The 144,179-nt window shown below is 40.8% G+C and overlaps 1 long non-coding RNA gene, 1 other non-coding gene and 1 pseudogene across 3 annotated transcripts; 1 reads left to right on the top strand and 2 right to left on the bottom strand.

Moving 5' to 3' along the window:
* The first annotated feature begins 24,320 nt into the window (after positions 1-24,320).
* LOC123598954 lies at positions 24,321-80,247 on the top strand (annotated as a pseudogene).
* A 29,642-nt stretch (positions 80,248-109,889) lies between these two features.
* Positions 109,890-109,996, bottom strand: LOC123600178. Its single transcript, XR_006713552.1, has one exon. It is a non-coding gene; the product is annotated as a U6 spliceosomal RNA (small nuclear RNA).
* A 27,775-nt stretch (positions 109,997-137,771) lies between these two features.
* Positions 137,772-143,908, bottom strand: LOC123596759. 2 transcript variants are annotated; one of them, XR_006711855.1, is made up of 4 exons: positions 143,867-143,908; positions 140,120-140,183; positions 138,210-138,403; positions 137,772-138,081 (listed from the first exon to the last, which is right to left on the bottom strand). It is a non-coding gene; the product is annotated as an uncharacterized LOC123596759 (long non-coding RNA). The 2 variants fall into 2 exon arrangements; XR_006711854.1 differs by having other exon boundaries at positions 137,772-138,403.
* Positions 143,909-144,179: the final 271 nt, after the last annotated feature.

Raw genomic sequence — 144,179 nt, forward strand, 5'->3', positions numbered from 1 at the left:
CTTTCAGTGAGGCCTGGGGGCGCCCAAAGAGGGTACAATGCGGGACCACTGCAGAGTGGTTGGACTAGAGCCTCCCAACCTTGTGACTCTACCACTAGGAAGAGACCACTGAGGTAGCCACGAACACCCCTGAGGCACTCGCATCTGATCCTAACCTGGCATTGCAGAGACATCTAGTGAAGGGGAGTAACTTTAGAAGAGTAAGGGGGAAAGAGACAGAATGTTAGGTTTCATGGACAATGACAAGGGGCTTTAGAGGCGGCAGCAGCAATGAATACAGACTGTTTTTTGTTTTGTTTTGTTTTGTTTTGTTTTTTTAATGCTTTCTCAGGATGCACCTTATGAAAGTTATAGGGTTCAAAACTTTTTGTTTCATGATAGGGAAGATGTAAACCTATTTCTAAGCTCAAGGCAAAAGCCAACAAAAAAGGATAAACTAGAAGAGGTTGGGAGGAAAGGGCAGACAGAGAATAAACAAGACCTTGGGAGAGGAGAACAGACTCAACCTGAAAACATCTGGGACACAGTAAGGGCTGGGTGACATGTTTTAGACACACAGTCACATGTACAAATAAAGGTACTCAACATCGTTCTTGTTTACATTAGCTATGCAAACGCACACAAGATAGGTACCATAGGTATCATGATCCTCTAAGTGGTATCCATTCCCAGTAAGCCTAGTTTCATTATTACCCAAGTAAATAAAATAGACCGTATCAGTCCATTCAGAATGCCACAACAAAACACCATAGGCTGGGTGGCTTAAACAGAAATTCACTTTCTCACAGTTCTAGAGGCTGGGAAGTCTAAGTTCAAGGGATCAGCCGATTTGGTTCCTGAGGAATACACTGGTCCTGATTTACAGATAGCTGCCTTCTTGCCGTGCCTTCATGTGGCAGACAGCAAGCTTGTTTGGTGTCTCCTTATGAGGGCATCGATCCTATCCTGAGGGCCTCACCCTCATGACATCATCTGAATGTACTTATCTCCCAAAGACCCTTTCTTCATATACAGATGGTCTCCCACTTAGGATGGTTCAACTTATGATTTTTTTAATGTTTATTTATTTTTGAGAGAGTTGAGCGAGACAGAGAGAGAGAGGGGAAGAGGGAGAGAGCTTGAGTGGGGGAGGGGGAGAGAGAGAAAGAGAGAGAGAATCCCAAGCAAGCTCCACACTCAGCACAGAACCAAACACGGGGATCATGACCTGAGCTGAAATCAAAAGTCAGATGCTACACGGACTGAGACACCTAGGTGTTCTTAACTTATGATTTTTTTACTTTACGATGGTGCGAATGTGGTACACATTCAATAAAAACCAAACTTCAAATTCTGAATTTTCATCTTTACCCAGGCTAGCAATGTAGAGAATGATCCTCTCTCTTACCCGTCAATGCAGCGCCGGTCAGCCACGCGATCGTGAGGGTGAACAACTAATACACTTACCCAGACACCCATTTTGGATTTCCCTTTCAGTACAGTGTTCAATATGTTCCATGAGGTATGCAATAATTTATTATAAAACAGGCTTTGTGTTAGATGATTTTGCCCTACCGTAGGCTAATGTAAGTGTTGTGAGTACATTTGAGGCAGGCTAGGCTAGGCTAAGCTCTGATGTTTAGTTCAGTTAGATGTATTAAATACATATTCTCAATGTAGGACATTGTTCTATCCTAAGTCGAGGGAGATCTATACCATCACACTGCGGTGGAGGCAGGGGAGGGGGTAGAGTTTCAACATGTGAAGTTTGGGGGTGGGGCACACACTTCAGTCCACTGCATAGATGAACAGATAAAATCATCAAAGATTACCTTCAAAACTTTTGCCAGTAAATGTTCCCAAATCCAAGTCTAACCAAACTCCTTTCTTACCTAAAAGTCCCTAATAGCCAGCATAGTTTGGGAGTAAGATCAAATTGTTCAGCACAGAATAAGGAGTCTTTATAATGCAGCCCTCGCCCATCTCTCCAACCTCACACCGCATCAATCCCCACCTACCATAACTTTAGTTAAACTAAAGTCCCTTATGGCTCCCAGCATGCACCATGCTCTTCTCATGCTTTCTACCTTTACTCTGAATGTTTGCTGTGCTACAATACCCTGACCCTGCACTGTCAGGCTAATTGTTGCTTATTTTTAAAGTGTGCGCTCAGTACCTCCTGGGGTCAGAGACTTCTCTAGATCCTTCCCCGCAAGGTGGGGTAGGTATTCCTTCTCTGGCCTCACTGCTGTACCTTCGGTACACTCCTGTGATGGACAGCACTTGCCCATCTATACTGCAGCCACTGATGCGTGTGTCTTGCTCACGAAGCCCTGAATTCTCCAAGCTAGGAACAGCACCTTTGGAACCAGCACAGGGCCTACCATCTCACCTGTTATTAGATTAAAAAAATGAACAAACAAAAGCATGAGTGAAAATACACCATAAAGGTGCCTGGGTGGCTCAGTCAGTTAAGCTCAAGCCCAACTCTGGATTTCGGCTCAGGTCATGTTCTCGTGGTCATGAGATCAAGCCCCACATCGGGCTCTACATGGAGCCTGCTTGAGATCCTCTCTCTCGCTCCCTCTGCCCCTCTCTCTGGCTCTTGCATGTTCTCTCTCTCAAAAAAAAAAGGGGGGGTGGGGGTGGGGCACCTAGGTTGCTCAGTTGGTTAAGCATGCAGCTCTTGATTTCGGCTCAGGTCATGACCTTACAGTTCATGAGACGGAGCCTTGTGATGGGCTCCATGCTGACAGCAAGGAGCCTGCTTGGGATTCTCTTTTCCTCTCTATTTGCCCCTCACCCCCTGTTCATTCTCTCTCTCTCTCTCTCAAAATAAATAAACATAAAAAAGACAATACATAATAAAAGTTTGAAAAAAGAAAGATGAATGAAGCATTCTTTTTTTTTTTTTTATTCCTAGCAATTCACATCCATCTTCCATAGACATATTTCCAGTTAGAAATTCACACAAAGTTTTCATTATCTGAATCACCGGCGAAATGGAACACAACACAGAAACCACTGGAAGATCAAGGACAAAGACAGAGGGAAAGAGAGATGGCACTTGGCCACAGGACTGGCCAACACACAATGCACAGCAGGGTCTTTATCCATAAAAAAAGCTTTACACTTCTCCAACCAGAGTACTGCCTTTTCACATTTTTCATGAAAGCCAATGAATGACTGAAGGGCCCTTAAAGAAAACTCGGTCCCATTCAGACTTGATGGCACTTTTAGGTTGTAAACTGATCAAAGCCCCTTCCCTAAAAAAACAACTCACCTGCACCCCGCTCCTCAGCAATGCCGACTTCATATACAGGAGTCAGAGCAAACCTGCGGGTGATCCTGGGGGAAGCCATACAGAGGTAAGGTCGGGACACACGCCAGCCATCATGACTGTCTGAATTAGCCTTGTGGGTCAACGGTCCTGCAGGAGGGTGGCGGCTGAATTAAGTGCGGGAAATGCCCTTATGCTCTGACTCATATTTTGCCTTTTTCTCCTCTTAAGAGAAACAAGCTCCAAATGGGACATTTTCTGATGACCAAACATTAACTCATCTGCCTAAATTTCCTCAGTGACTACAAAGTTCCCCACTTCATACTGAACCGGTAGCTTGAAATTTTAACGTAAATACAAAAAAAAAAAAAGGGACTCCAAATTTTATTCTTCTTCCTCAATCCGTAGCACTCTAAAAAATAAAATATTTTAATGTAGTCTGAGGTACAGAGTCTTAGACATGTCTCTACAAAAAAGATTACACACTACCATCCCTTAGTAGAAGTGGGGGGGGGGGGTGAGTGCTATAGTGTGCTTTTGTCCTGTGGCTATAATTAAGGTTGAAAAAGACCTTCGGTTTTCTCCTCTAAGACATCATCAGATTAGAATAACTCCTGTCTCATCCTCCCCTCCCCTCCCTTCCGTGGACTCCTTTAAAAGTGCCTGACATCCTCCCAGTTCCCCCTGGGCAACGCCTTCCTGCTTTCAACTTTTCACTCAAAATCTCTTGTCTCTTGTCCTAAAACCTGCTGATTCCATTTCTCCATTCTCTTTCATCATTCCCTTTCCCCAAATCCTAACACCGTATCTTTAATGACCCACAGGGAAAAGAAAGACCATTAAAAAAAAAAAAGTTGGTAATGGTCCATGGTGATAAAATGGAAGAATACAAAACAGCGTCTCCTTTATTCAAAATAACAAGTATTTGCTGAGCTCCCACTACATGCCTTGCAGGGATTATACAATAAGATAGCTTTCCTGAACTGTTTTGTCGGAGAGGCTGATTTACCTTCACAGCACTCCACACTGCCCGTCAGAGTATCTCATACCACAAAGGAGAGCCCCTCTGATGTCCAGAGAGGTTTGGGCCTCTTCTGCGATAGATGACTTCTGGTATTAAAATATGAAGAAACGCCAAAACAGAGTGACAAAAACTGTGTATGTATCAAATATTTACAAAACATGCTAGGCCAATAAATATTACTGGGCTGGTGTCTAGATAATTACATGGTCCAGTAATGAGACACAAGTTCAATGTTCTGCGACCCATGATGCCTTCTTTCAATCCTGTTTTTTTTTATTCCCAAGGCCCTGTCATTCAAAAGTAATGTCAAGACCAGTGTGAGGCACCTTGTGAGAGGGAAGCTTGGCCAACAGGCCCTTCTGCCCACTGCCACTTCCAAAGGCCTCTTCATAGTAGTGAGTGAAGAAGTTCATGAACAACAGTGAACACACAGTCGCTGCCCTCAAAGAACTTATAAACTAATTTAAAAAGAGGGTGGGGGGAGGAGAACACACTCTCCGCTCCCACCCCTTCCTGAATATGATGGAAGAAATAATGGGCCAGGAGACCAGGATTCCATCCGGGACCCATCACTATGTCATTAATCATGGGCGAGTCCTCAATATATTAAACTTTAGAACTTTTATTCTTTTTTCCCTGTAAAATGGAATGATACTGGTTTTAGCCCTGCCTTCTACACAAAGGTTATTTAGAGGCTCACGTAAGATGCTGTGTTGCTTTGGTAAACTGCAAAGCCCTCCACAAATGGGAACTACACAGAAACAAAGGTGGCATACTGAATCACAAGCTGCCTTATCATCAGCATTAAAAAAAAAATGTTGAATGACATTTAGAAACATAGATTCAGAATTTGACATTGTTGTGTCCAGGGAATAGTAAGAAAAAGAGGGAAACGGTGAGTGGCTATGATTGGAGAGTAAAACAATTTTATGGAGCCCCAGAGAGCTCAGGCAACTTGTCTGTGAATACCTGATTATCTGTTATAATCTTTGCTCTTTGTTGAAATAACTTCTATGAGTAACCAGAGGATGACTATTTCCCAGACAAACCCAGATTTATTCCCTAAGATCCCATACTATCCCAGGATTTTTCTTCAGTTAAAACTAGCTCTAGTGAGTCTGTTTCTTCTGGACTCGCTATAATCTTGTTTCCTCCCTCATGCTAAATTTACACAAACATGACTAATGACGTCCTAAATTACCAAAACAAACTGCCCTCCAGAGCTCTTATCTATCTGTGGTTCACAGGTCTACCTTCCTTGGGGCGAATGGAGGAAGACACACTCCTTAGCATCATGCCTACTCCTTGGCTGGTCCCAGACTCTTCCCTCAGGCTCCTTACCCCTACACTGAGCAGAGGTCCTGGGTGTAGATCACCCTCCCAACCCTTTCCCCCAAGCAAGTTGATTCCCCACCTGGAACTTCCCCCGGACCTGGAGAGGCTCTTACTTGTTTCCAGAACAGACCTTTTTAGCCACTGACTCTTTTCTTCTGACAACCCTCCCTCCCCAAGGAGGTCCCAAGGCCTCTCAAACAGGACTCCAAATTCAGCCCTTCCCCTTCCTGCATTCTCTACTCCTCCCTATTCAGCCATGTGATCACCATCCATACCTGCTATAGCCTAAGAGTCTCCTCCTTTTCTACCAGATCACATCGGCTCAACCCCCTAAATGGCTCTGAAATCTGCAGTGTCTTCTCCAGCTACATTTGTTACCACTTCTTGGCCACTCTGATGCTCCCCAGGCCTCCAACACAAGTGTTTCCCAAAGTGCAGAACAAGTCCTACTGGTGGTCGCCCAATATGATGCTAGCTAAAGTTATTTAAACTTTTTTTTTTCTTTACCGTGATTATTGTTTCTATTATACAATAGAAATTAAATTAATTAAATGAAATGAAATGAAATTCTTAAGGTGCACATCCATACTGCATTTTCAGTTACGGTTGTTTTGAACAAGCTTTCATGCCCCTAACCTGGAGACCTTTAAAACTTCCACTGCCAGGGTACATCCAGACCAATTAAATCACAACCTTGTGGGGTGGGAATGGGCACTGGGTTTGGAACCCCCCCTCACACTGGGTGCTTCCACTGTGAGAACAGATTTGGGAATCGCCCCATTAGAATGAGCCTGAAACAGGCATTTAAGGGAAAAGGTTGTGCCCATCAAAAGAAAAGGAACTAATTAGTCAAAGGCACAGTGAACAGTTAGGAAGTGTACCGAACTCACCTGGCTGATCCAGGACTTTAGAACTGAAAGTCCAGCAACCTAGGATGGTTCTCAGTCCCAGGCAATCCCAGACAGTTTGGCCACCCTCTGCAGATAAGACAGTGTCTGAAGTTTGGGAATGAGTGCTAGCATTTCCCAAAACGCTTTCTGCAAAACGCTATCTACTCTCCCTAGGGTGTTAACAGTTACGCATATAGCTACAAAGGGTTCCACTGTGGAATAACGTGAAAGACCAGGGATATTCCAGGGATATTCCAGGTTAAAGGATTAAGATAAGGTGTTCCTCAATGCCGGCTTCTCAGAACTTTCAGTGTAGTATGAAAATTCACACTGAGAAAAGGGTATAATGTCCTTCGTTTCTCAAACTTATTCGAGGGCATTTTTTTCGTGGTGTACTTTTTGATTTCGGTTTCAAGAAACTTCTTGTAACATGCTGCCTCACTTGTACTTCCAGATAATTTGGGGAAAATATAAATCTGATAATGTTACCTCTTCATTATCAATCCCATGCTTGAACACCGAAGTCCAAAGTCCTAACCAGGTCCTCTACGTCCCCAGCTCTCCCATCTTTTGCCTATTCCTTATGTTCTAGTCCAGTGTTTCTCAAACTTCAGAAGTATTCAAATCACCTGGGGATACTGTTGCCACACTGATTTTAAATCAGCAGAACTGGGTGGCCCTGAGACTCCACATTTCTAGTGAGGCCTATGCCCAAACCGTCCCATTACTGCTGAACCAGGCACCACACCTTTGAGTAGCAGAGCTCTGGTCACATTCAGTTCTGAAGGATACTGTTCTTCTGATACTTCTGTGCCTCAAAGACCCTTTTCCCACCTACCACCTTCCTCCTCAACCTTCAAGATGCTCAAGAATATCATTCCTCTGAAAAGGTGACCTCAGATGCCCTCCCGAACAAAACTGCACATCCCATCTTCATGTTTAGAGTTCCATTCTGGTGCTTTGCTCTGTGGTAGCTGGACTCTCTTTCTGCCTCTGAGCTCTCTGACGACCTTTTTATGGTTATAAGCTCAGTGCCTGGCACATAGTAGCTACTCAACAAATCTATATAGAAGGAAGGAGTAGCCACACAAAGGAGACAATACATGAAAGGTCCAGGGAGACCTTTAGAAAATAAGTTGTTATGCAGAATCAAGTTTGAAGCTTTGGAGTTTCGTGGCTGGGGACCTTTAGCAAGAGAAGTAAGTAGAATTTAAGTGAACAGTGCAGAGATTCAAGTCGTAAATGAGTATCATCACCTTTTTTTTTTATACTATACAAAAAAATTCCCAGTTTTCTCAAAATGAAAACTAAATCCAGATAATCTTCTGATTAACATTTAACAGACTAAAATCACCAGGCACAGTGGGAAATAAAGCACCATTTGACCTCCAAATCTGTGTTCATCTACTTTACAAAGAATCCTTCTGACAATTCTAAGTTTAAACAAACCTTTGTGCAAAGAGTGTTCCAACAGCTTTAATGTAGTCACAGCTGTCAAAATCATGGGCAATGTATCATACTTAAGAGAGCATTTGAAAATGTGTCAATAATTATAATTAGACACTTGTACCAGATCTAATATACTTTCACTACCCTTTAACTTCAACTGATGTAAAATTAAAACCAGTTTCTTAAAAGTGCAACTCTCAGATCATAATTTAATTCTAAAGTAGATATAAAACCTGTCACGCTACAAAGATACAGTACATTTTACTCAAGAGGAGAAAAGGCCGTGGTATTGTAATACATCATTTTAGGTAAGGTGAGCACCTTTAATGGTGAAAGGGTAAAATACATTATTGAGGTGACATAATCTTCCAATATTTACCTCAACCATTTGTATTAAAAGATTTTTCTCTTCAAAATTAGGCACAACCCACAGCTCAAAGACAGTAACTGTTAATATTCCCGTTTATTTCCTATCAGTCTTTTTTTTTTTTCTATGTCCATACGTACGTAACTACAAATGTGGAATTGTACTATGTTTTATGTTTACTTACATTTAAGGAATTGTATACAATTTATGGATATGGAATTGTACCAATTTTTGTCCTGCTTTTTCTACTTAATTTTGTTTTGTATACTCTTCATGGTCTATTCATTACAAAAATTCCTGCGTGCCTAAATAAAATAAAATAAAATAAAGCAATATACTAGACACAGGATACACATGTACACTCAGAGTACCAAACAAAGTCTCTGTTCTTGGTATTTACCCCAGAGATACTGGTAGTGTGTATGTGTGTGTGTGTGTATATATATATATATATATATATATATATATATATATATATATATGTGTGTGTGTGTGCGCACGCGCGCGCATATATATATATATATATATATATATATATAGTAGTATATATGTAACATACAGAAAAAGAGGAAGAATCTAACTAGATGGGATAGCCAGCAAAACCCTCTTTTGAGAAGGTTGCATTTAAGGTGAGATCTGTCCCTGAAAATTCATCTAGGATAATACTTTTGGTGATTATATAATATTCCATTTTATTAATAAAAATGTGTGTATATATATATATAACATACATATAAATGTTATATATGTAGGTTATTATAGAACAGTTAAGTTGTTTCCTTCTTTGTTGTTGCTACTCTACAGCTAGATGAATAAATTTGTATACTTAAAGAGTGTTAGTATTTTTTTTTTTTTATGAGTAACCAAGGGCTAAAAATCTTTTCAAGGAAAATTACATTTATACTAGCAGTCCAAAATTTTTAGGTCTTTGAAAGGAAAATCCAAGCATGTTGCTTAATTCTGGGGGAGCCAATTTCTAAAGAAAAAATGCAGCATGGGAAAAAACATGAATTTTATATTAAATTTTATTTACTTGGGTTTGAATTCTTAAATCATCTAATTTGGAAACTGCCAGAAAACCCAACTATTTTATTAAGCTACACCAGCTAGACAACTCAAAATTCCCAGTAATCCCCTATTGTATCTTCTTCAGATTATAAAAACTTTGAGAGATCAAAAGCAGTCCACTCTGGTATGCTCCCAAATCATAAATAAAATTTTGCTGTTTCTTGAAAACTGTCTATCATAGGCTTATTGCTTTTTTTAAAAACCTATTATAAAAATAAAACTTTTTTCCCTAAGTCTAAAAATCCATTGCCTCTATTCTTCATCAATAATAAAAAGCTGACTATACGAGTTTCTTGGTCACTAAATGCCTACTTACCACTCACTGTATTTTTTTTCTTAAAGATAATCAGCCCCATAAGCTCTGCTTTTAACATAAAGCACAAACCAGACACGGTGCTTTAAAACAATCAAAGTAAAGCTGTGGTTAGCAAGGCTTCCAAAGCTCAGGGTTCTTTAGACTCAAACTTACACAGGGGAAAAAAAAAAAAAAAAAAGTCATCAGGTTCCATTTACTGGAAATACCAAAAAGGAGGGAGACTGAAAGAGAATCAACAAATGAGTAAACTTTAGAAACAGCTGAGTCTATGCTCTTCCTAACAGATGAGGAAAGAAAAGCACCACGAAGAAAACTTAAGTTCAGAAAAGTGACTTTCTTGGACCATAAACTTGGTTTACACCGGAGAACAGACCCTGCTGGAGTCTTGCGGGCTGCCCTGTCACTTCCACCAGGCCACTTTGCTCTACTAATACAGCTCAAAAATTAAATTCTTGGTACAACCTATACTGTAATTTACAATGTAGGGGTACCTGGGTGGCTCAGTCCGTTGGGCATCTGAATTCAGCTCAGGTTGTGATCTCAGGGTTCGTGAGCTCCAGCCAGGCAACAGGCTCTGTGCTGATTAGCGCAAAGCCTGCTTGGGGTCCTCTGTCTCCCTCTCTCTCTGCCCCTCCCCTGCTCTCACAGGCACTCTCTCTCTCTCAAAAATAAACAAACATTTAAAAAATAAATACACACATACATACATACATACATACATACATAAAATGTAAAAACCCTTAGATTCAGTAATTCCAGTCTTTGATATTTACCCTCAGATACACAGCAGACAGACAGGTACATCTACACCTACATATAAACCAATCTATAGACGCGCATAGTAGCATATGTGAAAATTGTCACTGCAACATTGTAACATAATGTTACCTAAAATACCTAAAAGACTAGTTAAATAAATTATGAAACACCCACACTATGGAATACCTTTCAAAAGAATAAGGAAACTGCTCATACTAATAGGAAAAGATTTCCAAGATAAACTGAGTGAAAAAAGCCAGGTACAAAACTGAAATATGCACACTATGATACTGTATTTATAAGAAAAACACATTAGTGTATGGTTGTAAATGTAAAGATGATCACTGGAAGGATATACAATTAGTTTCTTTTTTAAGTTTATTTATTTATTTCGAGACAGACGGGGAGTGTGAGCAAGGGAGGGGCAGAGAAAGAGGAAAAGAGAATCCCAAGCAGGCTCCACGCTACAAGCTGTGCAGCCCTACTGGGCGCTCAAACTCACTAACTGTGAGACCATGACCTGAGCCGAAACGGAGTCCATCACTTAGCCGACTGAGCCCCCCAGGTGCCCCTGCAATTAGTTTTTTTTTTTTTTTTTTAACCTTTATTTATTTTTGAGACAGAGAGAGACAGAGCATGAACAGGGGAGGGTCAGAGAGAGAGGGAGACACAGAATCCGAAACAGGCTCCAGGCTCTGAGCCACCAGCACAGAGCCCGACGCGGGGCTTGAACTCACGAACCGCGAGATCATGACCTGAGCCGAAGTCGGACGCTCAACCGACTGAGCCACCCAGGCGCCCCCTTGCAATTAGTTTTAATGATGGTATTTCCTTAGGAAGAGAAAGTAGAAGTCTGGAGGACAAAAGTTACCTTCCTACACTTCAAATCTTGTACAGAGCACATATAATACAACATAAATGACGTCTCTAAAACATAAGCTATTATAAAAAAAAGTATATATTTTGTTTTTAAGAAAAAAATTATGGGAACCCATATTAACATACTCATGTGATAAAATAAAGCTATGAATTAGAAATAAAAACACCAATGTGATTTTTTTAGAGTCATGTGGCCCAAAAAGGAGACCATAATGTCTGAGACAAAAGGTATGAGAATAACACAATACCGTGTATTAACTGTACTGGAATTAAAATAAAAAGCTTAATTTAAAAACAGTATGAGAACGGGCACCTGGGTAGCTCAGGTGGTTAAGCGTCCAACTTCGGCTAAAGTCATGACCTTAGGATTCGTGAGTTCGAACCCCACATAGGGCTCTCTGCCGACAGCTCAGAGCCTGGAGTTGGCTTTGTATTCTGATACTCCCTCTCCCTCTGCCCCTCCCCCGCTGACGCTCCATCTCTCTTTCTCTCAAAACTAAATAAACATGAACAATTTTTTTTAATAAAACAAAAAATATTAAAAAATGTTTTCTAAAATAAAAGTATGAGAACAAAGGAAATGCCCTCCTGGAAGATTTTCATGCTAAATATCCACATCTGTGAAAGATTCTCTCCACCTGTGCTTAGAATGTCCTACACCGGTAAGATCTTCAGGGACCAAATGGGAACCAAATGGGAGAAGGAGAGCAGCTGAGGAGGACCTTGCTGATTAAGTAACAATGAGCTGGAGGGAATCCTAAACAAACAAGCCAAGATAAGAAGAAAAAACAAAAAACAAAAAACAAACAAAAAAAAACCCTCATCTGTAATTTGAAAAGGACATTCCATGCTAAACAGGCTAAAAGAATAAATCTCAAAAGAAGTCATTCACTTCTGGCATTGCTTTCCCCATCTCAGGGTTACAGCAACCACTTTTTCTATCACCTGTGATATTAAAAAAAGAAAAAAAAAATCATTGTCAGGTTTTTTTTCTTTTTCTTTTTTTTCTTTTCTTTTTTTTTTTTTTTTTTTTTTTTTTTTTTTTTTGCCTATTTTAAGCTCAGTGAAATAGTCGTAAACATAAAGTATAGGTGTCATCCTTCAAACAGTAGAACAGTCTTTGATTCCATGAGCTGTTTATCAGGTCCCGTGTCCCAAACTTGAAGACTGTTACTGTATCATTTTTTAGGATAAACATTTGATTTATTTGCAAGATAAGGCACTTGACCCCCAAAAAAGTCAATAAGAGACTTTGAGCTGTTTGTAACTGGTTCATTTTATCATTCAGACCTTAGCCCACTTCTTGCTGTTTCCAAATGGGACCTTTCTCCCCCAGATCCAAATGTCCCAGGATGGCGTCCTCTCACACGGATCTAAGAGCCACAGTGCCAACCCCTTATCTGCCGGTTCCAGTGTCGTACTTCCAACTTGACGTGAGCCTCAAGGAAGCCTTCTTTTTTTTTTTTTTCAACGTTTATTTATTTTTTTTTGGGACAGAGAGAGACAGAGCATGAACAGGGGAGGGGCAGAGAGAGAGGGAGACACAGAATCGGAAACAGGCTCCAGGCTCTGAGCCATCAGCCCAGAGCCTGACGCGGGGCTCGAACTCACGGACCGCGAGATCGTGACCTGGCTGAAGTCGGACGCTTAACCGACTGCGCCACCCAGGCGCCCCAAGGAAGCCCTCTTCTATGTGCTTACTCCACCAGAACCTGAACCCCAATACAAGCCCTACTCAAAACCAGCTCCTCTCACCCCTTCGTTTGAAGATCAACACCTTTTTCTCAGCCATCCATGTTCCATACGTCAGATACTTCCGCCTCCCACGCACCCTTCCTTTCTTCACAAAAATGATTTGTTCACCTTGTGGCTTCTCCAGCCCAAGGCCAAACCCCTAATTGTACCTACTCTCATTTCCCTTGGCTGCTGGGCCACTACCCTTCCCACTAATCTGTGGCTATCTAACAGGCTATACAGAAGGCTATTGATATCAGAGGTTTCAAACCCATACGCCTGTAGGGACAAGGTAGAGTTAGGATGTAAGAGTGAGCAGGCTAAGAGAACAAAGGAACAATAGCAGGTGAGGCTGGGCCTCAGTGTTGGGAGAAAACAGGGTGAGCCGGGACTGTGGCAAACAGAGCACACGTGTCCGCTCAGACAGACAGAATCACAAGGGGCTCTGGCAGGTTCCTGCAGGGAATGCAGGTCTCGGGCGGCCAGGGCTTGCAGTTCTGCCGAAGAAGGTGGAAATTGGAACTTCGTACAGGAAATCTCCCCATATTTAAACAACGGCAACCATTTCAAAAAGAAAACAGGTAAAATGTTTTACAGGCGCAATCTGACAGGACATAACTCTCAGGTGTAGTCAGTCCGGGGGGGGGCACCAGTTTTCAAACCCTGCTTTACAGCAAGTGACTTTGGAACATACAGCCTAAGTTAAAGTTCAGATGTATGACTACAGACATTTTCCATCACCCGAGTCTCAGTTTCTCCTTCTGTAAAATGGGGTAATAAAAGTAGGTACCTTATAGTGTGGGTGTGAGTGATAAATGAGAGAATGCAAGTAAGGGGCCTGACCAGGGCCTCCCTTACAGATGTTCCGTTACAGTTGCTGTTTTAGGATCAAGTCAAAAATCACTAGCCTGGCGCTCAACATAAACCTTCATTTGGCCCTAAGGCTTCCTTTCTAGGCTTCCTTTCTAATCTTTCCTCTACATTGCTCATTTTAGTATACTCTACACAGCCACGTCACATCCTGAGGCTTTTTTTTTTTAATTTTTTTTTTCAACGTTTATTTATTTTTGGGACAGAGAGAGACAGAGCATGAACGGGGGAGGAGCTGAGAGAGAGGGAGACACAGAATTAGAAACAGGCTCCAGGCTCTGAGCCATCAGCCCAGAGCCCGACGCGGGGCTTGAACTCACGGACCGCGAGATCGTGACCTGGCTGAAGTCGGACGCTTAACCGACTGCGCCACCCAGGCACCCCAAGAGGCTTTTGACTTCCAGGAGTTACCATACACACTCGGCAGAAAAAGTAAACAAATAATGTGGGGGAGGGGGTACAACAGAGCCGTTTAAATGGTACCTACCATTGGACTTAACTTTGACTGTGGAATCAGCGCATGGCCAGACGTGAGTCAGCCACTCCTTCCAATTGTCTCAGGGCACGAGGCCTCTCTGAGAAGCTGCACCTCAAGGCAGTGAGTCTGAGTCTAGCGATGAAAACATGGGCAACTATGTTTTTATACAACTTGGCTCTTAAACAAAAGCCAACTACCTCTTACTTACTTGCCCCGTTCCCTGGTTTTGACAGGTTGCCTACTCTACAACCTATACATAGACAGATCTCTCTCAAAAGGATAACATCAAAGTGGTACCTTTTTCCAAGGCCAGCCAAACAGTCACTTCCTCAAAGGTGTTGTGTGATCGTTATCCCTCTGTATCTTGTGACCAAGGTACTTGGTCTTCTGCCGTTTATAGTTAGATGTGCAACTCTTCAATCCCTTCCTCAAGTGCACCTGAAGATCTACTTTATTTTACTGTACTCTCCATGCCCAGCCCTAAGGACAGGAAGACTTGACAAATGCTCAATAAAAGAAGAAGAAGAAGAGGGGAAATGATGAAGGATGGGCAGCAAGGCAGGAAGATTTTAATGATAAGAACAATGAAAAAAACGGTAAGGACAATGACAACAGTGGTGACTGCAGCCACCAATTAAGCTCTTACATCTTTAAATGCAAAGAGTTGTCCCCCACTAACCTTGTTTTGTGTTTGTGAACAATAACTGTATCGGGTGATCTTCTCTACCTCTCTCCCATCCTTTTGGTACAGGTGACCTAAAAAGGGACTCCCACTGTCCCCTTATTACTGAGAGTCACCATCCCATTCAAATATAATCTTAGCAAACAGGGAGCTAAGTGGCTCCCGCCACCAGCTTAAATTAATTAGCCCCACCTTTGATGCTGATTAGGATCAAGATGATGATACCCTCTTGGAGCTGGTCCAAAGCACATATTAGTCACTTTAATCTGATGTGGAGAAACACGAAAAGACCCCTACACAGAGAAAAGAACAATGGCTCGGGGGGAACGGTGGGAGAGCAGAAGGGCCCAGGCCATCCGTAGAATAACTGAGACTCATACAAAAAGAAAAACAAAATTCTCATCCAGGTTAGTAAATGTCCAACAAACAAATTAAGGCTGATTTCCACAATATCTAGAAGGTTTTTGTTTTTGTTTTTGTTTTGTTCCCAAACTCCTGGCTAGAATCTATCAGCAATTGTGAAATCAATTTAGTCAATAAAGACCAGAATTTTTTTTATGTTTATTTATTTATTTTGAGAGAGTGAGAAGGCGTAAGTTGGGGAGGGGCAGAGCAAGAGGAGAGAGAAAAAGAATCCCAAGCAGGCTCTACACTGTCAGCACAGAGCCCGATGTGGGGCTTGAACGCACGAACTGTGAGATCATGACCTAAGCCAAAGTCGCTGCTTAATGGACAGAGTCACCCAGGCACCCCAAGACCAGATTTTTTTTTTATAAAAATTGACCAGAGGGATGCCTGGGTGGCTCAGAGAGTTGGGTGTCAGACTTCAGCTCAGGTCGTGATCTCACAGTTTGTGAGTTTGAACCCCACATAAAGCTCTCTGCTGTCAGCACAGAGCCCACTTCAGATCCTCTGTCCCCCTCTCTCTGCCCTTCCCCCAGGCTCTCTCACACTCTCTCTCAAAAATAAACATAAAAAAACTGACTAGAAATTAGGAAGCCCTATGTATTGTTTTTTTTTAACGTTTATTTATTATTGAGAGACAGAGAGAGACAGAGCGTGAGCAGGAGAGGGAGACACAGAATAAGAAGCAGGCTCCAGGCTCCGAGCTGTCAGCACAGAGCCTGACGTGGGGCTCGAACTCACAAACTGCGAGATCATGACCTGAGCTGAAGTCGGACGCCTAACCAACTGAGCCACTCAGGTGCCCCACTACTGTACTGTTTTATAAAAAATATAATTCAGCCTTATTTTTAATATGCATGTGTGTATGTGTGTATACTCAGTCATGATGTAAAAAATGTATTGCTGAGAGTAGAAAATGTTTTCAAAACACTGAAATAGAACATTTATGTTCATATAATCTCCAGGGATTGAAACTTTCCATTTTTTACTAGGTCATACTCATAAAATAAGAGAATATTGGTTCTTGCCACCTGTTGCACACAACAGTTCAGTTCTTCCAAGTTCAAAACACATTTAAGAAAACATCACTGGGTTGGGGCGCCTGGGTGGCTCAGTCGGTTAAGCGTCCGACTTCAGCTCAGGTCACAATCTCACGGTCCGTGAGTTCGAGCCCCGCGTCAGGCTCTGGGCTGATGGCTCAGAGCCTGGATCCTGCTTCAGATTCTGTGTCTCCCTCTCTCTCTGCCCCTCCCCCCCGTTCATGCTCTGTCTCTCTCTGTCTCAAAAATAAATAAACGTTAAAAAAAAAAAAAAAGAAAATATCACTGGGCACACTTCTTACCATGTTCTTTATTCTCAAAAGGAAGGTAAAGGTAACTCTAGATAACCACCTACACTTTTTCTTCCTACTGGATGTTCCTATGTATACTTCTTCCTTGTGTAAGTCCCTGACATCAAGTTACAAGCCCCAAAGCTCCAGCTTTCTTAGTGGTATTTACTTATAAGTATTAACCTATAACATAAGGAAAATGATCAGTCAAGCACATTATGTTTTCACCAAGAGTATAATGTCATTCATTCATCAACAGCTTCAATTCCAAATTTGGTTGAAAATATCACCTCATGCTGTTTTAAAGGGACACATGCACCCCAATGTTTACAGCAGCACTATCAACAATAGCCAAAGTATGGAAAGAGCCCAAATGTCCATCGATGGATGAATGGATAAAGAAGAAGTGGTATCTATATGCAATGGAGTATTACTCAGCAATCAAAAAGAATGAAATCTTACCATTTGCAACTACTTGGATGGAACTGGAGGGTATTATGCTAGGTGAAATTAGTCAGAGAAAGACAAATATCATACAACTTCACTCATATGAGGAATTTAAGATACAAAATAGATGAACACAGGGAAGGGATGCAAAAATTATATAAAAACGGAGGGGGACAAAACAGAAGAGACTCATAAATATGGAGAACAAACTGAGGGTTACGGGAGGGGTTGTGGGAGGGGGGATGGGCTAAATGGGTAAGGGGCACTAAGGAATCTACTCCTGAAATCACTGTTGCACTATATGCTAACTAATTTGGATGTAAATTTTAAAAAAATTAAAAGACAGTTAAAAAAAAAAAGAAACATCACCTCAACTCATCCCCTCTACACCTGAATGCTTTTCCTCAAGTTCTTTTCATTGCACATCTTTCTCAGTACCCACTATCTTCAAACTCCAAGTACCATCCCCCATCTAATATCCAGCTTTGCCTAAGACTACCCCTATGTTCGTTTATCCCCCCTGTACATTTCCTATCAAACTCAAGGTTATTTTTAGAGGTTCAATCAATAATTCTTTCATAATTGCCTAAAAGGGAAAAATAAAAACTAGAGCACTCTTATTTTCTTTTGTTACAATTTTTTAAGTAAGCTCTACAGACAATGTGGGGCTTGAACTCGTGACCCTGAGGATCAAGAGTAGCATGCTCTACTGACGGAGCCAGCCAGGTGCCCCAGAACCATCTTATTTTCAATGTCATCCATGCTGCATGGAGGCTAGCAAAGACCCATCCCGGCTTTCAAAGATGAGCAAGGCACCCCGCTATCAAGTATTCAAGCAGAAAAGGTCTACATGGCACGCCCACTCAAATCAGCCCTTAAAACCTATCAAAAGAGAAGTTCACTCTGAATTCCATCCATCGTCCAAAGAGGTCGTCCACATTCCACCTCTCGCAAGAGCACTGCCTACCACGCTGTTTTCACTGTCGACCGTTTGTGAATAGGCGCAACAGGAGAAAGTCAGTGAAGGAGTCAATTCATCCAAGAAAGTGAGTCCCAGCCATATACACAGGATTCCATGTTCTGTAGTATATTAAGCATGAGTTGAGATATTCTTCCAAAAACAAAAAAAAAAAAAGGTTTTTGCCCTTAAATCCAAAACAACCTTAAAAAAAAGTTAGCATAAACTCAAATGATTCACTAAGTTACAGTATTTCCTAAACTCATCCTTAAGGACCTCTGTGTCTTACCAGAGGTCATCTTCTCTCAGGCTGTCCCCCTGAGTGCTGGGCTTGTCTGCTTCTCTAATATGCAATCATCCATTTAGTCTCTCAACAAGTAAAAAAACGGTTTACTGACTGTGTGGTCTGGACCAGGCATTGTGTTAGGTGCAAAACATATACAAAAGATGAATAAGACACAGTCCTTGCCCTCAAAGAGCTCAGTGAAAGAATTTTGAAAGGTTTAAACTAGGAAGAACAATGAATTGTGTCCAACAAATAAATGGAGGAATGAATAACTTGAAGTCCTTGCCCTCAAAAATATCAATCAAGTCCCAGGATGAGTAGTAAAGATGATAAAATGCTAGGAAAATGTCAAAACACAAAATCCAGGAAGCATTCCTGTAATGAGAGTACTCTGAGCCCCGAAGGATTTCGCTGTCCCCAAAAGTGTGGGGGGGGGGGCGGGGAAGGGCAATGCAAAGGGACAGACTCCAAGGCTTGGCCTTATGATGAACCTATCAGGACACCTATGCTAGAGGGGGACCCCCTAAACTTGCCTCATCATCCAAAAAAACAAATTCAACCTACTGCATGAACCTCCATAAAATTTGGAAAAACTAAAACTCAGTGTCACTTTCCTGGTCACAGAAATAAAGGCCAAGTACCCAGAGCAAACAATGAAGCAACCCGAATGGGCAAAGTGGAATGTTGGTCAGAGGCTGAAACCCAAAAATCAAACAACTGAGTAGTGGCTCTGAAAAACAAAACTCTCATGGATCACAGAAGAGGCTTTAGACATATAAACAAGCTCAGATTTCCCCAAATGCATATAAGAGCACAGGAATATTATTTGATTCTGCAGTTTGAATATTGGGGATGGGAAAGTATCGGTTTTAACTTCAAAAAGGAATCTGCTAGGTCTCGTTAGCTCATTTGGGGAACATAAGGTCAAGCAAAACTACCTCCCATCTGAACCAAAGGCCATGATTTGCCAACCACACCATCCTGATGAAGCTCTTTCAAAAGGAATCTTTTATTTGAATGCCCTTTCCAACAGAAAAATCCCACTTTGGAACTTCTGATTCTTAAACTAGCCCGGCAAGCAAGAGCAGTCTATGGCCAACTGCTGAAAAAGAAGAGGTAAACCTTCCACTTGGTCCTTCTGAGAGTTGAAATTGGCCACAGAAAGAAACACAAAGTTCTCACTCCAAGAGATCAAAGAAGGCATTTTGTACCAGGAAACCGAATTCAAATTCTCATTTCCAGGAATAAAGCCGCAGTGCCCAATACTTGCTTGGGAAAATAAAACAAGAGACTATGTGGACTCCAATTAAAATCTCTGATGGCTTTATTTCCCAGCCTCACCAGTTTAATGCTGTTAACATTTTACCCAGGCTTTGCTTTAACTTAAACACCAGCTTCCCATTCGGAATGGCCATACTTACCCACTGGGTAAAAAGGAAAGCGTTGTTAACACTTCATGACAGCATTTTTTGTCCCATCCTGAGCACTAGATGTAGGCGACAAGGTGAGGCTGACAAGTGCCAGCTTCAGCTAAGCCCAAGTCTCCCATAACCACAGTCAAGAGAAACCATGCTGCAGCCCATGCTATTATTTTAAGTCACAATATTGAAACGCATGTGGCAGCAGAATAGAGAAGAGGGGACATACTGCAATCTCATTCAGGTATGACAACAATCAGCTTGCTTTGAAATTATCACCTGGGGTCTCACCAATCGGCCAACAGATTTGCATGCCTACTTCATGCACACAAGCACCAAGCTAAGTCTGTAGTCAGAATAGTGTGGTGAAATATTCCCCAAGTAATCATTATGTTAATAGTCATGTGTTTAATTTTATCTTTTTACAAAACAAAAATATGTATTATGTATGCAGGCTATAAAGTCTAAAAATAAAATCAGCACCTTTGAACCCACCGCTCAACCCAAAAACCAGAATGTCACCCACGCTCTATTATCTACCTACCTCCTCCACCCTGATCCCCAGGTTCTTGCAAAACACACACACACACACACACACACACACACGCATGCACACACGCAAACACACACCAGGTAATCACTGTCCTGTATTTGGGGTTTTGGTTTAAGTATAAGTGCATCTTTACGTCCTATTACCAAAAAGTGAGTTGTCTTTCCAAATATGGCAGTGAAATAGTGCTTCCTCTTAAAAGATGACATCTTTTAGGGTTTTTTTTTTTTTAAGGTCAATCACTGCTTTAAAGAAAAATACTAATTGATTGATAGACTGAAACTTAGCCATGGTAAACTCATGAAGACAGTGTATGAGTCAGTGAAATTTGGCAAACACTGGCAAAAGTGCCCAAGAACATGGGTTCCAGAGTCTCACAAACTGCTGGTTCAAATCCCCAGTCCAGTACTGACCAGCTCTACAATGAGGGCAACTCGCTCAATCTTGAGAAGCCTCAATTTCTTACCATAAACGCCTGAAATAATGATAAAAACATATGGTTGTTGTGAGCATGTAATGAAAAATGCATGTAAAGAGCTGAGCATGGTACCTCACACATGTCCAGAGCTCACCGTCATATCTGTCATTAAATTCACTCAAAACCTATCAGTGGGTTTTGCTACCATTAATAGTTTCCTTCTCTCCAATTTCTACCAAGTTGTGCATTAGATCTCTTCACATAAAAATAAAACAAGATGCAGGGATCCAAGAGAAGAACATGCACAGAGGACAGTTCCCAGTCCTCGCTCCTCTTTGTCTAAAGTACTTTTCACTCACACACACACACACACACACACACACACACACACACACACACACGTTGATCCCATCTTCACCTCATGACCTTGAATCACAGGATCATTTTTCAAATGCATTTCTGCCCTGTCCCTTCCTCCCCCAGAAGGCTGGACTACTTGATCTAACCTTACCTAGAAGTCTATCATGATCATCACAGTATTAGTTCAGGGAAATCTAGAATAAGATAGAGGCATCGTCTCTATCTACTATTCAATCACTGTTAGCTGTTCCATGGACAGATGCAGAAAATTTAGTAAATCACTACTTTGAAAAAAAAATCATTACAATGCTATCAATGGCATTACGTTCCCCACTTCTGAAATTAATTACATTCCCAAATAAGGCATACTCCTCGATCTCTACTCGGCATCCTTAATATTCTTTTAAATTACTTAGAGATAACAAGAAACTTACTCAGATTCAAATAATCACTCTCTTCCAAGGTACAAAAGTTGTAAAACTACTACCCAAATCAAATTTTATTCAAAACCACTCTCACCATTTCAAGTAAAATTCGCCCAAACCACCAGAAAATGAGCATGAACCCCATCCATACCCATTCCAGCCCTTGATTTTTACCAGCTATCCAGAATTTATTGCAACCTCATTCACCACCTTTGAGTGTTTGCATGAGAGGTGACAGTAGCAATGCTATTACCCACCGCACAGTTCCATCAATTTAAGGCCTGCACTTTTCAGCTTCAAAAGACTTCCGTTTTGTTTTTGGTTTTTGTTCCAGGCCAGAAAACAAAAAAACAACTGAATCACAAAAAAACGGGATTTGGTCTTAGAAGCCAGATGGTCCAAGTCCCGTCCAGGCCTTAAGATAACTTCCTGACCCACGTCCCCAACAGTGAAATAGGTGAGATCCATATTTCACACTTAGGCATACTGTAAAGCTGGATGGCCAGACCAGTGCCTGAGGTCAGCACAAGTCTAATGTCTGCTGGCTGCCCAAGCCCGGGCCCCTGGCCAGCCACCCAGCTCCAGAGACAAGTGCCAAGACATACTATAGTGTTTCCATTTAAGGCCTGCCACTTGGATCAGCCCATCTCTGAAATTTCTTAACACCACCTTTCCAGGAAGAATTTTTTTGGGGGAAAAGGGAGGTGGTGTCTATTTTTTGCCACCGCCTTCCCTTGGGCTGTCAGAGCAGTCTGCATCTCTGGGACAGGATTCTTTAAAACCACTGGGTTATATCTAAGTCACAATTAGAGGGCCTCTTTTCAAAAATACACAAACTATGTATGAGATCAGTCCTTTTTCTCATCACGTAACTCCCATCTCTCTCTCTCTCTCACACACACACACACACACACACACACACACATCTCAAAAAAGAAAGAAAAGAAACCCCAATAAAATGAACAAATCCACTGATTACTACCTCTCTTTAAAAGCCAAATTAAGCACAACTTTTAAACCAAGACTTTTCTTCTGCTGCTAAGTGGAATGTTTTCTTCCCTAAGTAGTTTCCTCTACAGTGTTTCTCCCATGCAAGGAGCGTTCAAAACTCCAGGGAAATGAGGGGAGGAGGGGAGACATGTCTGGCGCAAACTGGACAGACCTAAGCCAGCCTAGAACCCGAAGGAAGTTAGTGAATCCAGCGGCCCCAGAGGCCCCACATCTCTCCCCAGCGCGCCCAAGGTTCTAGCCTCACTGTTTTGGTTACAGTGTTGAAGGAAGGGTTTTAAACTTGGCAAAGTACCGTGCAACATCTGTAACCACATTTGCCTTCTGGGGATCGGGAGATGAATCCCACATTCCTGGCTTTGAAGCTTTTTGAAACTGCAGCTAGGAAGAACGGAGGGCGGGAGGGAGTTGAGCAGAGTTTATTGGCTGTCTCTCCAGCAGAAAATTCCTCTTGGAAGAGACGGATATTTTGAGGGTGGGGGTGATTAGCCCATCCCTTCACTCCGTACCAAGCTCAGCTGGGAAGGTGAGCCCGTGGCCAGGCGGCCAGATCGATTTACAAGTCAGCGGCGCACACCCTGAAGGAGTTCACTACACACACACACACACACACACACACACACACACACACAGGCACACGCGCACACTCCGCAAACCAGAGACCCCCCACTCCATGCCTCTGTCCTCTCCCATATCCCACCAGCAGTTCAGGCCCAAAGCAAGACAGTTTTGTTCCGCGGCCGCTTCCCCCACCGAGAGTGGATGAAGCTTGGGGGAGAAAGGAATGAAAGCGAGGGGGAGGCACCGCAGACGCCCACCCTCCCACCCCCAATCCCAGCCTCTTCTCCAGCCAGGCTCCCTCCTCCCACGGTCCTCCCGGGTCCCGCGGCGCGGCCGGCGACCTGCCCTCACCTCTGGTCCCGCCGCGGCCGGGGCTGAGCCGCGGGAGGCGGAGTGCAAGCCAGCCGGGCGCTGCAGGTCGGCGCGGAGCGGCGCGGCGCGGCGCGGCGCGGGGCGGGGCGGGGCGGTGCAGCCGGCGAGAGAGCCCGGAACTCTGCGGGGCCGAGGGCCGGCGGCCGGCCCCGAGCGGCGGCCGCGGCGGCTGCAGCCGGGCGGTGCGTGCGGCCACGGGCTCCCCAGCCCTCGGGCCGGCGCGGCTGGCCGAGCAGCAGCCTGGCAGCAGCGGCGGCGGCAGCGGCAGCCACCCGGGGGAAAGAGCCGGGGGAGGGAGGGGAGGCGGGGTGAAGAGGAGGAGGAGGAGGAGGAGGAGGAGGAGGAGGAGGAGGAGGAGGAGGAAGGGGAGGAGGGCGGGCGGAATAAACTTCCCGAGGCGCAGCGGCACGGGCTTGGAGGGCGGCCGCGGGCGGGGCGGGCGGCCCGGGGGGGAGGCTCGCCCGAGGGGCGGCGGGGGAGACGGTCACTGAGAGTAGAAAAGTTCCCCCGGCGCGGAGGGGGAGGCTGCGGCGGCGGCGGCGGCTGCAAAGAGCAGGAGCCGGAGCGGGAGGAGCGGGAGGAGGAGGAGAAGGAAGTGGCTGCGGAGCGCTCGGCCAATGAGTGTCTGGAGCTGTGATTAACCAGGCAGCAACACATCATTTCCTCCCGGCGCGGATCCAGGGAGCCGGGAGGGAGAGGGAAGGCGGCGGGGCGGGGCCGTCCCCGCGCCCCCTGCAGGCGCCCGGCCGGGGGCGAGCCCGCCGAGCCCCGCCGAGCCTGGCCTGGCCGCCCCCGGCGCGCCCGGCGCGGTCTGGCGGGCCCGGAGGAGGCTGCGAGCGCTGCCGCCCGCGGGGCTTCTCAGAGGCGGGGCGGCGGCGGGGCAGGCCCGAGCCGGGCTCCCGCGGCCGGGGTGGGAGGAGGAGAGGCCGCGCGGCGCGGGTGAGTGCCCAGGTAGGCGCGGGCGGGGCCGTCTGGACAGCTCCCGGGGGCGCGAGGGGCGGGAGGGCTGGCTGCCTCCCGGGCCCCTCGACTGCGGGCGGCGCCCGGCTGGGGTCTTGCAGGTCAGAGAGAAGCCTCAGTGTTCTCATCCAGGCCATTTCTGACCTGCCTTCAAATCCCCTTCCACTTTGCTCATTTCCTTGCAAGGTCTGGGGTTATGCAAGAGCTTACCATTTTTGCAGTCGGCCTCCTTACCGATAAAACTAAGGGGGAAGAGGGGGAGGAGGGAGCGTGCGGGGGAGGGGGCTTCTGCAGTCATCTAGCCCTGTCCTAGGCGCCAGGGGAGCTTACTGTGGAAAGGAAGGAACATTCCCCGCCGCAGAGAGGCTGACAACCTCGGTCCTTAGATACACAAAAACACTCCAGTGTTCTAATATTATCCAGAGCATCAAAAAGGCATGCGAGGATCAAATTTTGCATGGTGCCTGCTGAGTGTAAGGAAAGCACCAAGCCATTTCCTCTGCCCTCTGGAAGCTTATAATGTACAGTCCTATCACAAAGCAAAATAAAAGCATGAAACCAATAAATGGGGATACCATAAAGTATTTTTATCTCTACAGGTTCATTCATGCAGCAGGCATTTATTGGGTGACTGCAGTACTGCAAAGGTTGCAAAGGAAATGGAAGATCTGGTCCCTGCAGGTCAGTTTACAATCCAATTAGGAACGCAAGGCATATATACGTGAAACATCTAGAAAACCATACCCAGGTATTATATAAGCAAAAAGATGTAGAAAAGGGGGGGGCATTTTTTCATAAAGGGAAAGACAATACCTGTATGCCTGGTGAGAATCAGGAGTGGAAATTCCAGGTCAATCAAGCAAAAGTGCCTATATGCATACCTACTCTGTAGAACATTAGAACAGGGACCTCTGTGTCACTTAACTGAAGCTCTGCCATTTATAAACTGTGTGACCTTGGGCATGTATTTAACCTCTATGAAGGGAATAAAGCCTTTTTCCAGGTTTGTTGTGTGATTCAAATGAAATTACACTTACATAAAAGCTTCTCAAGGTGCTGTGTGAATGTTCCTCAATTGGGTACGTTTCTGGAGCTCTCATTTTACTGGCCTCTTCTTGGTGGCCTTTGTAGTCTCCCATAGGCTGTAAGCTCCATGAGGGCAGGGGCCAGGTTTGGTGGTGTTCACTGTGTATCATCATCATGCCTAGCAGAGTGGCACATGTGGGTGCCCAGCAAAAGTTTGCTGAATAAGTGAATAAATGAACTAATGAATCCTGCTATGCTTTTAACTGTTCATTTTATGTGTTCCTTCAGTAGTGGTCTTGTGTGACTGGCTCAAGGCAAAACCCTCTAACTCGACATTCCTGTGACTAACTTGTATTCCAGGAGACTATCTGGGAGGATTCAAGGTAGTTCTTGTGGCCTTGTAACAATAAATTGATGATTGCACATGTGTGTACATGTGCATGTGTGTGTGTGAAGCAGGAGGATAGATACGCAAGGGTATAGCCCGTCACACAAGCCCTAGCCACACAAGGATACGGCCCAGATACAGTCCTTTGCCTTTGGATACCTTAATCCAGAGTTGCTCAACCTCGGTACTATTGACATCTTTGGCTGGATAATTGCTGTGGGGTGTGTCCTGTGCATTGTAAAATGTTTTGCAGCATCCTTGACCTCTATCTATTAGATGCAAAGAGGATGCCTTCTCTCCACAGCTGTGACATAGTTTTTACTTTTTTGGTTAATGTTTATTTATTTTTGAGAGAGAGAGAGAGAGAGCAGGCGCAGGGGAGGGGCAGAGAGAGAGGGAGACACAGAATCCAAAGCAAGCTCCAGGGTCTGAGCTGTTAGCACAGAGCCCAACATGGGGCTTGAACCCATGAACCATGATATCATGACCTGAGCTGAAGTCGGACACTTAACCAACTGAGCCACCCAGGCGCCACCTCCCCACTGTTTAACATTTAAACATGCCTCCAGACATTGCTAAATGTCCCCTGGAAGCAAAATTGCCCCCGATTGGAAACTAGTGCCTTACCCCAACATCTAATCCATTGATTTAACTCTGGTGGAGAAATCATACAAGTAAAGTAACTTGAAAGAAATACATCTTCTGTTATTCCAAGATTCTTAGATCTCTTCCATCATATGTTTCAAGGAGCACGACTCTTGTTAATTAATTGCCTGCTGCATTGTGAATTGGCATCTCTTCTGTTTTCTGCATATCCTCCTCCTTTACACCCAGATCAACATGTTCATTTCTAAAAGTCAACAGCTTTCAAAAACTATTAGGAAACAGAGTCTTGAGCAACCTAAGAGTCCTGTATAATATTTTCCTATAAAATTTGGAGAATTTGTTCCATAAAATTTTGCAGCAAGTGTCCCTGTTACAATTAAGCTCTTGGACTTACCGCACAGCCTCTCTGCACTCAGATTGTAAGTGATATAGAATATAAATTGTGATATTTAGAAATTTTTTCATTTAAAATATTTAAGTAACTACTTTGAGTGATTTTTCTTTCATCCTGAAGCCATTTCTCTTTGGTACCGAAATAGTTCTCCTTTCATAGTGTTATAGAGAACGTGGTTTATTAAAACCTATAAAGCAAACATCAGCTTAGTTGTACATATCAGCTTCCAGAAGCAAGTTCTTTAGAATGTTTGGATGTTTAGAGCTGGTGTTGTTGTTGAAAATCCTGATGGGCTGATAAGCTGCTGTTTAGTTTCTAAAGATTTCTTGAAATAAAAAATAAAGATTAATGGTTGAAGAAATGAACTAATTCTGATAAGTCTGTTCACTCAGTGTGGGCATGTAGAACCAACAACAACAACAACAACAACAAAAACCCTGTTCCTAGCACACATCAGTACTGTGTTTACAAGGTGAGCAGACATTTTTGTTCAGCAAGACAATATCATCTGTCTCATTAAATAAAGTTATTTGAAACATTGGTTTTATAGCTTTGTTCGTATTTCATTTTGGTTTTACAGTTCTGTAATGGTTATAAGCATATGGAGATTAGTTCACATCCAGTTTAGTGATTATTCACACTTAAGTTGAGCATTGAAGACAAGGTAGGCATCCAAACTGCTTAAAAAGAGGGCAGACTTTGAGGGTTGGATGTGGCTTATGGGAAAGCAATTTCTGTTTTGTTAGACTGGAAGTGGGACTCCTACTCCAGGGATCTCCGAGTTTTCTATAAAATCCATGGAATTTGTGGTTTTGCTTCAGTTAATGATATTTTTAAAAGAAATTAATATCATGTTAATATGATGCATATTCTGGGTCATATGAATATCATGTAGCCATGATCCCACTACCCGTTTTTTGCCATGTACCTATAAGAATATGTAGTTTATTGAACTTTTATGAATATAATTTAAGACATCACTGAAGGTGTGTGGAGATTGTTTTCTTTTTAAAGGTGTCCTTTATAGGACTCAAATTATGAGAAAGAGTGACCCAGCTGCGTCATAACTATCCTTGGAAAATGATGAATTTATTGAATGACAATGATATGGAATTTATTCCTAATCCTAAGGCCCATAAGAAACCATTATTGCTTTCCAAAGATGGAAGTAACTGGATCAGAACAGTAGGGGGATAGAAGGGAAAATCATAACCTGTTGGGGTCACTAGAAATCCTATCAGTCGTGGCACCCTTTCCCCAAAAGGTAAACATTTAACCAGTCAGGACAGACACTTGTTTATCTTCCAGTTAAACTTTCCCAGGTGTATGAATGACTCATTAATTGTTCATTTCATACAAGACCTTTTTGGCCACCCACCATATTCAGGGAACTGTGTTTGCTGCTCAGGGAGTCCTCAAGCTGCCTACAGCTGCTTCCCACTGGGAAAGTTAATCCAGACACTCTGAGCACAGCGGGTTACATGCAAACTAGCATACAACTATGGGCTGACCATGTGATAAAAGAGGCATTACAAAACCATTGCAGAAAGGAAAGATTATTCATTCAGCAGTGTTGAGGCACCAGGAAAGTAAACTGTTAGTGCTCCCTCTCACACCATTCCTGAAAATATTTCCAGAGGGAATAAGAATTAACTATTTTTTTTAACTGTAAGTTAACTCAAAGCAAATATAGGTAGATGCACATCTTCGGATGGGAAAAGGACTTTGTACATAAAAGCTATAAATAAGATTGGCTGACTTGACTTTGTCTCCCATCCAAGTACTAAGTACTAACCAGACCCGACCCTGCTTAGCTTCTGAGATCAGGTGAGATCAGGCACGTTCAGGGTGGTATAGCCGTAGACTGGTTGACTTGACTTTGTAAAAATTTTTCCCTAAATTTTTTCTTAGGAAACAAATAAAAGGAGGGGAAAAGCCAAGTAATGAAGCTACCTACAACCTATACTCAAAGGGTTAAAATCTTTAATATATTAAAAAAGAAAAACTTAGGAATCAACAAAATGCACCCTTTAATAGAAAGCTGGTCAGATGTTATGAATAGACAAAAACAAAATTATTATGTGTGAATATTAGGGAAAAAGTTTAAAGATTCAAGGAAAGATAATATAAACAAAACTGAGATAAAATATTCCAGATAATTTTTCAGCAAATGAACATATTCCCTATTGGTAAGACTGACTTTATAAAGGATGCTCAGTTGTTGCGGAGAGAGTAAACTGGAAAACAATTTCTTGAAGATAATTAGTAGGTGATATGTATCAAACCCCTTAAACATATTTCTACCCTCTGACACTTTAATCCCATGTCAGGAACTTATGCTATGAAAATAATCATCAATCACGCAAAGATTTGTATAAAATGATAATCTTCTACTAATTTTGGAAATGCCAACAATAAAGCACAAACTGAAAAAAATGGATGATAAAGGTTATATTTTGGTTCCATAATCCTTATCAACACATGAATCTGTCATGTTCACATATCCTTAAAGGTGAAAAACTAGAGGAAAATATTCCATGATGTACAGTAACTATCTTTGCATCATGGATATGTTTGACTTTTATGTTCTTTACACAGGTCTATGGGTTCCACCCTCTCTATAACATATTACTTTTATAAGCAGAAATTTAAAAAAACACACATTATAAAAGGAGAAATGCAGGGTGCCTGACTGCTCAGTCAATAGAGCATGAGACTCTTGATAGTTCAAGCCCCACTTAGGCCTAGAGCTTACTGAAAAATTAATTTATCAATTAAAATAAAAGTGGAAGTGCACATATTTTAAAAGAGTCTGGCAATCATGGAACAAAACCTAACTGGTGAAAGTTACATATGAATTTATACTTGCGAAGTGGGAGGTAGGGTGTAGAGAATGGAATTCAAATTTGGCATTTTCTGTGCTCTGCAGGAAGGTGCATTTCTTTCAGAAAATCATTTCCCGGAGTGCTCAGCCTTATCTCATCCTTTGCCTGCATCTCAGTCTGTGACCCATTTCCTTGTAACCTTGAGGGCTAGATGCTCATCAGGACTGTCCGTGGTCTTGCTCACATTCTGAAGCTGCTTGAGTTTCTAATTTACTTAACTACGGTTAATTTAGCTACGTGGCGGAGATGTGGATTTTAAAAGCTAGTCCTGTGGATGAATGCCCTCAGGACTATCAAATTAATTTCTTCCTCAAATTAAACAAATATATTTCAAATATAATTGTGTGGTTCTTGGTAGAATCCAACATCACAGAGGCTTTTCATTTTTAGGGAACATTCTTTTGCCTGATTGGTCCCTCTGAGCATTGGCATCATGAAGACATTTTCATGGATAAGAAATCAAATTAATTTTCCAAGTCCTAGTGTAGCCCCACTCTACCAATATCTAAAATCTAAAGGCTTCCTTTTTATTAACCTACTTTTGTTTAATGAAACTCCAGAGATCAGCTGCTAAGGTTAATTACATATAGCAGAGAACTAGCTATGTGACCTCAGGCAGATAACTTCAGACTGTAGAGCCTCACTTCTCCTTAGGTGCAAAGTAAGGGATGGGTTGCATTTTGGAGGTCTCTCTGTTTTGAAATTACACAACTTGAGTTGGAAGTCCTAAAGAAGCTTATTATCTGAAGTTGTGGATGCTGCATTTGACATTTCTGGGGGCGAAGAGCTTAAGACTTCCAGGAACTGACAGAAGCCAGGGTGATAGGAATCAAAGGACCACGTGGACAAACGGCCTTAGAGAGGACTGAGGCGGCCTGGCCCAGTCATGCAGGTCTCAGAAGAAATGTGCAAGGGAAGGGACTGAAAGGGGCTAAGCAAGGGACTGAGTGACAAGCTTGCTTAATTAACATCACTTATCATTACAACCAAGATATGTATGTTCTTCCATTAGCAAGATTTCCCCAGATGATTATTTTGTTTAAAAAAGAAATACAAAATATGCATGTGCTCAAAAGGATATATTGTATAGTGAAAAATAAGTTCCAGAACTACCAGCTTCTCAGCTAGCCACTTCCCTCCCCTAATGCCAGCTTCTCTATATCCTTATAGAAACGCGGTAGGCATATGAAACTATACCCATGTTCCCATTTGCTTTAACAGGGATAGTAGCATGCCATACACTCGTCTATCCTTTGCTCCCGTATTTATCAATATAACAGCATATCTTGATAAATACTTTGCTATTATAACAAAGCTATTATACCAAATTTCTGTTATTGTGCCACCACGCAGGGAAGCAGAGACTCGTAGAATCTAAAATTGGAAGGAACCAAGATCTCATCTAGTCCCAGTTCTGTCTCTTACATATAAAAAAGTTTGTCCCTGCGGGGGACCTGGCTGGTTCAGTTGATAGAGCATTCACCTCTTCGTTCTTGATCTTGGGATCGTGAGTTCAAGCCCCACGTTGGGCACAGAACTTATATTTTAAAAAGGGGGTGGGCTCCTGGGTGGCTCAGTCTGTTAAGCATCAGACTCTTAGTTTCAGCTCAGGTCATGATCTCATGGTTTGTCAGTTCAAGCCCCCCCGTCGGCTCTCATGTTGACCGTGCAGGACCTGCTTGGGATTCTGTCTCTCCATCTCTCTCCGATCCTCCCCCAATCGTGCTCTCTCTCAAAATAAATTTAAAAAAGAAACAGTTTGTTCCTGAAAAATCCTGTGATTCCTCAAGTTCTCATGGCTCCTTAAAGGAAGGCTGGAACTGGAACTTGGTTGTCCTAATCATCCTTTGGTTTGATTATACTTTTTGTTTGTAAAGTTATACATGTTGTAATTAAAAATATTTTTCAAATGCTATGCATTGTATGATCTGATTTTCATTCTTTAAGGAAGTATGTATGGTGCACAGAAAGGAGACTATAAGGCTATGCACCAAGATGCTGGCAGTAGCCATCTTGGGATGGTAGCAATACAAGGGATCTTTCACTTTTTTATTTTTTACAGCAACTTCATTGAGATACAATTCACATACCATTCAGTTCACTCAAAGTGTAGAATTCAATGGTTTTTAGTATATTCACAGAGCTATGCAAATATCACTACAATCAATTTTAAAACATTTTTATCACCCCCAAAAGAAACCCTATGTACATCACCATATTTACACTTTTTATTCTTGTGTCATATTTCCAAAACATTTTGCAGTGATTGTTATTTTTGTAATAAAAATAAATAAATCTATTAGAAAAAAAATTAAAATAGGGGCGCCTGGGTGGCTCAGTCGGTTGACCGACTTCAGTTCAGGTCATGATCTCACAGTCCGTGAGTTCAAGCCCCGTGTCAGGCTCTGTGCTGACAGCTCGGAGCCTGGAGCCTGTTTCAGATTCTGTGTCTCCCTGTCTCTCTGCCCCTCCCCTGCTCATGCTCTGTGTCTCTCTGTCTCAAAAATAAATAAAGAAATAATTTAAAAAAATTTTTTTTAATTTAAAAGAACAAAAAAAAAAAAAAGAAAAAAATTAAAATAATGCCATATTCGCTATAAAAACCCAGAGAGAAAATACAGAAAAGTATTTCAAAGAAAGTAAAATTACTTAATTTTACTATTTCCAATATAAACAGATATAACATTTTGGATAATTTTCTTTTTATCTTTTCTGTGGATATACATTATATTATACATAAATACGCATTGTTTTCCTTGCTTTTCTTCATTATATTATGAACATTTTCCTAGGTTATTAGATATTCTCTGAGAGTATGACTTTTGGACTGATTTAAACCCCCGAAGATATCACGTTTGACAGCATTGCATTGTTTTCTTAGGATAGTTTCCTAAAAGTAAGAATCTAGGTCATGTTTCCAATTGCTAGGTGGTTTGAACTGTTTCCAGGGGTTTGTCCCACTCACCACACCCCTCACTGTCTCTGTTACAACCCTCCCTATTAGCCTTGCCAATTTGGAAATTTAAAAAAATTCTGTTTTCATTTGCACTTATTTGATTGCTAATGAGCTAGCACCTTGCTCATAAATACATCAACTGTTTGCATTTTTCCAATTTTCTTTTCAGTTAATGCCCTTTACCTATTGTTCCATTGGAATGTTGGCGTCATTTTTATTGATAAGAATACAGAGAGCTTTCTCTTTTTCTTTCCTGCTGAGCACTGAGCACGTAAGACATTCCAATCTATTAATAACTTCTAAAGATTAACTTGGTTTCCAGTCATTATTTCCCACATCTTTGCAGTGGGACTGGCTACCTTTCTTTAGGGGGACTCTGCATTTCTAGCGTACTAAAGAGATTGCTAGGGATGAGGTAGGGACCAGTCTGTGAAGTTCCTTACATTTTGATAAAATGGTTGTTTGCCAATTTCATTCTAAAGCTCCCCAGAATATATTCACTACCAATAATATAAAAACGGCATTAATAAGCTTTGATTTTCCCAAGTAGCCATATAGGTTGTGTTCAACCAAATTCATCAGTCCCTATAAGGGATAATGACATCAATGCTGGATCAAACAGCACCAGGGTGTAGAAGATACACCTACATCTCACTTCACTTTTCTCTCCAACAAGCATGAGTGGTGACACCAATGAACAGTCTGAAGTTTAAGTCTAACTCAGGTCCTCTTGATGCTCCAAACAGAGCGCTAAAGGTTATCAGACTCTCCAGTTTCTAACAGAGATCCTATCTGGAAGAAAGGAAGTAAACGTCTCACTCTTTAAACAGCTAAACAGGGGCACCAGGGTGGCTCGGTCAGTTAAGCGCCCCACTCTTGATTTCGGCTAATTTCAACTCAGGCTAGAATCTCATAGTTATGAGGTCGAGCCCCGCACGGGGCTCTGCACTGACAATGCAGAGGCTGCCTGGGATCTTCTCTCTCCCTCTTTCTCTCTGCGCCTACCCCACGCTTGCTTGCTCTCGCTGTCTCTCAAGACTAAATAAATAAAGTTAAAACTAAATAAATAAAAATAATAAATAGCTAAAGATGTTCTACTGATTACATCTAAGAAACTGGAGTTGCAAAATATGAAAACATCTGAATCTCTCGATAATGGAATGGACCTTGGAAAACAAAAGAAATACACAAACACCAAGGAAAAAGTGTTGATGAGAGTGATTATTCATGGATAGAAAATGGCCATATAATGTATTTGATTACAAAAAAAAAAAGAGAGAGAGGAAAAAGGCAATTTATTGATCTGGGTGAACATACCACAACCTCGTGTAGAGCTGAGATGAGCTTTTCATTTACCCAGGCTTACTCTGCTGCTGCTAAAGGTCGGGGTTTCCTGTTGACAAATTAAGTGTAGATTTGGTGACAAATTTGTTCTGTTCATCAGAATTTCTTCCACTGTGAATTGTCTACTTCTTGGTTTTCACTGATATATCAGGCATCGATAAAATGTGATAACCAGAACATAGCCTTAATTTGATATTACTTGATTTTGAAAATGAAAATAGCTTTATATTTTGTTTTTATTTTTTTAATGTTTATTTATTTTTTAGAGAGAGTGAGAGAGAGAGACAGAGCACGAGCAGGGGAGGGGCAGAGAGAGAGGGAGACACAGAATCTGAAGCAGGCTCCAGGCTCTGAGCTGTCAGCACAGACCCCGATGCAGGGCTCGAACTCACTAACCACGAGATGATGCCCTGAGCTGAAGTCAGATGCTCAACCAACTGAGCCACCCAGAAGCCCCTGAAAATGGCTTTATATTTTGACAGCCATCACTATTCAGCCTTTGAAATACAATGATGGGGTTTTCTATTTTGAAGAAAATTTAGAAATGATTTAATACAGCTTCCAGGTTTCTTTTTCTTTTTTTAAGATTTCATGATATGGGTGTTTCTTTTTAATGAAAATTTTCGAACAGAAAATAATCAGAATAAACAGAATAATCAGAAAGAGAAAAAATAGGGTAATAAACCCCATATACCTAGCACCTGGGTGAGCAATGATCAAGATTAGCCTGCACACATTGCCCCCCACCTTAGCTTTTGCAAATTATTTGAAAGTAAACTTCAGCCACCATGGCATTCCATTCCTATGCATTTCAGCAAGCATGTCTAAAACATATGGACATTTTCTTACCCAGCCATAATGCCATTATCAAACCTAACAAAATTAATGATTACTTGGTACATTCAATTCCCAGTTGAGATTCTAATTGCATCGACTTTCTCAGAGAAGTCTTTTATCAGATCAGAATGCAGACAATGACTTTTTATCATTTGGCTGTTTGGCGTTTTATAAAGTCTCCTTTAATTTTGAGATCAATTCATCCTTCCATCCTCCCCCCAACCCCACTCCGTTTTGTTGGTAGTGGTGGTGGTGACGCCATCAATTTGTTGACAAGATCAGCTCAATGGGCTTCTCCATTTTACTTTCTGTTGAAGAGATGCAGGCTTAAATAATGAATCCCCCCAGAAGAGGTAGTGAATCAATACAGAGTGGAATCTCCTAATCCCAGTCTATCACACCTTCCCCATATCCCATGTTGCTATCCCACGGTTTTACACCATCTCTGTCTTTAGCGTTCTGGTGGTTCAGGAAACATTAGAAACGTTTTTAAACTCTACTACTGCCACGTTTGCTGACATTTAAAATCCCCAGTATTTTCCAAAAGTTAGTCAGGACTTAGAATTTGCAGCTTGCTTTTCCCTAAGGCCTGGCCCATTAAAGTTACTCTATAACTGTTACTTTCTGAAAAAATGCCAAAACTAATTCAGAGACTCAGGTTGTCCAAAAAACAAAACAAAACAAAAAATCTCATAGCAGACCAATGAAAAGTGCTACTGCTTTCACTGGGAATGGGAAGCAAAACTACTCCAACAAAACTGCACAGACACACAGACCAAAAAGTAGACTCAAGCACTAAAGACGTAGAAAACCTCAAAGACAAATTGACTTACTATAGCCTATTTTCGTCAAGCAGGGTATATATTTTTCTGTTGATGATATGATTAGGACGTGAAACAAAGTGTGGTCATCGACACTTTATATGTTCCCAAGAAGCATGGAGGTAGAGGGGACATGGTGGAATTGAGAGCAGAAAAAAACTCCTCATTCATTTCTTACAGCCTCCAGAGAAGATGGAAAGAAAAAACAAAAACTTAAATCCATTTCAGCAGCTCTGGCTTTGTCCTTTTTAACAAGTCAACCAACAAATCATTTCTTTAAAGCCAGTTTTAGCTATTACAGACTTTTATTTGCATATGCTCCATGCATTCTTCCTGTGTTCTAGAATTCTGATTAGGAATTGTTGCTTTCAACCACCACAACTTCCTCACATAAAAATGAAAAATTCTTGGCTACATTTTCCCCTCCGTCCTTATTAGGCTGTTAAAACAGGGGTCACCTACCACTTTGTGGGGTTTGTTTATTTCAATCCTTAAATATATCTGAAGAGATTTTAAAATATTACTTGTTACAGTGGAATAGATTCTGCATGGTTGCTGCTGAGTCTTTTTTTTTTTTTTTTTTTTTAGAAAGAAGGAGGAAAAAACCACATTGTTTTGAAAAAACATGTTTTTAAAATAATTTTATAGATTGCAGATTTTGTAAATGATCATGTTAATTGTTGGAAGGGGGTTCCCAACCTTGTTAATGTCCCCTTAGCATTAGGCTTTTGTTCCCCAGCGTTGAATATGTCATTTTCTCCCACAGACTGCATTTCTAGGGGTATAATTGCTGTCTCCATGTAAAAGACAACTCATGTGCATAAATTTCCACTCACTGAAACAAGACTCTGCCTCCCCTAATTTTAATGCAGATGTGATCCAGGGGGTAGAGTTACACTTACTTCCCCAAGCAAAATGAAACAGATTACACATTAAATATTGTCTTTGGAACCAGGTGCACAGAAACAACCAATTACCTAGACAGCTCATCAAGTCCTGATATGTTTACCACATTGTTTTTTGTTTTCTCTTTAAACATTTGGTGAATTATTCTGAGGCTTTCATTTCTCTATAATGAACAGAATATGCTTATTAATAAAGGTCCCTTTTGTGTGATTCATTACAGTTGACTCACAAAAGCCTTTAAAACCATGTCTGAAAGTTTCTGAACTGAACTTGAGTTCCCGTGAAGACAAAGCCTTATTGCTACAAAGAGGCTACTGCTTCTGGTTCATCTTCTTTCCTAAATAATGGATATCCAAAAATCACTTAAAGGAGAAGGGACGTGAATTTGTGAAAAAGAGACGGAGGGAGGGTGCTTCTGTTCCCCCATTTGATATTTGGAATTGTTCATACTTAAATAACAGTATCCATATTATCAGGTTTTGGTCACTGCTCATTATAGCCTCTTGAATTTTGTGCATATCATTACTTCTTTGGGATTTTTAATTAATTGAAAATGCTGATGAATTCAAGAGCTCTTTCAAGACTCGTTCCTGTTATTCCAAGAGACTTTTACCACTTCCTGAGGAGGGACTGTTTTAGATTTCCACAAAGTCATTAACCTCCCAAAGAATGTGAAGAATAAATAGAATGGGGTGGTGCAAAGATGTAATGGGTACAAACTCTTAGGAAGGTCGAAGGCAGGGGGTCTGTGCGGGTGTGCCTGATGGTGAACAGGGGAGGGAGGGTTGGGCATAGGGAGGAGGATGATGTTTTTGGAAACCTTACGGAAAGGCTTAGTGGTGAATGGCCTGGAGATCAACCATCTGCTGATGGAGTGGTTATGCACCACTGACTTACTGAGGGTATCCCAGTCTTTAAACTATGTATCCCCTGAGCTTCTGATGGAAGTTAGGGGGAGCTCTAAGCAAAGTAGGTGAAAATGTACAACAGAAAAAATTCTACCTGTGCATATGCAACCAGGTTGCAGAAACTGGGCATAAATTTTATGTGCTTCTTTTCAATAAAACAATTTGAGACATTTTAGAGAAGGTGAAACTTACAGGTGTGGGAATAGAAAAAAAAATACTTGAAATATGGACAATGCTGAAAGTTACCCTCATTCGTTAGGGTCAAATTGGAAGTTGGTATAAGGTCTGTGGAGGGTAATTTGACATTATATTGCAAAATTACAAATGCACCTATCCTATGATCTTCAATTCCATTCTAGATTCCTAATTTCCTGCACATATCCTCACCCACCTGTGAAATGATGTATGTACAAAGTTTTCATTGCAGCGTTACATGCAAAAGTAAAAGGTTGAAAACAACCTAAATGTATTTTTTTTAATTTTTTTTTAATGTTTATTTATTTTTGAGACAGAGAGAGACAGAGAGTGAGCAAGGGAGGGGCAGAGAGAGAGGGAGACACAGAATCCGAAACAGGCTGCAGGCTCTGAGCTGTCAGCACAGAACCTGATGTGGGGCTCGACCCATGAACCGCGAGATCGTGACCTGAGCTGAAGTCAGACGCTCAACCAACTGAGCCACCCAGGCACCCCAACAACCTAAATGTTTATGGATAGGACACGGTCCCTAAATTATGATACATTCTTACAGTGGAACACCATGAAGCTTTTATAACAAAATAACAAAGTTCTGAATGTATTGATATGATTGAGCTCCTCAATATAGTGGTTAAGTGGGAGGGGGGTGGGGAAGCAAAGTTCAGGAAATTGAATTACATGCTATCATTTGAGTTAAAAAGGAGAAATAGCCATGTATATTGGCTAGTACAACTGGACAAAAATTCTTGACGACAGTGGTGGGTGAGTGGGAATGGAAACAACAGAAAGGCAGGGAAAAGGTGTTTCACTACTTTGAACAGGAAAAAGTTCAAAGTTTAGAAGAAAAAAATTGCTAGGTCTGGAGTGAGGCAGGCCTGGTTCAGTGGACCGGTTTTAGCCCTTTCTGACTCCATAAACTTCATTTCCTTGTCTGCAAAGTAGAGAAGATAATATTACCTGTCTCATGAGGGAGCTGAAGATACTAAACGACGGTGCACATACAGTGTGGGGTGGTGTGGTCCCTCGATATGGTCAGTAAGTGCAATGGGTTTCCATTACTCTTCTTAATACCATCTCTACCTTTCTTACAAATCACTGGGTATTTGGGGGAAAGGGTGGAAAAATCACAGTGGCAGTTAAGGCAATGATTACATTTTCATCTCCAAAGGGGTCTGCTGAAGGAATCAGTATCATCAAAACTATTTTGGGACACCTGGGAGGCTCAGCATGAGTCTTTGGCTCAGATCATGATCTCTCAGTTTGTGGGTTCGAGCCCCACATTGGGCTCTGTGCTGACAGCTCAGAGCCTGGAGCCTGCTTCGGATTCTGTGTCTCCCTGTCTCTCTGCCCCTCCCCTGCTCCTGCTCTGTCTCTCTCTCTCTCTCAAAAATAAATAAACATTAACAAAATCGTTTTTAAACATTTATAGACCACTTCTCTGTACCTGGCATTCTTCTCTTCGCAATTAACAAATAAGGACCCTCTCCTGGGTGTCCTATCATGTGCATCTCTTTCCAAGTTCTGAAGGAAACTGGAAAGACACTTATTTGTCTGACTTGGGGCAAGTGCCTTGCTCGAGGCCAGTCAGTGATGGCCACACTGGAAATGTCAGCACTCACAGACACAACATTGTTGGAGCAGGGAAGGGAGGTGGACAAAACACAAGAGACCTCAACTGCAGACGTTTTTGTAGTATTTCTGACTTTAAAGGGGGGGATGGTGGGGAGAGGGAAGAGAGTGGGTATTCTGTGTACTACCTACATGAGTCCTGGTAGCAGCCTGCGTGGTTTTGCCCTGGGCAGACAGTGAAGGAAGATGCTGTTCCTTGCAGAAATATAGGTGTAGCTTAGAGGCTCAAATGCCGACCTATGAACTTAAGAAAGCAAAGAATGGGATTGCCAAGCAAATGGACACAACCTTGAATATATGAACTTGAGATCTCCGGGATTCCACAAGATAAACTCTAAGTGGCCCTGAAAACCCACAAATTATAAGCAGGAGTTTGTTTATATATAAGAATATACATTTTCCTGGGGAAATCCATAAATTTCTCCAGATTCTCAAAGAGGGCTGTGATCTCAAAATGATGATAAGCCCCCACGAGGTGGATGGTGATAGTAAAAGCAGGGACCCAAGGGATATGATTCGTCCAACATGGGGACCCTGAGGCTCATACAGCCAGGTTTTTCCAGAAAACCATAAAGAAAGAATTAAAGAACCACTGCTCTGCTACAGTTGCTTTCTAAGCCACCATTCTTGTACTTCTGCTTTTGTTTTTTCATACTCACTTTCATTTTATTTAAAAAAAAATTTTAATGTTTATTTTTGAGAGACGGAAAGAGAGAGAGACAGAGACAGAGACAGAGTGTGAGCAGGGTTGGGGCGGAGAAAGAGGGGGACACAAAATCTGAAGCAGGCTCCAGGCTCTGAGCTGTCAGCACAGAGCCTGATGCGGGGCTTGAACTCATGGACCGTGAGATCATGACCTGAGCCGAAGTCTGATGCTTAACCAACCGACCCACCCAGGCACCCCTGCCATATTCACTTTTATTATTCCTTACTGAATGTTCTTCTTTAAATTTTTCATTTTTGAAACTTAAATGCCTACTTTAGGCTCATCCTATGAAAAACTATCTGGGAAATCATGGGTATGTTGTGCTATTTGCAGGGTTTTTTTTTTCCCTAATGTATATTAGAAGAAATTTCTTTCTTTTAAAATTTAAAGATGTTTGTATAGTTTCCAAACCATTCACTGCACGCACAGAGGTGGGCCCGTGGCACTTTGGAAAACCCTGTTTCTAAGTATTCTAAAATTCACATCACACATTCCATTTTATAGAGAAGGAAGCTGAGGCATGAGGCAATTAACGTAACTTATTAGAGATTCTAAGCAAATGTGGAAAAACTTTAAGTCAGGTCCTGGGCAATACCGTATCTGCTAATGACTTGGCCATGCTGTCTTTCTTATTGCTCTGCAGACAGTTCAGAGAGATTTCTAAATGCTCTCACATTTCCCCACCACCACATAAAGAGGACCAACTAGGCTAAAGTACAAACTTGATCGATTTAATACTCTGGTAATGATCCCAATAACTGAAGACTTGGGGCGGGGGGGGCGGGGGGAGCCCGTGAGTTTCTTTCTACTGAAATTCCATCTCATTTTTATTTTCTCTTAATGTTGTTTTTTGAATCCCAAGTTCCAAAACCTGTCCCCTATTATGCAGTGCAAACGAGAACAGATGGGGGAAAGTTATGTTGGAAAGGGCTTTGGAGGGCCACAGAGAAGAGAAATATGACTACTCAATGTGTCACACACCAACTTGCAGCTGCCACCAGCCCTTGCACACGATGCGAGCCGCGTATGGAACCAGCCCGCGGTGCTCAGAAGGAGCGGGCAGACTGCAGCAAGGGAGCGCAATTAGAGAACAGTCACTTTACTTGTGTTTCCTTGAAAATATGAATAAAGAGCATAGCAGTGGCACAGCCAGCAAAAGAGAAATAAATCCAAAGGCCAGCCTGAAGGATGGTTAGCAATACCCCCAAGCGTCCCAAACGTTAGCCGATAATTGGCTTTACCCCTGCCTTTTTATATCAATGAATTGCCTCCGCCTTCCTCAAAGTCACCACTCAGGTCTTCTCTGTGTCTAGGAATTACTCTTCTAGAAAGGTCATACTAGCTTACATGCCTGATGTAGCTTCCAGCAAGTGTTTTTTGTTTTTTGTTTTTTGTTTTTTGTTTTTTTTTTGATACTCACAGGGTGCTTAGGAGTTCTCTACATGTTTCCAGGGGGAGGCAGCTGATCTGGTTTCGAAGGGCACGTCTGCCAGTTACTAGCTTTGAGATCTTCAGCAAGTCCCCTAACTTCTCTGAGCCTGGGACCCATCCCCTATAAGACAGAGACAGCATGACTTACTTTTGAGGGTTTTTGTATTTGAAGAAAGGTATATAAATTCCTAGTGCAAGAGCATCATTCGATACACAGCAAATATTTTGCTGTGATTATCGGAAAACATAAAACATGCTTTCTCTTTTCCTTGAATTCAAAATAAAGATACAGAGAAAAAAATTTATCTATTTTTAATGTATGTACATATATACATACACATGTATCCCTGGGAATCTACGTTGAAAGTAAGTATAAGGTAAATGTAGTTGACATAGTTTATTCAGATGGTGACTCAGGTCATAGAGATGGTATCTGTGAACAAATCGTCATGTAACAGTTGTGTTAAGTCCTACAGGGACTTCCTCTGAAATCATGCCTGTCTTTGCAAAGTACATATGCAAAGACTTTATGTCATAGAACATTCTTCGTTCCCAGGGCAGTTCGTAAATTACCTATGTCAAAATCTCTATAGGAGGGTATTAAAATATGGTTTCCTGGGCCCACTCCACACTGTATTTTCAACGTTTTAAGCTATGGGATCCTCATTTTGAATAAAAACGATGGTGATTCCTGAGCACGCTGAAGTTGGAGAGCCACCTTCTGAAGAAATAGGAACAGTGATCATGCAAATTTTGAGTCATTTCCAGCTGCCTTTCCTCTCCCACCACCCACAGCCAGGCTCAGAAATGCAGCAATTGCTTGCGAGGCAGAGGTTTGGATCTAGTAGCTTTGGCTTCTGTTCTCTTATTTTGCGTGGTGTTTAGTTAAGGCTGGACTATTCATACTTTCTTTGTCCATAGGAGATATTAGCTTGGTTATAGTTTATCCTAAGAGGATGGCCATGCATCCCAGTTTGCCTGGGGCAGCCCTGAGTTGCCCAGCATTGTTATTAATAGCACTTCTTTGCATTATCAAAATTGTCCCAGTTTGTATGATTAATTATATCATTCATTACCTTGGAGGTCTAGAGGAACTTTGATTAGCACATGTAGGACATGAATAAGGGCTGGCAAAATGTCTAACGCTTCCTATTCACTAGTATAGGAAAGATACACTCAAATACCATCAGCAACCACAAGGAGGTATGTTGGGCTGAAGTAACATAGGAAGGATGAAAGAAAATTATACTTTTTCAAGTTATTCCATAAATTGGTATCTAGAAAGAAGAGCATGGACAAATTAGGAATTCTATATTAGTTAATGTCTCCCTTCTCACCCAAGCTGCTGAACAAGAAAGTATGGATCTTGGCCTCATATCAAGTTAGATATATCCCATTTTTCTGTTTACTGGCTGTGACCTTGGGCAAGTTATTCAACATCCCCAAGCCTTACTTTACTCATGTCTGAAAAAGATAATAAGGCTTACTTTGGTTGTGAGGATTTAAAAAAACATATGTATAAAATATCTGGCACCATGGTTAGGTGCTCTGTAATGGTGATTCTGACATTATTCTTTCCATCATAGCCACGGCATTGTGGTTCCACCAAATAAACATGACTTTTAAAATAATGAGCCCTTACAAGAGGAGTCATGAGGATGCTGTGGAAATGGGAATAGATTCTAGGGTATAGAACCTTTTTCTTTCTTTTTTCTTTTTCTTTTTCTTTTACAAACCCAGTCATACTCTTTCAGATGGAAAAAAGTAAATGGGTAAAGGGAAAGAAAGAAAGAAAGAAAGAAAGAAAGAAAGAAAGAAAGAAAGAAAGAAAGAAAGAAAAAGAAAAGGAAAGGAAGGGAAGGAAGAAAAGAAAGAAGAGAGGAAAGGAAAAGAAAGAAAGGGAAGGAAGGAGGAAAAGAAGGAAGGAAGAAAAGAAAGAAAAGAAAGAAAGAGAAAGAAAGAAAGAAAGAAAGAAAGAGAAAGAAAGAAAGAAAGAAAGAAAGAAAGAAAGAAAGAAAGAAAGAAAGAAAGAAAGAAAGAAAAAGGTAAGGAGGGAGGGAATGAGGAAAGAAGGAAAGAAAAAAGAGAAACAAAGGGGGTGGGATGTGATCTCCAGCCAGCAAAATCTGTGTAGAATTTGGCCTAAGAACTTCCACAAGAGGTCCTGCAGTTTTTGGGGGTCTAGGGGGTGGGAGGCATAGTCCATCCAATGGAAATGATACTACTGTTCATCTAACTGTTGCCTTGCAGCCCCAGACTGCTGTTTGGGTGGGCGGGATGGAGAAATACTACTCTGTTAAAGCTGAGAGTTTTGAAGTGGAGACAAACACAATCTGGTAGTATTACACAGGCATTATTCACCCTGATGACTCACTCTCGTTGGCTCCCACACAGCAGAAGCAAGAGGTAACATCAGTGACCTTGAAGATGTTGGCCAAGTATAGATCCAGCCCTAAGGCCTGATTTTTCAAATGAACACACACACACGTGTGTGTGTGTGTGTGTGTGTCTATGTATGTCTGTGTGTGAAGAGAGAGGGAGAGAGAAAGAGTGAAAGGATTATTCAACTAAATAATAAGTATTTACAAGGAAATAACCATCACATGAGTAGGTCTCAGCTCAATGTACTAAGAAGGTAGCTCAGTGTGGGAACATTTAAAATAAGCATTCTTACCTAGGAGTTGAATATGAATCCAGTCCCTATTCCTGGGCTCAAATCTTTCTTGTTCTTTCCATTCATCATGACTCCATGAATCCAGTTTGTTTAGAAGAATCTTTTCTATGTTCCAAACCACACACTGCTTTATGCTCACAGCCTACAAATAAAATTCAAACAGATGCAGTCCCTAGGTCTTTGACAACATGCAATGGAAAGCAGACAATAAAAAGGTGCATCAGAACATACAGATGTGCAGGCAGCTGCAAAAATGGCAAACAGAGCTATGGCTGTAGACCAGATGGTCCTTATGGTCCAGCAAAAAAATTAAAAAATCAACGTGGAACCCAGCAATGGTTTCAGGTTGGTAGAGATAGTTCTTGATTGCACATTGAAGCCTCCAAGAAAATAGAAGCCAAACCATAAAGTTATTTGAAGCTAACAAAAAAAGAGCGCATTACAGGAGTTAAGCACTAAACAGCTAGAGTAGAAAGAGTTTCTAGTTATGGAATGTACCTCATGGAAAAACCAGGGGGTGATAGGGAAGCATGGCATTATAAACCTTGAAGAATATTCAACTGATCACCATGTTTGTCTGGACAAATGAGGATTGGATCGGAAGGGCTGTAAAAGATGGCTTAAAAATAGACTTGGGACAACTGGCCTCATATAGCTTATTCTTGCTGTAAGTTTCCAAAGGTTTATGATTATGTTTTGAGTTATAGTTTTCCCTCAGTGTTTCTACTTTAAACTTTTGCTTTTCATGGGTACATATATGTTATAGGAAGTAAGGTACAGTTTGCACAGTTTTCATAGCTATAATTAACCAAAAAACGCTTAGCGTCTTTTTTTTTGCAATGAGCAGAACTCAACATAGCCCAAGGGAAGAGGAGACTTCATTATAAGAATATACATGTGTTTCCCAGATCCAAGAACTGGCATATAGGTGGTTCTCATAAACAACTGGAACCACACTTAAATACTCTTTTGTCTTTGCATCTCCATCGATCTGCTTCATTCTCCCCTCTTTCTGACTCCTAACCTATTTCTGGTGCTCATGAGTATTCACAGGAAATACACCACCAAAAGGCCACAAGTTCACATTTCTTCCATTTTCAAAAAGCAGCCAGATGAAGCTTGACTCTCTTAGTCTAATTCCAAATTCCCTAGTAAGGGCTAAGTTTGGGTCAGGTACTTATTCCTGAATGAATTAACTGTGACCATAGGGTCGCCCTGCATTAACTTTGCTCCCATCATATCCATGTTTGTTTAGGTGTGAGGAGGCAGTTCCTAGAAAAGGATGGTACTATCTGGAGACAAGGTATCTGAGTATTAAGTTGCTTTGGGCTATAAGAGGATATTTGTTATCTTGTATAACAAAAAGGAATGTCTGAAATTTGGCGAATCTGAGATTCAAGACAATTCAATTCAACCAATATTCAACAGTGCCTGGTACTGTTTTAGGTGCTGGAGATGTTTGAACAAACAAAGCAGACAAAAATCTCTGTCTTCAGGGAGCTTATGTTCTATGATTGGTTAGTTCAGTGACTCGATAACACTAACAAGTTTCTAGACAAAGTTTGTTTTTATTGAATTCTGCCAAACCCAGCATGTCAGCTATAACCCTTTCTCACAAGAAGAATCAAACTGAAACGTACAAAGCTTTTGTAATTTACCTGAAGTCACACAACTACTAAATAAAGGAATAATGAGCCCAGATTCTTACACCCTGTGGTGGTGCCACTTCTTGCCCTGAGGCTGGAGAGGAGCCCTGCCTCCCTGAAGCACAGGGCTACCTGACACCTGTACAAATTTGGGGTCTAAGATCCAGGAAGTGATAAGGGATGGCTTCTGGAGAGGGAACTACAGTGATTTCTACAGCCTGCTGCATTGAGACTTCTTGGATCGAATGGATCTCTAAGTCTCAGGATTGACCATTTTATTTTTAGTCTGGTTAGAAGCTCTCTCAAGGTCATGGTTAGGAGATCAGGAGAGAACCTGAGGTGGCTCACACAGAATCAAGGCGACTGTGGGTCAAGGTTTCTATTTGCAAAGGCAGTGATCAGCGCAGAAGGGCTGGGGCTGATGGCCATGTCAAGAGGCAGTTTTCCTAAACCCCAGAATAAGCAGTTTGATAGGCAGAAAGCATACAAAGCTGGAATTTAGAGGCTCTGGGCATCAACTTCTACAACGGAACAGCCAGAAAATTCTTTAAGTATGTTGGGCATTATTTTGGCAGAGGCTGATGAAATTGTCATCATTTGACTATAACCAAAAAGGTGTTTCTACAGCTCAAGTTCTCAACATTGCTATAGGTGACTACTATTCGGTGGTGAGAACTACAACATTCCCGGTAGGGAGGGGAACATGAATTTAAACAGAATTTAGATAAAGTTTAATAATGTAGAAGGAAGAGGAGGGGGGTCATAAATAATTACTTCTGTGAAATACAAACTGGAGATATAACATCTTATTTAAAGAAAATAATAATAAACCTTTACACTAAGAGACAAGGAGGAGTGCCTGGGTGGCTCAGTCTGTTAAGCGTGGGACTCTTGATTTTGGCTCAGGTCATGATCTCATGGTTCGTGAGTTCGAGCACCGCGGGCTCTGTACTAACAGCACAGATCCCACCTGGGATTCTCTCTCTCTCTCTCTCTCTCTCTCTCTCTCTCTTTCTCCCCCTCTCTTTCTGCCCCTCCCCTGCTTGCATTCTCTCTCTCTGTCTCTCTCTGTCTCTCTCTCTGGAAATAAATAAATAAAACATTTAAAAAAGACAGAGACAAGGAAATCATCAAAAATGCTGATTAATACATAGAAGGGAGTTCAATTGTATTTGCAATGTTTCATTTTATGCACCGAGTGGTGGGTACATGGGTACATATTTTATTACCCATGCTTTCCTCTATTTTTTTCTGAAATCGTTCATTAAAAAATAAGTTTGTTATCATTTGCTTTTTTGGAATCTGTTGTTTGTGATTTCATGCATTGTCATTAATGAGAGAGGTGGAGAAAAGACTCAATTCTGAAGTCTTCTTCCTTCTAGAAAGAAAGATAAGACCTTGGGTCCCTGATTTTAGATCATTAGCAATATTCCTCATATCTTTGCAAGTTGTGGCATTGCCTTTCTCTCCCGGTTCCCTCCCCCCTTGCAATTTTTCCCATTGCATTTGGGAACGCAGTTACATCCTAAAATTTGCCACTGCCCCAGTTGTACCAAGGAGTGTGGGTGTAGTAGAAATTCAATATCCACCGCTATGTGTCATTGTTCCTGAGTCAACTTTGCTTTTCAAAAACACAATATGTTATTAAACAAAATCTCTCCTCTGCTCTGAACAACAGACTAGCGGTTGGGTTTTTTAATATAGATTTAAGAAAATAGTATACATGTTTAGTCCACCCAAAGGCTAATCACTTGCCAGGGTTTATTGAAAGTTGCTAGGGTGGTTCCCCCCCCCAACCCCCCACCCCCCACACCAGTTTTTGAGTCACATAATGGCAACATTTTGCTATAAAAATGCTAACTTCTCTTCTGTTGTGCTTCTGCTGTTATTCAAAAACAGCCAAATGGATGTTATTGAAATCCGGTCCCAAAAAAGGTTGAAATTGCTCCCCAGCTGGGCCTGAGACCCTGTGTGCCAAATTTCAGCCTAAAGAGAATTCTTATATTTGAGTCACTGTGAGCAGCTGAAAATATGAGGTTTGGGGTGGAAATGCTAACAGACTCTTAACTATCATTTTGCAAACCATGTGATTATAACACAATGCAAACCTCCTCTGGAGCAAGTCTCTGGCAAAAGCAACAGAAACAAGATGTCTGGGCCCTGAAGTTCTGCCTTTACAAGCTTCTGCTGGGCCAGCAGGAAGCAGGGAAGGCTGGCGATGACATTGCCGACATTTCTGTTCTTGCTGAGGTTAAAAGATGGGTCCCATCGGTGAATTTCTGTTAGAGAACAGAAGTGTGTGCAGCTCATTCCTTTGCAGGGCTCCTTGGAACACGGGTTTATGGTCACCCTTGCTTGTTCTGGAAGTGTTATCGCCAACACAGTGCTTGGTTCCAACCAGACACGAATTGTTTGCCACCTCTAGTCCCATTGGCTTAGTCACACTTGCTCCCATTCCAACTTGGCAAAAATGCCTGCACTGCTTGGCCACTTGCTTCTGTCATCTGGCATTTAAATGTGGGCTGAATCTCTCCTCAGTAACGTCCAGGGCCACAAAGATGCTTTAGTTCCAGGCTTCAAACACATGTTCCGGGCGGCGAGTGCCCAAAAGTAGGTAGAGTTTCCATAGGCCAGTCCATTCATGGACGCTTCACGTGATGAGAGGTGATCAGAGCTTCTTGAGGACAGCCCCCAGAGTGCTGTTTCTAGAAGAGGCCTCACTTCTTCACACTTTCTGTCACACTTTCTGCAACACTCAGCCTCCTCTAGGGGCTGAGAGAGAGCTTTGTTCCCAAAAGCCCAGTCAGAATGTGGTTTATCTCTTTCTGCCACTTAACAGCCAGTCTGCTTTGGGCGAGACACTCAACTACACTGAGACTCAGTTCCTTCATCTATAAAATGGGGATAGCACCTGCCTTCTATCCACTTGTAAGGATCATAGAATGTGAGAGTGTTTCCTAAATTACGATGCATTATACACGTTTTTGGCAGTGTTGTTATCTCCAGAATCTCATTATAGCTGCAGAATTCTAATCTGAGTTAAAACTGTGGCTGAAGCCAACGGGAATGGATTTAAAAGATCTGCTCCTATTAGAAATAGCAGGCAGGCTACAGGGGCACTTGGCTGGCTCAGTCGGTGGAGCATGAGGCTCTTGGTCTTGGGGCTGTGGGTTCGAACCCCACATTGGGTATAGAGATTACTTGAAAATAAGATCTTTTTTAAAAAACAAAAGAGGGGCACCTGGATGGCTCAGTTGGTTAGGGGTCCGACTTCAGCTCAGGTCATGATCTCACGGTTCGTGAGTTCGAGCCCCGCATCGGGCTCTGTGCTGACAGCTCAGAGCCTGGAGCCTACTTCAGATTCTGTGTCTCCCTCTCTCTCTGCCCCTCCCCTGTTAATGCTCTGTCTCTCTCTCCAAAAATGAATAAACATTATTTTTTTTTAAACGAAAGAAATAGCAGGCCACAGGTTCTAAGAATGAATATATATTTATTGGACGTCTCCTACATGCTCAGCTCTGTTAGGGGCTACAAAGGATACACAGAAAGTGAAGACATGATTCTTAACTCTGGGAAGAATATAATTTAGCATGAAACACAAAGATAATTGAGTGATAAATGCTTTAGATACACTACAAGTTTGGAAGTGGCGAGAAGTAAGGAAGGCTAGAGAAATAGTGGGGGCTTCATGGACAAGGCATGTGGTAGGTCCTAAGATCCCTTCTTCAGGGAACTTGATATTGTTTTCTTTTTTAAAATGTTTTTAATGTTCATTTATTTATTTTTGAAAGAGAGAGAGAGAGAGTGAGAGAGAGAGAGCAGCCAGAAAGGAGCAGAGAAAGAGGGGGAGAGAGAATCCCAAGCCAGGCTCAAACCCACGAAACCATGAGATCATGACCTGAGCCAAAACCAAGAGTCAGATGCTTAACCAACTAAGCCACCCAGGCGCCCCATCAGGGTACTTGATCTTCTACCCTGCAAGTGGTTTTACTGCATTTGCCAGTCACAGTACCATGTGATTATAACACAATGCAAACCTTCTCTGGAGCAAGTATCTGGCTATACGTGGGCATATGCCCAGGCTCAGCTACTGTAGCATCCCACCCTTCTGGCCAGAATGATTGAACAAGGAAATGGCGCTTGATCCAAAGCAGGCCAATGAACCTCCCTCCTCCCCTCCCCCCCTGGATCTTATAAGTGAAAGAGAGAGGGAAAAGTTCTTTCTTGTGGGTGATGCATAAGACAGAATGGTGTAACTTTGGAGCTTTCTGTGGCCTTGTGTCAGCCCCTTCAGTTGAGAAAGAAATGCATAGAAAAGAGAGTAAGTCCAAGGCAGAGTGGACCTTGTAGCACTGTTTGGATCCCTGGCTTCCCTGAGACAAGTTCTTCCATTCTTCTGAAGCCAGACTTCCATCTTGTGCCCACAGAAGTTTGGTTTGGATTTTCTGCCATTTGAACCAAAAGTCCTAACTCTTAGAGAGTGGGATTTGAATGATGTATTTAAAAATGGGTAGGATTTGGATATCCTCAGGGAAGAAAGCAGAGTATCCTAGGCAAGGTCCAGAGATGAGAATGAGCATGTTTGGGGAATCTGAGAAAATCAGCCTAGGTGGAGCAAAGGAAGTAAGTTGGGAATAAGCAAACAGGTGCATTTTTAAGGGAGAGGCCTGTTTTTTCAAATTAGATAAGAGTTGACGTTTGATTAGGAGGAAGCAGTTTCTAAAAATAAAACAAAGAAAAACTGCATGTGTTTAAAGGCAAAAATTAAAGTCTGTAGAATAAGTCTGCTTGGGCTGCCATAACCAAATACCACAGACTGGGTGGTTTAAACGACAGACATTTACTGTCTCACAGTTGTTAAAAGTTAAAAGTTAAAAGTTCATGATCAAGGTGTCAGCAAATCTGGTTTCTGGTGAGAGCTCTCCAGCTCAAAGATGGCCATCTTCTTGCTGTGTTTTCACAGGGTCTTTCCTCTGTTGCGTGGGTGGAGAGAGAAAGCTCTGGTGTGTCTTCCTCTTCTTTTTTTTTTTAATGTTTATTCATTTTTTGAGAGGGAGAGAGACAGAGCATGAGTTGGGGAGGGGCAGAGAGAGAGAGGGAGACACAGAATCTGAAGCAGGCTCCAGGCTCCAAGCTGTCAGCACAAAGCCCGACGCGAGGCTCGAACTCATGAACCATGAAATCATGACCTGGCCGAAGCCGGACACTTAGCCAACTGAACCACCCATGCACCCCTCTTCCTCTTCTTATAAGAACACCAGTTGTATCAGATTCGGACCTCGTTTGACCTTAATTTCCTTCTTAAAGACTCTATCTCTAAATACAGTCACATTGGGGGTTGGGGCTTCACATATGACTTTTGAGGGGATACGATTCAGCCCATAACATCTGTCAAAACTAAGAATAGGAGATGAGGGTAATGAGACTCTCATACACTGTTAGTGGGAGAAGAAATCTGAGGAGAAAAATCAGGCAAAATCTAGTCCTGTTGAAACATGAATAACCAACACCCAGAAATTCTATTCTGAGATTTGGAGTCTTTTGCATCAGTGCACCATGAAGTACATTCAGAAATGATTCTTACAGCATTGTTTTTAAGACACAAACGATCGGGAGTAACCCAAATATCCATCAAAAGGAACAATAAATGTTAGTGCATTCACGCCATCCCCAGCCTTATATGGCACTAGAAGTAAAAGATCCTAGAAATACATACATCAACGTGAGTAAATCTCAAATATAATAATGATGAGGGGGAAAAAAATCAAGTTACCGAACATGTAGAGCAGTGTGACGTATCAGTGGAGTCCGGGAGCTAGTTCGTGTCTTTCGGGCTCATTCCTTCCCAGCTCCGGGTTCACTGACATCAGGTGGTAGCTTGAAATCAGCTGTGGTGGGAATGTTTACACCATAGAAACTGGCAGATGCTTTAAATCAGGTCTTTTATTTTTGAGTTTTTTCCCTCCCTGGAGATCCAGTTGTTAAGCATTTACCGGGATGCCATTGAATAACATTTTTATAAATCTTAAAATATTTAAAACACGATACACCAGAGTAATCATAGAAAGACAGTATTTGGTATGATAAACAACACATTCAGGATAGTGACTATTTCTTGAGAAGAAGGGTCAGAATGTGAGAAGAGAGTGATACACAAGGCTTCAACTGATCTTGAAATGTTTTCTTCTTTTTTCTTTTTCTTTTTAATGTTTATTTATTTTTGAGAGAGAGAGAGGGAAAGAGAGTGCAAGCAGGGCATGTACAGAGAGAGGGAGACACAGAATCCGAAACAGGTTCCAGGCTCTGAGCTGTCAGCACAGAGCCCGACGCAGGGCTCAAACTCACAGACCACGAGATCATGACCTGAGCCGAAATCGGATGCTTAACCGACTGAGCCACCCAGGTGCCCGAAATGTTTTATTTCTTAAACTGAGGAGCACATACATGAGTTAGTTAATTTATATTCTATACTTTGTGTTTTCGCAAACAATTCGTAAATCAACGAGATGTGGAAGCCAGTCTTCTCATACAGCAGTGTTACATGGGTGAGACAGGGGAGGCACCAGACTTAGTCCCCCTCCTTGAGCCATCCTGCTAGTTTGGCAGTGATGGGAAATCTGTGGCTCTCAGATTTGGCCACGGCAGGGTCCAAATGAATCTGTAGTATCTCTGGGGCTGCACCCAGGGGCCATGTTTATTCTGAGGTTCCAAGAGAAAGAGGGAATAAATGCCATCACAGTGAAGAGGTGAGATAATTGAGGGAAATCTTTCGGTGGTTTTCGTGAACATCTACTTAAGTGCCATGTTTGGCATCCACTCTGTCTAACCAACCCCCACGGCCGCCCAGCACACAGGAGAGTGTATTTGGTTCTGTGCCTCAAACACAGCTTATTTTGTATAGGTGCTTGTTCCTAGTCAACTCGGGTCATAAAGGCACTCAGAATCTCCTAGAAAAAGGCATATGTAGGAAATGTGAAGGCAGGTTTACAGCAAACGTAGGTCAGGAGATGCTAGGAGAGGATGACATTGTTCCTCGGGGAAAGACCTTTTAGCCTTTCTGTTTGGATTTCTGGCACGTTTTCATTCCTCCGTGAGGTGGGCTAAAGTGCTCTATTTTAGTTACAACCCTCTGCCTCTGAAAGCGAGTGAATGACGCATTTATAGGCTGGTCTGGCTTTCGTACCTCTCCCTGACCTCCCTCCCCCCCTTCACATTTAGTGATGCTTAGAGTTTGCTAAACACACCATGCTGTTCTCTGGGCCTGGAACCCACCACCCCGCCCACAGTCCTTCTCTGTCGTGAAGCTCCTCCTGTGTGAAGACTCTCCTCCCACCCCTCCACAGGAGAGGAGTCTGGCTGTGTCTCCTGTGGGCCCTCCTCCTGCTAAAACGCAGCTGCACCATTTTCCTTAACACACAGTATGGTAGTTGCTGCTCGTGCGTCCATCCCCCCGCTGAGATGTTGCGCTCCTTCACGGCAGAGACCCTGTGTTATTTAACTTTCTACCCCCGGAGCCTAGCATCCTCTCTTTTGCTGTAGGCCTACCATCCACTCTTTTCTCCTTAAAATGATCTGTTGACACCCATGCAGAATTCAGTTGTAGGCCAAGAAGCAAGGCAAGAGAGGTGGGGTATACCAAAGAGGAGGAAACAGAACTAGCTGGCACAAAAGGCATAATTCCATGCATTCGCGGAACTTCAGCTGACGCTGTGCAGTTTGTGAAAAGTAAACCATAGCTTACACAAAGGCTTGAGGTGCAGAGAAGGCAGGGGTCAGCGATAACAAAGCTCCTGGTACCTCTTCCTTCCCTTCAGCTGTGACCCTCTTCCGCTCCCTTTTTTTTTTTTTTTTTTTTTGGTCTCCTAACCTGGTCTGGAATCTCCTGAATTGTTGTCAACAGCTAGTTATTCCATGTGTGTTATGCCCTGAATCCTGTTCTGAATACAACGCTAGTAGGTTCCACTAATTAATTAAATTGTACTTCATAGACTTGGAGTCAAGGCTCTTGAATACAAGATGCAAATTTATGCAACATATGCAAATCACTCATGTTCTCAAATTCCATGAACAAAATCTGGTAGCCTTGAGATAAAAAAGCCCCTGCCAAGCATCATCTCTTCTAATTATTTCTTAATTCCACCCCCCCTCCCCCTTTAACACTGAACTAACACTTTCAGGCTTGGCAGAAACTGGTAGAAATACAATGAGAGTTGGTTACAAACAGGAAGTTCCTTAAGGGCAAAGACCCTCTAATCTACTTTATGTTCTCCGGGGGCTCCTAGTACACAGTTGAGCACACATAGTCTTCCATAGGGCACGGCACCACTAGTCCTAACTACTAAATTATGGATGATTTGGATGAACAGAAGTTGAAGCCCTGCAAGCTTTGTCTAAAACATGGCATTTAAGTCTAGGAATAAGGATACAATGACCTGCACTGTCTCTAACACATGGGGTTATATAAATTCAGGTTCATTAAAATTAAATAAAACTAAAAAAAATCAGTTGTCAGAATAGTCACAATGACTGACAACTGCACGTGGCTAGTGACCTGCTGGGCAGCACAGATATGAATGTTTCTATTTCCATACAAAGTTCTATTGGGCAGTGCTGATCTAGGCGTGGCTACTCGAAGTCTGATCCTTGAGCCAGCAGTATGGCATCACATGGGAGCTTACTGGAAATGCAGGATCTCGGGCCCAACCCCGGGTCCACTTCATGAGACTCTGCATTTTAACAAAATCCCTAATTCATTCATACGCATGTCCGAGTGAGAGGCATCGGTCTAGATCCAAAATAGAAATTGGTGGTTCTCAGAGTTTAGCATGCATCAGAATCATCTGGAGGAATTATTAAACACACATTGCTGGGCATCGATCTGAGAGTTTCTGATTTAGTAGGTATATTCTAGTTTCCCAGGGCTGCCATAACAAATTACCACAAGCTGGGTGGTTGAAAACAAAAGAAATCTATGCTGTCTCTCAATTCTGGAGGCTAGAAGTTTGAAATCAAGGTGTTGGCAAGGCCGTGGTCCCTCTGAAGCCTTCCTTAGGTAAGGAAGAATCCTTCCTTGCCTCTTCCTAGCTTCTGGGGGTTTGCTGGCAATCTCTGGTGATTCTTGGCTTGAAGGTACGTAGCTCTGATCTCTGATCCCATCATCACACAGCATTCACCTCTTACGTCTGTGTCTCTGGGTATGTCTCTCTTCTTAAGAGGACACCAGTCATATTGCATTAAGGGCCCACCCTGCTCCAGTATGACTTCATCTTAACTTAGCTAATTGCATCTGTAATGACTGTGTTTCATATTCTGGTGTACTAGGGCTAAAGGCTTCAACATATCTTTTTAAGGGGCAGGGGGCACATTCAATAGATAAGAGGAATTCCAGGGTGGGACCTGATAATTTGCATTTGTAACAACTTCCCAGGTGATCCTGATGCTGCCCCAGGGATCACACTTTGAAAACTACAGGTCTAAGATACCTACAAAATAGTGGTACATAGAACTAAAAGTTGCATTATACTGTAGAAACAACTGTGTTCAGGAATTCTATTTTAAAGCATACTTGGAAGATGGTCATCCAGTCTACGTGTGAATACTTCCAATGACAGGGTTCTCATTACCAGCAGAGCAGCCTTTTCCACAGCTTTTCCTGTGAAAATTCACACCCTTTGAACTTTCTAAATATCTGATATATCTAGACATCTCTAGATATCTGATAGCAGCTGAATATCTCAATATTGAACTCTATATAGCCCTTGAGTGACAGAATTCTCAGAATCCACTAGATTCTGGGTTGCTGCTGGGGGCACACTTGCTAAGGGTTTTGGGGATGATAATCATGTCTCCCATTATTATACATTAATTAGAACTAGACACTAGAATCCAGCAGATTAAGATCAAAAGGTCAGCTCTATTTCCAGCAAACATATATGGAAAGTACAACTTGGACCTTCACTGCAATCAGCCTTCCTCATAACCCCCACCTAGTTGAACTTATCTGACATAGTCAGATACAGAGAAGCAGGATGCTTGAATCTTCACCAATGTGCAAGGTTTTGAGGGTAAGAGTCACTGCTATTACCATATAAAGGCTTCACCACTAATAGACAGGTTTTCCTGAAAGAGAAAGGAAAAACACCTAGTTTCTCTTCCCTCAAACTCACCCATCTAAGAAGACAGCCCTTCTCCTCTGGTGGCCAACTTGCCACCCACTCCCACTATTTTGTCTCTTTCAAACACATCCCCAATGTTACTTATAGAAGACCCTCTTCCACGTTGCCCAAATGTTGGAAGGTGACCCTATTCTCAACTCAAGCCAATCGTAGTACCTCTAATCCCCTTGCAAGTGATTGGTTCTAGAATTCAGCTTTCAGCACAGCATTATTATAGAATGCTATAGAATGCACAGCATTATTCTAGATCCTGCAATTGGACCAGGGATGGGCACATGATACAAACTAGCCTAATTAGACTGAATAAGAAGTTTGCTTGAACAGTTGGAAAAGAGATTTTCTAATGAGGAAGCATTGTGTTCAAGGACTGAGAGTAGCCATCTTCTAACTGCAGAAGAGTCAGTCTGAAGAAAAAAGCCTTCCCCTAGAGGCTGAGAAGAGGCAAAGAAGAGCAGAGAAATAGATTTCCAGCTCTAATTATAACAGGTTTGCTCTATCTTTGTTCATTTGTTTTTGTTGTTGTTTTTTAATTTTTTTTTTTGAGAGAGAGACAGACAATGAGCTGGGGAGGGGCAGAGAGAGAGGGAGACATAGAATCTGAAGAGGGCTCCAGGTGCTGAGCTGTCAGCACAGAGCCCGACGTGGGGCTCGAACTCGTGAACCGTGAGATCATGACCTGAGCCAAGGTCGAACACTTAACTGGCTGAGCCACCAAAGCACGCCTGTTGTTGTTGTTTTAATTATAAAAGAAACTAAATTCCCTTATTGTTATTTAAGCTAGGTCTATCAGCGTTTCTGTCATGCCCAGGTAAAATAATTCTTACCAATAAAATACTCAAATATTGTTCCCACGGGTTAGTAAAATTGCCTTATGAAAACCTAAAGATGTAGGACTAAATCTTCACCCACCAGTGCTCTATTTTAACTTATTAATGCTGCTCTTAAAGTATGTGCCCTTCACTGGACAGATTGCTCCAGACACTGTGCTACTGGCAGCTCCCAGAACTCATCACAGTGTCTTCTACGGAATACACTGTAAGCAATCATTTATTGAGCAAATGCAGATGGAGACTGCATTAACATTTTCAGCAGACACATAATAGTTGTCATAGTAAGTTCAGATAAACTAAAACCCCTAGAACATTTTTTACATAAACTAATGTCAAAGCTGTCTGTCTCTACCCTGTGTCTGAGCAGTTGCATTGTGTATAGAATTTTCTTTTTAACATTTTTACCTAAATAAAGGCCTTGATATTTATTGCTAGCCGGTTATATCTAGGAGATTCCAGCCTGGTGGATTCCAGCTCAGTTGAGATTATTTTTTTTTAAGGATTTATTTTATTTATTTATTTAGAGAGGGGGGGGGGAGGCAGAGGGAAAAAGAGATAGAGAGAGAGAGAGAAAGAAAGAGAATCCCAAGCAGCTCCATGCTCAGCACAGAGCCTGATGTGGGGCTTGATCTCACGACCCAGGATTCAGGACCTGAGCCGAAATCGAGAGTTGGACAGTCAACTGATGGAGCCACCCAGATGCCCCCAAGATAATGTTTAATAGCAATGTTATCATTTGTCATGTCAGCTATTCTCCCTATTTTGGCATCAGCTTCAACAAAGATATACATTCCTTCTGTATTTTCATTTGAATCAAATAGCAAAATATTGACTGAAACAGTGGCAGTAAGAGAAGACTCACTCTAGGTTCTCTCATTGTTTGCCAGGAGTAGTCACTCTAGTCCTCTCCATGCATTCCTGACTTGGCTGGTAAAATAAGAATTCCTGCCTTTCTAGAAATGTCAGGTTTATAACTTCTGCCACTTCTAGTCTACTCCCTCTACTTCTGCCCATGTTTGGTGATTAGTGACTTTTGGAGAAACACTGAAAATAGCCCGAGTGCATCCTCTCTGAGTTCTTCGGAGTTGCCTCTGCTCTAGGAAACTCTTCTCCACCAAACACTAAGCTGTCTCCTCAGGGGTGACCTGTTGTGGCCCAGCTATGCCATGACTGGATAGCGTTGAAATATCAGGAACTGTTAGGGGAGAGATTGTGGGCATATACCCAGTCAGGTTCTTCCATCAGTTTAACCAAAAACAAGGGCTGGGTTTTTGTTTGTTTGTTTGTTTTCTTTATTAGGTTGACACCTACATTTATTTATCCATTGCTTCAGAATCTAGACACATAAGAACAATTTGTTATTAACTGCCTGTTTCCAAAGATTATTATTATTTTTTTTTACTTTTTAAATTATCTCTACACCCAACGTGGGGCTCAAACTCACAACCCTGAGATCAACAGTTGCATGCTCTACCTACAGCCAGGTACCCCAAACAAAGCTCAGGCTTTTTCTCATTGTTCAGCCTACATTTGATTGTTCAACAGCTTTAAATGTATCAAAATATATTACTATTCAAGACTTTCAACATAATCAGGATTAAAGACAGATCTATGATATTCCCCTAATCGGACAACATGATAGTCCAACTAAAAAGTGAAAAGTAATGAATTAGGTACGACTTATTCTGAGCAAACACATCATAGTTTGAAATGATTGTTATCTTCGTTCAGGCTGCTATAACAAATTACCCTAGACTGGTAGGCTTGAACAACAGAAATTTATTTTCTTACACTTCTGGAGGCTGGAAAGTCCAAGGTCATGGTGCCAGCATGGTCAGGATTCTGGCGAGAGTTCACTTTTTGGTTGGCCATCTCATGTCCTCAAACAGTTGGGGTTGGCAGAGGAGGGGGTGGAGAAAGAGAGGGAGGGAAGAGACAGAAAGCTCTCTGGTGTCTCTTCTAAGGGCACTAATTCCATCATGATGGCTATATCCTCAGGACCTAATTACCACCCAAAGGCCCTGTATCTTAATCCTATCACATTGGGGATTAGGGTTTCAACATATGAATCTGGGAGAGTACACAAACACTCAGTCCATAGCAATTATTGTGTTCTTATAAAAACTTATGAGTTATCTGCTGTTTAGCAAAACCTAGATGAGTATTAAAAAGAATTAGCCTTCAAGTTATACATTTGTATTTTCCACGATTCTCACTTTTTCTCCTTTCTGATAATCAGACTACTCTTTATCTTGTCTTTTAAAGCCACTCCCATGAACCACAATTCCTCTAAGATTTCTGTGGCTGTCAAATGGCACTTGCATTCCTTCAGTCCCTTGGAATGTAATTCCCAAGGTTCAGAGACGTGAATTCAAAAAAACCAAACAGATGAATTCCTACCAAATCTTGTCTCTTGAGAAAATTAAAACAAACCATAGCAATTGTCACTCCAAGCTGTCAACTGCCTGAGAGATTCAGAGATCCATGGTCGGCAATAATTTGTTACTTTGCTGAGCATCTGGTCTGGCCCACTCTCATAAGTGGTAGGTGGCATCAGTTCGCCTAGCTGGTGACAGCCTAGTCACCTGCCCAATGTCCCCATCTCAACCATGTGTTCTGTGTGTACTCTTTATCTCATCATGGTGATTACAACTGCTCTGTCTTTATGAAAAAGATGCTGGGGGAAAACGTGATTTCTTATTGCTGTGATGGAAATCAAAAAGGTCTAAAGAAAAGATGGCAGTCCTGAATTTAAAAGCTTAAACAGGTCTTGAGTCAAATGTCTCATGAATGCCAGTGAACTCAAGCACTTTGGTGGCATGATGCTTTCTTGAAATATTGATTTGTAATGTGTTCTCTGTATTTTCCTTCTCCCTTCATTTCAAGAAGGTGGTTGGCCTATCGGTTGGCTGAACCTGAAGCTATGTCAGAATAACTTTGTTTCTTATCTTCTGGGAAAAGCTGAGCTTGTTGAAAAGTTTATGCTAAGAGTTCTAGAGAAGATCAGAGAAGAAAGAGAAAGAGATTTTGCCCAGGCAGGAAAGGGTTAGGATTTGATGGGCCCATGATGCCTTTTACCAAGAGAAGTGGCAAGACAACAAGAGGACATGGCTTCTAGCCTCACTGTATTCTGCAGCCACAGAGAGCGCCTGGTTTGTATGGACCACGTGGGGTGAACAGAGAAAATAAGAAATCATGTGGCCTGAAGATTAGATATTTTGGAGAAGAATGCTAAATTCCATCAATATCTACTTCACCCATCCTTCCTGGATACACAAGTCAATTCTTCTTATCTGCTAGTCCCCTTCCACTTAATTAGAGCCAAGTGCCTGAGTCTGGCTGAAGTAATGTACACCACATTTAGGCCTGCCCCTTAAGGATGTCTCCATGATCTCCCCATTACCACCTTAAATCACTTTCTGGTCTGAGTGGCAGGAAGCAAAGGATTGCAAAGCCCAGAGGATGATTGGAAGATCCCATGATGGAAAGATTCCCTGAGTTACCACTTGACAAGAGCTGCCCAGCATGGCTACCTGACCAGGAATATCCATGTTGGACTTCATGCGAGTAAGGGACAGACCTCTTATCCTAAGAGACTGTGATCTGGAGTTGTTTTTTTTTCTTACACAATAACTAGCTTTAATTGCCCTGCCTAATTCAGATGTCTAACCCCTCGCTCCCATGCAACACATACCTCTCAGAGGCTTATATCTGGTATAGAGCAGGATACCCAAGTAACAGCTGAGATAGAGCTGTTCGCTGGTTCACTGGGATCCTAAGAGTTGCATTGAACTTGATGTAAAGGAGACATGTTACTTTAAAAGAAGATTTGACATTGCAGGCCAAGAGTTTTATCTCATTTCTCCATCTGAACTCCTCTTTCTTTCTGGAAGAGACGCAAATGGTGGAGTCCGGCCTCCCTAACAGACAAGACTCTCCACAACACACCTAACTGTGATTCTTCCTGCCAAGGTAGGCACCAGCTTTCTGGCCTCCCGCTTTACTTTCCAGCCTTTCTTGGTCCTTCCAGGGTACAGGCGTGAGCCTCAGAGGTCTGGAGAGCAAAGAGTTATGCGTTCTTTTGGGGGCCGAGGGGGGAGGCTTTTTGCTTCTTCAGTCAATTAATGAGATCAAAATTTCAACTTGAGGCTGCTCTGCCCCTGTCTCTAGCCCGCGCTATCACCTGAAATACTGCCCGCCACACACATGCTTTTGACAGCAAGAGCCGCTCAAAAGCCTCTCCATGCCTCTATTCCAGGAATAATCCGAGGAAAGGGTTGCTACCTGTAAAAGCTGTGAGTGCCGAAGGCCTCCCTGTCCGCTGCTTCAAAAGAACAACTACCCTCAGTCTGCCTTTATTTTGCATTATCGCTCTTCTTTTTCAATGAAAAGTCCCTGCTCTCTATTCATTATAAAGAATAAAGAGCTTTTCAAGTGTGAGTTGCTCAACCCAGAAGGGAACAGAGCTATTTTTAAGAGGGTTTCAACTCGGAGCTGTTACGCGGGCCAGCCTGCCAGCAGAAGAGGTCTTCCAGGGAGGCCGAAGGCAATCGCGGCCTCTCGTCAGGAGGGGATATGCAGGAAGGAAGCTCCTGGGGCAGAAATATTCTGGCTCTCTGGCCCACAGACAGCCCTGGTGCCTTCACACCTGGCTCCTCCAGGCAGAACCTCACAAGGGGGTCGGGGGGAGTATTTTTTATTCTCACCCATTTGGGGTTTGCCTGCTGCCTTAGGTTTCTCACATCGACTTCCTCCAAATAGGAAACAATCTGCTTGATTCTCATCCAGGAGCACAGAGAGGAGGGGGGCCGCCTTTATGTCCTCTCCTATCTTCGTCAAGCCATATGCAACTGGCAGCCACCACACTTCTCTCAGTGGGAAGAGGATAATCAGAGCTGGATTCCTGAATGAAAGGAGGAACATGCAGAGTCGCCTGCCTCTCGCCCAATGGCAGTGGAATCCTTGTGGCCTGAGTCAGTCCAGAGCTCATCTGAAGCCCGCGCCCTTTAGGGACCGGGATGGGCTCTCAGTTTCAGAGTCAGAGGGGCCTGGGTTCAAACCTCGCCTGTCGGGCCCCTGTTCTCTTAGGTTAAATGAGGATAACACTACCATCCTCTCAGAGGCGTTGTGGGGAGGGTTACCCGTCCTACAGTGGCACACACATGTTCATCATGGATCTGGGGGCTGGAAAGGTATGTTCTCTAATTTCTTTGAAGAACAGAAAATGGTGCTGCTGGATGACAGAAGAGATATTGACAATTTTATAGGAACTACTGATTCAGGAGGATGGAGATGGCTTTCTATTCTCACATTACGTTAAGCTTCTCCAACAGAGAGAAGGGGCAGGGAATTGAAACTATTCCATTGTTCTGGTAGCTTTGGGGAGTAGAAGACATGCGTGTATCCTAAATGATGAGAGGGGACAAAAATGTCAACTAGTTTCATACAAAGAATTGCCAAAAGAAATAGAGAAACTTTTTTCATTACAATATACCTTGCACCATGGAGGTACAGAACTTATAGAGTCATCTTCAGTAAATTTTTTTAAGGAAAAGTAATAGCCAAGAAAATATAGGCTATTGGACCCAAGGGCAAAGATAACACAAAGATATGCAGGTATAAGGTTATACTGTTAGAAAGATGGGGCAACCAATGAGGCTCTGAGCTTCCAGTAGGCCAAAGCAGAAAGGGAAATATTATGCTACCAAATGTATATCTTTCATGAGGAACCCCCTACTGCTACCAATTCCTCATCCTTTTTTATCATAAGATTCATGAGCATGGATAATTATCTTCAGGAAGAGAATACTTGGGGAGTTTCACTACGGCCTCTTTCAAGTATTTGATGGGCTGCCAAGTACAAAAAGGAAAGATTGCTTTGGGTAATTCCAAACCACAAAACTAGAATCAATGAGTGTAAGTTAAAGGGAACAGATTTTGGTTAAAAATAAAGAACTTTCTAACAATTAGAGTTGTCCATAAATGGAATGAGCTGTCTGGCAAAGAAGTGAGCTCCCTGTTACTGGAAGTGATCAAACAGAGGCTGGCTAACCATCTGCTAAGGATAAAAAGGATTTGTACATAATGAGAGAATTATGCAACAACATAATACAAGGCTCTTCATGACAGTTTTATTTATAATAGTGGGAAAGAAAATAGAATCAACCTAAATGTCCAACAGTAGGGGATTAGATTATTATGGTACTCTCATATGATTTATTTATTTTTTACAGATTTTGCAGATGTTAAACATCAATAAAATGATGACATGGGAAATGCTCATAATCTGTTACTAAGTGAAAAAAAAAAAACAGGCTACAATAGCATATATATTGTGATGCCATTTTGTCAAAAAATATTTGTGTGTGGAAGAATAACACTAAAAAGTCCGTACATGAAAACATTAATAATGATTGCCATTAGTGTTTGAATTATGGGTGATTTTCCTCTTCAGAGCTTCTCAGGGTTATCCAAGTCTTGTATGTTGAGCACTTACCACTTATGTAAGTGGGAGGGGGGGTGGGGGGAGTAAAAAGAAAAAAAAAAACTCCAAAATCTCTTATTCACTAGTAGCTTCAACTAGATGATCCCTACAGTTTTTCAAACCTAAGATTCTATGATTTTTATTTTAAGTTTACGTTGATTGTTTTTCTCATAAAGTAACTTGTCTTTAAAAAAGATTTTAGTCAAATATAAACGCCCTCCCCCCCCCCCCCAAATATATTGGCTTAAATCATAAAGTTTGGGTATAATCAAATATATTTCTGACTGCCATGGCCATTTTCATCTGAAGTCTCTTTTGAAAATATTTGGGATATAATTTTAAAAGTCTATACAGGAGAGTAGAAAGAGCTTATGAATTGGAATCAGACACTGCTGGATCTCAAATTTTGGTTCCATTGCATACCAGCCTTAATTTCCTCAACTTTAATGTGGGATAATAATAATAACTAAGATTCGTTTAAGATTCACTACGTGCCAGACACTGGTTAAGTGCTTTACATGCAATGGAATCCTCAGTAAAGTCCCCTGAGGTGAATTCTATTTTCCTTATTTTTCAGATGATAAAACTAAAGCACAGAGAATTTCCATATCTTGCCAAGATCAGACAGCTCTAAGTGATGGAGGAAAAATTCAACCTCAGGTAGTCTAACCTTAGGAACCATGGTGTTAACCACTATACTATACTGCCTTAGAGAGTTGTGGAAGGATTGATTAAATTAACACACATAAAATGCCTAGCAGAAAAGCAGGCAGTCAGTATGTTAAGTTTCTCCCTAAACTTTTCCATAGCTATTTGGCCCCAGAAAGACTTTTGATTGTCTTCTCCAAGAATACATTCAATGAATACACTGGAGAAATGTTGACTGTATAGTAGGCAGTCTTACAACAAGTTCATTATCAATGGCATTGATGTCAAACTCAGAGATATTAGAAATCATGTCCCACAGCATTCATTCTGGGACTGATTCTTTAATATTTCATCAATGATTTACATGGATAGAACAGAAAATAAGCTCCTAAAGCTGACAGATGATACATGCTGTTAGCAGATGACACCCATCGTCAGTTAGGAGGGCTAGCATCCAGGACAGGATTAGAATTCCAAATGGTCTGGCAAGATGGAGAAGAGGTGGAGGCAAAAAGAATGAACTTCATTAGCAACTAGCACAGAGTAATACATTTATTAAGAGGGAAAACATTATACCAGCATAGCAAGGGCAGTGACTAACAATGAATAATTGTTGCTGGAAAGAGTTAATGGTTAAAGTTGCTCATAAGCTGGAAGTGAGACAGAAAAGTCAAGTCTGATTCTGGAAATGTACTGAAAAAATAAGACTTTGTTGGAGTAAATCAATTTCCCCATTATATACCATATTTGAAACACTCTTTTGAGTCCTGTGTTTTTTTTCCCTCAATATTGTTCTGGACTTATTGGAAAAGGCATACAAAAAATAAAGAAAATTTTTACAATTACAAAATACAACCCGAGGGAATAGTGAGGGAACTGAGATCTTTTAGTTGAAGACCAGTCAATTGCTGACAATTCATTTCAGAAATGCTTACTGAGCAGTATCTATATGCCAGCCTTTGTGCTGGGTGCTGGGAGACAGAGAGAGTCAAGATCTGGTTTCTGCCCTTGAGAAGCTTAAAGACAAGAGAATAATGAATCTTAGGTTTATAAAGACTGTTATTTAGCTCTGATATTTGTGTCATTCCTGGCTAACTCCTATGCATCTCTTTCCTTTATCTCCCCTTCTTTCCCTCATTTCCTCTTCTTTTTCTTCCCTTCTCTAGATGTTAGGTCTGTGATTGGAGCCCACTAGCATGGCAGGTTAGCTAGGTATATTCAGTAGGGTCCCATTTGAGACTTTGCCAGGATACTAAGATCTTTTCTTCTTCCATCTCAAAATATTTCTATAAACATCTTTCACCCTTCACAAACTTCCAATAACATTTCAGGCAATGAAGCAAGGCTGGGAGAGAGAAAAGTAGGTTGTCAGATGCAGAATAGATCAGTTTGGCTGGAGAGAATGCTAGAGTAGGTATATTATGAATTTTATAATATTAAGGAATTTGAACTTCCTCTTATTGGTGACAGAAAGTCAATGAAAGTTTGTGAGAAAGGGAATGACAAGATCAACTTATGTTTTAGCAATAGTGATCTTATTGTGGTAGACGGAATGGGTTCTTAGCAGACCTACTGGAGGAAGAGTCTTGTTAGAAGGTGGTTATTAAGCTATAAAAAATGACCAGGATTAGGCAGTAAAGTTAAAAGAGGCAGAAGATATGCAGACGTGAGAGACACTGTAAAAGAAAAATCAATAAGATTTGATGCCTAAGTAAATATGAGAGCATCAAAGGAAAGAGAGGAATTGAAAACAACCCATAGATAGTAGACAAGGGGTTTGGAAATAAAAATGTCATTAACCAATTGGGGCAGTGGGAAGGTCAAGATGTTTGAGGTAAGGCAGTCATGATGGGTTTAGGGCCAGACAGGTTGTCTTTGTGTTGATGGAATATATAAATAAAAACCATATATCCAATGGTGAGCTAGGAATAGATTTTCTAGATCATCCTCACAGAGGTAATAGTATGTCCTGGAAACCTCCACCTGTATATCCCACTGACACATCACACTCTGCATGCCTAAGACTGAACTCCACTGTCATTCACAAACACGAAACTCAATTTGTGTTTTTCCTCAGGTTAATCATGCTTTTAAACACCCAGGCTACCAAACTCAGAGGCATCTCTGGCACCTTCCTCTCCCATCCTTTCCACTCCCACAAGCAACTAGCCACTAAAACAACCAATTCTAGGAGCAAAATATGTTGTATATCAATTCCTAGTGCCATAGTTAATGCTTGCATGGTATGTTCTCTTAACTATCACACAATTTTATAACAAGTTTTTGTGCCACATATGTCTGTATTTTTCCACTGGCTACTGAATGAAATTCAAAGTCTTCCAGAATAAACATACTTGTCCAGTCTAATCATTGAGTATGTCTATACATACCCAACCTGAAAAAGCCGCACAAGCTTCCCTACGTTTATTTAATGATGCCAGGCATTTGTATGCCTGGGTTGCTTTATTGATGATGTTCCATTACTTTGGAATAAAATTCTCTACTCAAGGAAAATATCTTTCAATTTCTGAGTCCTGTGCTAGCCCCATTATGAGGGCTTCTCATTGCTTGTTCTCTTCACTCATGTTGTTTTCTTTGAAAGCAAGAGCCTGAACCAGGGAGGTGGAAGTAGACGTGGGAAGAAGCAAAGTAGGTAATAAAAGTCTAAGCAAAGGATTGTGGGGAAGATGGACACAGAGAAGGGAGAAGTTCAAGATAAAATGATAGTCTTGGCCAGGCCCAGTTAGCTGGAGAGAATTATCGTGTCTCCCTTGACAAAAGGGAAGAAAGAAAGAAAGAAAGAAAGAAAGAAAGAAAGAAAGAAAGAAAGAAGAGGGGAGGGGAGGGGAGGGAAGGGAGGGGAAGGGAAGGGAAGAGAAGGGAAATGAGGGGAAGGAAAAGAACAAAAGAAAAAGATTAATTTGGCTTTGAGTATGTTTGAGTTGAGAGATCAGCAATGAACCCAAATTGAGTTGATAATTAAAAAGCCTTTCAGAAATGAAAAGAGTGGTTGAAGCTAGAGAAAAATATTTGGAATTTACACGCAAAGAGATGATACCAGATGTGTGGGGAATAAAGGGATAGAAGATTCTGTTAGGGAAAAGGTTGGCCTGTGGTTAGACTATAAACATGTTATAAGAGTTCCAGTCCAAAATGTCAACATAGGAAGACCCTGAACTCACTTCCTCTGTGGACACACCAAGTCTACACCTATTTATAAAGCAATTCCTCCTGAAGAAAAAAATAGACAAAGAAAAACAAAACAAAAACAAAAACAAAAACAAACCAAATAGAGAATGGCAAGAGAGATGGAAGCAGGGTAACAAAGGGAAACCCCGTCTGCCCACATGGTGAACTACAGTAAAGAAGGGACATACAGGGACCATCAACAGATTCATCTGCGCTGGGGCACAGAAAAAAAAGCCATGGTTTAAAAGGGCAGCTAGAATATAGAGGAGCCATCTCTAGAAACCTGCCAAACAGCAGGAGAGTTGCTGGAACTCTTTCCAGGTCAGAGGAACTGATGAGTGCCAGAGTTTACATTTGCCCTCTACCTTGATTGTGCAGACAGGAGCAGAGTACCAGGCACCATAGCTGGCCTGCCACCTCAGCAGGGCCCCAGGCCCCTAGCCCACACCAACCCCAAATGCCCTACGGCACAGGAAAAAAAAAAGGTGTAGTCTAAAAGAACAACTAGAACACAGAAGAACTAACATTAGAGCCCTGCCAAATGGTAAGGGAGCTGCTGGAACTCTCTGGGTCAGACAGGCTTGCAGGTGGCATGGTTTACATTCCCCTTCCACTTTGAGATGGGAACAGGATTCTGGATATCATAGCCAGTCTACCATCTCAGTGGGACCCAGGTCCCTAGCTCACTCAGTCCCAGCTGTCCCACCAAGGCAGCCCCAGCTTACTGGGGCACCCCTGGTCAGCTCTCCGTATAGCTCTAGCCATCTCACCAAGATGACATGCATGCAAAATACCTCGAACACTTCAGGCCGACACCACTTCAGCTCCAGATGACTGGCTAGAGCACCCGCAGAACAGAGCACCTCAGGACCCCAAGGCCTGCACCTGCCTCAGCTCTATCTGTCTTGCCACAGCACCCCCTGCGCAGAGTGCTTCAGGATCCCTGGTCCACACCCCACCTTAGCTCCAGACTCTTTCCACTAAGGTGCCCCTGCATGGAGCATCTGGCTTACACATGCCTCAGCTTCAGCTGCCCTGCCAGGTCTCCCCTGCATGGAGCACCCTGAAATACCTGAGCTTGCAACCACTTCAGCGTCAGCCGTCATCCCAGGGTGCTCTCAATACAGACAGCCCTGGCCTGTGCCCACTTCAGCTCCAGCCATCCCACCAGGGCAGCCCCAGCACAGAGTGTCCCAGGACACCCTGCCCATGCCAGCCACAGCTCCAGGCAGCCAGACAAAGTCACCAGGCACACATAGTTTACATAGGGTACAACCATACACAGAATCATTTCTTCAAGTTTAGGAGCAGTAGCTGTCCCATTCATAGAAACAAACACAGAAAGTCAAGCAAGATGAGGAGACAGAGGAATATGCTCCAAATAAAAGAACAAGACAAAAGCTCAGAAAAAGAACTAAATGAAACAGTGATAAACAATCTACCTGATAAAGAGTTCAAAGTAATGGTCATGAAGGTGCTCTTCAGACTAGAGAGAAAAGTGGGTGAAGTCAGTGAGAACTTCAACAAAGAGAAAATACAAGAAAGAACCAATTAGAGTTGAAGGATACAATAACTGAAATGAAAAAAATACATTAGAGGTAATCAATAGCAGATTAGAGGATGCAGAAGAACAGACCAGCCAATCTGGAAGATAGGGTAATGGAAAGCACCCAGGCTGAACAGCAAAAAGAAAAAAGAATTTAAAAAAAAAAAAAAGTAAGGATAGGTTAAGGGATGTCTTAGACAACAGCAGTGAACAAACACTTGCATTGTAGGGGATCCCAAAAAGAGAAGAGGGTAAGGGGACAGAAAAATTATTTGAAGAAATAATACTTGAAAACTTCCATAATCTGGGGACAGAAGTAGACATCCAGGTTCAGGAAGCACAGAGAGCTCCAGACAAGATAAACCCAAGGAGGTCCACACCATGACATGTAATAATTAAAATGTCAAAGATTCAAGATAAAAATGCTGATTCCTTACCCAGAACTATAAAATTAAAAGGTCTGAGTAGGCATGAAAATCTGCATTACAACAAGCCCTATGTGTTTCTCTGTGCTTACCATAGTTTTTAAAGAGCTATTTGATATTAGAATGATGGATTTTAAATTCCTTAAGGTTGCTTGATGCATGTAAGAATTTATAATGAAGTGTGTGTATATATGGTAGGGATGGGGAGTGATGGATGGGGTAGGAGTGCTGAAGTTTGACAGACCTGGTAATCTGGGAATTGGTTATGAAAATGACAGTTTTCTTGAAGCTGGAGAGTGTGGCATTCAGATGGGATGACAGAGAAAAGGTATGTGAACAGGCACTGGTAACTGAGTTGTCTTATGTGTATGAGTAGTGCTTGTTGGCTATGTTTCACTGCATAAGTCCCTCTGTGAAATAAACCCTGTTATGGTGATCGTTTTCAAAAACTATTGTGAGAAATAAACCAGAGAGACAAACATATAATGAAAAACATGTATTTACATTTGACCAATTCCTAAAAGATGAAAGTTGATATTTTTTGGAGTATGGTATCATTTTAAAGCCCAAATATCACATGAGTCATTGTTTTCGATAACTTTTATCACTACCAATCACTCTCAAACAAAATATATAACTTTAACTTAACAAGTTATAACTATCAGGTTAAACAAATTTAATAAACTAGCAGTTTATCTAATTTCTTAAATTTGTTAGCTTCAGTACCTATTAGTCTTAGAACTTCTCTCTTCAGAAAGATAAACAAGCTTTAAATATAGACAATATACAGTGAAAGCTTTCCACTCTATATAAATTTGCCACCAATTGTAAGCTTATCTATAAAGAGAATAGTTATGAGGGAAAAAAAGAAAAAGAAGAAATGTGGCTGTCACCCTCAAAAATTTATTCATGCCCTTTGTGATTCCCTCCCTCTCATCCCTCTTCACCCTCCACTTGGTTCCAGGTGACCACTGAATCTGCCTTAGTTATTGTAGATTAGCTTGCATTTCTAGAATTTTATATAAATGGAATCATATGGTACGTATGTACTCTTGTTTTCATCCGACTTCTCTCACTCAGCATATTATTTTAAGATTTATGCATGCTGTAGTGTTTGTAAATAGTTCACCCATTTTTATGGTGGAGTTGTATTCCATTGTGTGACCATACATTCATGTTAATCCATTCACCTATTGATGGACATGTTAATTGTTTCCAGTTTTTGGCTATTACAAATTAAACTGCATTAAAACACACACACACACACACACATAAAACATGTTACTAGTTTCTAAGATGAGAGGAGGAATTCTGAATAGCAAAAGAGCCAGACAAAGACTGGCCACCGAGGTAAAATTACACATTTTAGTTTTCCAAAAAAGTAACTTTTTTGTCTTTAACGTGTTATGGAAACTAACAATTTCTGAGACGTCATACTTGTGATTTGAGGAAACTGCCAATCCTCTGCTCAGTTGGGTCCCTTTTGATTAGAAATTGTGAAAATTCATCATTTTTCTTCCAAAAGAGGTATTCTATTCTTATGTGAGGGTATCTAACCAAAACCAACAAACAAATATTAGGCCATAGAATTTAAAGAGAAGTGTGTTAGTAGGAGCTGTTTTCACATCATCTAATAACATACTGGGGTGGGGGACTGGAATAAAATGTGTTAAAATGGATTCAATTTGACCAAATTACAGCTTTTGAAAGAACTTCTTTTTAGCACAGGGTTTCTTTGTTGTTTTTAGAGGAATTTATTGAAATAAAAATATTATAAAAATACATGCTTGTTGTAAAATGAATCCAAACAATCCATAAATAAAGAAGTAAATATGAAAGCCTCATCATGTAAGCAAGTTGGTCTATACCCTTATAAACTTTCAGAATACATACATAATTATATATATATATATTTTTTTTTTCTACATATGACTTGTCCAACTTCCACCATCTCATTTCCTCTAAAAACAACAACCTATAGCAATTAAAAATTACATTTAAAAAGGTTACATTTCTACAGGACACCCACACGTATAACATTTCACATTTGTTACATTCTGACCCTTACTCTGATGGTAGAAATAGGCAGGGTAGGATTATTGGTGCCATTTTATAGGCAATGTTATTCACGCAAAGTCTCAAGGCTACTTGTGCTGAAGAAGTTGTGACTTGAGTCCTCCATACCAAAAAACATGTTTCTTTACTACATCGCACTGTTCCCTACAGTGGGATTTCCACATCTGAGTCTTCTCAGCCTCAGCTAAAGTGTTCTACAGTGTACGTCAGATCAAAACCTGAATTAGGATATGATTTTGAACATCACCATGTAGTTGCCTAGTAGTTTTCTTTAGATAGGAAAAGAGTGGCCTTCCAAACTTAATCTACCAAGTATCTGGATTACATCTTGAAGTGATGACAATGGAGGGTATGATGAAAATTCTACAGGACTCCACACTGATGTTTCTATATATAACCTAACTTTATACATAAATATTTCTGGCAATGGGCACATTCACTACTGAACAATATGCTGGTAAAACAAAACAAAACAAAACAAAACAAAATATGACAAAACAACACAGTGGGCCCAAGGAAGAGTCACTTATGCTAAACTCCACAACACCAATCTGAGATTTAACCATAGTTTCTGCTCTCCCAGAAATGGATTCTTAAACCATTCAATCAGGAATCGCCTGATCAGCACCAGTTAGGGTATTCTGCCTGATAGAGCCCCATCCCCTAAAGGAAAGTAACCTTGCAATAACCAACCCACTTTTTTGCCTAGTAAAAAAAGAGCTGCTCCCTTCCGCCTATAAAAGTCTATCATTTTTTAAGTTTATTTTTATTTTGAGAGAGAGAGAGAGAGAGAGAGAGAGAGAGAGAATCCCAAGCAGGTCTGCACTATCAGCTCAGAGCCCAATGCAAGGCTCGAACTCATGAACCATGAGATCATTAAAATTCTATCATTTTGTACAGCTCCGTGGAGCCCTATTCGGTCTGCTAGTTTGGATGCTGCTTGATTTGAGTTTATTTTTGCCCAAATAAACTCTTAAAATTTTTACATATGCCTATGTTTATCTTTTAACAGTTCTAGTGAATGGAAATTGGTAGAAGAGATGCAAGAGATAACACAGAGGAAAAAGTGCTACTATATTTCATTTCTGAGAAACACTTTTTCCCACATCTTACTACTTAGAAATAGGCATTCATCTTACAAATCCATGGATCTTTGATTTGGTGAAGAACACTAAACAGAGACTCATTAAAACTGGACTCTTGTCTAAATTCCGATAGTTCCCCATTTGGGGAGGGCCATTTAATCCCCCAGTATTGTGAACAAGACATGACATACGTAATGCTCACTACAGGCTACGCAGGAATTGCTCTTAATAATAACTAACATTTATGGAGGGTTTGCCCTGTTCCAGTTACCGTTCTTAGCACATTGAGAGGATTTTCTCATTTTAATCCTCATAGCAAACCTCTTAGGAAACTCCTATAAATATCCCAGTTTTATAGATGAGCAAAGTGAGATTTAAAAGGTTCAAATGAATGTAGCTATAGGTGAAAACTGGTAAGTGGCAGAGCTGGGAGTTGAAGAAGGAAGTACAAGGCCAGAGGCTCCCCCACTAACCCCAATACTATTGACCTACTTGCTAGCAATGATTTCACCTCATCGCCTTTTTATTTTCCTTTTTCCTGTTCCATTCCTCCACAGGTTTACTGCTGATCCTGATTTATTATAGACTCAGATGCCTTTAGGATTATACACGTAGAAAGAACTGGTGAAGTATGATCAATGTTAGGGATGGTAAACAATATGATTCTCAGCCTGGGCATGTGCACACACACACACACACGTTAAACAACACATCAAATTAAACTGAAAACCAAACCAAATAGCCGTGGACTAGCTTTTTAAAAAGTAATACAAATTAAATTTATTAGGGATCCTTGGAATGTCCAAAAAAATGTGTTGATTTCAGCTACCAGTATGGGAACTTCGATTAAGTCTCCAAGTAATCATATCTATTCCAGATAGATTATAGCAACACCTGCAAAAACTTCAGTAAACCTAAGGAAAGAAGGTGACTCGAATGGATCTATAAGTCCCTAAAGAGGAGGTCTCCAAAATGACATTTTTATTGAGCACGTCCTATCAAATAACAGGTACTTTTGTTTCATGCATCTTCTCCTTAAACCATTTCTAAGAAGGAGGACTAGAGGGTCTTATTTTTTTGGTTACCCAATTAAGGCTCTAGGGAGTGAATAACTTGCCCAAGACTTTCAAAGCCTCAGCTTTTCCTGTACACTCACAGGGTCAGAGATGGATGTATCATTAAGCTAATGAAGACCCTCAGTTCTTTCCAAAGCCCTGAATCTGTTTTTATTCATAGTTTTATGTTCTCTTTCTTTAAAAGAGCCCTCCAAACTGTTTAAACATTATGGTCCCTCAAAACACAGATCAATGCTGTAGGGGAGTCAAAAGGCAGTGCTAACAGCTATCTTGAACGAGTCGCCCTCTGATTCCAGCTCCCTCCCAGTTGAAGAGAAAGCCAGAAACCGCACAATCTCTGGCCCATCCCAGAACTGTGGGAATTTATACATCCTGTACTTCTCCTGAGAGAAGCATCTAGCTCTCTGCTGTTCACCATGCAGAGACACTTGGAGGACAATGTTGACTATATTTTTGCAGCCTTGGTTTTTCTATTAATTGCCAAGTTGCCCCTAGCCTGCAGGAAATGAGATGCCAAAAGGAAGGGGAGTGGATCCCTTCCAGACCTCTACAACTCTCAGATTATACTAAACCAGTAGCAAAAACCCTCTTTAGCATTTGAAAGGGAAGGCAATTGTATTGCTAAGCCTCACTCTACCGCCTCCAGACTTTTCTCAGCCAGAGAACAAAGGGAAAAAAGCAAACACCACTTCACACTCTTATTCATTGGAGGTTAAAAGAGACCTCCCACTATACAAAAGTCCTTCTAAAGGTCAGTTTGGGAGTGTATTGAGGAGGGCACTGGCTGGGGAACAAAATGTTTACCATCACTCTCAGGCGGCTGCTTCTGTTTTTCTTTCAGCACGTGCACGGGGTACATCTGTCAGAATTGGACGTTTTCATCCCCAGTTAGCTTGCTGGTGGTCAAATTATGCTTCCTTGGCCCTCCTCAGTCTTTTGCAGATTCTTAATTCCAGTTGAACTAAGAAAGCAGGGCCACCGCGGGCCAGGACAACTCCCTGGGGACTGTTATTCATTCATATTCATTGAGTCAACAACTACTCATTGAGTACGGAACATGTGTCAAGCACTGTTCTAGGTGCCAGAAGGATGTAACAACACTAGAGCTGATGCAGTTGTCTTAGAGCTTCCATTCAATGGGGAAAGCCTGACATTAAACAATAAAACATGCACACCATTTTTTTTTTTTAACTACAACTGTGATAAATATCTGAAGGAGCACAGTGTGGGCAAAAAGAGAGGTTAACATGAGAATGGCTGACCTCACAAGGCCTGTAAGAGAGGGGGACTTCTTTCAGGAAGTGAGTGGGAGTTAGCTATGTGCCAGAGAAAGTTGGGATCATGCTGGGTATTGCAGGCAAAAAGTCCCTGACTTGGAAAAAGATGGCTGGGCACAGAAATTGGAAGACTAATGTGGCTAGAGCCCAGAGGGCAAGCCAGAATGCAGCTGGAGATTGGTCAGGAGGGGAACTTCTATAAGGTGTCTATTCTGTAGGCTTTTGCCTTCTGTCTCCAAGACAACAGTGAGGAGGGAGATCTTGGGGGAGGGGGTTAGTTACAGGATTTAATAAGGGAAGTGACTTATGAGGTTTGTAGTGTCAAGAAAGAGTTTTAGGGGCAAGACACTGATCCAGGGAAACCAGTTAATAAGCTATAGCAAAAGTCAACATGAAAAGTTCTCAAATTTTAATGAATTGCCTGGGAATCCTGTTACAATGCAGATTCTGATCCAGGAGTGATCTGGGGTGGGGCCTAAGATTTGCATTTATAACCCAGGTGCACAGGTGCTGGTCTGGAGATATACCACAAAGTTTCTACTAGCAGTTTTATTATTTTAAAGTTTATTTATTTATTTTGAGAGAGGTATAGAGCTCTCAAGAGTGGAGGAGGGGCAGAGAGAGAGAGAGAGAGAGAGAGAGAGAATACCAAGCAGGCTCCATGCTGTCTGTGCAGAGCTGGATGTGGGGCTCTTCTCATGCCAGTAAGATCATGACCTGAGCCTGTAACAAGAGCCAGATGCTCAACAAACTGAGCCACCCAGGCGCCTCTCTACTAGCAGTTTTAGATTAAGGTGTTTGCAGTACAGGTGAAGAAAAGCAAACAAACTTGAGAGCTATTGTGTGGGAAGTGAAACAGGTCTCTGACTTGGGTGACTCTAGTGGAAGGGAATTGTATTCTTGGAGATGGACTGTACCAGAAAAGAAAGAGCAAGTCTGGGTGGCCGGTGAAAAGCTCAGTTTTGGACATGTTGAGTTTGATATGTCTGAGGAATCTCTAAAGAGGCTATGTTACATATGAATATGAAGCTCAAGAAAGAAGAAGAAACTGGGGATACAAATTTAGGAGTTATCAATATGTAGATGGTATATGAAACCATGAAAATGGATGCTGTCAGCATAAGGAGAGGGTATACAGCAGGGGTCACAAACTCAATTTTGACCTGCTGGCCATCTGTTAGTCCTCTTTTAACTATTTTGGGAAGATAAGAGTCCCAAGGTGAAGCAAGTATTTAACAACTGAGTGAGGAGGAGAAGCCAGTAAAAAAAATCGAGAAGAAAATGTCAAAGATGAAAGAAAACCAAGTTGCTATCCAACAGCCAATGTCTTTCTTTTTTGCTGACAGAACAGATTTGAGACATGGAGATGGCTTGGTATTAAAAAGATAAATCCTCTCTGTAGTCCCCGTGGCTGAGTTGTGGTTGATCTAAACCAGACATAATCTCATGCCACTCTGCCCGAAGATTGGACCAGTTGTAGGCTCTGACCAATGAGAAAAAATGGCAAAGGGTGTAGTGAGTGGGGAATTCATGGAAGGCATTTTTCTTTCCTTTATTATAAAAAAAGAACAAGAAGAACTTCATGCATGGTGCCACTGCGCATCCCCAACCCCCCTTTACTGTTATGAACTTAGACATGATGTCAGAGCAATGTCAGGCATCCTAAGGCTGAGACAAAATGAAACGGGGGTGATAACTCAACAGTAGAGAATAGCGAAATTAAAAACGAAAAGTGTCCATGTTGCTGATGACACAGCTGGGCTGCTTAGCTGCTCTGGAGCCACCTCCTTCTACTGTTTTTGTTAAGTGAGATGATAAATACTCATGCTACTTAAGCCACAGGTAGGGGATTCTGTCACTTGCAGCTGAATGTATTTCCAGGTGTTAATTAGTACATATTGTGTAGTAACATTGTGTTGTGTAGACCTGGAGTTAGATGTGGTTCAGATAGATAGTGTTTAACTTTGGACATTTTGTGTGTTTCCTCATCTGCAAAATGGAGATAATAATAGTATCTATCCCAAGAACTCTCCTATACTGTTGATGGGAGTGTAAATTAGCAAAACTACTCTGTAATTTGGCAGGATTTACTAAAACTGAAAATGCATGAAGCCTAAAGCCCCACCATTCTCCTTCTAGGTAAATCTTAGAGAGACTCTTGCCCAATGCATTGAGGGACATATACAAGATTACTCATTGAAGCATTTTTTGTAATAGCAAAGAATTAACAACAGGGAGAAATACATAGATATCTATCTATACATAGATTCTATCAGGGGGAAATATATAGATAAGCTATAGTATATCCATATGATAGTATACCATGGAGCAGTTTAAACAGATGAACTAGCTCTCTCTATATATATCAACATGGATGGGTCTCAGAAACATAATGCTGAATAAAAAAAGCAAATTGCAGAGTTAGACATGCAGTATGATCCATTTATATATATTTTAAAAGCAGACACTACACTACATATTTTTGTGGATCTGTAAGTCTATGGAGAATAGATTGGAACAACATATATTCGATACACTCAGGAATGAGGGATAAAGAAGATAAGAAAAAATAGGGGTCATGTCTAGACAGATGATTATATCATGCCAGTAACGGGAAAGAATGACTGACTGAATCAATTCAATTCTGTGCATTTGCAGTTCAACCTTAGAAACAAAATAAAACAAAACAAAACATAATAGTATCACTCTTCTAGGATTAAATGACATCATAGATCAGTGGCTAACAGTAAGGGCTTAACAAATGGTGGTCATCATCATTATTATTATGTCCACTTGCTGTCTCTGCCTTTTTGCTTTCTATAGGCTCTTTCTATTACAACAATCTTAGATGGGGAGTTTGGTTGGGTACTACACTCTGGGCCTAAATTTCCAATTCCATTTATTGTTTGGAGGCCTATAACAGCAAAAGCCTTGGTTTCAGCCAGGTGTTGATGTGCATTAAGACTACTCTAATGGGTTAAAAAAAAGTGCTATAAGGCCCACCCAATGGCAGTCCCAACCTACTGATGTCCCAAATAACCACAAAGAGGGGAACACCTTGCTGTTGTGACTCCTTGCATTTTGCATACATAGCTTGTTTAATCAGAACTAGATTGAGCAAAACAAGAAATTTACTGATGCATGTGAAAATTGGAAATTTCAAGAAAAGAACTGGCTTCAACTTTTTCAACCGAATTGGAGGATTTCCACTGCCTTGTACCTACCTACATCTGCTATTTCCACGGCTGAGATTTCTGTTGCTTGCAGTGCTTACTTCCAGATACTTGTTTTGAACCAGTCCTGCAAGCTACTGGAAGAAGCTCTGAATCATCCAGGTGGAAAAAGGAAGTTAGTGGAAGCATACCCAATAGCTCACAGAATTAAAGGAAATGCCGAGAGCCATGTGTTGGGAAGAAAGGGAAGGAGGGAGCTATAGGGTCTCACTGAGGAATACATTCTCTTTCCTTAGTTGTGACATGGGAATAGTACAGCTCCACCTACCTAGAGTCCCTCTGTCATTCTCCCTGAAGAAAGAGTCTGGTGGATTAATTTGTGATGGGGCACCTTGTAATCGACTGTCCTATTAAGACTCCATAGAATTGGAAAGAGTAGTCGCCCCAAAGACAAGCTGCTTCCAATACAAGGGGAAGGATGCTGGCTAGCAAAAATGACAAATGTCTACTACACTGTTAAATATAGTTTAGGAATTCCAAAGGTCATACATGGAAAGATAAGATATTACAACTTCATTATCTGCTTGTTTAATGACTTGGGGAACTAACTTCACAATTCTTTCTTTTCTCTCCTTCGTACTGGCAAAGTGGGGTTCATGACACATACTCCTTTCTTAGGTCACCAGATGTAAGTCTTGATAAATTAATACTAACTTTGAGCTGGAAAGGGTCTCAGATCTCTTAAGGTATCGATTCTCAATCTTGCCGTGGCTGCGCATTAAAGTAACCTGGAACACTATTTTAGAATGCACACACCCAGAAAGACTGATTTAATTGGTCTAGGAGGGAGAATTTGGGCATCAGTACCTTCCTTCCTTTCTTTCTTCCTTCCTTCCTTCCTTCCTTCCTTCCTTCCTTCCTTCCTTCCTTTTCTTTGTATTTATTTTTTCTTTCTTTCTTCCTTCCTTTCTTTCTCTTTCTTTCTTTCTTTCTTTCTTTCTTTCTTTCTTTCTTCTTTCTTTCACATCAGTATATTTAAAAAGTTCCAAGGTCAGACCTGGGAGTAACTCAGTTTCTTGGTGGTTCCATATGTCTGTCCGTCTCCAGGTGCCATCATGGCAAATATGGTCTGTCAAGTGCTCCTGGGCTCCTGACTCACTATCCTGTCCCAGTCTCTCATGCACTTGAAGGTGCTCATCCAGGTGGGATATAAGCCTCTTCTTCCAACAATAGAACGAAATATTTGGGGGCAGCAAGTATGTCAGTTTCCTGTCTGTTTTATCATGTTCAGCACATTGGGATCATAGATGGGAAGCATGAGTTGTTCACAGACTCTAAGACTGTGTTCAGGAGTCCTTGGAACTGTGGTCTATGGTAAAGTTTTACAGGATTTAGGCCCTGGAAATGAACAGAAAGAAGTCACACCTTCCTTTGACCAAGTTATGAATGATACAACTCAGGAGAGATGACGGTTCGTTCTGCTGCTACCATCATCATAAATCCCTTACACATGACCAACTCTGAGATCTATGGTACAATTCATTGGCAGAGAATCCAAGTACTGTGGACTTTGTGACTCCATAGTAACCTTCTATTGTGAAGAGGGCATCCTAGGATTTTTTGTGGGTTTTATTCCTCAACTCCTAGGTGACATCATTTCCTTGTGGCTTTATAACTCACTGCTCTGTTACCTATGCACTAGACGGTGGGGTTTCTACCATGAACGAAATGAAGTTATTCCCAAGCTGTCATAGGACTTTTTACCAGTATCTTGAGCTACTCCTTTGTGCTTGTCTCTAATCTTGTGGCTGTCAACAACTGGGGGCTTTCTTGGATCCCCTCCTTACTCCCCAGTGTATATTTCTTGGATAGGTAGCTAGTACATACTACAAAAAGAGGGAAATATGAGCTGATGAAATAGCTTGTCTTTCCAGAAGGTCCCCTTTGGGAAGAGTTATTGTCGTGACTTGAGAATGTTAATTTGAAGCTGTGGGGCAGGGACAGTGATATTTCTATAGTCCCAGATGCAGAGAATTATGGGAGACAACATTGATTTCCCTCCCATGAGTGGCATTCTTTTTTAAATAATTATTTAATCTTGGAAAATAAAAATAAAAAGTTCCCAGGTCATTCTAATATGCAGCCAAGGTTGAGAAGTCCTGGGATAGACTTAGAGATAGTTTGTTCTTATTCTACTGTCCTCCTATGGAAAGTCCCTCTGTGTCTCTGAAAGGTGACTGTCAGCTTGTTTTAATTCCAGTGAGGAGAGGATCTTAGTCTGCTCAGGCTGTGATAATAAAACACTGTCGGCTGGTGGCTTAACAGAAGTTTGTTTTCTCACAGGTCTGGGAACTGGGAAGTCCAAGATCAAGGTTCTAGCAGGGATCAGTTCCTGGTGAGAGCTCTCTTTCTGACTTGCAAATGGCTGCCTCTTTGCTGTGTCCCTTCCACGGAGAAAGGGCAACAAGCTCTCTGATGCCTCTTCTTATAAGGACACTAATCCTATTGGATCAGGGCTCCACCCTTATAACCTCATTTAAACTTAATTGCTTCAATAAAGGCTCTCTCTGCAAATACAGTCACATTGGGGTTTGAGGTTTCCACATATGAATCTGGGGTCGGGGGAAACACATTCAGTCCTTATCAATGAGGTCACAGCTAATTAGGTTGTAGGGCGACTCAAGTTGTTAGAAAGCTCTTCATATTAAGCACAAGCCTTTCTCTTCCTAAATTTTCCCTACCTCTTGGGTCTTAATTCTGCAGCAAGGGTTAAGAGAACTGGGAGGCATCTAAGACAAGAACAACTATTTTTGCATGCATTACAGTCTCTGGAGCCTCAGGAGAATATTGTGAGCAAGATATCATTATCCCCAGTTTATAGATCAGAAGACTGATACCAGAGAGGATGAGTCATCTGCCTAAATTCATAAAGCTGATTAGTGGCAAAATGAGAATTCACACCCAAGCCTTTCTCCTTCCTAAGCCCGGCTCTTTCCAGCACTGTGCTGAAGTGATTTCTATACAACAGCCCCTAGGATATATGAAGGTAAAGTTGACTGACTCCTGAGAACATGCCTTGTTTGTCCAAATGCTGCTTGTGCTATTGCTTGTTTTTGCTTTTCTATTTCTCCCTTTCTCCCCTTTATTTCATCCATCTATTACCTACTCTTCATTCTAGCTCTGATTTACTTCTTTCACCTCATAATCTTATTTTTCCTCAATGTCTTTCCTGGAATTCCTTTCATTTTACAAACTGTAGTATGGATCAAACTTTAACATGTGTAAGAATCATGCAGAAATATTCTGATTCAGTAGGTGAAGTAGGGCCCAAAGGTGTGTACCATGGTTTGTCTATAATGTGTTTACAATTTTTTTATACCTGCCCTCTTTCCCCACCCCCATTTTTTTGCAACAGCCTTTCTTTTTCTTTTTTTAGGAAATGATTTTAGCTCACTCTGTGTGATTCTGGTGAGTCTGTCAGTCATGTGGTCCCATGTAATCCACTATAGGAATCGACACAGGAGTTAGAACAGCATGTCAGAATGTGTACACCATTTCTCTGGACACAGTGATTGGTCTGCTTGTCACTTAGCACCTGATCCATGAAGAGCCAATCAAAATCTTTTCTCAGGATTGCCATGGATGCAGGGAGAAAAAGAGTTCTTTTCCTTGATGTTGCTGACTGTTAGTGATGCTGATGGCCATCTTTGTTCTCACACAGATAGAGTCTACCTGGGAGTGAAGTGAACACAAAGGGAAGGAGAACGTGAAGATGAAGAGTGAGAGGGACCAGTCTTGATGGCACTGCATCTAGATTTGCTGAAGGCTGTTTCTCCCTTAGGTTGCCCATTCCCTTGAGTCAATAAATACTATTTGGTTTAAGCTTGTTACGGTTGGGTTTTACCTTCTTGCAACCACACTTAAGCTATAAAACATGTCCATTTTAGGCGTGCCTGGGTGGGTCAGTCAGTTAGGCATCCGACTTCAGCTCAGGTCATGATCTCATGGCTTGGGTGTTCCAGCCGTGCATCAGGCTCTCTTCTCTCAGTGCAGAGCCTGATTCGGATCCTCTGTCTTCCTATCTATGTGTGTTTGTGTCTCTCTCTGCACTCCCCCACCCCCACTGCTTGCGTTCTCTCTCTCTCTCTCTCAAAAATAAACATTTTTTTTAAATGTCCATTTTATCCAACACTGCAATCAATACCTGCTCACAAAATAGGCACAGAGAGATTTCTCACTGTACATTTACTTTCCTGCGTCTCCAAATTAGCTGAAATACCACAACTCTTGCTGGAAATTCATGCAGAAACTGCTTTGGAATCTGTCTTTGATTCCTGGGCTTCAGCAGATACCAAGATGGGAATAGTGGTTAAGAATCCAGGCTTCAGGTTGGGCAGAAGCGGGTTCAAATTATGGCTTTACGACTTGCTACTAAGCTGCAAATTCTCTAAGGCTCAATTTTTTTTTCCCATTTGTAAAATGAGGGTAACATTATTTATGAAGCAATTATCACTTTGGTCTGATCCATTCCTCCTGCTCACTCTTTTTTCCCCCTATAACTGAACATGTACCTCTGGCCCATAGTGGGCATTGTCTCAGGGAGGGCCAACAATAGTACCTTTGTTCCAGCGGAGTCAAATTAAACTCTGCTTGGAATTCAAATTGTCAGTGAAAACCCACAGAAGTTGAAGGCAGTGTAGGTAGAGTCATCTGATGATAGGGCCACAGAGAAGAGAACCAAGAGCTGCGGCTGAGTGCCTCAGAGTGTTGTCCTTTCTGTCTTTCTTAACCCTGTTTGTGCAGCTCTTCTGATTCACGAGCCAGTCCAGAGGCCTACTCATAAATCTGCTTTTGGTTATGTGGGATCCAACCAAAGAGCCTTAATGAATCACTCCACCTCAAAAGGTAGCTCTGAGGAGCGTCTGGGTGGCTTAGTTGGTTAAGTGTCCACCTCTTGATTTCGGATCAGGTCATGATCTCATGGTTCATAAGATCAAGCCCCAGGAAGGGCTCCATGCTGACAGTGCAGAGCCTATTTGGGACTCTTTCTTTCCCTCTCTCTCTGCCTCTCCCTTGCTTGCATGCATACACATACATTCTCTCAAAATAAATAAACTCAAAAAATAAAGTTAGCTCTGAGAATTAAATAAGATAATACGTGTGAGGTAATTCACTCAGTACTGGGGATATAATAAATGTTTAATAAATGTTTACTAGTATTCCAGCTTGACTTCCTGACCGGTGAATCCTACATGGCTAAATAAGTAAATCCCTTCTTATTACCCAGAAGTCAGCTATGTGGAGTTTCCCATGTGAGAAGAAGTTTGACTCTGAACTGGAGACTATATATCAGTGTCTACTCTTATACCTTTGGGTAGGGTAAGAATTAGATGGAAAGATTCTGATTCAGAAGGTCAGGGGTGGGAAAGTCAAATTTGAAATTACCAATTATTTTCTCTATCCATGGTGTGTTAATTCATATGGTAGTTTTCTTCTGATTGGAAGATACATGAAACTCCTATTGTTTCTCAGTATTGGGTTCTAGAAGCAGATTGGTCTTTGAAAAGACGGAGCCCCACAAATTGATTTCATATGTATTACATGTTTTAAATCAGTCCCTTGACTGATTTAAGTCCTTTAGTCGAGGATCTTTAGAGAGATTATCCAGGATTATATGGGTGGGCCCAATTTGCTACAATGTCCTTATAAGAGAGAGGCAGAGGGAATTTACACCCACACCCAGAAAAGAGGGATATGTGAAGACAGGCAGAATCGGAGTGATGTGACCGCAAGCCAAGACATACTGACAGCCACCAGAAACTGGAAGAGTCAAGGAAGGGATTCTCCTGTAGAGCATCCAGAGGGAGTGTGGCACTGCTGATGATTTGATTTTTGCTTAGTGAAACTGATTTTGGATTTCTGGCCTGCAGAACTGTGAGAGAATAAATTTCTGTTGTTTGAAGACACCAAATTTGTGATAATTTGTTACAGCAGCTGCAGGAAACAAATACACCATCTTAAATACATTTGTCGAATGTATTGAAAATCTGTCTAACCAAAAGCTATAAAAGACAGAAATTTTATTCTATTTATGTAAGTTATTTGGCACATTCTACCCTGCAAACTTACCAAAAAGCTGAGAAAAGTTGTTCTTGTTCTTTTTCTTTTTCTGCACCCAAAGTGGGGCATGAACTCACAACCCCAAGATCAAGAGTCATATGCCCTACCGACTGAGCCAGCCAGGTGTTCCCAAGAAAAGTTGTTAATGCAGAGATTCAACTCCTTCTGTGGTATCATGTGCAGACCACCCCCAACTGAATGATTTTCTTTAACAGGCACACAGGTTGCTCTGTTTCTGATGCAGTTTCCATTGCTCCTGGGTCTTAGTTGCAAAGCTCTCCGACCCCTTCTGAAGAGAAGTAAAAGAATATGGCTGACCGCAGATAACAAGCCCTTTCCCCCTCACTTCTCCAGGAGCAAGAGACTGGTTCATTGCACAATGGCCTTCACATATCCCTTCTCTCCCCAAGGGATGAGGTCAAGTGAGGTCAAGCATCTTGCGGGAAAATAAAGAACATTACTAAAGACTTCTTTCATTTCTCTCCTCTTATGGCAATGATCATTTTAATGTTTCTAATACTTTAAAAATATTGTACAAATATTTGTAAAAAATACAGAAGAATGTATAGTAAATAGTTCAAGTTCCTCTCTCCACAACTTCCCATTATACTCCCTTCCATATATTTAACCGTGGTAAAATGTTTCCTTCCAGAAATTTCTTTAAATGCCTGTGTACTCCAATGGCATGTATGTGCCTGTATGTGTACTTGTACACATAGACACAGAGGCTTTTTGGTTTTTTGTTTTAATCTGATATCAATAATTGGAAAAGGCCAATTGCTGAATCAAAGCAACTCTGTTATGCCAAGATCAGGGCCACGGTTCAAAAATATAGAACACTGACACTCAAGCTGGAGACGTTTGGGTAGATGCTATTTAAGCTTTTGAACCCTTGACTTCTTTGAATCCTCCTGGTTCACAGAAGTGATCGCCCATCTCCATTAAAAGCCAGCACTCTTTCCTTCTTGAGGACCATTAAGATGTCTTTCCCTGCATGCAGAATGTGCCTTCCTCATGATCTGCCCCCATTTTTCTTTCTGGTCATTAGGCCTATATCATTAGGGTTAACTTTCAACATAACATAGTTGGGGGACATGCTGGGCCTGATAAGGAAGGAAAGAGACTTACCTAAAGGAGTTATAAGACCTAATTATAATGTATTGGTAGTAGCTGAGGGAGTATTACAGAAACTTGATTCTGAGGCCACTCCATCACGCAGGCAGAACAGTTGGATAAAGGAGAGTTTACTGATTTGTGGACATTTCCCAAAATATAAGATTTAACAGCCTGTCAAAGATCTGAGGAGACAGTGTGAACTCACCACTAGTATGGATGCTAGAAACATGGAAAAAAGGTGGCTCATGCTAGATGAAGGTGAAATGCCAAAATTGCTATGGTAGACAGCAGAGAAAGGGATTAAATGCCCAGGGAAATGGGCATGCTTAAATGGATATATATGTAAGGCTAAAAAGACACCAGATGATTATGTACCCTGGAAAGGACTAATGGGCACATCATTCCCAAGGTCATAAGTAATGCACTCACGGGAGGGGCAACAGCATCACTAAAAGGTTCAGTGAGGAAAGTCCTTGATAAGACAGGGTTAACATTAGGAAAGATTACAGAATTAGGAAAGTGGGAAAGTTACAGAATTAGGCTCAATAATAGCAATAGGGATGTTAGGATTCCAAAACAATACAGAGTAGGTAATGCCACTTAACTGCCAGAAGCAAGATGGATGTAATTTTCTTAATGAGTGGCAGAGTCATAGGGTACCTAAGGGGGCCTGATCTGCAGAAAAATAGAGATGGCTAATGGACACAGTATGCCTAGGGGCAAAGTAGATGGGCACCCAATAAGGGTACAACTCAGCTTATACGGTTGGAAGAAAAAGAGATGGATGGACACTAAATTGAGGGCAATTATATGCTTTGATGTCTTGCTATGATCCTGGACCTGAATTGTTTTTCAGGTGTAGAACCCATTGACTGAATAGTCACTTATAGTTAGTTATCACAAACATTTTGGAGACTGTGGGAAACAAAGGTCTCAGTTAATATAGATCTTAAGATACTCAAAGTATCATCATGGTTTTCCTGAATGGAGGCTTGTGGAGTTTCGACCAAGGTCCTGCTTACAGTGAACCTACTGGATCTACTGATCTGCCCAACAGTAATTTTCATGATCTCCAAATGTGTAGTTGGGATTGACCTATGTTGTAGTTGGCATAACTCCAACTTTGGGTTCTTGGCCTTTAGGGTATGGGCTGTCATAATGGGGAATCCCTAGTAGAAGACTCTGAAAATATTTCTTCATCCCCCCAGTCCCATCTAAGAACCAAAACCAATATCACAACCCCAGATAGGGAGATGGCAAAAGTTAAGGCTATAACTTTTGTAGAAATGGGGGACTCTACCGTATCTCCATTTAATTTGACCACCTGGCCCCCAGAAGAAGTAAGATGGCTCTTGGAAAATGATAGTTTATGGCCAACTTAAATGAATTGTCTCCCTAATTGCAACCATGGTACTATGTATGATTAATATATTTGCTAGAATAAATTAATATGGTTTCAGGTACATGACACATGCCAATTAAGTTGGCAAATATACTCTTTTATATTCTGATTAAAAAATAGCATCAGAAACAGTTTGCATTTACATAGAGTAAATAATACATTTCTACAGTTTTTCCCAAAGCTATGTTAATTCTATGTTTTCTATAAGAATATAGGCCAAAATGATCTGGACCATCTGGGCATCTCAGAGAACTTCACATTGATCCATTATATCAATGATGTTATGCTAATTGGAGCTAATGAATAAGATTGGTTAGCATGCTGGAGGACTTAGTAAGACACATACATTCCATGCAAGATGAACCCTACAAAGAATAAGAATCCTGACACATAAATAAAATGTTGTAGTCTTTTTTTTTTTTTTAGAGAGAGAGGCAGAGGGGAAGGGTGGGCAGAGGGTGGGAGGGAGAGAATCCCAAGCAGGCTCCATGCTCAATGCAGAGCCCAATCCAGGGTTCAATCCCACGACACTGAGATCATGACATTGAGCCGAAATCGAGTTGGACACTCAACCAATTGAACCGCCCAGACACCCCAAAATTTTGTAGTCTTGAGGTCAGTGGTGTGCTAGGGCATACCTTCCAAAGTAAAAGACAAATCATTATACCTTGACCTCCCACTACTGAGTGGGAACTCCTATCCTTGATAGGTTGCTCTCAGTTCTAGAGTCAGCATATTCCACACTAGAGAATACGTATCTAGCTCATATTCCAGGTGATGAGAAATGATGCCAGCCTTCAGTAGGTACCAGCACAAAAAAGAGTTCTTCAGCAAATTCAAGCTGCAGTGCAAGCAGCTTTGCCACCTGAGCTGTAAGTCCCCGCAAGTCCCATGGTATTAGAGATAAGTGGCAGGAAAGATGCAATGTAGCAGCACGGTTTATGGCAAGGCCCAGCGAGAGAATAACGGTGCAGATTCCCGAGATTCTGGCATAAACAGCATTATATACTTAAAAGAAACAAAAACTTCTGGGGTGCTAATGGACATTGGTAGAGATGGAATGCCTGACCAGGAGACACTAAATGACCATGCTTCTAGAACCACCCATTCAGAGCTGGGTTCATGTAAGGTTGCTAGAATCCTGTAGCAGTCTATTGTGAGATGAGCACGAGCTCAAGCACGCGAAGGACTAGAGAGCAAAAACAAGCTGCATGAGCAAGTAGCCCGTGACCCTCACCACTGTGCACCAGCACCTCTCCCTCACCTCACTTTGATCATACTGGGAATCTCTTATCCTCAGCTGACGGAAAAGCAAAATCTACAAGCTTGGTTTACAAATAGAAAAGCTTAGTATGCCAGTGCTTAAAAATGGAAGCAGCCACACTGCAGCCTCATTCGGAAGTGGCTTTGAAAGACACTAGTGAGGGAAAATCCTCCTGATGGGCAGGCGTTTGGGTGATGCACCTGTTTATCCACTTTGTGTGAAAGAAGTGGCTTGAGGTTGCAATATATCAGGACTCACGGGCAGATACACAGAAAAGAGTAAGATTTAAAGAATGGAGCAAGGAGGTGGATGAGCATAGTGGAAGAACAGAGTATGAAAATCTTTGCATTATATGTTAATGCCCTCCACAGCCACTATGACTATCCAAAAACTTATGGAATATTTTATCCCTGAGAAAGGATCCTATATAAAATTGTGTCAGAACACAGAGCCTATTTTACTACAGAAGAGATATGGAAGGGGCGCCTGACTGGCTCAGTCTATACAGCATATGACTCTTGATCCTCAGGTTGTGAGTTCGAGCCCCCACGTTGAGTGTAGAAATTACTTAATAAAGAGAAATTCTTTATTTAAAACTTTTTTCAAGTTTATTTATTTTGAGAGAGAGAGAAAGAGAGCAGGGAAGGGGCAGAGAGAGAGAGAAAGGGAGAGTGAGAATCCCAAGCAGGCTCTGTGCCATCAGCACAGAGCCCATTGTGGGGCTTGATCTCACAAACGACGAGATCATGACCTGAGCTGAAATAAAGACTCAGGTGCTTAACCAACTGAGCCACCCAAGCGACCCCAAAAAAAATTTTTTTAAAGGAGGTATGAGAGTGGGCTTATGACTACCGGATTCACTGGTCATACCACATACCATTCTAATCAGAAGTGACCTACCTGATAGAGCCTTAAAATGATCTGAGGACACAGTTGAAATGCTAGCTTAGAAGCAGCCCTTTGTAAGAAAAGGTATCCATCCTCCAGAAGACTGAATTAAAAAAAATTTATATGACACTGTATCCCCAAGTAAGATGAATGCATAGGTCCAGTAACTAAGGGATGGAAGTAGGAGAGACCTCAATTACTGTATCTCCTAATGATTGACTAGGGACTTTGTCCTTTTTGACTCCATAATTCTACACTCTATAAGGTGAGAGGTCCTGGATTCCAAAGGAGGACACTTTTGCAAGGGGACCTAGCAAGCTTCCCATTGAAATATAGACTACAATTGCCACTACAAGTGCTACTAGTCACGTCAGATTCCTTGTGTCCAGGGACTGGCCAACAAGGAGAGGAGTTACCATCTTGGAGGGGGTAACGGGACCTTGGTCTTCAGGAGGCAGTGGAGGTGCTTTTACACAAGGGGTAAATATGTGTGGCATCCAGATAATACACTTGAGTGTGTTTTTGTACTCCTTTGCTCAATTGTAATGGTAAATAGACATGTCAGCAACCCTGGCCTCAAGAGGACATGGTGTCCTGAGACTAATAACACCCCTCAGGTGTGGGAGTCTGGGTAACACCAATAGATAAGTCACCAAAATCAGAAGTAGTGCTGAGGTAAGAGGAATCTACAATGGATATTGGAGGAGAAAGACGATGAGTATCATGGTCCTAAGACCAGCTCTAGGCAGGAACTATAATTTGTCCCATTAACCTTTCTCTTCTAAGTTTCTTTTGGGAAGAGAGGTACATTAGAATCCTGGGAAGAATCACTCTTCATATATATATGTATTGTCCTTGAAGAAATGTTTCCGAGTGGCACCGGGAGTGAACAGTAATGGATATGGACATGAGCTACAATGATCCCCTTCGAGAAAAGACTTGCTGTCCTGTTAGCTCCTTCAGACTTGATCTCAGTTGCCTTGCTCAACACCACACCCTTTCCAGGGTATCTTATATCCAATGACTTGTCATGTGAGGGTTTAAAGGCCTAGCCATTTTGGGTTACTATGCAACAACTTTGATTAGCTATATATATATTTCAGAGTTCCCAGTGCAGTTACTTAAGACTTTGCTAGAATCCCACTGTAGTTCAACTTCTGTCTCTGCTCAATCATACTTCCTTCCCCTTCTTTCCATGAATGTTGATTTTTTATCAGTTTTCCTTTGCATGAAACTTTATCTCAGAGTTTGCTCCTGGAGCTCAACCTATAATATCAGCCTTGATCCCTACTCTGAAGATGTGAGGAGGGTATCCTCAAAGTGGCACTAGTATGGAATGGGACAGAAGAACTACTGATCAGGGCAAGGAAAGCATATATAGGGAAGCAAGAACGATGGCAGAGTTTGAAGATTTACAATACTGGGGAATTAATCAAACAAATAAAAATGAATAAACTGATTGATTCATTGATTGATTTTGTAAATAAAAGAGGAAGGGTTTAAAAAAATTTCTATATCAGAGAATTTTCCAGGTCAGGGAGAAAGGGTAGATAAATGAAGACAACGTTCTTGATTCAAGATCTTGGACAAAGCTGCCTACTTCATGGTGTCATCTGCTTCTGGAGCCTGAGTACGCTCAGGAATTTCTCAACTTGCGGTCCCTTATAGATGGGGATGGCCTTCTGATGGTCATGGGGGTGATGATCTGGATCTAACTTGTGGCTTATGTGAATCCAAGAAGATTTTTATTTTGATGACAGTGTACATGGTTAGCAGTACTTCCTCAGGCCTCTCCCAGTGAGGTGATCATGCTTTCTTCTAAAAACTTTGCTGTATACTCCATGTCCTGCACCTAGAACTCAAGCCACTGCAGCCCCACACACATCCGCGTCTGGGACAAACTCCCCAGGGCCCAGGGTGGGTCCCAGCTGGCTCCCGCAGCTGCAGCAAAGTGGCAGGTGCTGCGCCCTGGGGAAGCGAAGCTAGAGGTCGTTCCAGACCCGGGGTGCCCTCTGGGAGGCCTTCCTGCAGCTCCGCATGTCTGTGCCTCGGGCGACCCCTGGGACATTCTCCACCGCAGCTGGCCAGGTGGACACCGAGGGGTCCTCTACCCCTCTGTCCTGGCGGAAAGCCGGGGGAGCTCTGGCTGAGCAAATCTGGAGGGGTCGTCAAACAAGTAAATATAAATTTAAGACAGTGGAAGCCGGTTTTCTCACTGTTGGAGAAGTACAAACACAGAAAAGGAGAAAATAAGAATACATTCTTGAGCTTGGTGGGGGAGGCATTGGTGTGAACTCTTGGTTGTTAACATATAGATATAGATAAAGAAATAAAAAATAGATGCAACTGTATGTGTGTGTGCACGTGTGTGCGTGTAGCTGGCTGTGTCTACTGAGAAGGACTGAGCCCAGGGACATGCTGACCCTAAGGAGTATATTTAGTACCCAGATGTGTCTTTGTAATACTATTTTCTACTCAAGGAGCCAGGGCTCGTTGAAGAAGTGGCTGAGGCAGGAAAAGAACAAGATGATCATAAAACATCCTATTGTTCTAGAAGCATGTTTATTAAGAATTGTGAAGGGTCAGAGAGTTTACTCTATTTGCAGATTAATGGGTTAGCCTGCCATAGTTTCACTGATGCCCACAGAAGACAGGAAACTCAAGCGTCAGTATAAAGAACTTTCTTGGTTCTGGCACAGCAAGGAGCTTCATGTTTGTGTAAGTGCTCTTGCCCCTCAACCCCTGTGGGGCACAGCACCGAGCACGTGCACATGCAGTGAGTCAGGCACGGCTGAGGAGGCCTGAACTTAGGGATCCTGTACACTGTCACTATTTTCAGGAAGCCTGCTCTGAACCCCCCAGTTTGGCCTAAATGCTCTTCTTCTGAATGGCCATCACATCGTGTAATTGCCTCCATCTCAGTACTTATTCAGAGGTAATCAAATAGACTGTAAACTAGTTGATTTGAGGGATTGTGTATCACTAATCTTTGTACTCCTTGTGTTAAGTCCAGTACCGGAAACATAGGAGTTACTCATTTAATGATTTTTTAATGCATTTGAATTGAACTGAACCAATAAAGAAATCACAGTTGGTGTGAAGTTACCAACTGGTGTTAAGTTATGTGGCCTATCCAGGCCTTATGGCCAGGAACGGGTGGTGATCGTGTTAGGGAGGTTTAAAAAGGGCATGGTTAACATATTGCCCACCAGTTAGGGACTAACTACATAAACATGGCACATTCATGCTATGGAATACTCCGCAGAAATTTAAAAACAGAGATGGCTCTATATGTATACTGAAGCAGAAATAAAAATCTACAAAATGTATTAAGATTTGTAAAAGAACATTGAGATTGAGGGTAATATATAAAATAAGTATGACTATACCTATATTTGCTAGTCTGTGCATGTGCATACTTATGTGGGCATATGTATATATGTGTGTGTTTATTTATGTGACAGACTCTGATGTTTTCCCACCCATTGGCCTTTCTACCTTCTTTCTTGCTGTAATATATGTTATCCCAGGGCATGAATTATATATGATTGGTTTAAACCATCATGGAAATCCCATTTCTCTTTGACTATAATTGGTCTAGAGGCATGTCATCAAGTTCTGCTCTGTTGAGAACTTGAGGAAAAGACCAGCTTCTTAGGTAAGAGAAAGGCATGAAAAGAAAGTCTTCTTTTAACCACTCCTCCTCCCTTCCTGTTTAGGTATTTTGTGAGACCTATGCTTGGAGTTCCAGCAGCCACTCTATGACCACAATGGGAGACTTGGTTGACATGCGGAGGACAGCCTGGAAGAAAGATAGGAAAAGCCTTAGACCCTTGACTTCACCATGAGCTTCCAGACCAACTAGGGATCACCTACTTCCAGATTGCTCCCAGTTGAAGAAGAATTGTCCTAATGGTTGTCACTATTGGTTGAGTTTTCTGTCCTGTGCAGGCAAAATTTTTCCATTTGCTATGTGCTATTATTATTTCACAGCATACTATTTGAGCATTCCCCTTTACATTCTTAATTACAAAATGTACTATATATATATATATATATATATATATATATTCTCATTCTCTTCAATTTCCTACCTTTTTGCCTTGTATTTCACCCCTATATCCTGCATAAGTTTTCTTACTTTAGTTTTGGACCACCTCCACAAGCAAAACAAGAAGAGTCCACACTGTCAAAGACCTATTGGATTCCCAGTAGAACCAGACCCATCTCTGTTTCTCTTTACCATCCACATAAATTTTCAGATAGCTTTATGGGTTCAATTAATGCCTAGGATTTTATAACCCTCTTGTGGATATTTATAAAGCATAAATAGGGGCACCTGGGTGGCTCAGTCGGTTAAGCGTCCAACTTCAGCTCTGGTCACGGTCTCACAGTTGGTGAGTTTGAGCCCCACATCAGGCTCTGTGCTGACACCTCAGAGCCTAGAGCCTGCTCCAGATTGTGTCTCCCTCTCTTTCTTCCCCTCCTCTGTCTCTCTCAAAAATAAATAAACATAAAAAATGTTATAAAGAACAAATAATCACAGATATAAAGCTATGATAAACTGAATTATGGTGACTTTCAGACATTTGCCCAAGACTTAGGTGAGTCCAAGGGTCACATTGTATTTGAAATCTCTCTCGGATTCTGATAATTTGCTTACATAAAACTTATCTGGTAGTGCCATAGGGAAAGATCTCAACATGAAGGAAGAAACCTTCACGTACCAAGCACAGGAGATGGGGGGGGGGGGGTGGGTGACTGAGTAGGATGACAGCAGAGTCATAGGAGGACCCAGCATAATTGGCTAATGAGGACATTTTAAAGTCATAATAAAGGTGAACATTGACTCCCTTCATAAATACTCTGCTATATGAAAGAAGTTTGACTAGAACTTCAGGGAGCTGAATCTCCACCTTGTCAATTAATATTTGACACTTACAAAGTGGGGTAATGGGATTGTTACCTTGAGGCTCCAAGGTAACTATGCATGTGAAATTACTTAGGAAAAGAAGATTCAGTGGAAGATGTTCATATGGAAGCATAAGCCACTTTTTTTTTAATCATTAAGCTCAAAGAAGGAGATACATTTTCTTGACCATACACAGATATTCTCATTTCCCACCCCCCTATTTTTCCAACATGTAAAACATACAGTAGTAGATTAAAACTTATTTGGCCTCAGGAGTCAGAAAATTTGGATTTTCATTTTAGCTGTTAACACTTGCTCACTTTTGTTTTTTTTCTTTTTTTGTTTTTTTTTAGTATGAAATTTATTGTCAAATTGGTTTCCGTACAACACCCAGTGCCCATCCCAACAGGTGCCCTCCTCAATGCCCATCACCCACTTTCCCCTCCCTCCCACCTCCCATCTACCCTCAGTTTATTCTCAGTTTTTAAAATTCTCTTATGGTTTTCCTCCCTTCCTCTCTAACTCTTTTTTCCTCCCCCCCCCACCCCCATGGTCTTCTGTTAAGTTTCTCAGGATCCACATAAGAGTGAAAACATATGGTATCTGTCTTTCTCTGTATGACTTATTTCACTTAGCATAACACTCTCCAGTTCCATCCACGTTGCTACAAAAGGCCATATTTCATTCTTTCTCATTGCCAAGTCATATTCTATTGCGTATATAAACCACAATTTCTTTATCCATTCATCAGTTGATGGACACTTAGGCTCTTTCCATAATTTGGCTATTGTTGAAAGTGCTGCTATAAACATTGGGGTACACGTGCCCCTATGCATCAGCACTCCTGTATCCCTTGGGTAAATTCCTAGCAGTGCTATGCTGGGTCACAGGGCAGACCAATTTTTAATTTTTTGAGGACGCTATACACTGTTTTCCAGAGCGGCTGAACCAGTTTGCATTCCCACCAACAGTGCAAGAGGGTTCCCATTTCTCCACATCCTCTGCAGCATCTATAGTCTCCTGATTTGTTCATTTTAGCCACTCTGACTGGCCTGAGGTGATATCTCAGTGTGGTTTTGATTTGTAGTTCCCTGATGAGGAGCGACGTTGAGCATCTTTTCATGTGCCTGTTGACCATCTGGATGTCTTCTTTAGAGAAGTGTCTATTCATGTTTTCTGCCAATTTCTTCACTGGATTATTTGCTTTTCAGGTGTGGAGTTTGGTGAGTTCTTTATAGATTTTGGATACTAGCCCCTTGTCTGATATGTCATTTACAAATATCTTTTCCCATTCTGTTGGTTGCCTTTTAGTTTCGTTGATTGTTTCCTTTGCAGTGCAGAAGTTTTGATCTTCATGAGGTCCCAATAGTTCATTTTTTGCTTTTAATTCCCTTGTCTTTGGAGATGTGTCAAGTAAGAAATTGCTGTGACTGAGGTCAGAGAGGTTTTTTTCTGTTTTCTCCTCTAGGGTTTTGATGGTTTCCTGTCTCACATTCAGGTCCTTTATCGGTTTTTAGTTTATTTTTGTGAATGGTGTAAGAAAGTGGTCTAGTTTCATCATTCTGCATATTGCTGTCCAGTTCTCCCAGCACCATTTGTTAAAGAGACTGTCTTTTTTCCATTGGATATTCTTTCTTGCTTTGTCAAAGATTAGTTGGTCATACTTTTGTGCGTCCTTCCTTTGGTCTATGTGTCTGTTTTTGTGCCAACACTTGCTCACTTTTGCATGATCTTAGACAAGGTACACTTCTGTCAATCTTTTACTATATGTAAGTCCCCCTTACTTGTGCTCTTCCCTTCAAAGGAAAGATGTCACACCTCTGTAGAAATAAATCCAAACTTTTAGAAAGATGATTTCACAATCCTCCCCAGGAGACACCAGGAATGGGGGCAGTTTGTAGAGAGGCACGAACTTCTAAGTAATCTGAGTGAAACAGCCATAGCATATAAACTCAGATGCTTAAAATCTATTGGCAGAGAATTCCTGAGGAGGGTCAACTTTTCCAGACAACCAGGAGTTTTCTTTGTCTGCAGACATTTTCTTAACATCCCTCGTAAAAACAAATTAAATATTATTAACAATTTCTTAAAGATATGGAATTATTAAAACCAGTGACTCTTTCTTTTAGGTGTACAGTATAATGATTCAACAATTCTATACATTACTAAGTGCTTATAACTACAAGTGTACCCTTAATCCCCTTCACCTCTTTCACCCATCCCCACACCTCCCATCTAGGAACCACTAGTTTGTTCTCTATAGTTAAATATATTGTTTTGTTTGTCTCTTTTTCCTTTGTTTGTTTTATTTCTTAAATTCCACATATGAGTAAATCATATGGTATTTGTCTTTCTCTGACTGACTTATTTCACTTGGCATTATACTCTAGATCCATCCAGGCTGTCTCAAATGGTATGATATCATCCTTTCTCCATACTGTTTTCCACAATGGCTGAACCAGTTTGCATTCCCATCAACAGTGTATGAGGATCCTTTTTTCTCCATGTCCTTGTCACCACTTGTTATTTCTTGTCTTTTTGATTTTAGGTATTCTGACAGGTATGAGATGGTATCTCATTGCAGTTTTAATTAGCATTTCCCTGATGATGAATGATGTTGAGCATCTTTTCATGTGTCTATTGGCAATATGGATGTCTTCCTTGGGAAAATGTTTATACCTGTCCTCTGCCCATTTTAAATTGAATTATTTGTTTTTTGCTTTTTTTTTGGTATTGAGTTGCATAAATTCTGTGTATATTTGGATATTAACCCCTTATTGGGTATATCACTTGCAAATATCTTCTGCTATTCAGTAAGTTGCTTTTTTATTTTGCTCCTGGTTTCCTTTGCTGTGAAAAAGCTTTTTTTTTATTTAATTTTTTTAATGTTTATTTATTTTTGACAGAGGGAGAGACAGAGCATGAACGGGGGAGGGGCACAGAGAGAGGGAGACACAGAATCTGAAGCAGTCTCCAGGCTCTGAGCTGTCAGCACAGAGTCCAACACAGGGCTCGACCTCACAAACTGTGAGATCATGACCTGAGCTGAAGTCGGACGCTCAACTGACTGAGCCCCCTGGGCACCCCTGAAAAAGCTTTTTACTTTGGTGTAGTCCCAATAGTTTAATTTTGCTTTTGTTTCCCTTGCCAGGGAAGACTTATTTTGTAGTGTTATTATCTGGTGTTAGTATCAGGGTAATGCTGCCCTTATAGAATGAATTTGGAATCTTTCCTCCTTTTATTTTTTAGAATAGTTTGAGAAGAAAAGGTATTAACTCTTTTTTTTTTCTTTGCAAGAATGAGAGAGCATGAGCTGGAGAGGGACACAGAGGGAGAGGGAGAGAGAGAGAATGTTAAACAGGCTCCACACCCAACATGGAGCCTGATATGAGGCTTGATCTCATAACTGTGAGATCATGACCTGAGCTGAAATCAAGAGTCAGATGCTTAACCAACGGAGCCACCCAGGTATCCTATTAACTCGTCTTTAAATGTTTGGTAGAATTCACCTATGCAGTCATCTGTTCCTGGACTTAGGCTTGTTCTGAGTTTTTTGATTACTGATTAAACTTGATGGCTAGTAATCAGTCTGTTCAAATTTTCTATTTCTTTCTTGTTTCAGGAATATAACCATATATGAACAGACATTTCTCCAAAGAAGACATCCAGATGGCCAACAGACATATGAAAAGATGCTCAACATCATTCATCATCAGGGAAATGCAAATCAAAACCACAATGAGATATCACATCACACATGTCAGAATGGCTAAAATGAAGAACATAAGAAACAACAAGTATTGGCAAGGATGTGGAGAAAAAGGAACCCTCTTGCGCTATCGGTAAGAATGCAAACTGGTGCAGCCACCGTGGAAAACAGTCTTAAGTTTCCTCAAAAAGTTAAAAATAGAACTACCCTACCATCCAGTAATCACACTACTGGATATTTACTCCCCAAATACAAAAACACTTACTCAAAGGGACATATGCACCTCTATGTTTATTGCAACATTATTTACAATAACCAAATTATGGAAGCAACCCAAGGGTCCATCAATAGATGAATGGATAAAGAAGGTGTAGTGTATATATATATATATATATATATATATATATATCATAATATTATTCAGCCATAAAAAGGAATGAAATCTTGCCATTTGCAACAACATGGATGGAGCTACAGAGTATAATCCTAATGAAATAAGTCAGTCAGAGAAAGGTAAATACCATATGATTTCACTCTTATGTGGCATTTAAGAAACAAAACAAATGAATAAAGGGAAAGAAAGAGAGAGAAACCAAGAAACAGACTCTTAGCTCTAAGAGAACAAAGTGATGGTTACCAGAGGGGAGGTGGGTGGGGGGCATGGGTGAAATAGGTAATGAGGATTAAGGACTGTACTTGTCATGATGAGCACTGGGTGATGTATGGAATTGTTGAATCACTATGTTGTACATCTGAAATCAATATATACTATATGTTAACTATAATAGAACTAAAATTTTAAAAATAAAAAAAAATTTAAAAAGGAATATAACCATATAATAACAGTTATAAATATTTATGCACCAACATTTGAGCGCCCAAATACATATAGTAACTATTAACAAATATAAAGGAAGAAATTAATAGTAATATAATAATACTAGGTGACTTTAGCACCCCACTTACAACAATGGATAGATTATCCAGAGAGAAAATCAACAAAGAAACAGTGGCTTTGAATGACACATTGGGCCAGATGGATCTTACAGATATATTCCAAAAATTTCATCCAAATACAGTGGAATACACATTCTTTTCAAGTACACATGGAACATTCTCCAGAATAGATCACATTAGGCCACAAAAAGAGCCTCAACGAATTAAAAAAAAATATTGAAATCATATCGTGCACCTTTTCTGGTCACAACTATATGAAACTAGGAATCAATCATGACAAAAAAATCTTGAAAGAATACAAATACATGGAGGCTAAATTACATGCTACTAAACAATGAATGAGTCAACCAAGAAATCAAAGAGAAAATTTTAAAAAAAGTACATGGAGACAAATCAAACTGAAAACACAATGATCCAAAACCTTTCAGATGCAGCAAAATCTGTTCTAGAGGGAAGATTATAGCAAAACAGGCCTGCCTCAAGAAGCAAGCAAAATCTCAAATAAACAACCTACTCTTACACCTAAAGTAACTAGAAAAAGTAGAAACAAATGAAATCCAACGTCAGTAGAAGAGAGGATATAATAAAGATCAGAGCAGAAATAAATGAAACAGCAACTGAGAAAACAATAGAATGGATCAATGAAACTAGGAACTAGCTCTTTGAAAAGATCAACAAAATTGATGAACTTCTGCCCTATAGCCAGAGTTACTGAGAGAGACAGAGAGAGGACTCAAAATCAGAAATGAAGGAGCAGAAATAACTGACACCACAGAAATACAAAGGATTGTAAGAGAATATTATGAAAAACTGTGTGGCAACAAGTCGAACAATTTAGAAGAAATGGATAAATTCCTAGAAACATATAACCTTCCAAAACTTAGCCAGGAAGAAAACCAGCAACTCTTAATTCTATCAAAGTCCAGCTCCCCTTTTTATGATAGATATTTTATGGTCTGATTATAATTCTGTCCTTAAATAAATAAAGAATGTATGTTAAATGAATATAACATACATATGTCCATAATTTCAAAAAAGCAACACAATGCCTAATTATAAATATAAAAGAGTAATAAAAGCAGAGTTGGTTATAATAAAATAGTGTGTACTTATATGTGCAAATGTCTAGGTTGACTAGTAGACATAATAACATAGACGTTTGCATCTATATGTAGAATCTTGTAAATGAGACCACAGCAAATGTAAACTGATACAAGTATATTATACCAGAGACTCAAAAACTTTGTGCAGCATTGCTGCTCCTGATGTTATTTGCTTAAATGTTGAATAATTTGTGGTAAATTTCTAACAAAATATTCCTAGAAAATTTAAATCTGTTAAACATGTGCAGAAAATATTTGGTATTTATTTGTAGAATGGAGTTAGGTTCTAAGTTCAGATAATTAAAAAACCACTTCTACCTAAAGATATGTCTCAGTGGATGTCAAAAAGTATGAAGGATATAGGACAATTCTTACTTTATGGGACTGCCCCATGCATTTTAAGAAATGCAATGTTCAGGGGCACCTGGGTGGCTTAGTTGGTTAAACATCTGGCTCTTGGTTTCAGCTCAGGTAATAATATCACAGTTGGTGAGTTCTAACGCCACATCAGGCTCCATGCTGATGGCGAGGAACCTGTCTGGGATTCTCTCTCCCCCTCTCTCTGCCCCTCCCCTACTCACTCTCTATGTCTCTCTCTCTCTCTCTCAAAATAAATAAATTAATTAAAAAAAAAAGAAATGCAATGTTCTTAGTACCACCTAGTAGATCCCAGTTATTTTGACACTGTAAAGTCCTTGTAACAAATGTATATAATGATATCAAGTAATATCATGCTTATTGAGAAATTCTGCTATAAGCACTATCTGTCACTTAGTATGTGTTTAATTCCTGTTTATTGATGGGATGGATGAATGAATGTATAAATATTATATTTCTTTTTTCTTATTTTTTAAATCTTTTAAAAAATTTTTTTTAACATTTATTTATTCTTTAGAGACAGAGACAGAGCATGAGCAGGGGAGGGGCAGAGAGAGAGGGAGACACAGAATCCGAAGCAGGCTCCAGGCTCCGAGGCATCAGCACAGAGCCTGACGCGGGGCTCGAACTCACGAACCGTGAGATCATGACCTGAGCGGAAGTCGGACACTTAACTGAGCCACCCAGGCGCCCCTAAACCTTCACTTTTGAGATAGAGAGAGAGACAGAGCATGAGCAGGGGAGGAACAGAGAGAGAGGGAGACACAGAATCTGAAGCAGTCTCCAGGCTCTGAATTGTCAGCACAGAGCCTGATGCAGGGCTCGAACTCAAGAACCGTGAGATCATGACCTGAGCTGAAGTTGGACACTTAACCAGCTGAGCCACCCAGGCATCCCTGAATGTTATATTTCTAAAAATAACTTTAACTTCTGATGGCAAGTAGCAAAAAATCCAGCTAACTCTAGTTTGACAAATTAGAGTATACAACCTTTTTTTTTAACTAAGAAGTTTAGAATTAGGCCACCCAGGTTTGGTGCCACAAGTCATAATGTTGTCATTGTCTATGGTTCCTATTTTCCTTCCATTTTGCCATTTGGCAAGTCTGTTCTTTTATCACTTCATGAATTAAAGATCACCACAGCATCTTTGGGTCTTACATCTGCATTCAAAGCAGAAAAGGGGAAGGAAGAGGAAAGGATCATTGCTAGTAGACTTCCTTTTCTATCTTATTGGACAGAACTGTGTCACATGGCTAGTGTTGGCTGCAAGGGAAGCTATGATCCTCCCACAGAAAGCAATAATACTGGCATATCAAATGTAAAACACAAAGAAAGAAACAAAACCTTTTAGGTACATCACTGAGCTGCTAAGAAGTAAAGATTGTAAGAGGTCAAAAAGTGAAGTGAACAAAGAACTCCTAGGAGGTGAGGAAGTCCTAGGCATGGATTTTGCCTTAGGCGTATGTGACAAACTCTGGTGACCTTGATATTTCACTTTTAATGGTTTCACGGGAAGTAGGGATGTGGGACAGATGATAACATTTAAGATTTGTCTGATGTATGAAGCCTAGTAGAGCCTGACTCAAAGTTGGAAAATGAAAAAGCAAGCCACAGACTGGTAGCAAATATTCATAAACCTTTGTGTTCAGAATATATAAAAACTACAAATCAGTACCAAAATTAAAAACAATTTAATTTTTAAAATGGACAAAATCTTGAAAAGACACTTTAGAAAAGACAATACACTTGTAGTCAATAAACACATAAAAAGACACTCAACATGATTAGTCATCAGAGAAATGAAAATTGAAATCACAAGATACTATTATATATCCATTAGAAGAGTTAAAATTAAAAAAAAATGAACCAAACCAAATGGTGCTGTGGCTATAGAACAATTAGAACTTTCATACATTGCTGATGGGAATGTTAAATACACAAATACTTCAGAAACTCCTTGGCAGTTTCTTACAATGTTAAACACACACTTACTATACATCCAAGAGAAATGAAAACACATATGTACACAAAACCCTGTACTTGAATGTTAATAGCAACATTATTAATAATAGCCAAGATGTAGAAACAACTCAAATGCCTATCAACTGATGAGTGGTATACCACAAAAGTGGTGTCTATCCATATAATCGAATATTATTCAGCCATGAAAAAGCAAGTACTGATATATGCTATGACATGGATGAATTTTGAAAACATTATGCTAGATGAAAAGAAGCCAGCACAAAAGCCACATTAATACTATTTATATGGTATATGTCCAGAATAAGCAAATCCATATAAACAGAAAGTAGATTAGTGGTTGTCAGGAGCTGAGAGAGGGAAAAGTGAGGTGTCTTCTAATAGGTATGAGGTTTCTTTTTGGAGTGGTGAATAAGTTCTGGAGTTGGATAGTGATGATGCTTGAATAAGTATACTAAAAACCAGTGAATTGCACACTTTAACTTGGTGGAGTGTAGGGTATGTGTTATACTCAATAATGTTGTTTAAAACAAAACACAACAAAACATATATAAAGATTACTGGCATTGCCACCATCCCAAGATTACCACAGCCATCATCTTGGTGCATAGACTTCCAAAAAATCATTTCTATGCGCCATATGTACTTTTATAAAGAATAAAAATTGTGTCATAGCATGCAAAAAGTATTTTTAGCTACAACACATAATTATAAAATTATAAAGTAATGTCAGACTGGAGGTGATTGTCTTGTTCCTGGCTCTTGGTGGGGGAAACATCCACTCTTTCATCCTTAAGTATGAGGTTAGCTATGGGAGTTTTTATAGATGCATTTTATGAGATTGAGGAAGCCCCATTCCATTCCTAACTTGCTAAGTGTGTTTTATCATAAAAAAAGTGTTGGATTTGATCAAATATTTTTTCTGCATCTATTGAGATGATCGTGTAAGCTTTTTCCCCGTTATTCTATTAATATGTTATATCATATGGATTGATTTTCATATGTTGAAACAATCTTGCACTCCCACAATAAATCTCACTTGGTAAGGTCTAAAATCTTTTTATATGTTTTGCCAAATTTAGTTTACCACTACTTGGTTGAGGAGTTTTGATTCTATATTTATAAGGATATTGATCTGAAGTTTTCTTTTCTTGTGGTCTTTGTGTTGCTTTGACATTAAGGAAATGCTGGACTTAAATGATAAATTAGAAAATGTTCTGTCCTCTTTTATTATCTGCAAAAGTTTATTCAGAATGGTATTAATTCTTCTTTAAATGTTTGGTAGGATTTACCAGTGAAGCCATAAAGTCCTGGGCTTTTCTTTGTTGGAAGTTTGTTGATTACTAACTTAAGCTATTTACTCGCTATATGTGTTTTCAGATCCTTTATTTCTTCATCAATCAATTTTGGTTGTTTCTGTGTTTCTAGGAATTGGTACACTTCATTTAGGTTATCTACTTTGTTGGCCTACAATTGTTCACCACAGACTGCGTTGTTTAAACAGCAGAAATTTACTTCACAGTTCTGAAGGCTATAAAGTCCAAGGTCAAGGTGTTGGTTGGTTTGGATCCTGGTGAGAGCCCTGTTCCTGGCTTACAGACAGCCACCTTCCCATTATGATCTCACATGGTCTTTCTTCAGTGCATGCACATGTTGAGATATATAGAAAGAGAGAGAGAAAGAGAGATTTTACTCTCTTCCTCTTCTACTTCTAAGGTCATTAAACCCTTCATGAGGGGCCCATCCTCATGAGTTAATCTAATCTTAATTACCTAATTAAATTCCAAATGCCCCATCTCGACATACAATTTCACTGGGGTACAGGGCTTCAACATACGGATTTGGGGGTGGGGCACAAACATTTAGTCCATAATATTCCAGCCTAGGCTCAAATTCACTTTTTCTCAGATGCAAAATATATTTTTTTCCATCCCAACAACCCTAAGAATCTTAACTTGCTCCAGTATCAACTCTAAAGTCTAACGTCCAAAGTCTCATTTAAATATCTAAATTGGATATAGTGAAACTCGAGGTGTGATTCATCCTAAGACAATTTCCTCTCCAGCTGTAAACCTGTGAAACCAGACAAATTATGTGCTTCAAAAATACAATGGTAGAACAGGCATAGGATAGACTATCTCCGAAAGGGAGAAATAGGAAACAAGGAAAGAGTAATGGGTCCCAAGCAAGTAAAAACCCTAGAGGTGAGTTCCATCAGATCCTAAGGCTTGAGATTACCATCTTTGGTTTGATGCTTTTGGACCACTGAAGCAGAGATCCTGCCTCTGAGGCTCTTTTGGGCTGGGGTTGTGCCCCGAGGACTGCCAGGTAGAGGCTTCGCCCCCACAGAGCCCACAGCTCTGCATGATGGTCCCAATCCCAAGGTCTCTGTGAGAGGCCTTCTGGTCTATTGAAACCAAGGTGTGGTTCTGATGATCTCTGAATCACCCTTGGGGTCATTTTTTCTTCTTCTGGAAGAATAACACATGTTCTAGCTGAATAGCACTATCATCCAGTGCTATTAATTTCATAAAGTCCCATAGCCTTTCTTCATTTTGCCTCACCTCCATTTTCTTCAGTTCAAACCAGCAGCATTTCTGATTATATAATCCCACAAAGTCTTTATCAAGAGACACAGGCACACTCACGGTGTCCTCTTTAATACATGTGTTCTAATTTTTTGTAATATGGATAGGTGGAGAATTTTTCAAATCTTCAGGTTTGGGTTTGTTTTTGCTTAACAATCCCTTCTTCAATTCATTTCTCTCTTTTTGTGTTTTAATATGAGCAGCCATGAGGATCCAAGATACTCCTTCAAAACTTTGCTTAGAAAGCTTTTCGGCTAATTCCAGATTTCAAGATACACTACAAAGCTGTAGTAATCAAACGATAGGTACTGGCACAAAAATAGACATATAGATCAATTAAACAGAATAGAAAGACGAGAAATAAATCCATGATTATATGGTCAATTAATCTATGACAAGGGAGATAAGAATATATCATGGGGAAAAGATAGTCTCTTCTATAAATGGTTCTGGGAAAACTGGACAGCTACATGCAGAATGAATCTGGACCACTTTTTCATGTCATAAACAAAAATAAACTCAAAATGGATCAAAGACCTAAATGTGAGATATGAAACCATAAAAATCCTGGAAGGAAACAAGGATGGTAATTTCTTTGATATTGCTTTAGCTACATTATTCTAGACATATCTTCTCAGGCAGGAGAAACAACAGCAAAAATTAACTATGGGGACTATACCAAAGTAAAAAGCTTTTACATGGCAAAGAAAACCATTAACAAAATGAAAAGGCTACCCACTGAGTAGGAGAAGATATTTACAAATCATATATCTGAGAAAGGGTTATTATCCAAAATATATAAAGAACTTACATAGCACAACACAAAAAATATCCCAAATAATCCAATTTAAAATGGGCAGAGAATTGGGTCACCTGGGTAGCTCAGTTGGTTGAGCGTCTTTTGATTTTGGATCAGGTCATGATCTCATGGTCTTGGGATCGAGCCCTGCATTGGGCTCTGAGCTGACAGAACAGAGCCTGTTTGGGATTCTCTCTCTCTCTTCCTCTGCCCCTCTCCCACTTGCATGCTCTTTCTCACAAAATAAATAAATAAACGTTAAAAAATAAATAAAATGGGCAGAGGACATGAACAGACATTTTTTCCAAAGGATGCCAGATGGCCAAGAAACACATGAAAAGATGATCAACATCACTCATCATCAGGGAAATGAAAGTCAAACCACAATGGGATATCACCTCACACCTGTCAGAATGGCTAAGATAAAGAAGACAAGAAATAACAAGTGTTAACAAGGACATGGAGAAAAAGGGACCTTCATGCACTGTCAGTAGGAATGTAAACTGGAGAAGCCACTGTGGAAAACAGTATGGAGGTTCCTCAAAAATTAAAAATGGAACTACCACATGATCCAGTAATTCCACCACTAGGTATTTACCCAAGAAAATGAAAATACCAATTCAAAAAGTTATACACATCCCTATGTTTATTACAGCATTATTTACAATAGTGAAGACATGGAAGCAACTTAGGTGTCCATCGATAGACAAATGGATAAAGAAGAAGTGGTAGACATAAACAATGGAATATTACATAACCATAAAAAGGAATGAGCCCTTGCCATTTGCAACAATGTGGATGGAACTAGAGGGTTATTATGCTAAATGAAATAAGTCAGAGAAAGACAAATACCATGATTTCAGTTATTTTGGAATCTAAGAAACATAACAAATGAATACATGAACAAGGAAAAAGCAGAAATACAGCCATAAGTACAGGGAGACAAGCTGATGGTTGCCAGAGGGGAGAGGGGTAGGTAATGGGCAAAATAATTAAAGGGGAATGGGAGATACAGGCTTCCAGTTATAGAATGAATAAGTCATGAGGATGAAAGGCCCAGCATAGGGAATATAGCCAATAATATGGTAACCATGTTGTATGTTGGTACATTTGTGAAGAATATTGCATAACATATAGACGTATTGAATCACTATGCTGTAAACCTGAAACTAACAGTACATTGTGTGCCAACTAAATATTTCAAGAATAAAATAAAATATATTAAAAAATCTCTTAAACTAAATATTCAATTCCATAACTCACAAGTTCTACCTTCCACAACACACGAGGACACAGCACAATTCAGCCAAGGTCTTTGCCATTTTATAACAAGTATCTCTTTTTCTCCAGTTTCCAGTAACATGCTTCTCATTTCCATCTGAGCTTTCACCAAGGACTTTCAATGTCCATATTCCTACCGAAGTCCATTTATGATTCTTTAGGTCTTTTTTAAGAAGATGAGCTTCCTCTTTAGCTTTCCCCTTCTTTTTGAGCCCTTACCAAAATCTCCCTTAATGACTACATTTCTGGCATGCACCTCAAAACTCTTTCAGCCTCTATTCATTATCTAGTTTCAAAGCCACTTCCACATGTTTACATATTTGTTACAGTGGTACTCCATTTCTCAGCACCAAAATCTGTCTGAGTTAGCTCAGGCTGCCATAATAAAATGCTATAGACTGAGTGGCTTAAACAATAGAAGTTTATTTTTCACAGTTCTGGAGGTGGGGAAGTCCAAGATCAAAGTGCCAACTAATTTAGTTCCTGGTGAGAGCTCTCTACCTGGCTTACAGAGCACCACCCTCTCATTGTCTTCACAAGGCCTTTCCTGGGTGTGTGCACCTGGGATGGGGGTGGCGTGGGGAAGAAGCATGGGGAGAGAGAGAAGAATCTTTCTCTTCTTTTTATTTTTAATTTTTTATTTAAAAAAAAAATTTTTTTTCAACATTTATTTATTTTTGGGACAGAGAGAGACAGAGCATGAACGGGGGAGGGGCAGAGAGAGAGGGAGACACAGAATCGGAAACAGGCTCCAGGCTCTGAGCCATCAGCCCAGAGCCTGACGCGGGGCTCGAACCCACAGACCGCGAGATCGTGACCTGGCTGAAGTCGGACGCTTAACCGACTGCGCCACCCAGGCGCCCCTATTTTTAATTTTTTAAACGTTTGCTTTTTTTTGAGGGAGAGAGAGACACAGAGCCTGAGTGGCAAAGGGTCAGAGAGAGAGGGAGACAGGATCTGAGGCAGGCTCTAGGCTCTGAGCTGTCAGCACAGAGCCTGATGTGGGACTCAAACTCATGCCACGAGATCATGACCTGAGCTGAAGTCGGAGGTTTAACCCACTGAGCCACCAAGGTGCCCCTCTTTCTCTTCTTCTAAGGTCACTAATTTCATTATGAGAGCCTCACTCTCATGACTTACCTTAGCCCAAATTACCTCCCCAAGGCCCAATTTTTAAACACCATCACACTGAGTGTTAGGACTTCAATGTAAGAATTGTGAGGGACATGAACATTCAGTCCACAATACCTTAGAATCTTTTTTTTCCCCTGTAAGTTTGGTAGTGTCTTTTCTTTTGTTGGTAATTTTAGTAATTTTAGTCTTTTATTTATTTGTTTGTTTGTTTGTTTGTTTATTTAATGTTTATTTTTGAGAGAGAGACAGACAGAGACAGAGAGAGACAGAGAGTGAACGGGGGGAGGGGGGCAGAGAGGGAGAGAGTGAGACACAGAATCCAAAGCAAACTCCAGGCTCTGAGATGTCAGCACAGGGCTTGACATGGGCTTGAACCATCAGACCGAGGGATCATGACCTGAGCCGAAGTCAGATGCTTAACTGACTGAGCCACCCAGGCATCCCAGTCTTATCTCTCTTTTTGCTTGATTAAGCTAGCTAAAGGTTGGTCATTTTGTTAATCTTTTCAATAAAGCAACTTTTGTTGATTTTCTCTATTCTCTATTTCATTAAAAATATTTTTTTGTTTATTTACTTTTGGGAGAGAGAGACAGAGAGCCAGTGAGGGAGGGGCAGAGAGAGGGAGACACAGAATCCGAAGCAGGCTTCAGGTTCCGTGCTGTCAGCATGGAGTTCAATGAGAGGCTCTAACCCAGGAACCATGACATCATGACCTGCACTGAAGTCAGATGCTTAGCCGACTGAGCCACCTACGTGCCCCAATTCTCTATTTCATTTATTTTTAGTCCAACCTATATTATTTACCTCCCTCTGCTTGCTTTGGATTTAGTTTGCTTTTGTTGTTCTAGTTCCTTAAGGTGGAATGTTGTTACTGATTTTAGATTTTTTTTTTCTTTTTTAAGATAGGCAATTACAGTTATAAATTTCCCTCTACATACTGTTTTCACTGTATCCCTAAGATTTGATATGTTGTGTTTTCCTCAAAGTATTTTCTAACTTCCTTTGTGATTTCTTTTTTGGCCCTGTGATTATTTATGATTGTGTTTAACTTCCATTTGTAAATTTGTTTAACTTCCTTCTGTTTTTAATTTCTAGTTTCATTCATTGTGATTGGAGAGCATACGTCACATGATTTCAGTCTTTTAAAATTTATTGACACTTGTTTTATGGCCTAACATACGTTCTACCTTGGTAAATGTTTCACATTTATTTGAGAATATGTATTCTGCAGTTGTTGAATGGAAGGCTCTATAGGTCTGTTTGTTAGTTGAATTATAGTGTTGTTCAAGTCTTCTATTTGCTTGATGATTTTTTGTTTAGTTGTTCTGCCATTATTGAAAGTGAGATATTGATAATTCTGACTATTGTTTTTTTTTTAATTTTTTTTTAACATTTATTTATTTTTGAGACAGAGAGAGACAGAGCATGAATGGGGTAGGGTCAGAGAGAAAGGGAGACACAGAATCTGAAACAAGCTCCAGGCTCTGAGGTGTCAGCACAGAGCCCGACGCAGGGCTCGAACTCATGGACCGCGAGATCATGACCTGAGCTGAAGTCGGACCCTTAACTGACTGAGCCACCCAGGCGCCCCAAATTCTGACTATTGTTGAATTGACCATTTTCTCTTCAATTATGATAGCTTTTGCTTCATAAATTTGGTGTGTATATGTTTATGGGTATTATATCTTCTTGATGAGTTAATTCTGTTATTATCAAATGTGTTTCTTAGGCTCTAGAAATAATTCTTGTCTTAAAGTCTACTTTGTCTGATATTCATATAGCCATTCTAGGTCTGTTTCAGTTATTGTTTACCTAGGATATCTTTTCTCATACTTTTATTTTCAACTTCTTTGTGTCTTTGAATAAAAGTGTGTCTCTAATAGACAGCATATAGTTGGGTTTTGGGTTTTTTGTTTTGTTTTGTTTTAAGCTATCCTGAAAATCTCTCCCCTTTAATTCAATCCCTATTAATATAATGAAATTACTCATAAAGTCAAGTTTATGCTTGCCATTTTTCTATTTGTGTTCTAAATGTATTTTTTTATACTTCCTCCATAACTGACGACTTTTGTTTTAAAAGAATTTTTTCTAGGGGACTATTTTAATGTCATTATTTCTCTTACTATATTTTTTGAGTTGTTTTCTTAGTGGTGTCTATGAGGGTTCAATTATCTTAATTCATAACAATCTAGTTTAGATTAATACCAATTTCATTGTAATAGTATGCAAAACTTTGCTCTGATATGAGTTCAACCTCTCCCCTCATTTGTGCAGTAAATTGCATCTTTATAGACTGTGTGCCTATCAACACAGAAAATATAAGGAATACTTTATACATGTATAAGTTATACTTGCACAGGGGCCATACTAGTCTTGTTTGTATTGTTCCAATTTCAGTATATATGCTGCCAAATTGGGCATAACATGATCTAATATTGGCATTAAAAACTACTCTGATTTCAGTGTGAAAAATGAACCAAAAAGGAGACCAGTCTGGAGGTGAGAAGACCAGTTAGAAAATGCTGAAGTAAATCAGGTAAAAGATGAAAGAGGTCTGATCTAGATTCAGCACTAGTTTATTGGAGAAGAAATGTAGGCAACTTAACAAATTTGAAAGATATTTAGAAGATAATATCAACTAGCCTTGGCAACTGGATGTATAGTTGAGTAAAAAGAGAGACAAAATGACTAATTCTCTGAGAGAATTATGGTGCTATTCACAGATAAGGATAACATTGAAATAGGAGCTTTGGGGAAAAATACAATGAGTTCAATTTTAGACTTTTTAAATTTGTGATGCTAGTAGGATAAATGAAAATAGGAGAGTTTGCTAAAGATGGGGTATCTAGGTTTGAAACTTAAGTGAGCGATAGGAGCTGTGAGTAAATATTTGAAAGTGATTAATATGCAGATAGTAATGAAAGTCTTGAGAGTTTATTAGACTGTCCAATGAGAGTGTATGAAGTGATGATAGGAAAGGACCAAAGGTTGAAACCTAAGGAATAGTGATGTTTTGAGTTTGAGGATTCATCACAAGAAAATGAGAATAGCTCTAGAAGTAGCCAGAAAACAAGAAGAGTGTGTTGTCATGGAAGTTGAAAGAAGAGAATATTTCAAGAATTGAGATGTCACCTAAACTAAGGACCGTATCGTTTTTATTGGAGTTAGCAATAAGGAAAGCCATTAATTACAGTAGCGTATCAAAGAGATCTGCAAATTCTTTGCTATTCCTCCCATCAAGAGATAAAATCATTTTCCCTTCTCTTGAATCTGGACTGTATAGAGCTTATATTGACCAATAAAATGTGGCACAAGTGAGGTTGTTTAACATCTGCGACTGGAGAGCTTCTGCTTTCACAAACTTAAAACATTCCCTCCTCAAGCTTAGCTTTCATGCTGTGGGAAGCCCACATATGGAAGAGCCATGAAAAGGAGTCACTTCCAGCTAAGCTCCCAACCAAGAGTCAACACCACCTGCCAGCCATGTGAATGAGACATAGTGGATGTTCTAGTCCAGTCAAGCTTCCAGATGACCACAGCTCCAGCCAAAGCCATGCAGGAAAAAAGTATCCGCTCAAGCTTAGTCAACGCACAGAATCATGAAGGATAATAAGTATGGCTGCTGTTTAAAATGATTAAATTTGGGGCAGCTTGTTACTTAGCAATTGATAATTTATTTTATTACTATGTTTTAATCTTTATAAGAGACAATGTCCTGTTGAGGTTTTGCAGGTGTAAATTGCCATGGATTGAAGAGTGACAAAGGACAGAAACTGGAGACAACTATTTTAATAAGTTGATTATGAAAGAGTAAAAGCTATTTAGAGTGATATATATAAGAAGGCCTGAATTTTACAAAGGTGTTATTAGCTTTTTATATGAGAAATTTAAATGGTATTTAAGAAGGTGCATCCCCACGCCACAGCAGCAACACTAATATACCTACACAACAAAAGAAAATAACTTAGAACTATGGTTCCCCAGTGACCCAGTAAAGAGATCCTTTCCACAGAAAACATTGAAGATACAGAAAAGAGATGGGGTAACTTATGGAGAAATGTTCCTGAGCAGATGAGAGAAAACATTATCTTTTTCAGACTCCTCCAGAAAAGATCTGATTAGTCTCATCAGACATGATCCATTATAGAGACTCTGCTTGTGGACTCTCCTATCCTGACTCCTTGGCATTCACCATATGGATGGCTGCTTTCAGCTCAAGCGCTAATCCTTTTCTAATCATCTATGGCTAGGATCTTAGGTTGTATTAGTTAGGATATTATATTTTGGGCCACAAGTAACAGAACATATATTTCAAAGTGGTTGAAATATAAATCTGAAGTTTGAGGGTTGGTGAATTCAATAGCTCAATGGCATTATCGAGGTCCCAGGTTCTTGCACAGCATTTTGCCCTGTCATCCTCAGAGTTTTGTCTCATTCTCTTAGGTTGGCTCCTGTGATTGTCTCAAGATGACTGAGGGAGTCCTAGGGATTATATTCAGAAGGTAATGTCCCCGGACAGAAATAGGAGGTTTTTCCTTGCATCTTCCTTTCCTGTAAGGCACATAGCAGATTTCTCTTCTAATGGTTAGAATCTCATAATGCCCCGTCAATTCCAAGGGTGATTTTATGTAGATTATTTATACTTTCTGAGCTTCAGTTTCACATTTGTGAAATAGGTAGCATAGTACCTGTCTTAAGATTATTGTAAAGAATAAAAGAGAGTATTCTATTAAGTGCATAGCACATTGCCTGGATCACAGAGCCTTCTTTCTTCTATTTCATCCTCCATACTGTGTTTAGAGTTTATTTTCTAAGAAGCAAACTTAAGATTCTCTTCCCATATAAAAGACCATAACTGGCTGGAGCTTCTGGGTTGCTCAGTCAGTTGAGTGTCCAACTCTTGATTTTGGCTCAGGTCATCATCCCAGGGTTGTGGGATCAAGTCCCTCATTGGGCTCCATGCTGAACGTGGAGCCTGCTTAAGATTCTCTCTTTCTCCCTCTGCCCTTCTCCCTGCACTCATGCTATCTCTCTCACTCTCTCTAAAAAAATTAAATTAAAAATTAAAAAATTAAAAACCATAACTGGCTTAAAATAAACTTGATTTGTCTTCTGGTGCTGGGGTCTACTTTTCTGAAAGCACTCAGAAGAGAAAAAATAATTGAGTGTGTATTATAAAGGAAAATGGCTAATGGGTAAGTAATGGTATCTGCCACACAGGACCACCAGTGTGTAAGAAACTGTTCTGGTTGCCTTGACTCTGGGGGTGTGAGGATTCCTGTGTGCTGGGTAGAAACTGAGATGTCAGAATTTCCTTTTAGGGGTAAAGGGTGGGGACCCAGGGCACAGATGGAGTACAGGTACTGATATGTGTGTTTGGGTGATCAAATGAGTGAACATTCAGTGTGATTTATTCTTATCCCAACTATATCCCTCATAGAATGGCCCTGAGCTCTGCTACAACCCTGCATCTGAGCCAGAATAATAAATCACAAAGTTCCTTAAGCTCCAAAGAGGGTGCTAACATGAATACTGAGTAGTATTTGTGTTATCATGTTACTAAATAGAAAAAAAAATGCATTCTTACATGCAGTGTGCTTTCTCCAGAAATAATTAGATTTCCCATCTAGATTCCCCTTTTGCTTATCTCAATAGACACAGTGCCATCTACTGAAAATAAAGCACCAATAGCCATGACACCCCAAAGGGATTCCCACGAGAGCCCCCCTCTCTGTGGGCTCCCTGTCTCACCCACCTCCCAGATGGACTGGAGGGAGTAGGCGGAATCCACAGGCTGTTCTCCTGTCACAAACTGTAATGCATCTGTTCCCTGGTGCTTTCTGTGAGCAGCAAGAGTAAGACATTCCTGTAGGGACCTAAGGAACCTGGCCAGAAACTTAAAGTGTCTGTAAAAGCTCTTTTAGGCTATCTGCTTGTCTTCCTTTGACCAGGTATAAAATTAAACTACCTTATCTAGATGAGGCATACTTTTATATTAAATAATAACAAGGATCATTGACACGTTTTCCTTTGGGTAATTATGTTCCTTTCCATGTAAGCATTTAGCAATGTATTGTAAGTCTTTGTATTTTTCTGTGAAATTTTAGTGGGTAGAACAGACAGGAGATTAAGAACAGAATCCTGGAACATTATCAGGACTGCTATGTCTTTGGGGTTTGTGGATAACCTATGTTGCTACAAAATTCACTTATGCCAAATTTTACATTCTAGTCAATTGCGTTCTCTCCAGATTGCAGTGTTTCTTGGTTTCATAAATGGAGACATGGAGAAACAAAAGGAAGATTGTTGCTTACATTTGGCCATCACAGTCAGCAATAAAATAGAAAACGGAAGCTCTTTAAAATGCACAGCCTTCTGGAGGACACACTCAATGCTTGCCCTCTCCACCCCTCACTCTACCATTCTTCCTCCCAAGGAATCTTGGCTCCATCTAGTTATAGCCCTTCAATGACCATCTATAATTTAAAGCTCTGGTGTGAATTGATTTGGATTTGGCTTGTGGTAAGCAGAGCTGGCATTTCTTCCATTCACCCCTCCAAGTCTGGCCCCATTTTCTCTATTGCCCTTGCTGTTCATTCTTTCTGCTTTCTTCTTATTAGGTTTTCCAAAAACAAAACTTCCCACAGTTAAGTTTGTGGTCTGGTAACTTATCATGAATATTCTCAAATTTGCCTCATTAAAAGGGGTATTTGAAGCTGAAACTTAAGTGTCTGTTACCATGGTAACCACCAACAACTATTTAGAACTGCCTGCCTAAAACAGAGAGGTAAGGAGTGCTGTTGGCAGCAGATTGAGTGTAGACTAAAGACTACTGGGCAGGAAAGGCAGAAAGGGAAGGAAGGAAAAGGCCTGTAGACCTTGATGTGGAATTCTCAACCCCAAGTTGGATATCCCTCTTTTTTTTTTAAACATATTTTTAATGTCTATCTTTTTATTCTAAGAGAGAGTGAGTGTGAGCAGGTAAGGGCAGAGAGAGAGAGGGAGGGAGAGAGAGAATCACAAACGGTCTCCATGCTGCTAGCACAGAGCCCGACGTGGGACTCAATCCCACGAACCATGAGATCATGACCCAAGCTGAAATCAAGAGTCCAGCACCCTACCAACTGAACAAACCAGGTGCCCCTAGATAGCCTTCTATGCAACAAGACAAATCAAGTTGGTGCCATGCTCCCAAATTCTTTACATTATGCATTTGAGGAAATTTGAGAATGGGAAGTCCTTTTTACCATCAGGTTATTGAGTAGAATTTGGATTCAAAGTTTACAACTTGAAACTTATTTGATCACCTATTCTTTTTATAGTCATTTACCTCTCTGTGCCTCATGTTATCATTCCTTAAAAGATGGACAAAATTCTCTCTATGTTACTAGGTTATATGACTATCAGTGAGGCAATAAGGTGAAGCCATTTTGTAAACAAGGTGCTACGCCCATGCAGACTAACACCCATGTTTTGAGTCTACAACTGTTCTCTAGAACCTCTTCTGGGTTTCCATCAGTCAACCTCTCTTAAAGAAAACATGATTTCTCCAAGAGTAAGTAGCATCAAACTAACCCTACTGATTGCTTTTTCCAAGCCAGGATTCTCTAGGTTTTCCATTAGTCACTGGGCCTATAAAAGAGTGAACAAACACTGGCCGTTAGGCATGTTTTGAACTTTTACAAAAGTGGTTATATATATAAAAAAAGTATATTTGATAAATACTGAAAGATACAAAGATTACAAATTACATTCTTTCACCTTCTGTCTTCTTTGCATTTCCAGTTGAGATTTTGGATAAAATGTTAAAGACACCATCAAGAGTGGCAAGCACTGTATTTGAAAAGGGAGACATGGCAGGTCAGGGAATGTATATGGGAAATGTAGAAAGATCTACATTTTAAAATTGGTTAAATGCTTGGGAGTCTTCTATATGTATTGCTTTCTTTGTAGAAAGATAATGCAGTGAATCGGTAGGATTAGATACAAATGACAAAGGGAAAAATACATCTTGATCAGCAACATATGGAGGGATACAGACATAATAAAGAAGAAAATACTGCACAGTGTTCACATTCCTAGGACCACGAGAGAGGGGACACTGGATGGGGTCTTGGTAGGAATTCTTCTGGAACATAATAACTAGGAACATATGAGAAGGGGTTAGACTATGAATATAAATGAACACATGAAATTTGCCAGATCTACTACTTCTTGGGCACTGCATGCTTTTGTTGTCTTTCTCATTAGCACAACTGCCATCAGCATAAATAATTGAAATATTAGTGAATTTTGGATGACTCATTTGTGTACCAGCCTGAAGGACCCGGGTTAGGCAGAGTCATTCTTCAGCTGATCATAAATTGGCAGTCTGATACTTCAAATGTTCTAAATTTCCCCCTTTCTACCAAATGAGTAGGGAGTTGAACCTTCCCAGAGATAGGTGGGGTGTGAAGGAGTTCCTCAGATGTTGAAAATAGGCAGATGTTCAAATCAGAATAAGTTCCCCAGCAGAGATGTCTTGCACATGTTTTGAAAAAGAATAGACAAAACAATTCGACACAAAATCCTTAGTTTTATGGTTGTTAATGAGCAATGTCCAAAAACATACCCTTACTGTTTATGTTTCAGACCTTATAAATCCTGAAACGTAGTTTTAAATTGTAGTGTAAGACCTATAGAGTAACATGGGTATTGCTGTTAGCTGTAAATACAGTGCTTTATTATGGTTGCAGCTTGCTCTTCTTAAAATAAAACTCAGCATTTGCTGAATTTAAGTTTAGCTTGGCTTTCTTCTCTGCCAAACAGAATATAAGTATACCGGATACAATACTACGTTAGCTTTCTTTTCAACATCAACCTCAAATCTGAATGTTCTTATTGTTTATTATTAAACTGTCGTGCAAAAAGAAAAAAAAGGGAAAATTTAAGGACATGATTTTTGGCATCAGATAGACCTAGTTCAGATCTTGACAGTGCCACTTCGTTGATTGCTAATTCTCACTTTGTCTGTAAAAATTGGGTGACAAAAATGCCTATCTCTTATAGTAACTATGAAGTTTAAAGGAGCTAATGGATGTAGATGGTACTAAGGTGTTTGTGTAGCTTCGATAGAAAGTACTCATTTTCCCCACCCAAGTTCTGAACCAATTAACAAATAGACTAGAGTAGGGCAGACAAAAGACATTATCATAGGAAAAGCTGACACTGGCGAACATGGGCTTCCTGACACCAACCACCAGAAATGAACAGACTGACCAACCGGGTCACAAGCAGGCCTATACAACAGATCTCCTACTGGGAAAGGGTATTTGCTACTAAGCTTAAATTAAAGCGTGCCTGAGATCAACTGAGAACACATGTTCTCTGTGAGATTTGCTACAGAGAGAAGAAGAGGCTGGATTATAAATACCCAGTTTCTTCCAAGCTCCCCAATGAAATAAATCACTCCTCCCCTGGGGGTGGGTGGAAGGTATCCATTTGTGTGTGTTACAGCTCATGGAGCTTCCTCTCATGGGAAAAAAACATCGGGAGTGGAAAATTAGTGGTCCCTGCAACAGAATATTTAACCCAGGATCTGGCACAAAGAAACATTTATTATATGATAATATAATCAGATAAACTGAGGCATATTAAACATGTTAAGAGTTTATTTGAACAAAAATTGATTCAAATCGGGCAGCATTCCAGCTAGCAGGTAAAAAGAAGCTCCTACGAGCTGTACAAAATGAAAGACTCAGCAGAGGGGTCAGGACCAAGGAAGTCAGACTAGGCCAAAAGATGGTTGGTTATTGCAAAGTGGCTTTCTATGAAGGGATGGCAGGGGTCTGTTAGCCAGATTACCTAACTAGTGCTGATCAGGCGAATCCTGCCTGACTGGTTTAAGATTACATTTCTGGGAGAACTGAACCTAATTAGGACTCACCTTTGGTGATGTAAGGTTTAGCTTAAGCCTTTATGGCCTGTTGTCTTATTTTTAACATATGTCCACTTACACCTATTATAATTATTGATTCTTAAGGAAATGTGAAAATATTCACAAATTATATATTAAAGTTTTTATTTACTTACTTATTTTGAGAGAGAGAGAGAGAGCGAGTGAGCATGAGTGGGGGAGGGGTGGAGAGAGAGGGAGAGAGAGAATCCCAGGCAGGCTCCACACTGTCATTACAGAGCCTGACATGGAGCTCAAACTCACAAACCGTGGGATCATGATCTGAGCCAAAATCAAGAATTGGTTACTGAACCAACTATGCCACCCAGGTGCCCTCACAAATTGTATTTTAGACCTTAATACATGAGACAGTGACAGGTGGCATATCCAGAGAAGTGCATAAAGCCTGGTAGTAAAGGTCTTCACGTGCCATAATGTACATTTTAATTTTGTTTTATAGATAGTGGGTAACCAAAAATAACTTTAAGTTGGGGAGAGACCCTCAAGCTTACATTTAGCATATGAATTCTTGCTGCAGTACACATGATGGAGAAGACAGAGTTCCACAAGCCAGGCACTAGGCCATGCACTCAGTGTAGGAATAATGTTGTATATATGTAATGGTCTCTCTTAATTATCACAACAATCTTGGGAACGATGCTGTACTCTCATTACTCTGATTTGACAGATGAGAAAAGTAAAGCTTTAAAAGTTTAAGTAACTTTCTGAAGATACTCACTCAACTTATAAATGAAAAACCTTAGAATTTGATTTCATGTCTACCTGACTCCAAGACTCAGCTCTATGTACATTCATACCAGGCTCTGTGCTTAGAAGGGTCCCATTCTTGGTTTGCTCTGTTGTCACCATCTTGAAATGCTTCATACTTTTAGAACAACAGACCCCACATTTTCATTTTGCACAGGCTCCCTTAGATTAGCCAGGCTTGCCAAGCATCTTCTCTTTCCACTACTTCAGTCACCACTTTCATCAAATCTAGAGGGTTCTACACAAATAAAACTCTTTTAATCAAAGAAATATGGAAAAATAACTACTGTAGGTGGACTATAAATATGTGGATGATTATATGTGGGTGTTTTAACATTTATACCTATCCATATCCATAATTCAGAGCCACATCTCCATCACCAAACAATCATTCTCAGAATTTCTTTGGTTCCTGGAGACCTCCCCAGTGCTGCATGTGGGAGCCAGGCCAAGAAGTGGTGAGGACCAGGTCTGAGGTTTAGTGGGGGGTAAATACATTCATGTCTAAGCACATGTGTCTGGTCATATTCCAAACCCAAATCCAAATTAATTTAGGATTATCTTTGTGATGTTTTCCATATTTCAGCTCCCATCGGTTGGCACAAATAATTAAGGATGATGGAACACATACTGGCACAATTTTGCGAGTGTTTTGAAGCTATAGGCCCACTGAAAGTCAGGCAGCTATTATAGAAGATAGAGAAGAGTATTTTAGAAGAGCATGCTCTGTGAGCAGCCCTATATGGGTGCCTTATTTTCAATCACCTTACTTAATTATGCATTCATAATTCTCTCTGAGGTGGTTGGCTACTCTTAATATCTTTTTTAAGAAAGAACTTCTTTACAGGCACCTAAGTGGCTCAGTTGGTTTAGTGTCCAACTTCAGCTCAGGTCATGACCTCACGGTTTGTGGGTTCAAGCCCTGTGTCAGGCTCTGTGCTGACAGCTCAGAGCCTGGAGCCTGCTTCAGATTCTGTGTCTCCCTCTCTCTCTGCTCCTCCCACACTGGTGTTCTGTCTGTCTGTCTGTCTCTCTCAAAAATAAATAAACATTAGAAAAAATTTTTAAAAAGAACTTTTTTAAGTCAGAGAAAAATTAGACAATACAAAAAGAAAGACTCTAGAAAAATTATTCTAAGTCCTTCCATATTTTTTTATATGCACACACATACTTACAGAGTTACAAAATGGAAAATAATGGGCATATGGTTTTAACCTGGATTTTCTTCTACTTAGTGTACTGAGCTTTAATAATTTTGAAAAAAACACACACACAAAAAACAACCACTTTAATGGTTCTCTTGGGCATTTTAATTATTTCCATTACTTTTTAATTTTTAATTTTTGCTATAAAGACCATTGTAAAAAAAAATCTACTTTCTTAGGCTAAAAGACATGAAAAATTTTGAGGCCCTTGATGTATATTGCCAATTTGTCCTACAGATTGGCTTTACCAATATATAATCACAGTTTAGTGTGAGAATGCCTGTTTGCATACACCTCTTTTTAAAGTTTGGATCATGGGGGAAACTGGGTGGCTCAGTCGGTTACGTGTCTGACTTTGGCTCAGGTCATGATCTCATGGTTTGTGAGTTCGAGCCCTGCGTCAGGCTCTGTGCTGACAGCTCAGAGCCTGGAGCCTGCTTGGAATCCGTGTCTCCCTCTCTCTCTGCCCCTCCCCTGCTCATGATCTGTCTCTCTCTGTCTCTCAAAAATAAAAATAAACATTAAAAAAATTAAAAAAATAAAGTTTGGATCTCAATCTATTTAATTTTCTCCTTCTAACAGCTTGTCAACCCAAGGTGCATCCTGTGAACCTCAGGAGAGCAGAGATGTTCGGCCACTATACCACATCCACTGGGTCCACATGATTGTAGAGACCACAAATTTATCTCTCCTTTGGAGAAAAGAGCTTTTCTTCATGATTTACTATAGCTTTTCTATGCTTTTATTCACCATAGCTCTGGTTAGGAGACATGACTAGTCCCTAAACATACATTTTTTTTTTTAAAGCTAAGCTCTAATTTTCTCTAGGCTTTTCTTTTCTTACTAGAAGAAAATGACTAATTGATTCTCTCACATGCTGCCCTAGAACTTGTTTATCTCCTATCAATGGAAGGTTTCCAATCTGAAGTCAGAGTTAGTCCTGTTGTTGCTTAATTTTGCCTAATTTTGAACTCCTAAAAATGACTTAATGAGTATTAGATCCTAAAGAAAATAATTCTTCCAATGAATTCCTTTTTTAAAAATATTTATTTATTTATTTTGAGAGAGATAGAGAGCGAGCAGGGAAGGGGCAGAGAGAGAGGGATAGAAAGAATCCCAAGCAGGCTCCACCATCAGTGCAAAACCCGATGTGGGGCTCAATCCCATGACCTTGAGATCACCACCTGAGCTGATACCAAGAATCAGATGCTCAACCGACTAAGCCACCCAGGAGCCCCTCTTCCAATTAATTCTAAACCTTTCATAGCCATTTTTATTCTTGTGTTGTGTTCTTTGAGGATTTTCATGGCTATTAAAATTCTAGAGCTTTCTAGATTTCAGCAGAGAAGCAGCAGTCTGAAAACCAACATTTTGGGTAAACTCAGATATTACTCAAAGGGGCTTAGATACTTCTCCAAATTCTAGGTTTGCTTTACTGGAGGCCATGCCAATCAGGGCTCATATCAATGAGAAATTTAATAGAGAATTGTTAAAAAGAAATCCTCTCTAGCCAGAAATGGAGTAAGTAATTTTAAGGCAATATGACATGTTTTGAATGATAAACTGCATTTTGAAGAGACATTATTCAGTCATACTAATGAAGTAATCATAATTCTTTTCATTAACTGTTTCCATCTCAACTAATACATTTTAGTCAGCAAAAGGACCAAGAGAATAATAACACCAACTTGACCTTTATCTTTTAACCTCAGCTGTGTATCTTTACACCACTCTAGCAGCCTCTAGCAGGCTGAAGGAAGGACTGCATACAAGAGTCCTTCCCTTTTGTTCTCTCATAACATCTCTTTGGAATTGTGTCCTAAACTTGAAGGGTAATTTGTCTGCCTGGAACCTAAGGGGGCTGCTTCTCTGGTTATTAGGTCAAGTAGGAGGATGAATTAGCTCATCAGAGAATCAGGAAAACATATTTGGGACACCACATAATATTTTGTTTCTTTCTGTCTCTCACTTTTTGTTTTGCTGCTAGGCACTCTACTGCTCATTTTGGAAAATCTTTGCTCGTATTTTTTTTTTATTATAGGGCTATCATTTTATAATCCACTATTGAACATGTGTAAAGATCCCCATGTTTTTAGGTAGCTAAAATTGGATTTCAATATTTTTTTAGAACCCTGTTGCTTAGTAGTAATAGAAAGAAGGCAGGACAAGAGACTGGAAATAGCTATTTTTAAATTGTTAGCAAATTCTGCTTTCTCTAGAGATAAAAGTTTGAATTCCCTTTTTAGTACAGATTTTCCTGCTCCTCCCACTCCTTAATTTCCAGATCTATGTATATTGGCCATGGTGGAAATGACACCATGTAATGGTCTCTGATTCAAAGCATATACTGCATCTGGTAAGACAAAACTTCCATTTTTTTAGGCTATTGTCTCTCAATAAACACCATAACAGAGTCTTCAGTAAGCCATCCCAGCCCTCAAATAGCCCAACCATTTCTGAGAAACGGGTCTGTGGTAAGACCATGTAATTCCATGATCATTTAGTTCATTGTTGTACTTTCTTGACTGGGAAAACCCTGTGATAACCTCACTTGGGGCAGATGCCTAGAATGGAAATGTCCATTTTCTTAAGACTTACCACAACCACCCCGTTACCATGGACCAATGGATTGAGTCAAATCTCAGCATGTTCCAAGGAAATGGGTACACACTATGATCCAAGAGGAAACAATTTACACCCCAAAAGAATCTCAAGACCTTGCTAATAATATGTATCAATAGAAACCTAGGGCATTCCAAGGGCATTTGTCCAAAGAAGATATAACAGTAGATTGGTTTGAACTCATTGATATAAGTGCACTTCCTAGAGATTCTGGATTTAATGTGTCAGTTCATGAAGCTGGAGGTTGCTCTAACATCTTTCTTGGTCAGTTAGAACTTGGACTTAGTGGTGACCTGCATTTAATGAGATGACATGTCAAAGCTTCCTAGACATGATGTAGAGGAGGAAATCCACAGGCTGGGGGAGATAGGAACGTTGAACCGGATTTATCATCTGCAACTTACATACCATCCCACACCTTTGTTCCACTAGAAGGCCCTTGCATTAAGCCATTGAAAAATGCATTAGTGAAGGGAATATCTGCATCTTTTAAATACTGTAGTTGCTATCATTTGAAGGCCAGGTACGAACTGTCGGGGATGCTGTCATTGATTATGAAGTGCTTTGGTATGGTTTCTTCTCATTTGTTTTTTAAATTAGGCTTTATTAAGTTTATTGGATCTGGATGTTCATGTTTTTCAATAAATTTGGAAAAATTTCAGTCATTATTTTCTCAAATATTTTTTCCGTCCCCTATTCTCTCTCTTTTCCTTTGGTGACTACAATTATATGGAAGGTAGACCACCTAAGGTTGTCCCATAGTATGCTCTGTTGATTTTTTCCCCCATTCTTTTCTGTTTCATTTTGAGTAGTTTCTATTGACATGTCTTTGAATTCACTAATGCTTTATTCTGTAGTTTCTAATCTTCTTTTAATCCTACCCAGTATATTTTTCACCTCAGGCATTGTATGTTTCCACTCCAGAAGTTTGATTTGGGTCTTTTTAAAATTCTATTCTGTATTTTCCCCCCTAACATGCTTATGATTCTCTCTACTTTCTTAAAGACGTGGACTATAGTTATAATGCCCTTAACTACTTAGTTCTAATATATGTGTTATTCTGGATCAGTTTTATTTTATTTTGCTTTGTTTTCTTTTAATTCTAGGGTAGTTAATACACAATGCTATATTAGTTTCAGGTGTGCATTATAGTGATTCAGCACATCCATGCATCACCTAGTGCTCATCATCTATTACGCCACCACTATCCCCACGTCCCCTCTGGTAACCATCATTTGTTCTCTCTCTCTCTCTTTTTCTAACGTTTATTCATTTTTGAGAGACAGAGAGAGCCAGAGTGTGAGCAGGGGAGGAACAGAAAAAAAGGAAGACACAGAATCTGAAGCAGGCTCCAGGCTGTGAGTTGTCAGCACAGAGCCTGATGTAGGGCTCAAACCCACCAACCATGAGATCATGATCTGAGCCAAAGTCAGATGTTCAACTTACTGAGCCATCCAGGTGCCCCCATCATTTATTCTGTTATAGTTAAAAGTCTGTTTCTTGTTTCTCTCTCTCTCTCTCTCTTTTTCCTTTGCTCATTTGTTTTGGTTCTTAAATTCCACATGTAAATGAAATCATATTGTATTTGCCTTTCTCTGACTAACTTAGTTCACTTAGCATTATAATCTCTAGCTCCAAGGTGCCTGGCTGGCTCAGTCGATAGACATGTGACTCTTGACCTTGGGGTTGTGAGTTCAAGCCTCACGTTGGTTGCAGAGATTACTTAAAAATAAAATCTTAGGGGTGCATGGGTGGCTCAGTTGGTTGAGCACCTGACTCTTGATCTTAGCTCAAGTCATGATCTCATGGTTTGTGAGTTTGGGCCCTACATCAGGCTCTGTGCTGACAGTGCAGAGTCTGCTTGGGATTCTCTCTCCCTCTCTCTCCCTCCCCAACATGTGCTCCCTCTCTGTGTCTCTCTCTCTCTCTTCATGTGCTCCCTTTCTGTGTGTCTCTCTCTCTCTTTCTCAAAATAAATAAAACTTTAACAAAAATATCTTTAAAAATATATACTCTCTAGTTCCATCCATATTGTTGTAAATGGCAAGATTTCATTCTGTTTTTATGGCTGAGTAACATTCTATTATATATGTACATACTATATATATATATATATATATATATATTATACACATACACACATATATATGTACATATACATAGAACTATGTATATTCATCTATTGATGGACATTTGAGCTGCTTCCATAATTTGGCTATTATAAATAATGCTGCAATAAGCATAGGGGTGCATGTATCCCTTTGAATTAGTGTTTTTGCATTTTGGGGATAAAAACAACTTTTTGAGAAACCTCCATACTGATTTCCATAGTGGCTGTATCAGTGTGCATTCCTTTTTTTTTTTATGTTTATTTATTTTTGAGACAGAGAGAGAGCATGAGCAGGGAAGGGGCAGAGAGAGAGGGAGACACAGAATGTGAAGCAGGCTCCAGGCTCTGAGCTGTCAGCACAGAGCCTGACATGGGGCTTGAACTCACGGACTGTGAGATCATGACCTGAGCCGAAGTCGGACGCCCAACCGACTGAGCCACCCAGGCACCCCAGTGTGCATTCCTACCAACAGTGTGTGAGGGTTCCTTTTTCTCCACATCCTTGCCAACACTTGTGGTTTCTTATCTTTTTGTTTTAGCCATTCTGACAGGTAGGAGGTGATATCTCATTTGGTTTTGATTTGCATTTCCCTGATGATGAGTGATGTTGAGCATCTTTTTATGTGTCTGTTAGCCATCTGTATGTTTTTTTTGGAGAAATGTCTGCTTATATCTTCTGCCCATTTTTAATTTGATTATTATTATTATTTTTGGTGTTGAGTGTGTATGTTCTTTATAGACTTTGGATGCTAACCCTTTATCAGATATGTCATTTGCAAATATCTTCTCCCATTCAGTAGGTTGTATTTTAGTTCTTTTGGTTGTTTCCTTTAATGCCTAGAAGCTTTTTATTTTGATCTAGTCCAAATACTTTATTTTTGCTTTTGTTTCCCTTATTCCTCAGGAGACATATCTAGAAAGATATCGCTATTGCCAATGTCAGAGAAATTACTGCCTGTGTTCTCTTCTAGGATTTTTATGGTTTCAGGTCTCACATTTAGGCCCTTAATTTATTTTGAGTTTATTTTTGTATATGGTGTAAGAAAGTGGCCCAGTTTTATACTTTTGCATGTAGCTTTCCCAATAACATTTGTTGAAAGGACTGTCTTTTTCTCATTGCATGTTCTTGTCTCCTTTATCTAAGATTCATTGATCATATAATTGTGGGTTTATTTATGGGCTTTCTATTCTGTTCTATTAATCTATGTGTCTATTTTTGTGCCAGTACCATACATTTTTGTTTACTACAGCTTTGTAATCTAGCTTGAGGTCTGGTTTGTAATACCTCTAGTTTTGTTTTTCAATACCCCTTTGGCTATTCAAGGTCCTTTGTGGCTCCATACAAATTTTAGGATTGTTTGTCTTAGTTCTACGAAAAATGCTGTTGGTATTTTGATAGGGATATTCGGAGTTGGTTTTAACGGATTTTTCTTTATCATTCATTATGGGGTGTTTTTGTTTTGTTTTGTTTTTAGTTTTTTGCATGCTTGGTAATTTTTTATTAGATGCTAGTAATTGTGAAATTTACATTTTTAGATGCTGTATATTTTTGTGTTTCCACATATATATCACTGAGCTTTGTTCTAGAATATAGTTAATTTACTTGGAAACAGATACTTTTAAGGTTTGCAGTACTGACAAAGTCTAGGGCTGATGCTCTCCCCCTACTAATCATGCAATTTATTTCTGAGTACTCTACCTGGTGTCCCATGTATTACAAGATTTTTTTTTTTCATTCTGGCTTGTGGGATTACCATCTCTTTCTGGATATATGTGAGCTGTGAAGGTCATTTCACCTGCTTCCTCTGAGTGTCTTTCCCCAGACTTCAATGGTTTCTGCACATGCATATGCCGATCGGTATGCAGCTGAAGAATCTCCAAGTAAGCCTCATCATATTTGTAGGATATTTTTAATGGTAAATAACAGAAACTCAACTTAGATTAGGTAAAAAATAAAAAAGTATTTGTTGACTCATAAGAAAAATCTAGGGATAGAACCCACTTGAGGACAGTGGATGCAAAAGCAAAACTAGGTTTTCTCTCTTGTGCTCACTCTTGCCCTTTATCCAGCTAACTCTGGTCTCCAATGTGTGTGCATAATAATATATGATTTCTTACTGGAGAGACCTTCTGCCAAGCAGAGTTGTAAAATGGTTCCAAGCAGTAGCAGCTTACCTAATCATCCTGCTAGCCCCTTCCTTAAGCCCATACAACTAATCTCAAGGAAGACTTATTGACCTGTTTGGGTCAGTTGACCAGTTGACTGGTCAATTGACCAGTTTTGTTACTAGAAGTTACTGAGGGAGGGGCATTGAGTTGACAAAACAGCATTGATCTCCAGCACCCAGTTTCCTCATCTGTAAAACAATGTAAAATGTGATAATGTATTAAGAGTTGAGCACACTGTCTGGCCTGTCATAAACGCACAGTACATCTTACATGACTATCACTCATCTGAGTTTGGTATTTCCAGATGTCAGTAAATTTACTCACTTCTCTGCATCACTAATTCTCAGTAAAGAAGTTTCTCCTTTGTCTCTCTGGGCCAAGAATGACTTGAATTCTCACCTGTGGGCCTCAGTTCCCAGGTAACTGGGTTCCTGATCATTTTCCATTGTAATTTCTCAAATATACTTGTTTCTGCCTTCCCTATGCAGAAATCCCCTGTGTCAACTTAGCAGCAGGAAGCAGACAGTCCACTCGAGGTGGTAATTTGAAGAGAGTTTAACAAAGAGATTATTAACAAGGGTGCTGGCAGGTTATAGGGAAATCAGGAGGGGTGGGGCAGGACCCAGGGCTAGTAGGAGGGTACTGTTATTTTCCAAGGCCTGAAAGGACAAAGGACAGAATAGTAACTAGAACCAGAGAGAGAGGGCACCTGCCAGGGCTGGGACATTCAGCCAGCCTGTAGTAATCCCACAGACAGGGAGCCAGTGAATAAATAACCTGACCTCTACCTCTCCCTGATCTCTAGTGCTCCCCACTAGGTGAATCCAGCAGGAAGCCATAGGACAAGGAGCCTGTTGTTACAGTCCAAAAGGCCAGCCTCCTGCCTGGGGCACAGAGAAGGGGGGCAGAGGGCAAAGAGTAGACTAGACGAACAAATGGGACATGTGCAGCATATGCTAGATCTTTGGGCCTTTTCCCTAGGGGTGTGCATCACGCCCACCTTAACCCTGTTGCTTGATATGCCGGTCCACTTGGATTCAGGGTTTTGTCCCTCTTCTCAGAACAATCTATTCCCAATCATATTCACAAAACCTTTGGATGTTCAGGATTTCTCTGGTCCCAAGGTAGGAAACTCTGGGCTTCTATAACCTGGAATGGGGAAAATGACCTGCAAGCCACAGTCTGGTATTTAAGAAAGCAAAATGCCAGTTGCAAGTGCCTGACATATGCAGCCTTGGGACAGGAGGTTTTGTTCTTCAGCCCTGAACTAAATCAAGCCGGTTTTTGAAAGGGACAGTTTTACTGCTTGACTGGAGAGAATCTGCATCAAAAAAGGAGTGCTGTTACCTTACATGGACTCACGTAGGAGGACACAACTGAGAGTGGCTTTAAGGATCCACCTCAGCATCTACCACAGACACAAAATTCACCTCAGTTTTCAAAGTCTTTCATTTTAAATGTTTACTTATTTATTTTGAGGGGGGAGGGGCAGAGAGGAGAGAGAGAATCCCAAGTGGGCTGCCAGCACAGGCTGACGCAGGGCTAGATCCCACGAACAGTGAGGTCATGATCTGAGCCAATATCAAGAGTCGGTCGCTTAACCAACTGAGCCACCCAGGAACCCCATCATTTTTCAATGTCTTTAGAGAGAAAGCCACTAGTGTAGGGCAAGGAAATACAAATTAATAGTAATAACCTACAAGAGAGGGGGGAAGAGGTTGAAGCAAGTTGTGGGAAATATACAGATAAAAGTGAAGTCAAGGAGACAGGTGAAGAATTAAAATATGGAAAGTGAGAAGTACTGGAGATAAACTTGCAGCCTGGAAACCACAAGCTATCCTGTAAGTAGAGAGAAAGAGCAGGCCTTACTCTAGCTTTGGCTGTGACAGATGAACCACAGGCCAAGCAGCTGCCGATTAACTCGGTTAGAGGCAAATGCAGGTCTGGCCTGGGAGCCTGGTCTTTATTTTGAATCTGGCCTTTTGCTTTCTGAAACACCTTGGAAGCAACTCAGCCAAGGCAAGTGAGGAAAAGAGAGAGCCTGACTGTCTAGCAGGCCTGCACCAAACAAGAGATTTGCTGAGCCATTCGAGATTGGGGCTGAGGGGGAGGGGTGTGATTTCACTGGTACCTGAAGAGATGGTCCCAGTGGTGGTTTGAATATCCTGGATATATTATCTAATATCTCAAAAGAAAACTCACAACCCAAGTGCCCTCTGGCTTAAGTGCATGTTTATTTTCACAGCCTTTGTCTTTCGGAGATCAGCACTCTGTCGCTGTGTTGCTATTGTAAGGATGGAAAAAATAGAACCATTTTAATATTGTGCTGTTTGCATTTCCCGACAGTTAAGAAGCAGCCCATTATTAGCTGGTAACACTGTTGTGACATCAGTGGTGACTTTGCTGCTTGAGATTCAGCTCATGAAATATTTTCCTCTCTGGTGCAATTATTTTTCTTTTTCCTTTCCTTTATTTTCCTTCTTTCACCTTTCATGTTTCATTTTCATGCAAACAGGTGGCTAAATGGCCATCCGTGCTCCTAGTCTTTTCAAGAATTGATGACCAAAGACACCAACATGTTAGACTTGACCCAACTTCAAAATATTAGCCCCCTACACACACACATACCAGTTTCTTGCAGCTGTTCCTCAAATGGGCAAGGGAGCTGTCCCTGCTGTGTTGGGATGAGTTGGCTAGTAGAACAGGGAGAACCTGGCATGGAGGAAGGAGAGTGTCTATGCTCTGTGCTGGCATGGGTGTCAGAACATGAGTGGGGGGAGAGGTTATTCCATGACGGGTGGGAGGGAGTGGCAAGAGTGGCTGATGTGGCCTTGGAGACTGGGAATGAGAGAGACACCCCTACTGGGGGGTGGGGACAGTGGAGGCAATAGGAGATTCCTTATACGCAGGGGGATGGATTCAGTAAGAAATATACTGAGGACAATTGGAGTCAGACTTCTCATTATTAGAAAAGAGAAATATACATAAAAAGAGAAAAATGGGGGTGCCTGGCTGGCTAAGTTGGAAGAGCATGTGATTCTTGATCTTGGGGTCATGAGTTCAAGCCCCATATTGGGTGCAGAGCTTACATAAATAAATAAATGAACTTTAAACAAAGAAAGAAAAATAAAACTGTGATATAAGAATTAAATTATGGATATTCACATGATCTCATGTTTTTCAATGAATGGAGATATAGAAGTAAATATAGATGTGAAACATACATGGGTGTGTTTGTGGGTGCTTTGCATGTTGCAACCTTTCTCTAATTTGAGATGGTTCCAAAATCGAAATTAAAAACATGTTACTATAGGGTAGAGGTACTATTTAAAATAGAGGTATAATGCTAAGAGTATTGAGGTGTTAAAAGAACTAAATGATATAATTCAAGTAGCGGGTATAATATAGTGCCTGGCACATAGTAAGCTCTAAGTAACTATTATTATTATCCCCTGGGATAAAAGCCTATCACGAAGACTATGCTGCATCTTGTTTCTGTTTTCACTAAGAATATATCTTGGAGATCTTTCCATAACAAAACATACCTTGTTTTTTAAAATTAATAAATCTAGCTTGTGTTCTTTACCTTATCACTTTTATAATTAGAAAAAAAACCCAATAATCGTAGGGGGATAATCTGCCTTAGTATGTCATCTGCTGATGACTCATAATTTAATTAATTCTTGTTGCTAATGGAAACCTCTGGTTGAACAAGGCATAGTTGTATTTTAATAGCAGTGCTTTAGTAGAAAGAATGAGAAAAACATATCCAACACCAAATCCACGAACACATGGATATTTACACTAATTTTTCCTACTTTTGCACAGCTCTGAATCAGAAGCACTGGGTGATTAAAGCGGCTATCAAAATTCATTTATTTATTCTATTTTTCAACCTATGGACAAGACCCTACTTAAGAACTCCTATGACCAGATACTGTTCGATGTGCTATGGAGGCTGCAGTGAACAAAACAGAGTCCCTGCCCTCATGGGGCTCTCTTAGTCTAGTAGTGGGGAGACAGATAATAAACACCCAGTCTTATATGATACCCAGTTGGTGATAAACTGAACATTAGATCAGTCCCTTTCCTTCATGAAGAAAAGTAATTTGGTAATTTTTAAAAGTCTATGTCTTACTGATCATTTGACTTTTAACGTTTTTATTTTATTTTTGAGACAGAGAGAGACAGAGCATGAACGGGGGAGGGTCAGAGAGAGAGGGAGACACAGAATCGGAAGCAGGCTCCAGGCTCTGAGCCATCAGCCCAGAGCCTGACCCGGGGCTCGAACTCACTGACCGCGAGATCGTGACCTGGCTGAAGTCGGACGCTTAACCGACTGCGCCACCCAGGCGCCCCTCATTTGACTTTTAGTAACCTTTTGAGCTTCCGTTTCCATATATCAAAAATGGAGATAATAATTATTATCTTATAAGGTTGTTGTAATCAAATATGTTAACTGTCTGGCATAAAGCCAGCCCCTTAGCAGGTACTTGATAAACAGAAGCCACAATTTTGGGTTCTTGCTTTTGTGACTAAATAAACAGAGTTGCTTTGATTTACAGGGAAGCTGTTGCCTTCCCTGGGTTGGGAGTGTCACTGATATATCCCTAGACCTTACCAACCTACATGATTAGTCACATTTCCTTTACTGTCTTATCACACCTCTCTCCCACAGGGATAGGAAGTCCATAATTCTATTGGGTTACCTTCCCGAAGGAATCCCAAGAAATCTGTCACCGTCTCTTGTCACTTACCCAGGAGTCCACACTTTAAATGGTCACTTTGGCACTGCCCTATAATTGGGTTTTCCAAGTGGCTTTTCTCAGAGGCCAGGGCTTGTACTAAAGTCTCCAAAGCACATAGAGTTTAGATTTGGCCTTGCAGAGTATGCTGAATACTTGGGTCTATATCCGGAGAACACTGAGAAAACAGAAAGGTTTTAGGAAGAGAATGATTGACTTCACTTATATTTTAAAAAGAGTCCTCAGGTTGCTCTGTAAAGAATGGAGCAGAAAAGTCAAGAGAAGAAGCAGAAAGAGCGGGGCTGTGCTGTAACCCAGGTGGAAAATGTGGAGGCTGGACTGGAGAGGAAGCTAGGACAGGGAAGCCGCATGGGCTTGGGATGTGGTCTACTTGGAGGCAGAATTGAAGTACTTGCTGATGGATTTTATGTGGGAGTGGGAAAGAATAGGGGAGTTTGTAGTTTAAACTTTTGGGTAAATTTATATGGCTGTGCCATTCGTTAAAAATGGGGAAAACCCATGGCAAAGTTTTATTAAAACTTTGTGCCAAAGGAATCTCAAGAAATATTGACTGCCTGACACTACAGGGACCAATGGGTACTTTTGGGGCTTACACCTGGCTTGAAACAAACTTTGGCTTCTCAGCCTAGCCCCTGGAGGTCTCTGCATGGCCAGCACCAGCCCAACGCCCTCCTGCAAAATGTCCAGGCCTCTGCAAGCCTCAGTCCCATGCCTAACCCATCAGTCCCCTTAAAGCTAAGCACTTTTCTCTCCTCTTCTATTCTGATGCGTGTTTATCTTCTACCTCAGGATGATTAAGGATGGGAGAAACCATCTTCCACATGGGGCAATGGCCTCAGCTACACCACCCAATCAGCAAAACACCCCAAAGTAAATTTCTCAAAGTCTGGGCTCTTTGGTAAAGTACAGTAAGTGGGCGGATAGTCCAGTTTACAAAATCTTATGGCCAGAAAAAGATTCATTAAATTCTTTAAGAGCACGATCTACTTAAAAATGTTCATAACTCCCACTATGAAGCACAACACTTCACATCTTGCAGACTGTAGCATCTGTACTCAGATATCTGGAAACCTCCCATCATTGCCAAAAACAAGAGAGAGAGGTCCTTGCTTCACATTTTTGGAAATAAGGGGGCCATTCACATAAATACAAAATAAAGGCAACTCCCAAGAATCAGTTGTTTTGGCAAACAAGCTAAAAAGCAATCTCTTTTTAGTGGATGCCCTACCATGTGTATCTGCAAGACCCTTTCTCATTTCCATTCTTATTTAATAAATGCACTTGTAATATAACTGGGTCTCAATCAGACACGACACTAGGTTTTCTTTCCAGAGCAGCTACTTCAAATGGCTGGATTCAAAGGTATCTATAAGGGATGGTGGGGATAGCTGGACATCCTTAGTGGAAAGATTTAAGTGTACACGATTTTTATGAAACAAAAGCCATTGGCTCAACTCAAAGAGCAGTTAGGAGAGCCCTAACCCTCCTGAGTCCCTTTGCCTTGTTTCCTTCATCCCCTAGACTTGGACGTCTGTGAGCACCCATTCATTTCCTTCTCTGAGGCTGGCACTCATTCCACTTTGCCAGCCTCTCTGGCAGCAGCAGCAGTAAATTATAATAGCTCACAACATTTGTTAAGCCCTTTCTGTATACTGTTAGGCAATGTGCCAACCACTTAATGTGCATCGTCTTACAACCTTGTAATAATTCTGCAAGGTGGTAATATAATATTATTATACTCATTTTACACATGAAAAGCACCAACCCTGAGAGATTAAGTCCTTTGCCTGAGGTGACACAGTTGGTAAGTGTCAGAAGTCAGGTTTTTGTGACTTCAAAGCCCAAGCTCTTTCCTCTTTGCATTCAGCCCTCTCTTGTTCCCTTTCCTTGTTTCTCCTGGCTCGTGCTTCCTGTTACTAGCCTCTCTATTCAGCTGACTTCCTCACAACAGATTGATCTTGCCCAGTGCTTGGTGTCCTGAGGGTTCCCTGGCAACCACGGTGTCTTGAGGGCCTCAGCTTACCAGGGTCTTCCCAAGGTGCTCTCTGCCGCCCCCACCTGGCAATCCTTACTACTGACTAGCGTTCCTTGGGCCACATGTTTGCTGAGGAGCATGACTTTTTTACATACTTGTATTTTCATCAATCAGATGCCTATGTGTTACCACATAATTGTACAACCAATGGTCAAGATTCAGTTCTAAGAATACGCTTAAGGTCTCAAAAATGGATTAAAAAGAATGCAAATTTAACTTTAATTCGATAGATGGGTCCTCAAGACAGGTTAATGGGAAACAAGGACATTTCAAATTCAAAATTCTTTTCTTAGAAAGGAGAAATTACAATTACAAAACCCATTGTGTGTCTCTTTAACATGGTTTCTTACTTACAAATATGTTTGTTCATGAAATTTGCTAGAGTCTTTCAGGAATGCCAGTCGAAAGCGTAAATATACTGATTTGAGGCCATTGCTTCTTTAGCTTATTAGAAACAAGCCTATGGGAGATTAGCAATTATCTCTTGGAACACTAAATTGCTCATCTGATTCTCTTGTGTGCCAGGTATACAGTAGGTGTTCAGCAAATGTTTTATGAATTATAATGAGTACTTAAATAGCTTTTATAAGTTATGGCGGAGTGGAGGAAAATGTTATTTGACTTGGGTTAACACTAAAATGTGTCCCAAACTACACAGTTGTTTGGAGACTTTATTCAATAAAATGCTGTACCAGTACAATGAAAGGGATATCCTGTTCCCCCAAAGTTAATGACTTTCTCAAGCACTTGGCTTTCTTACCGTGCGCTTAGCACCATTATTTCTAGGCCAATCAATAGGCACAATTCCAAGATTAAGAGCAATTTGGATCATTATTCTCCTTTCATCACATATTCATTATTTTCTGTTCGAATAAGACCTGTAATCAGTGTTATTTACCAATCTTTACAGTGAAACTTTAAACCACCGATTGTTGCTGTCTTTGCAGGTATTAAATGCCATTTCAAATATCCTTTCAATAATTTTGTAACAGCTAATGAAGTCCATTTTTCCAGATTTGTCAGTCCACTAAAGGAGCACTGAACCCCCCCAGGAGTCTTTAAAAAGTATGTGTTGTTTAATTGGTGGCAGCTGTTCCTTAGAAAGTTACCCAAGTATATAAAAGTGTTCTTTTTTCCCTGTTTAATGGCTTTTTTAAAAATCATGGTTTAAGTTATCCTTGAAATATATATGGAATACATCTGAAGGTCCCCTGAAGTTCTTTGATATTGAAATTTTCAGATATTATTAATTCCAACATATGCAAGAAATTATAGGACAGTACCCTTTAATTTTGGATTTAATTACTAAAACTTAAAAATACATATATTCTCTTGGTGCCCTGGATAGATTTCTTGAAGACAAGTTAGTAGTTTATTGTAGTTAATTGTAAAACATGTACATTCTGTGTTACTTGAATGCAACATTTTTCTTGCCTTGTCCTTGAATTCTTTCCAAAAATCATTAAGTATTGGATACATACAGCAATAGCAGATTTGCTTAAATGTCACTATTAATCCAGATTATAACCTCCAACATTTTGTATGAGGAATTTTGGAAAGAAACCCTGACATAGACATCTAATGTCCAGAATAACCAGAGCCAAATATAATGATTTTACAGTTGAAGGATAGCCAAGATGCACATTTTCTACGAGTGGTTTTACTGAGAGGCTGTGTGCAGATGAAATATGGCTTTTAAGAACATAATCTTCATGGAAAAGGTCTTTCTTGTCATAGCACTGGGCTGACTTTCAAGCCAAGGTCAAAGTACTTTCTGCAGGCCTATTTTTAGGTTTTCCATTTCTCAACAGGACGTTCCCAGTTTTAAGTTAGTGCAACACAGACCGTCTGGTGCTGTGGAGGAGGAGGGAGGCCTGGTCTCTGTGCCTTCTCCCAGCTTTGCTCCCCAGACCCCCCTGCTTCGTGCACCTCCCGGGGCAAGGGGACTGGAACTCTCCAGCTCCTTGCCCCCTATGATCACCTGGCCCCATTAATCCGTGTCCTTTCTGAGAAGGCAAAAGCATACCGAGGGGACTCTCCCTCAAAAGGGGGAGACGGAAGTCTCTTTTGGATTTTTCTGAGAGAGTGGCGATCTCACGTTATCATTTTTCACCCAGAGTTGTCCAGATCTTCAAACTATAAACCTGAAGGGAATAGAAGTAGTGAGGTCAAAATGATTTCATTTAGATCGAGGATGAAGAGAGCCGGAAACAAGAGCATATTGATAGAAAAGGTCAAATGCCATGCATTTGTTTTCGAAATTGAATACAGAGGACCTGGAAGCCTGTAACAAAAAAATAAATCAATGCATTTCCATTTTATATTGTGGCCTTTTACAGAAGGAGACACTGGAGTGAAGAAAGGAAGGGGGGAGGGGAACACAAGTAAACAACCTTGATGTAGCCAGAATCTCTGAAAGGAAAAGATCTAATGTAATAACCATGTATTTTCTCCTCAAAAAGGAATCAGTAGGCTTTTTTAAGGAGTACTCCCTAAATTTGTTATAAGCAGCGCCTTGATTTTATAAAAAGTTTAGTAGCATATACGTTCACAAAACACGTTTTTCTTATTTTTTAGAGAGGAAAGATTTCAAAGTTCTATTCCGGATGTTGGAGAACACTGCTTCCTCTCCACGTGCTCCATAAAATTCTACTTTCCCTGCGTTAACAGCCCCATCTTGTGGTTGTCCGGAATCTTTCCATCAAATACACGTTGCATTTTCACAGTTATGGGCATAAGTGGGATCCTCCCTTTTAATTTGCCCTGTAATATGGATGAAATTAAGGAGGAAAGAAGAACGAGCATGCATCCATTCAGTTTTAAAGTCCACAGACTGGAGGGAAATACTGGATGAGTTTATGTTGAGCGAAGGGGGAGGGGACGGTGCTTAAAGCTGAGAGAAAGTGCAATAAGGTCCCCCCAAAGCAACATCAGCTCCCTCACTATCTTGCTAAATCATTTGACCTTGCACCTACCTGCTTCACGAGCCCTAGGAGGCTCTCTTATCCATCCCCGTATCCTACCATTTAACACCGAGCTCTGCAATGCTAGGCGCCTGCACTGGGGAGGTTTCAAGTGGCAGAAGCCAGCTGGAAGGTAACGGCTCATGTAACCAAACAGCCAGAGGAACAGAAGAAGTGGTTAACTAGGGAGCACTGAAACAGGGATTTGAACGCCAGCAGGCCTCTTTCTCCACCTTGTATCTCGGAGTATCTCTGCTTGTTGTCCCATTTTCTACTCTGCTTCTTAACTGGCTCTTTGCGGCTTCCAGGTTCACACCTTCCCAGCTCTCTAACTGGAGGGAAGCAGCTCTCTTTTCCTATCCAGGTTTTGGAAAAATCAAGAGACGAAGTCCGATTGGCCTGTTTTGGGCCACATGACCACACTTTGGCCAATTGCAATAGCCCGAGGAAGTGAGTCACATTGATTGGCTAAACGTGGGTAAGTTGGCCACCACCCAGCCAATCACTGTGGGAAAGCATCCTGTGAAATGACAGAACACCGATCTGGAGGGAGGGAGAGAAGGAGTAGTTTCTCTAAAGAGGGAGGGAAATAGTTCAATAGACATACTTGAAACAGATTCCCACCTTTCTTGTCCTGTCTATCACGTCACCCAATAATATTTACTTGATGAATGGCAAATTTTCTAGCCGATTAGAAGATCCCAGGGTAGGCATAGGTGATACTGGGGCGGGGTTAGAGGTGGGTGGGCTATTTTCTGGAGCTGGAGACACCACAGGTTTCCTTCCCTTATTAAAATCGTGTGGCCTTTCCCCATCCCTGGCTGTGGTCATGTATATTCTTCTTCCTTTGTCAGAGCTCAAACCAAGAATCCTGTTTTTTTTGTTTGACTGTTTGTTTTTTACTTTACCCAGTGAATGCCTTCTTTATCCTTTGGGTATTTTCTCCTAACTTCTGGCTTTGCAGTTGCCTTCACTTTCCTGAGCACCCCTGTGGTCCTTGTCACATAGGGAGAACAATTAAAAATAGCAAACATGAGGAAGTTTCAAAGGTTTCCCCTTTTAAGGTATTTGAAACATGTGCACAGTCAAAAGGAACTTTTGTCTCCACTACAATGCTGTAACTTTAAATACTGAAGCAAGTTATGTTGCAGAAATCATTTAAATTCACTTTTGCTTTTCCTGTAACATTTTGTCTGAGCATTTCTTTTCTTTGGATCTTTATAATATTTTATTGTATTTTTTCCATAACTGTAACTATTACCTTGTTCTTGGAATTTTAGTTATTTGCAATTTTTATTTTTATAAATAACATTGTGATGAATTCCCTTGTGATCTTTAACCATATGTTAATATTCCTTAAAAGGTTCTTAAAAATGGGATTATTAAAGTATATGAATATTTTTATTAAAAATGTATTTCATTTATTATAGCATTTTTGAAAATGCTAAAAACACATACAAGAAAATAAATATTATTCATAATAAGCTCACTACTCGAGACAGCAACTATTATAATTTTATTGGATATATAATTTTTCATGCATACATAGACTTTAAACAAGAGTAATTACAAAGATACTTTATTAATGTTTATTCACTTAAGAGTAATTCACATTTTTCTATATTATTAACAATTTTTAATAGCTCATTGTTATTCTATTATATGAATGGATACTATAATTAATCAAAATGCCCCATTGTTGAACATTTACACTGTTTCCAGTTTATGCTACTTTAATTGGTTCTTATACATAAGTCTCGGTGAATATATCTGATGCAGGCATGAAGTGTCTGTGTTTAGAGATATGTTCTAACTTTTAAATATTTAGACATACGGTGCATGGATCTCGAGTCGCAGTCTTGCCCAGGCCCCACAGATGTTAGGGGTGGGTCCGGCTGAGAAGGGTCAGATATTTCGTTCAGATGTGGAAAGGCCTGGAGTGGAGAGGATTAGTAAGGGGAGATGGTAGGACACCATTTTTGACTCCCTCTCCTTCTCCCTCTCCCTCTCCCTCTCCCTGTCTCTCTCTCTCATTTTGAAAGAATAAAAACAGAAGCATAACCTTGTGTTGGATGCCAGCAGGCTTGGGATAGATGTGACTGATGAGGTAGAGATGAGATTATGGGTGCGGAGTCCCTGGATGGCAAGAAGTACTCAATATTAGTTCATTTTCCCGAGAAGGAGAGGGTGCCCATCTGTGAACCTTCTAGGTATCTTTGCATATCTGGACAAAAACACCTTTACACAGCAGTAAACCTAAAGGAGGAACAGCAAACCAGCATATGAATGTGAAGGAAGGTTTTGTTCCGCTTGCTTGTATGAAAGATAAGCCCATGGGTTTTGTTGTATATTGTTTACGTAGGAAAGTCACAGACAGAGGCTTCTGGAGAGACTGTCTTCTGTAGCCACGGCCTGTGTCTAACAGTTGCAAGAGCTGCCTCTCCCTCTGACGCCCGACAAAGAGCCGACAGCCTGCAGGGTCCCTGATGGGGAGGAACTGAGTTGTTTAGGAATGAACTGCCCACCTACTGTTAAGTAATGTTCTGTCTCTAATACAGTCTTTCCACTTAGGAAAACGTGCTATGCACTTGGCTGCAGACTTTACCGCGCATCTGCTTGACAAGCCTGGAACTGAGGCTCTGAGGCCCAACTCTGAACCGGCAAGGGGTCTCTGAAGACGTTGCTGTCATCAGGAGCCAGGCTACCGGAGGGATGGGTGAGGGTAGCAGCCAGTCTTCCAGGACGGTCTGGCAGAGTCAATTAGGAAAGTTAAGCAGGGGAACCCATCAAGCGACGATTGCCTGTCCTAGAACAACCCCATCCGCACGACTCCCTGGAGCTCAGCAAGCAGCGACAGGTTCTGGAGAGCGGGCCTTGCTGCAGCATGAAGCCGGAAGATAGGGAAGTTTTGTGATGGGCTTCCCAGCATCCACGCTAAAGCCACGGTTTCCTTAACAGTGTTCCAATTGCACCCCATATTTTAGTAAAAGTATAGTTAATCTGGACTCCCCCCGCCTTAATGCCAGAAATGAAATGTGTTTCTGATAATCAATGTTCCCTTTGCTGCACAGCTATATTTCATCAGGATCGTGGTTAGCAAATTGCTGCTGCACAGCATAAAACTAAGCAGTGAAACATAAGACATGTGCCTTGTATAACTGGCTCCGGGTGGATGCAGGTAGTCTCTAATACCAAAAACACAGAAGCAGCACCCCAAAAGAATCGTACCAAATTCCACCATATCTCCCATTCCAAAACACCCAAACCATTGAGTTTCCTGGGGAAATTTGGTTGCTGACTGTCAGGCCACAGATTCTTTGGAAAATAATGCTTATATTCCAAAAGGATCCTTAGGCTCTACGGGGATACCGTGTTTCAGAATGCCCGGCCAAGTTGATTTATAAGAGGCAGAAAACTTGGGCTAGCAGCCCTATGGATAAAAGTACCTGCATTCCTATTCTCTAAGGAATCTTCTGAGCATTGTTTAATTCATCTTGCTTATGGCCATTTAAAAGAAATGAACAAGCATCTTTTAAGATGGCAGATCTCTTTTTTTTTGTTAATGTGAGTTGAGAAAAGATTTTTCATCAGTCCTTCCCATGAAGACCTTCTTTGAGAGTTTTGGTATTTATTGAGTATCTTGTAGGGATCAAGGTCTCTCTTAAAGGTTTCATCTTTTGCAGAAGTTGATGGGCAATTTATGTTAGCAAAAGAAAAATTCTTGTGAAGCAGGTGATGCGGTGAGTTTTACATCATTGGTGTGTTTCTGCCATTTTGTTTTTAAAAACTAAGTATGATAAATGCTGTAGGTCTACGTCTGGATGACCCAAGCCCACCCCCTCTTCCTGTGGAACTTGAACTTGAGATTAGTTCAGGCAACTTTGATGATTGCTAGCCCTCCTCTCTAACCCTGGAGGGAGCCCAGGGATTTCTCAGTAATTAAGTGTTGAGAGGAACCCTTTCCCTCCTCACCTCACAAGCTGAATCAGGTAGGTGATGGTTCAGGCTTAAGTCCAATCCACTTCAAATTTTCCTTCTGCACAAAGAGGAGAGCCACAGAAGAATGAGTGACTAGACTTTGTAACTGCTCATTACAGGGCCATTCATTACACTTTTTAGTATGCAGTATGTTAATAAGCCAAGATATTATGGCAGAGGGTCCATAACTAATCTACTGTAATAAATAAGAGTAATGGCAATGGTACCAGTATATTCTATGGATATAATGTGCTGCTGGCAAAGTGTGACATTTTAAATAAACTTTATTCTTGAGGTATTTAAAAAAACATAAAGGCGGTAATGAAATATAGAGCACAACATTAGTTGACACAGCAATTCCTGCCTCCCCAGACCCTGCTAAATAACCAGAGTTTAAATCTTCATCTTGAAATACACAGCTCGTCTATGATTTTAAGTGAGTTGTAAAACTTTTATGGAGTGTGCCCTAACTTTATTTAAAAAATATTCTCCACTTTTATAGTAAAGGTGACCCAGAAGTACCTCGCGAATAATAGAACAACATATTTAAGCTATTAAATTCACCTCTCTCGACAATACATAAGCCTTTGTGGGACTCACATCTCTCCTGGAAGGAAGTGAGAGCGGGAAGAACCTTGAATTAACAGTTTACCCAAAACACAGCTTTTAACTCCAGAAGTGACAGAGTTTTACTTCAAATGGGAAAACTTAAAACTTCTGCCACCAAGTTGAAATGAGGACTCAAAAGCTAACACCACTTATTACAGAAACATAGAGAAAGTCAAATATTTGTATGCCTGAGTGTTGAAACTGCAAAAAGTTCATACCCCCAACACCTGGTTTAGGGTTGTTGTTTTTGGACCTTTAAAAGCTGATTTAGGCCTGTGGGATGAGTTCATTCCCATATATGGAGAACTAATTTTAAGTCCAAAAACTAATTAAGATTCTCAAGCGCTTTTTATTTACTGGCAGTTTCATCACTGAGTTGCAATCCCCTGATTACATCAAGCTCCCGTACATTTTTCTGTCAAGAACAAACCGTTCATTTTCTACCTTTGTTTTTTTTTCTTTTTAATCTTACACTCTTTGAAAATAGTTGTTGTCTATTAAATATATATATTATGTATGTATGTATTTATATACATACACAGAATGGTCTTCAGATGAACACAATATGTGCAGCCCCATATGGATATAGCAATGGTGTACAAAAAATGAGAAAGCAGTGATTCATTTATTTCTTCTCTTTTTCATTGAAGTCACGTACAATAACTAGAGTGCGTCATAACCAATAGAAAACATCTAGTAAACAACTTCTTTTCTGTGGTGCCATATTAAGCATTATTCAAAAGACACTGGTTTTCGTCACTGAAAGTTCTGCTTTCTGCAAACTCCATAAAATATCTACCTGCAACAATACTTGCAAGAATGCAATTATCTACAGAATTCAGAGGTCTTGTTAAATAAGACCCTTTGGATTGCATGAATACTGTCTATGTCAGTTTTTAGAGAGGGCAGGGAACGTGGCACTGTGTCTTTTTTTTTTTTTTTTTTTTCTCAATAGGAAATCACTGTGTGAGCCTCAGCTGCCTTTTTATCAGTACTCAGTTGTACTTCTCCTTTCTTCTGTCTCTACTTGTAGCCTCAGTTTCTTTCTAAGGGGAGAAGCCGAGGAGAGACTGAGCGGACTGAGCTGAGAAGAGCAAGCTGCCAGGCTGGAAGGCTTGGGCATGGCTGTGGCCCATGTGTCTGTGGGGAAGTATGCTGCTTAGTCTGGCTGGCTGGAGAGCGGGTGGGCAGTGTGGACAGATGTCCTTTATTTCAGGGAATGTTAGGTGAACATAAGTCTGTACTGGGGGAGGTTTTAGTGGGAGGGAAAAAGGAAATCCTTTCCCTTTTGTCAATAGACTCTTCCATTCCCATCATACTTGCCAGCGATGTAAGAGTGACAAGAAGGTAGAGGCCAGCAGGGTGGGATTTACAGGGATGGAGGCATGAGGGGAAGAGAGAAAGAAGCTAGAGAGAAGCCAGGAGCCTAAGCGAGTGGGGGCGGGGTCTGAGAGTGAGGGCGGGCTCAGGAGGTGGGGAGGGTGAAGGCCCTCCCCTGGGTGATGGGGAAGGGGAATGCACAGAGGCCTCCTTCAGAGGCTACAACTCTCCTCAGGCATTGCCCCACTGTTCACAGTATGCTCTGATGTCTTCTGTTACAACCTGAAAACAATCAAACCATTTAAATAAATTAAATAATTTAAATAAATTTAAATAAAATAAAATAAAATTTATTTTAATTTGTTTTGTTTTGAGAGAGAGTATGCACGCTCGAGCAGGAGAAAGGGCAGAGGGAGAGAAAGCGAGAATCCTAAGCAGACTCCACACTCAGCAGAGCTGTGATCTGAGCCCAAATCACGAGTTGGATGCTTAACCCACTGAGCCACCCAGGCGCCCCTGCTTTAAAAAAGTATTGAACAGGCTCTTCAACAAGGGCCTATGTGGATTCTTTTTCAATAATTATTATATCCTCAAAAGTGGAAGGAAATCAAATCCTCTAGGGTTGCCTGGGTGGCTTAGTAGGTTGGGCCACCAACTCTTGATTTGGGCTCCATGATCTCATAGTTAGTGGGTTCCATCCCCTCTTCAGGCTGCTGCGCTGACAGGATGGGGCCTGCTTGGGATTTCTGTCTCCCTCTCTCTCTGCACCTTCCTGGCTTGCTCTCTCTCTCTTTCAAAAAATAAATAAATAAACAAATATTTAAAAAAATCCTTTAAAACACACACACACACAAGTTCTATCTTCAAAGAAAATGCAGGGGCGCCTCGGTGGCTCAGTCGGTTAAGCATCCGACTTCAGCTCAGGTCACGATCTTGTGCTCCGTGAGTTTGAGCCCCGTGTCCGGCTCTGGGCTGATGGCTCAGAGCCTGGAGCCTGCTTCCGATTCTGTGTCTCCCTCTCTCTCTGCCCCTCCCCCGTTCATGCTCTGTCTCTCTCTCTCTCAAAAATAAATAAAGGTTAAAAAAAAGAAAAGAAAATACATACTTCATTTACAACTATCCCTGTAGATTTTCATTTATGTGTACACCAGTATAATTATTTTGAAAATCATTTCAAAGGGCTAGCATTAAGGAGATTTTTGGTGTGATGGATCTATGTATAGAAGGTGGTGGTTACACAAATCTATACATACGTTAAAATTCATAGAACTGTATGCCAAAAGAAAAAAGTCAATTTTACTGTGCTATAATTTTAAAAGGAAAATAAAATACAACATTTTACTGACACAAGAAAAGCCCAGCTCCCTTGTAAGATCCCAGGTCTCTGTCTGTCTGTCTGCCTGTCTTTCTGTAATTGGCAATAAAGGCTAAGGTGGCTATTGGGAAGAGACTAGATTTACTTGAAATGCCCAGTCGTGCTCTGCTAAAACATTAATGCATTCAACTAAAAAAAACACTTATTAAACACTTGCTGTGCAGTTCCCCAAAAGTCACTTTCTCTGAGAAGAGGGTGTTTTGTTTCCCCCCATAGGTGTTCACATAGACTAAAAGTCAAAAAGTCTGTGCCCTTCTTCTGACTTTGCATCTCACATCTCTTGAACTTCACTGGTCCTCCTCTGCAAAGTGGGTTTGATTCCTTTCCTTTCCTCAGAAAGGTTGGGGTGAGGAGGAGAGTCCAGGGAGAGAGCTGTGTAAACGGCACTGTGTAACACAAGTATGGGCATTATTTGGACCAGCTCCACGCACTCTCACGTCCAAAGACCAGACATTCGGGTCGAGGTAGCACCTCTGCTCCTTTGCTGAAAAGGAGAAACAGAAAAGGAGTTGGTTTGCCCTGTTCCCCAGGATACTCTTAGTGTTGACACTCCCAAGCATGTGCTAAACATTACCACCCCCCACCCCACCCCACCCCCACCCTCGCCAGCCATGCCTTGATATTCCAGGAAGAAGGGAGGATGCAGCAGGGAATAATGTCCAGAGAGCTAGAGAAGCCCACTGGGCAGCCATGAAAAAGACTCCAGGCACAGGGCTGAAGTTCACACGGCGTGCATCTGAATCGCCTGTT

The sequence above is a fragment of the Leopardus geoffroyi genome, chromosome C1 (genome assembly GCF_018350155.1).
Source record: "Leopardus geoffroyi isolate Oge1 chromosome C1, O.geoffroyi_Oge1_pat1.0, whole genome shotgun sequence".
Lineage (NCBI taxonomy): Eukaryota > Metazoa > Chordata > Mammalia > Carnivora > Felidae > Leopardus > Leopardus geoffroyi.